The 144,179-nt window shown below is 40.4% G+C and overlaps 2 protein-coding genes across 17 annotated transcripts; one reads left to right on the forward strand and one right to left on the reverse strand.

Moving 5' to 3' along the window:
- Positions 1 to 3,107: 3,107 nt before the first annotated feature.
- On the forward strand, positions 3,108 to 30,275 carry ATIC (5-aminoimidazole-4-carboxamide ribonucleotide formyltransferase/IMP cyclohydrolase). The gene is made up of 16 exons (XM_070618221.1): positions 3,108 to 3,270; positions 3,502 to 3,628; positions 6,618 to 6,694; positions 7,467 to 7,533; positions 11,480 to 11,568; positions 11,852 to 12,003; positions 12,277 to 12,433; positions 16,205 to 16,330; positions 17,149 to 17,256; positions 18,098 to 18,183; positions 19,261 to 19,350; positions 22,122 to 22,250; positions 26,442 to 26,534; positions 27,959 to 28,141; positions 29,481 to 29,636; positions 30,046 to 30,275. The coding sequence occupies exons 1-16, from the start codon at positions 3,252 to 3,254 to the stop codon at positions 30,163 to 30,165; spliced, it is 1,779 nt and encodes a 592-aa protein (XP_070474322.1). The 5' UTR covers positions 3,108 to 3,251; the 3' UTR covers positions 30,166 to 30,275.
- Positions 30,276 to 43,508: 13,233 nt separating this feature from the next.
- Positions 43,509 to 109,094, reverse strand: FN1 (fibronectin 1). Of its 16 annotated transcripts, none has more exons than XM_008538260.2 (46): positions 108,567 to 109,094; positions 107,495 to 107,623; positions 106,422 to 106,559; positions 104,991 to 105,122; positions 103,882 to 104,019; positions 100,776 to 100,934; positions 98,519 to 98,710; positions 97,558 to 97,737; positions 96,756 to 96,932; positions 95,514 to 95,666; positions 94,114 to 94,242; positions 92,940 to 93,083; positions 87,914 to 88,035; positions 85,234 to 85,414; positions 84,863 to 85,039; positions 83,910 to 84,038; positions 83,714 to 83,803; positions 82,741 to 82,935; positions 81,736 to 82,008; positions 80,136 to 80,402; positions 76,210 to 76,304; positions 74,358 to 74,526; positions 73,838 to 73,924; positions 71,911 to 72,102; positions 70,083 to 70,355; positions 68,802 to 68,984; positions 66,620 to 66,709; positions 65,054 to 65,323; positions 64,002 to 64,118; positions 63,156 to 63,320; positions 62,465 to 62,620; positions 61,680 to 61,793; positions 60,587 to 60,856; positions 59,231 to 59,418; positions 58,267 to 58,354; positions 57,017 to 57,193; positions 56,123 to 56,212; positions 55,710 to 55,889; positions 54,448 to 54,537; positions 53,051 to 53,157; positions 51,900 to 52,038; positions 49,521 to 49,685; positions 47,864 to 47,989; positions 47,243 to 47,349; positions 44,597 to 44,707; positions 43,509 to 44,269 (listed from the first exon to the last, which is right to left on the reverse strand). In XM_008538260.2, exons 1-46 carry the CDS (start codon positions 108,712 to 108,714, stop codon positions 44,198 to 44,200), a joined length of 7,074 nt encoding a protein of 2,357 aa, XP_008536482.1. In that variant the 5' UTR covers positions 108,715 to 109,094; the 3' UTR covers positions 43,509 to 44,197. The 16 variants fall into 16 exon arrangements, with proteins under 16 accessions (XP_008536482.1, XP_008536479.1, XP_070474323.1 ...); XM_008538257.2 differs by having other exon boundaries at positions 53,051 to 53,517; XM_070618222.1 differs by lacking the exon at positions 70,083 to 70,355.
- Between the last annotated feature and the right edge of the window lie 35,085 nt (positions 109,095 to 144,179).

Here is a 144,179-nt window from a genome sequence, read left to right on the forward strand (position 1 = left end):
AATATTCTCCTTCAAATACCCTGTGGCTTCCGACCCTACCCCCACTTCAGTTCTTCACTTAGATGGACCTTCTCAGGGTGAAATCCTCTGACAAGCCTACTTAAAACTGCCCTTCTGCCCTGCCCTCCTCCCTGTTTTATTTTTTCCATGGGGATAAAGTATCTCCTTATCCAGCACACTGTAAATTATATGCACTTCTTTTGTTTATTGACCGTCTCCTCCTGCATGACTGCAAACTCCACGAGCGCCAAGATTTTTCTTTTGCCTGGGTGACCAACCTTCGCATCTTCGTTGCCATCAGGCCTGCTGCATAGCAGGTCCTCAGTAAATATTTTTTGAATGAATCAGTGAGTGAGTGAATGAATATCATCCTCAATAAACATTCATCAGATGAACACTTCTATAATATCAATTTTTTTATTACTCTATTAGCTGCAGTATTAATTATATGAATGCTCAATGTTTAAAATCTACACTCACTCTTAGGGCATTAAATGCTTACTTGAACAAATTTACTCTTTTTGGCCTTCCGACTTAGGCTATTTGCTGGGCCTAATTAAGCAAGCTTATCTTCTTTCAGGCTTCAACTATTACGTCAGTGTCATTAACTTTCCAGATTTATTTCTCTTTAGCCTCATGTCCATTCATGATTTGCATTCGTATTTCTGAAAACTTACTGCACACTTTCATGTTGATGTCCACCAGTTATTTATACTTTAAAATCAACATTTAGAGGCTCAAACTTATTTACCCAAACTCTCACACTGACCTCGAATAAACAGACACATGTCCAAACTGTTCTCTCTCTGACTTTCTCTATGTTGTTTATTTGCCTCACCAGCTATTTAGATGATCAAGCTAGAAATGATGGAATCTCCCTTATTTCTTTCCACTTCATATTTCCCTTATGAAACTGAACTGCATGTGTTAACCATTTTACTTTGATTTTTGTCTCACTTAAATCTCTCCTTCTCCATGCTTTCAGCCCTTTGCTTAGGAACTTGTGTGGGTTAAAGTGAAACCTTCCTAACTGATTTCTCTGCTTCTCACTATTCTAATTTATTCTTTGTACTATTGCCAACTCTATAGTTTCAAATAGCCCCAAACCTTCAAGGGAAATGTTGAAATTTCTTAATACGTCATAAAACAGTTAAATCTCTGGCCTAGAGTAGAGAGGGATTTTGTAGACAATACTTAATACACTAATCCAATTATCCAAGCTCCTGGGAATCACTTGATATGGCAGACTACATCCATGTGAGTGGATAAACCCTTGGAACAAGTCCACATCTTTGTGGGCACATCTTCCATTTCTAACTCACTAGCTTGTCTGTGACTAGCATCTTTAAGGAGGATACTCTGAAATACAGAGAGATACATTCTCAGTCAATTACATCAAAAGAATGAACTGAGAAGGAAATTACACTTCTTTATTATCCTTATTAGCCACTTTACAGTTTGTACGTTCAACAGATTAACTTGCTTCTTACAATCTGATGAAGCCTACAGAATAAATATTGTGCCCATGTTACAGACAAGGCAACCAAAGTCCCCAAACATGCAGTCATGTGGCCAGGATCACAAAGCTAGCAAAAATTCATTTACTCTTTTTGCCATTAACATGAGGTAGTTATGATGTGAAATTTAAAACTACAGAAGGATCAATCAGAATTAATCTTAGTAAACATATTTAAATGAAAAGAGTTGTGTCTTGGTCTGGAACCTGCAGTTCATTCCTTTTTAATACATACGGCAGCCTTCCAAAGGATTTCTAAAAAATCAGTTTAATCCCATATTTTCTCTTTCTATTAATATTTTCTAGTTGTACCTGACTATGTTTCTATACCTTGATTCCATCATGAGCTCCTTCAGGACAGTAATTAGGTGACATTCATCTCTGTCATTCTGACACTGTATTTCTGCCATTCAGCCAGAAAGGGCTCAATAAATACTTATTAAATTGAATATTTGAAATTCACATGCAGGAAAAATGCGAGGGTCTGAATACTATTTATTTTCCTCTTATCGCTAAATCTCAGCATTATTTTCCCCTTTCTCTGCTTTCTATTTCCTATAAAAACCTAATGGAGACTGGCCAGAGAAATTTCCTTTACTAGCTGTGATCGTTGTCTTTTTAAATTCAAAGCTGGCAAACATACTCTGAAGATACTGTGATAATCTTAATATATTTCTCTTAGAAATGTAAGTAATATTCAGAGCAAGGAGTTCCCATACTCAAAGGTTATAAAATAGAGCTCTTGATTTCAGCCAATAGGTATTCATTTTGGGGAGTAAAGAAAAGACTAGAAGAATTTAGAGCGGGGAAGAGGAAAAACAGAAAGAAATAGCATGTGGGTAACCAGAAAATAGATTCCTTTCCGCAGCTGTAAGCCTCAGATTAACAATGAAAGATAGGCCACATTATTATTTTGTAATATAATTCCAATAAGGAACATTGTTAAAGATCTCCGTAGACAGCAATATATATTTATTTCGTGGCAAAGGTGTTATTTTCAAAAAAGGAACGAATGCGTTCGCTTTCGCTTTCCCTATGTTTGATGAACTAAGAAATATTCTCCCCTCTCCCTCGACCATTATCGTTCTTCTCAGCCAGGCTTCAGTCAATAACATTTGCCGATTTGCCAGAAGACACCATGTTTACGCAGATGTCAGGCTATTTAATAATATGGCCGCAAAACCTCAAATGAGTGTCAATTTCCCTTCGTTTTGCCTCTCGCATGAGAACCGTGGAGTCAAGCACGGCATCTTTCATCTTTAGTTCTTCGTTTTATTTTGTTAAATATATTAAAGCGGGAGGATGGTAGCTGACTGCCAAGATGCGGTCTACCTTTGCAACTCTGTGAACTTTTTCTCGTGTTTCTCGTGTTTTCTGTGTCAGGGCTTTCCACATTTCCGTCCACACTCCGGCCTCTGGGCACAGGCTGCCAAGGGCAACAGGCGTTTGCGCCGCAGGCCCCGGGCGGCCGCGCTTTTGGGCGCGGGGACAAGGCAGGCCCGGGACGCGGGATGGAGCCGGCGGCCCTGGGAGCCGCGGGCCGGGGAGGGCCCTCCGGAGCCCGCCGCCCCTTCCGCCCGGGGCTCGGGGGCGGCCTCCAGCGCGCGGGGCGGGGCGGCCGGTCACGTGGCAGGTCGGAGCCCGCCGGCCGCGCGCTTCCGTCCGGCGCAGCGCCTGTCCCCGCACGTGGCGTCGCCGCCCCGGTCCCCGCGCCGCGGACCCCGCCGCCTGCAGCATGGCGCCCGGCCAGCTCGGTGAGCCCCGCGCCCGCGGCCCGCGAGGCGGTGGCGGGCGGGACCCTCGGCCGGGCCTGGCTGCACTGCGGGCCTGCGGGCGCCCCGCCCGCGCGTGCGACCCGCCAGGGCCACCCCCGACCCCGGCCAGCCTGGAGGGGGGGGTGGGCCCGCTCGATCCCTGCGCGCAGGGCCCAGGGGGACAGAATCTCTTGTGCTGCCAGTGATGACGGAAATTGTCTTCTGTTTCAGCTTTACTTAGCGTCTCTGACAAAACAGGCCTTGTGGAATTTGCCAGAAGCCTGTCTGCGGTTGGTTTGAACCTGATCGCTTCTGGAGGGACTGCAAACGCGCTCAGGGATGCAGGTCTGGCGGTCAGGTAAGGCCCCGCTTGGTTTCTAAGTCCCATCACCACGCCGTGTGATCACGTTAACCGGAACGTCATGGACTCCAGGCGCCGAGCAGACGTGAGCGCTCCTGCCAGCAGTGCTGTGCGGTTGGTGCAGTGTCACCGACGGTGCTGAAGTGCAGGGTGAGGCTCGGAGAGATTGACCAACTCTGCTCGGGTTTGCAGAGTTAAGTAAGAGAGAGCCGTGGATTGGAACCCCGCATCCTCGTTTCAGAGCCCCCCCTTGTTAGCCACTTCCTATAACACATTAATTTAGGCGGGCCACTTATGCGAGAAAAACTGACGTTATGATTCCCATGATCTGTTTTGACTGGCTCTTTAGTAGAACTGTTGACGTTAAGATTCAGGTCTCCCTGCCTTCCCTTAGCATCTCTGGTAACCATATGAAGCCACAAATCTATCATTCTTCCCCTCTTCCATAAGCTGTTCATTACCTGGCTAAGTGATGGGAACAAGGAATGGGCAAACGGTAAATGAGGCCACCATTCCTGACCTCAAGAAAATGAAACAGGCCTAGGACAGCTGTAATAAGCTGCGGTGAGGGTGGAGAGAAAGGACATACCGCCCCTGAAATATGCTTTAGAAAAAAGAGTGAAAGATCTGTCTGCTTTTGTTGTCATGTGGAAAATTTCGCTGCCTGCCCTCTAGATCCATGTAGATTTGGATTATTACCTTTGTCCTCTTGTAATCGTGCCTTAGGTGGGCAGTACACGGCTTCCCTAAATTTGACAAGTTCAGATGGCGAGAATGCCTTAGGTCATTTATTAAATAAATGCTTGATATTTTCCCTGAGGCGGTTTTCGTAGGAACCTTGTAAGAATCGTGCAGAGCAGGGCGGCTCTTTCTCAACCCCAGCCGGGTGGGCATCCAAAGTCTAGACAGTGTTCTTTCCATTGGACCCTGTTGGATCCTTTTGGACCCTTCAGATGACGTAAGGTCCTCTTCTGTAGCCTCTTTTTTCCCCCACCAAACTTTGTATTAATGGGAACAGTTCAGACACAAAGTAGAGAGAAAAGTGTAATGAAGCGTCATGTTGCACATCCATCACCCAGTTTAAATGCTTATCAAGCACTTCGTCTTTTTTGGTCTGCACCCCTCCCCACTCACCCCTGTTATGGCGATACCTTTTTTAAAAATTGGGAGTGTGAATGTGTTTCTTTCCTATTAGAGTGTGAGACTGTTCACGTTTTCATATGTATACTCACTCGTGTAATCCTTACAGCACCTTTTTGGTGTAGGTAATATTATCCCCATTTCATAAATAAGGAAACTGAGGCACAAAGAAGTTAAGTAACTTGCCCCAAATCACACAGTTTTATCCCAGGACATTAACCTTGAGGTCTGAGGAAAACTGATGAGATTTTAATCAGCGAGCATAGTGAGAATTATTCCCAAGATGGCAGCTGTTAAGGTACAAATTCTTAAATATAAAGGAGTGGCAAGCTTTTTAATTACCTCAAGTGGTTGTTAATTCTAAGAATGGATCTGCCTTGTCTGTTTTAGCGATTATCCTCATTTGGAGAATCTGGATTTTGTTTCCTGAATTCCAGGAAAGAGAATTTTGAATTGGAAACCACGTCACCAGTTTGTCCATCTATGTTGGAATTAATGTGTGTCCTTGGTCAGACACCAATCATTTGCACATGGCCCTCCTGAATACAAGGATCTGCCCAGAGAATTCTCTATCCTGTCAGTGGAATTTGCTGCTTTAAAGTGTGTATTAAGGGCTGACCCGGTGGCATAGCGGTTAAGTTATTGGCCTTCTGCGTCAGTGGCCTGGGGTTTGCGGGTTCACATCCCAGGCATAGACCTACACACGGCTGGCTCATCACGCCATGCTTTGGTGGTGTCCCATATACAAAATAGAGGAAGCCTGGTACACATATTAGCTTACGGACGATCTTCCTCAAGCAAAAAGAAGAAGGTTGTCAATAGATGTTAGCTCAGGACCAGTCTTCCTCACATACACAAAAAATAATAAAAAATAAAATAAAATATTATTTTTTACTATAAAGGCAATATCTATTGATTGTAGAGAATTTAAAAAATGTGGGAAGCTTTGATAAAAGTAGTAAAGATGGCTTACGATTCTGTGTAATATGTTGATGTGTTGCCCTCCACTGTTTTTATAAGCACACACTTTATTTCATACCTCCTAGGAAGACAGTTTGCTTCTTGCCTTTTTTCACTTAACATATGGTGAGCTTTTTTCCCGTGCCGTTAGAATTTGCTAGTAAATTCTGCCAGAGAGGGTTCATGGCAGTTTGGCGATATGGAGCCGTATTTCATTATTGTGTCTTGTTTGACCCTTTGTCATATTTTGTGATTATTTTTTCCATGTAAAAGTTTTTAACATTTACATAATCAGATATATCCATCTTTTGTTTAATACTTCGAAAGAATTCCTCACATATTTAATTTTGGTACTTAAACCTTTGATTCATTCTGAATTTATTTTTGTGGGGTTAACCAGTTATTCCAATACCAACACCACTTTACTAACAATCTTTTATTTTCCCACTCATTTGATTTTTTTTTTTTTTTTGAGGAAGATTGGCCCTGAGCTAACATCCATACCCATCTTCCTCTACTTTATATGTGGGACGCCTGCCACAGCATGGCTTGACAAGCAGTGCCATGTCCACACCTGGGATCCCAACCGGCAAACCTGGGCCACCGAAGTGGAACGTGTGACCTTAACCGCTTCACCACCAGGCTGGCCCCAAAGCTAAATTCTTCTAATACTTTTTGTCGTATATTCCCAAATTACTTCTCAGTTGAATTTATTTCTTTATACTATTTCATTAGTATGGCTCATGATTCATTTTCCGAATTCTGAAAATTCAGGCTGTGAAAAATCTCTCAAAATGAGAACGGTAGACTTAATGTTGGAAGATGCTTTGGAATAGTGTAAAACGTGGAATGACAGTTCAGCAACGTTCTGTTTCTCTATTTTCAGAGATGTCTCTGAGCTGACGGGATTTCCCCAAATGTTAGGGGGACGTGTGAAAACCTTGCATCCTGCGGTCCATGCGGGTAAGTATTGGTACCTTCAGTGGTTTTCAGGAATATTTTAGTTGATTCCTTTGTAGAATAAGCGAGGGAAAAGATAGGTCATAAGCTCAAAAAGAATTATCTGTGAGGTTATATTGCTTTTATCACATTCACTGCTGCAGTTCATAATACCTTGGAACCTGTTTAAAATCCAGTTGGCTTTGTTACATGATAGATTCAGGTTGTTTTCCTCTGCTGGCTGTTAGTCCTGACCCGATAACGAATTTAGAGTGCTGTTTCCTGCTGGAGTTAATGAAAATATTTCGATTTTATGTGTGTAAAGACTTTTGTATGATTCAAATTTGGAATAAAGCATCACAATGTAACTGACTTAGAAGAGAGTTCTTTTTCAAAGTGCTTTACTTTTGTTCATTTCTGAGACACTGACTAGCATATCAAAAATGGTGAGAAACAGGTATGTTGCTAACTTAGCAGTTACAGTAAACTTCAGCAGAATGAAAGGCTATGAGGCTGAGAGCCATCAGACAAGCCTCTTACTATGGGAACACAGGGAGCACTAGATGGACGACAGTGACGTGAAAAGTCCTTTTATATCTTGTTCAGGAAAGGGGAATCGGGAACTGACGCACAAGATTTTCAAATATACCCGCTAATCTTAATTTTTAACTGTGTGTTTGGTATTCTTAATTAGGCAATGCTGGAGGCTCTAACTTGATTGGTGGGACCATTTTGGAAAGAAGTACCTTATTCTGACTTGTTTTTTGAACCTAATACTTTAACTTTGTTAAATTAGGAATCTTGGCTCGTAATATCCCAGAAGATAATGCTGACATGGCCAGACTTGATTTCAGTCTTATCAGGTAAAAATTTGAAGTTGAATTTTTAATCCATCAAGGATCAAAGATAAAGAGTACGCCAAAGCTGGTGCCTCTTTTTTAAGGTTAACATTAGCATTAGGTTTAGTTTTCTGATGGCTCATTACGGTCATGTGCTGCGTCACGACGTTCTGGTCAACCATGGACAAAATACATGGCGGTGGTCCCATAACATAGAGTACCATGTAGCCTAGATGTGTGGCAGGCTCTGCCATCTAGGTTTGCGTAAGTGCACTGTGGTGGTCCCACGATGACATCACCTAACGACTCACTTCTCAGACCATGTCCCTATCATTAAGCAACGCATGACTGTGTAAACATTTATTGAGTACCTTTTGTGTGACATTGTACACATGTAAGCATTTTGCTTTTGCCAGGTTTGAATTACCACAGTGCATACTTAAACTAAAAACAACCTTTGTTTCTTTAGGAAGTTGTCTAAATTTTAGTACATACAGGCAACTTAGATATTTGCATAAAGATATTCACTGTCACTTCTCAATATACATAACAGCTTTATTGAGATGTAGTTCATGTACCATACAATTCTCCAACTTAAAATCTATAATTCACTGGTTCTGCAGCCATCACCACAGTTAATGTGAGGATGTATTCATCAACCTCCTCAAAAAAAAAAACCTCATACCCGTTAGCATTCGTTCTTTATTTCCCCCAACACTCTCTACCCCTGGGCAACTGCCAGTCCATTTTCTGTGTCTGGATTTACCTCTACTGAGCTTTTCCTGTCAGTGGAATCCTACATTATGTGGTCCTCTGCGACTAGCTTCTGAGCATGTGTTCACGGTCATCCATGTTATGGCATATATCAGTTCTTCATTGTTTTGTTGCTGAAAAATAATCCATTGTGTGGATATACCTCATTTTATTTATGAGTTCATCAGTTAATTGACATTTGGATTGTTTCCACTTTTTCGATGTTACAAGTAATTCAGCTGTGACCATTCATGTACAGGTATTTGTGTGGATGTGTGTTTTCGTTCCTCTTGGGTGCACACCTAGGCGTGGAATTCCTGGGTCTGCTGGTAACCCTGTTTAACCTTTTCAGGAGCTGCCACCCTGTTTTCCAAAGTGGTGGCTCATTTTACATTCTCTGCAGCAGTGTAGGAGGGTCCTAATTTCTCCACATCCTCCCCAGCATTTGTTAAATATTTTTTTGATTCTAGCCATTCTCGTGGGTGTGATGGGGTATCTCGTTTTGATTATGATTTGCATTTCCTCTGATGTTGAGCGTCTTTTCTTGTGCTGCTTGGCCATTTGTATACCTTTGGAGAAATGTGTGTTCAGATTCTTTGTCCCTTTTTTAGTCGAGTTATTTATCTTTTTGTTACTGAGTTGTAAGAGGTCATTTTTATCCCATTCTGTGGATTGTTTTCACTTTCTTCAAGGTGTCCTTTGACTATCATAAAAGTTTTAAATTTTGATGTCCACTTTATCTATTTTTTCTTTTGTTGCTTATGCTTTTGGTGTGTTATCTAAGAAGCCATTTGATAATCCAAGATAATGTAGAATTATGCCTATGTTTTCTTTTAGGAGTTTTTTAGTTTTAGCTGTTACAATTAGGTCTTTGATTTTTTTTTTTTTTTTTTTTTTATGCTGAGGAAGAATAGCCCTGAGCTAACATCTGTGCCAGTCTTCCTCTATTTTTTGGGTGACCACCACAGCATGACTGGTGAGTGGAGTAAGTCCGTGCCTAGGATCCAAACCTGTGAACCTGGGCTGCCAAAGCAGAGTGCATAGAATTTTAACCATGTGGCGTGGGGCCGGGCCCCCTTTGAAGTTACTTTTTATATATGAGTGTTAAGCAAGGGTCCAACTTTATTCTCTTGTACGTGGCTATCCAGTTGTTACATCATTTGTTGAAAAGATTGTTCTTTCCCCATTAACTGGTCTTGGCACGCTTGATCTATATTTCTGTTATGCCAGCACTATGTCAGTACTGTAGCTCTGTGGTACATTTTGAAATTGAGAAGTATGAGTCCTTCAACTCTATTCTTCTTTTTCAAGATTACTTTGGGTATTCCAAGTCCTGTGAATTTCCATATGCATTTTAGGATCAGCTTGCTCGTTTCTGCAAGAAAGGGAGTTGGAATCTTCACAGGGATTGTGTTGAATCTGTAGGTCAACTTGGGAATATTGCCATCTTGACAAGATTAAGTTTTCCAGTCTATAAACATGGGATGTCTTTCCATTTATTTAGATTTTCTTTAATTTTGTTCAACAATATTTTGTATCTTGGTTTACAAGTCTTGTACTTCTGCTAAATTTATTTTTAAATTATTTTTTGTTTTTGATGCTATTGTAAGAGTTGTTTTCTTAATTTCACTTTCGGGTTGTTCGTGGCTGTTGTGTATTAATTCAGTTGATCGTATATCCTGCAGCCTTGCTGAACTCATTTATTAGTGCTAATAGTGTTTTTATGGATTCCTTAGGATTTTCTGCATACAAAATCATGTCACCTCTTGATAGAGATAGCTTCACTTCTTCCTTTCCCACCCTGATGCCTTTTCTCTCATTTTCTTTGCCAATTGACCTGGCTAGAGCCTCTGGTACAGTGTCACATGGAAGGGGGGACAGTGGACACCCTAACCTTGTTCCTGGTTTTAGGGGAAAGCTTTTGGTCCTCACCTGTAAGTATGATGCTAGCTGTGGCTTTTTCTTAAATTGTGTTGAGCAATTCTTCTGTTCCTAACTCGCTGAGTGTGTTCATCAGGAAGGGTGAGCAGTTTTCTCGGATGCCTTTTGTGCCTCTATGTAAGTGACCAGGTGGGCTTTGTCCCACATTTTGTTAAGTGGTCTGTTCCATTAACTGATGTTTAGATGTTAGACCTACCTTATATTCCTGGGGTAAACCATGCTTGGCTCAGCTGTGCGCCTCTTTTTATGTGTTGCTGGATTCAGTCTGCTAGTATTTTGTTGAGGATTTTTGTGTCAGTATTTGTAAGAGATTGGTCTGTGGTTTTCCTGTGACATTTTGTGTGGCTTTGGTGTCAGGGTACTAGACGGTGGGAAGCGTTTCCCCCCTCTTCTGTGTTTCTTGTTTTATTAGTTTTTTACCAGTTTTGTTTATTTCACTGGGGAACCTCCCCGCAGAGCCCCTCACGTTGAGGTCCTAGGAGTAGAACTCTATTTAACTAATGGTTAATTTTAGATTATTCCCGAATTTCACATTGTTCTTTTGACTTTCTTGTTACCGTTGTTGGATATGAGCTCTCTGAAGACAGAACTTACAAATAAATCTTTCACCCTTAGAATGATCCATTGTTTTTCATCTTTGTACACAATCCATTGGAAATAGAATCTAAAATCGAATGTCCTAGATCATTGGGCTCTCATTCCAAAATGAGGATGTTATCTGTAGCCTCGTATTTTACATTTCTGTTAAAATTTTTTTTTTTTAAAGATTTTATTTTTTCCTTTTTCTCCCCAAAGCTCCCCGGTACATAGTTGTATATTCTTCGTTGTGGGTCCTTCTAGTTGTGGCATGTGGGACGCCGCCTCAGCTTGGTTTGATGAGCAGTGCCATGTCCGCGCCCAGGATTCAAACCAACGAAACCCTGGGCCGCCTGCAGCTGAGCGCGCGAACTTAACCACTCGGCCACAGGGCCAGCCCCTGTTAAAGTTTTTAAAAGGTGTTTGATGTCTTGATAGTATGATGGGTAGCTAGGGTTACCCAAGCAGCAGCATTGCAGCAGGAACTAATGTCATGGGTGCCCTGCTGACTCCAGCCCCTTCTGTTTACCTTTGCTCTGTGACACTCGGGGTCCTCACTCTTCAACCTGACTTTTCACAATTCTAAAGTGGCAGGCCGACAGCTGGCATGTTCCATCTTTAGGTGTTCTGGTCACGTTTTCTTACATAGCTGTAAGCCATGTACGTTGAATTTTTAATAACAGCTAAATTCTTCTTTTAGAGTTGTCGTTTGTAACCTGTACCCCTTTGTGAAGACAGTTGGTTCTCCAGATGTCACTGTTGAAGAGGCTGTTGAGCAAATTGACATTGGTAAGTCAGGAAGACCATTTTGGAACACTGACTGACGAGAGGATTGTTCCAATTTTAAATAGGATTTCATTCTGAAATTCACTGTTGAGGGAATAGAAAATAGTTACTGTTCCCAGATTGTGTTCTGGGATGACAGTGATTAGTCTTTGTTTTCTAAGCTATTTCTTTGTGTAGAGATTCATTTGAGTTATTTTGTAAGTCAGGAATTAAAGTAGACGTATGTGTACAGTGACTGTATTTGAGAAACGGACCTGAAAATGCAGGTCATCGTTTGTTCCTGAAGGTGGAGTCACCCTACTGAGAGCAGCAGCCAAGAACCACGCCCGAGTGACAGTCGTGTGTGAACCGGGGGACTACGCTGCCGTGTCTGCAGAGATGCAGACCTCCGACAGTCAAGACACCTCCCTGGAGACTAGACGCCAGTTAGCCTTGAAGGTGGGGACCCATGTTTAGCTGACTAGATCCCAAGATTCTGCTTGGCGCTGTTTTCCTTTTGTTATAAATGAACAGACCAAATATTAAAGAGGTGTTCTGTTAAAAAGGTTGAAAGAGAATTGGAAAGGGAATCATTCATTGTGCTGTTTAGTATTATTTGGTGTCTTTCCTCTGCAGGGGAGGGAGTGTAGTTGGCTATGTCATACCTAAAACTGTCTTGTCCCTACTTTGAGAAATGCTGCTGGTGTGTCACAAAACTTGTATTTTTTGTAGGCTTTCACTCATACGGCACAATATGATGAAGCAATTTCCGATTATTTCCGGAAACAGTATGGTAAAGGAATATCTCAGCTGCCCTTGAGGTATGGGATGAACCCTCATCAGACTCCTGCCCAGCTGTACACACTGAAGCCCAAGCTCCCTGTCACAGGTAAAGGCCGAGTGTTCTATGGCACGTGTCGCTGTGTCTCGGTGTGTGTGTCTTTCTTATATCGTATCTGATGAGGTTCACAATTAGGAGATAAAGTAAATTATATAATACCTCTATAGCCACCTGAAGTTTGAGATGCCAAGGGGACTTGTGAGCAAAACATATTGAGACAGCTGGGGTCCTGGGGAGAGGTCAAGTTGGGGATACAGACTGGAATGTCTTTGTCACGTAGATGATTTTGAAGATGTAGGATGGGATGGGATGGCCTGGATTTCATAGAAGGGCAAGACCAAGCCTTGGGGTAGCAGTGGAGGAACCAGGGGAGGAAAACCAGGTTTGGAAACTTGAGCTTCAACCGGGTCAAATGCTGCTGAGAATGGAGAAGTGACTGTATGATCTGGGAATGTGACAAGAAGCAGTTTCCTGGGAATTAGGAATCTGGAAGCCCAGTTGAAGTGGGCCGACATAGGAAGATGACAATGATAAAGATCTTTGAACAGAGAAATCAGGACTTCCCTGGGTTTGTAGAGTAACAAGAGGGTTTTTGAATTTTTGGTTCTGCTTTGTTCTTAAGGTGGGCTGGTAGAGCAGCTGCTGCTCCTCACACTTGATGCACGGGGCAGAGAGAGAGTTGTGGGTCTGGAGGGCGTGAAGGCCTGAGCATTGGAAGGAGGGCTGGTGTTGGGTGAGGCAAGGGCACTTCCTGCATGTACTGAAATGGCAGGCACAGGGCACACAGGCCTGTTCATTTGATGGAGGGAGCGTGCGGGTGCTTCTTCCGGTCTGCCTGCCTGCCTCTTCTCCCGTCACCAGCAAGGAGCGTTCCTTCCCGTCTGCCTGCCTCTTTTTGCATCACCAGCAGGGGGCGCTCCTTCCCATCTGCCTGCCTCTTCTCCTGTCACCAGCAGGGGGAGAGGAGGAGCCGGCAGTATGTGGCAGGTTGGAGGAGATGTTGAAATATTCTCTTCCTGAGCCTTCACATCCAGGGATCAAGTTCTGTTACTCCTCTCCCTCAAACATGTCTTGCGTCTCTCCTGACACCGCCCCGCCGTCTCCCGGCCTGCTGTGACCTCAGGATCTCTCTGCTCTCTCTGTCCTTGCTGTCCTTCGCAGCAGAGTCAACTTTTAGATGTAGAAAGCATGTGATGTTACACCTACTTAGAACCATTCGTTGGCCTGCCGGCCTGCCTGCCTGCCTGGACACCGTGCGCTGCCTGGCAGACCCTGCTGTCTGGCTCTGGACAGCCTCCCCTCGCCTGCTCCTCCCCGGTGCCGTCCTTCTGTTCACACAACAGGCTGAGCCGCTTCTCTCTGGCACCTTGGCACCCCTTCTTCCTTTCACCCTGAATCTTCCCTCTGGTTTCTTGTCATTCAGATCTCACCTTAAATGTCACCTTCTCGGAGAAGCCTTCCCAGGCCACCCGGACCAGAGTAGCTGCCCTTCACACTTTGTCACCCAACTCTGTTTCACTGCAACAGTTTGCATTTTAATCATCTTCAGTCTTTGTTCCTTGCTGTACCCCCAGTGCTTAGAATATCGCCTGGAATGTTCCCTAAATGTTTATTGAATGAATAATTAGAATTTTGCACAAATTTTTACTTTTAGACTTTGTTAAATCAGATTTATCTGCGTTTTATCTCAGATATTTCCTCTTTATGGTTAATGTTCCCCATTTAGATTCTGAGGCAAAAAGTACTGCCATGTACTTTCAGTGCCCATTCTTTTTTTTCCCCCCCTGAGGAAGATTGTCACTTAGGTGACGTCTGTGCCAATCTTCCTCTCTTTTGTATGTGGGACGCTGCCACAGCATGGCTTAATGAGTGGTGCTTATGTCTGCACCTGGGATCCGAACCTGTGAACCCTGAGCCACCAAAGCGCAGCATGTGAACTTAACCACTATGCCACCAGGATAGCCCCTGAAAATGCCCATTCTCTTCATTTTCAAAAGCTTTTTCATTCATATTTCGTGTAAGGAACTTTTTTTTTCCTAAGGAAGATTCACCTTCAGCTAACATCTGTGTCAGTCTTCCTCTATTTTGTATGTGGGTTGCTGTCACAGCATGGCTGCCACAGAGTGGTGTAGGTCCGTGTCCAGGAACTGAACCCGGGCCACCGAAGTGGAGCATGCCAAACTTAACCACTAGGTGACGGGACCAGCCCCAGGAACTATTTTTTTTAAGTACCTTTTTTTAATAGATTATTTTTTTAGAGCAATTTTAGATTTACAGAAAAATTTCTCAATAGAGTTCTCAGACATTCCCTCCCTCCACCCCTACCCCCCAGGTTCCCCTGTTAACCCCTTGCATTAGTATGGTGCGTTAATGCAGGTGATGAACCAACATGGAGTCATTGTTAGCAACCAGGGCCCATAGTTTACATCAGGGTTCACTCTGTGTTGTGTATCCTACAGGTCTTGACACGGGCGTGATGTCGTGTATCCACCCTGACGGCGTCCCGCAGAGTAGTTTCACCACCACATGCCCTCCACCCCACCCCTAAGCCCTGCACCCACTGCTCTGGTTCCCGGCTCCCTAGCTTTGCTGTTTCCAGAACGTCCTTACGTTGGAGTGGGACGCATGTGCCCTTTCACACAGGCTTCTCTCCCTTAGCGGGTTGCATTTACGGTCCTCCAGGCCTGGCTTCAGAGCTCACTTCTCTCTGCTGAATCAGGTTCTGTTGTGCGTGGGTGTCCCATGGTTGGTTTCTCCACTCACCTGTTGACGGACATCAAAAATGGAGGGACTGCTTTTGTCAGTTATGAATAAAACTGCTAAAAAACATTCAAGTACAAGTTTTTGTGTCGACATGGTTTCAGCCATGTGTAGAAATACCTGATATTTTCTCTTTTTTGCTATGTATTGCCTGTTTTGTTTCTCTGCCTTTCGCCTAAGCCCTGTGAGGCCAGGGATGTTTTGGGGGTGGGTGGGAGGGACTTTTTACTCCCCAATCCCGAGTGCCTGAACAGGCCCTAACGGTGTAGCATAGGCGCTCAGTGAGTGTTTGGCCCAGTTCTACTTTTAAAAGTGTCTACTATCCAACATAACACAAGGGAAATGCAGTATAAATTTGTTTTTAATTGATGGCCCACTATTTTTTTTTATTTGTGTAAACTTCTTATAAATGTTTAATCTCAAGAGATATTAACTGCTAAAAACTCCTGCCATTGGGAAGAAAATAGGCAGTGAAAACCTCTGAAGTTGTAGCCTTCTTTTCGATTGCATTTCAACTCTAGGCAGGGCCTACCGAGTCTGGTGTAAAAGAGGAAAACTCTAACACGTTTTGTCCCTTCTTTCCTCCCACCCACAGCTCTTGCTTTAGTTTGTAATATTATTTCTTAAAATGACAAGATTTATAACTTAAATTTTATACTGTCTCTGTAATTAGCATAATTGTTTACTCTTGCTTCTGGATGGAAGTGGATCCCTGGTGATGACTCACCTTGTCATTCTTTCTCCCATTCCTGAATCCTCTGCTGTTTTATTTCTAGATGGGCTGGGTTTGGTCCTCCAGTAGCGCGTGTGTGTGTGCGCGCGCGTGCACGTGCGTGCGTGCATGTTCGTATGGTGTTTTGTGAAACGGGCTCAGAGTCTAGTGCATCTGTTCACTTTTCTCATCCAGTTCATATATGTTTGTGTATATGTTTGCCTCTGAATTAGACTTCACTTAAACATATTTTTGCCATCTTGATATATGGTTTTATTTTTTCGGAAACGTATGTGTATCTGACGTTACTGCCCTGCTTGGCGGTGTGTGTATATTTTTATGTGTAGTTCTCAATGGAGCCCCGGGATTTATAAACTTGTGTGATGCTCTGAACGCCTGGCAGCTGGTGAAGGAACTCAGAGGAGCTTTAGGTATCCCAGCTGCTGCCTCCTTCAAACACGTCAGCCCTGCAGGTAATGCGCTGCACTCTGGAACTCTCTGGAACCATTTTGAAACCTACTTCTTTTTAATTTTAAGAAGAATTGGCTTGTTCTAATGTGAAGATAGACATTCTTTGAATATTTCTGAAACGCTTTTGGCAAATCTGTGAACAGTATCAATATAGTAACATAAAATCTGAAAATAAAATAAAACATTATTTGCATATGTATAATCGTGGAACATTATTATGAGATAGGAAGATCAGGAGATAGATTTTGTTGTAGTGGAAACATGTAGAAAATAAAAAAGTGAAATGGCTTCATGCAATATGACTAAATGTTTTTCCACGTGGTTGAAAATGGAAATGAGAAAACAATAAAGAAGTTGTTCTTATGATACTTTGTAACTTTTTTGTAGCGATTATGAGAGAAGCTTTTTGCTTCTGTGTTGAAGCCAACTCCACAACTTACTTATGTCACCACATCTGCTGACCATCCAGCACATGGTTAATTCTCTGACATTTATTCGATATTAAAGCCATTCGAGCAGGGAAGAAATAAATGGTGCGAGGTATCAGACAGGATGGAGAGAGAGTGGGTAAGGAAGTGGCTTCACGCGCCTGCCTGGTGCTGGCCGGCCCAGAGGCCAGAGAGAGGCTTCCCTCCCACCCTCTCCTGCAGCTGGAGTTTTGGTGTTTAATTATCTGGCCAAACAGAGTTTTGTTTAATTTGGCGCAGACACTAGAAATTATGCTGCATAGACTAGATGTTAAGAGAAATGTCCTCTTGATTTAGAAGTTGACAAGAAGCAACTTGCAATTTTTGGTGTGTTTTATGGTTTTCTATACCAGGCGCTGCTGTTGGAATCCCGCTTAGTGAAGATGAGGCCAAAGTCTGCATGGTCTACGATCTGTATGAAACCCTCACGCCCGTGGCCACCGCGTACGCGCGAGCCAGAGGTCAGGAGAGCAGGAGGGGTTTTGTTTTCTTTGAGAGGAAAAGCAATGTTTTATCCTAAATAGGATAAAATAGTAATAGCCTTTGTTTTATTAGAGGATTTCAAATTGTTTTTTATTAATGTTTCAGAATGACTGTGGACCTTGGAATACATTTGTTTATAGAAATGTGTTAGTGTATTAATGTAATAAATGGAGGCTCCACTAGGATTCGGTGTGTGTGACTTCAGATTTAGGCTGTTGAATGCATTTGTATTGCTTAACATATGAGTAAAATTGTATGGTTATTTTAACTACACGGAATTTGGTTAGAGTTCTATTTGGTATATTTCAGAAATATCTAATTCATGGGTTTAATAACCTGTGAATGTTACTGAAATGCTTGTGGAAGGCTGCTGAGAAACTTGATACACTTTTTCTTCTACATCAGGGGTCAGCAGACTGTGGCTCGTGGACTAAGGCAGCCTGCCACCTGTTCCTGTAAATGCAGTCTGGTTGGAAGAGGGCCCCTCGCTGGTTGTGTTGTCAATGGCTGGTTTCAAACTACAGCCGCCGACTTGAGTTGTTGAAAGAGACCATGCGGCTGCAAAGCTTAAAAGATATTTGCTATCAGGCCCTTTGCAGAAAGTTTGCCAAGTGCTGGTCTAGAAGATAAAATGAAAGAATGCTTTCTCACGATTTGTTCAGTTAGATGACGTACTAGTCTATTATTTAAATCTAATGTAAACAAAGTTAGGTTTAGAGAAGTGGATTTTATATGATCACCTTGGGGTTTTTAAAACATTTTCTTTTTCTGTGCCAGGATATTTTGTGATAAATGCCTCATTTTAATTTTTATTTCCAGGGGCGGATAGGATGTCTTCATTTGGTGACTTTGTGGCGTTATCTGATGTTTGTGATGTTCCTACTGCCAAAATCATCTCCAGAGAGGTCAGTGGACATCCGTGTGCCTTGATGCACGCGTGCCTGAGGATGGCGCTGTTTGCGCAGAGCGCTCGATGAAACCAGAATCTGTCATGTTTATATGTGTGCCATCTATAAATGGGTCAAGTTTATCATTCAGAACGTTCATATTTTATGTAGAACATGAATCTTTGAATTGTAATTTTGAAATTTAGTGAACTAATATTTCACATGAGTATTTGACTATCATGAAAAAGTTTTAATTTATATATTTAGTTCTTTTAAATATCTTAATGGCAAAGTTGTTGTATCTGAAGAGCAGAGGATGCCATCTTGGCTAGCGTGATAATGAACCTTCCTGTAAACTTTCATAGATCTGTATAATGGGAGAAATTGTCAACTAGTCTGAAAAACCCCCATCAGTTGAATACCAAACAAGCATTCCAGAAAGGTGGGGGTGGCTTTGGGATGGGGAGACAGACAGAAAGGAAAGAGAAGGTAGCTCAGATTACTTGGAGGGGAAACACGTAGAAATGAGGGCTGAAGGGCTTGACAGTGTTTGGTTTCTCAGCCGTTCTGCCCGTTCGCTGCCGTTCCCAACCGCGGTGCCGCTGACGTGCTGCCTGTGGGTTAGGACACCGGCTTTGGCTGTGAGCTGGGGCTCCTGTATCGTTAGAGCTCTGATTCAGTCTGATGCCCTGTCTTGCTGTGAGGGCTTTGCCTTGCCTAAGGCCACTGAGCCAGGCCCTCGCAGAGCCGGCTGGAACAGGCTCTTTCTAGTGCAAAATACCACCCGTGAACAGAGCAGCATGAAATCTGTTTTCTTTCTAAAGTACGTGTATTAGAGTGAATCGTTCACATAGTCTTAGTTAAAACTGAAACAACCAACCGGAAACTTGGAAAGGACAGCGCATGAGATGAGGTCAGCTGTGGAAAGCTGTGTCCTCACACGGGCTCGTCTTTTCCAAGTAGTGTTAGTGTCGTCTGTTGGAGGCGGAACGCAGAACGCGCTGCTGCCTTATTTAAAGACAGATGATCGTCTGAGATTATTTGAGGCTCTGTCTGCTTTTTTTAAATAGAAATTAATGCTTAATATGTTTACAGGTGTCTGATGGTATTGTTGCCCCAGGATATGAAGACGAAGCTTTGAAAATACTTTCCAAAAAGAAAAATGGGAACTACTGTGTTCTTCAGGTGGGTGCAATTCGTGTTTGAAACACGATTTGCTCTCTTATTTTGTGTTTCTTTTTCTCCATATTTAATTTTCCCTTTGTGCTGACAACCTTCTAATTTATCCTGCGGTTTCTTTATCCTTAATTTTGCGATTTTCCTTACTATTAATTTGTGGATTTAGTATGAGGATAGCATCCTTACCCTTAATTTTAACTTTTTAAATTTTTGTTCGTTGAGGAAGATTAGCCCTGAGCTAACTGCTGCCAATCCTCTTTTTGCTGAAGAAGACTGGCCCTGAGCTGACATCGTGCCCATCTTTCTCTACTTTATGTGTGGGACGCCTACCACAGCATGGCTTGCCAAGCGGTGCCATGTCTCCACCCGGGACCCGAACCGGCGAATGCCAGGCTGCCAAAGCCGAACGTGCGCACTTAACCACTGTGCCACCAGGCCAGCCCCTAAATTTTTAAAAATAATATATTTACCTGCTTTGCTATTCAAAAGGTCTTAAATGTTATTTGATGCAAAGTCTCCCCATCCTTCCCCTCTGCCACTCTGTTACCTTTTTTAAGATTTTATTTTTGTCCTTTTTCTCCCCAAAGCCCCCCCGTTACCTTTTTGAAAAGTAACTGGTAGTTTAAATTTCTTGCTTGTCTTTCCTGAGCCTATACATATTTAGCCACTGTTGGTATTTGCATTTCTTCATCTTTTTTCCCCCACCGCCAGAAAGGCACACTGCTTCACCATCTTGCAAATGTGTCCCGTGTGTGTGTGTCTTGTCTAGCCAGTCCCCAGTCTTCAGTACTAGACGCACCCTGCAATGAACAACCCAGGCCGCAGTCCTGGAGGGGGTCAGGACTGGGCGCAGGCCCTGGTGCCGGTGGTTGCGATAGTGCCGCTCCTCTTGGAGGTCGTACAGCGCGTTCTGTGTCTCGATGGCCATGGTCAGGGGGCCTGCTTCCCAACACCTTGGCCCACATCGTGTTCTTCAACTTTTCATCTTGGTAATAAAATAGATGAAAATGACGTGTCATTGTGGTTTTGATTTTTCATTGTGTGAAGTGAACATCTTTTCATATCTAAGGCTGTTTCCTTTTATGAACTGTCTGCCCAACTTCTTTGCCTGTTTTTCTAATTGATGGTTGAGATTTTTCCTTACTGATTTTTAGAAGCTCTTATGTGTTAGAGAAACAAGTCCGTAGTCTCAGATTATACATGGATAAAGCAAAGAGTTATTTGAACTGAAAGTAAAAATTCATAATGCCATTTTTCAGAAGGTGTTGATGTCAGAAAATCTTTGGAATCCCAACTCTATATGATGGAAGTTAGTGAGTACATCTCCTTTCTTGGAAGAGACCAGTAATTGCATGGTTCACCGTAGATTTCATATCAGATTTCCAAAGAAGGAAAAATAACACATTAAATACACATAGTTCTTTTTCTTTTTAGGCCACTTGATAGCAAGGTTAACCATTCAGTGAGCTCAAACTATATTCTTGAATTTCTTAAGTGTTTTTTTGTTCTTATTGTTAAAAGTGTTAAGTACTTACAGCTTATTAGCAGTTACACGTAGCATCATGGAGAATGTTTTCCCAGCCCTGAGCCCATCATCATGACCTCTTGAGCACCTGGCAGCATCATATTTGAGGGTATAAAAAGAATATTGGGCTTCCTCGATCTTTTATTTTTTTGAGAGTTTGGCTAAGTTTGTACGTGGACACATAATTACATCCACGAAACAGCTATTCCTCTGCCTGGCCGAGGAGAAGTGTCTTGTGACATAGTTAATAGGAGGGCATGTTCCAATTTTAGAAATTTTATAATGCAAAGGAAAAAGGAGCATTTTAGAATTCAAGAAAATGCGAGTTAGCAGAGTTTATATGAGGGCTTGCTTATAAGTTGTCGATGTGAGTGCTTTCTAGGTCAAAGATCATCCTAGGGACAAATGAAGGGCCAGCCCGGTGGTGCAGCGGTTAAGTGTGCGCCTTCTGCTTCAGCGGCCCAGGGTTTGCTGGTTCAGATCCCAGGTGTAGATGTGGTACCACTTGCAAGCCATGCTGTGGTAGGCGTCCCACATATAAAGTAGAGGAAGGTGGGCATGGATGTTAGCTCAGGGCCAGTTTTCCTCAGCAAAAAGAGGATTGGCAGCAGATCTTAGCTCAGGGCTAATCTTCCTCAAAAAAAACAGACAAAGGATAAATAAAGAAATAGTTCCAAGTTTAGAAAAATACCTAGGGAGAGAGTGATCCTGGGCAGATTATTCCCAGGTCTTAATATCTTTTCACTTCAAAATTTGGGAGGAGAGGAAGGTAGCAATAAATGACAAATCTTCCTTTTCGAGTAACAAAGACTCATACTGCAAATGCTGTTTCCTTCCCTTTAACTTTCTAATTCAAGTGTTAGCTGGGTATTTTGTAATAGATTTTTAGGAAGAAAGGAAAATTTAAATTTAACTTTTGTGCCCCTGCCTGTTCTTGTAGCAAATCTGTTTTGTCTGCTGGTCTTTCAAAAGGGCTATACAGACAGTGCCCCCCAGTTAGCGTAAGCAAAAATGCTGTTGCTGGAATCATTGGTTTTATTATGTTTGGTATAAATTGTAAAACCCTACAGGGTTGTAAAACCTGTAAAATTTTGGGGGGCAAAACGTTGGTGCCTTGCCCTTCTCTTCTGCCCACATTGGCATGATCTCTCATGGGCTCAAATTAGGAAAAAGGTGTTTTGTACATAAAATAAATGAGACTTTTTGAGGGATGTCGATGCATTACTTTTAACTCTTTGAATTTGTGTTTTAGATGGACCAGTCTTACAATCCAGATGAAAATGAAGTTCGAACCCTCTTTGGTCTTCGTTTAAGCCAGCAGAGAAATAATAGTGTCATCGACAAGTCGTTATTTAGCAATGTTGTTACCAAGAATAAAGATGTAAGTTGGAAAATATCTGAACTGAATGCTAGTAATTCAGTAGGTGTGTTTTCAATATTTATAAGCTTATGTATTTAAGACCTCTATTTAAAACTGGCTGATGTGCAAATTGCTAGCTCTATCTTTGATTGTCAAGTAAGTTTCAGAGCTTAAAAAATGGATAAAAGACCATATTAGAAGCTCCTGTGCATATGTACGTAATAGAGATATTTATCTTCAATTATACATAAATGAGATCATATCTTTTATGATTCTGTAACTTGCCTTTTTTCCATGTACTATGCTCCAAGTGTGTTTCTCTGTCAATAAATATAGATCCACGTGTTCATCTGAAAGGCCATGTGCTATTTGATGTGTGGATGTGCATGGTGGGTGTCCAGGTGGCTCCCATTTTCAGTGATGTGATCTTTTTTTTCTGTAGTCAAGTATCTGCTCTTAGGCTGGTTGTCATCTTTCAGGACGGACAAATTCCTAGGATAATAATGGTGATTTTTTTTTTATATTTACATGTGTTGTATCATTTAATATGCACAGCACTCTATATGAGGGGGTGACTACTATCATTTCTGTTGTGAAGATCACAAAATTGTGACATAGGGGACAGATAAGAAGTTTGCCCAAGGTTACATGACAAGGAAATGGATGGGCTGGTATTTGTTTTCTGAAATCCTCAATTGGGCTTCGGTTTTGAAGGATGTTTTTGCAGGGATCTAACATTGGCTGTACTTTTCCAGTACTTCAGATGTGGAACTCCGTTCTTTTCCGGTTTTGTCTGCTGGCATGCCTGCTCTTCTTGATTGAATGCTGGGCACTGGATATGTAGAAACTGTGGAGGTGTTCTGAGGTCTGGATGGTGTGTCTTCCCTGCAGAGAGTTGACCTGCACTTATGGCTGGCAAATCAGGCAGAGGCGGGTCCTCTCCATCCTGGCAGGAATTGAGCTGATTGGAGTTGGGGCCTCGGTCTTTGTGAGCACCAGTCTGTTTGTGGTTCACCCTGTCCTGCTGGAGGCACCAAGTGTCCCCTGGTTCCACTCGTCCCTGGTGCGCTCCAGCTCCCTTTTGGCCCCTGAGTCCTGTGAGACCACCAAAAGCTGTGCTCAGCTCCCTTACCTCTTCGTTTATTGGCCTTGCAAGTTGGAAGATGCCCTGGGGGAAAGCGTAGATGGTCTCACTCATTTCTTCCTGCTCCCTTTATCTCTGGGATCTTTGCCTCTCAGTACTTGCTCTTTTATTGGCTCTGTGTTCAGCTTTTCTGTCTGTTCCTAGAAGAGGATTAGTCTCTTAGCAAGTCGTTCATTTAGCAGAAGTGAAGAGAGGAGCTGTTCTTCCCCGGTCCACTCCTGAGGCTTTAGGCGGACTTGCTGAAAATAAGCTTTAAAAGCTTTATCTGGATGGTTCTGTTAATAAGCATGACGTGATGAAGACGTGATCTTTGTTTGATTTAGTGGATGTTCCTCCACTTTTGTCTGTGAAGGTTCGTGGTGTCCTGAAGGAAAGGACCACGTAGGCGTTAGATGTACAGTGTCTTCCGGCTCTGTGGAAGCCGCTCCTGTGGTCAAGGCCGTGAGGTACAGGGAATTGTGCGTGGAAACAGTGTTTGCAGCAGCATTACTTTAAGCATCTCACAGTAGAAGAAGGCCTTTTTTTGCTTTTGTTAACCTGGTTGCTTAATGTATTGTTAACAACGCTGAAAGCGTGCTGGCCCAGACTCCGTGGTCCCAGGTTGACAGCTGTGCCGAGCCACCGAGACTCTTCCCTCTGTGAGTTGTCCTTGTTACGTCGTGGCTGTCGGACTGCTGAATAACTCAGTGATATCTGACAGGTTTTGTGCCTCTGGCTCTGCTAGCTTGGATGTTTTTCACAAGGATCGAAGGTATGATCTTAGTCTTTTCTCTAAATTCTTCTCTCCTTGTTTCGTATGTATTTTTTTTTTTTAAGATTTTATTTTTTTCCTTTTTCTCCCCAAAGCCCCCCAGTACATAGTTGTATATTCTTCGTTGTGGGTCCTTCTAGTTGTGGCATGTGGGACGCTGCCTCAGCGTGGTTTGATGAGCAGTGCCATGTCCGCGCCCAGGATTCGAACCAACGAAACACTGGGCCGCCTGCAGCGGAGTGCGCAAACTTAACCACTCGGCCACGGGGCCAGCCCCTCATATGTATTTTTAATAGAAATTTGGAAACTTAAGGATGAGAATGATGGTTTTATTCTCTGTATTCCTCTCCCTTCTTTTAAAGCAGATTTTTGTTAACATTCCAGCCTCATAATCATCACATTTAACTATTAGGTCTGAACGGTTTCAGTCTTGAGAAAGCAGAAGTGTGAGTTAAGCGTTACTAAACATGTTTGAATTTTTTGCTCTTCTCCCTTTTTTTGAATAATGCTTTAATTTATTTTAATTTTTTATTCCGTGTTTGTAAGACTGGATTCCCTCACTCCCAGCCCACCCCACCCCTGTTGCCGTGTCTCATATTCCTTGATCCTGACGCAGAATTCCAGGGTTATATTTAAAGGTAGAGCTCTGGGAAAGCTGGCTTTCGTTGTTAATCTTAGAACCAAAGGAATAAAATGTATAGTTGATGACTCAAACACAGATAGAGTCAAGAAAGAATATATTACGTCAATAGCACCAGAATAGTAAATTCTGAAGAGATTCTAACAGTATTTTTTTAATTAAGCTTTTAATTTTGAGATGAAAGTAATTGTAGATTCACGTGCAGTATTGAGAGTTCCCATGTACCTTTACCCCTTTCCCCTAATGGTAACGTCTTGCAAAGCTGTATTACCACATCACAACTGTGACATTGACATTAATACAGTCGAGACAACTTTTCCATCACCACAGGCGCCCTCATGTCGCCCTTTGACAATCACACTCACATCCCTCCCGCCCCCACCCCCTGCTTAACCTGGGGCAGCCGCTAATCTCTTCCCCTTTCTGGAATTTGCACTGATTGTGCGTTCATGAACAGGTTTTATGTGAATGTAAGTTTTTATTGCTCTGCTGTAAATGCCCGGGTGTGTCATTGCTGGGTGCTGCATGGTATCATAGCTGTCTGTTTAGTTATTTGAGAAACTGCCGACTATTTTCCAGAGATGCTGTGCCATTTTACATTTTACACCAGCGCTGTTTGAGTGGTCCAGCTTCTCTGCATCCCCACCAGCTTTCAGTGGTGTCACTTATATTTTTTAAGATGGGTGTGTGGCAGTGTCTCATGATTTTAATTTGCATTTGCTATGGCTAATGATAGGCATTTTTTGTGAGCTTTTTGCCCTCTGTGTATCCTTTTTGGGTGAAATACTTTTTCATGTCTTTTGCCCATTTGCTTATTAGATTTTTTTTGTTACGGAATTTTGAGAGGTCTTTATATATTTTAGGTGCTAGTTGTTTGCTGGATATGTTGTTTGCAAATATTTTCTCCCAGTCTGTAGCTTTTTATCCTCTTAATACCGGCTTTTTTGCAGAGCAGAAGTTTTAATTTTGATGAAGTCTGATTTATCAGTTGTTAGCTCATTTATCACTTAGCTGCCGCTTATACCCTTGGTCCATGTAGCACACCAACATAGGTCATTGTCCTTCTTTGTCATTTGTATTTTCTCTTTACGTTAAAGATGGTGATATTTTGGGCTATAATATTTGTTGTTTTATTCTATTTAGACTGATAGTTCACAATGCGTTTTTGAATAGTTTCTACTTAGAATATTCTAGACAAAGCAGAAAGTGATTCTAATTTGATTTTCCCTCAACAGGCTGGCCTGTGTGTGGGCATCACAGTTGTTTGCAATGTCTGTGAAAATTATTCTGTGTTTTTTCTCAACATAAATGTCATCACGCCTCCAGATATTTGTTGGTACTGTGGTAGAGAAAATATTATTTGTCAGTTTTGGAGTGGATATGGTATTTCCTATCTTGTGTGATTTGTGAACAGGCCTAAGCCAAAGTTGCTGCAAAAGGGCATCATCAGTTTGAGTCGATGACACATTAGGCGTTGTGCTGAGTTTCACAACCAATATGTTAAATGTTGATCTTTTCAGTAAAACATGATAGTCCTTGGCATAAACGGTTAATTTCACTGTCATTTGGGTGAGAGAACTGCATTATAAGTCTGTTACAATAAGTGACGTGTAAGATACTTGAAGTTGAAGGAAGTTTAAGAAGCCTGACGTGATTTACCGTGCTGTGTGTTTGCAGTTGCCGGAGTCTGCGCTCAGAGACCTCGTCGTAGCCACCATCGCAGTCAAGTATGCCCAGTCTAACTCCGTGTGCTACGCCAAGAACGGGCAGGTAACAAGCTGCCACTCCCCTGACGGGCAGCTGTTTTACCAATGGTGTTCAAAAATCCAGCTGCCTCAGGTCCCACACCAGCTGAAATGGAAAATTTGCCAAACTTTGCTCCCCTGGGTTTGTCAGTGTTTGCTCAGTCGCTCGGCGGATGGTAAAGCTCCTGATCATGAGGTGTCTTTGCGACTAAGTGATCACAGTCAGTCCTTGCTTCTTGCTCAGAAGGAGTTGCACATTCTGGATTAGTGAGACTGACAACTGCTACAAACTGGTGTGTTCCTCCCCTCCCCACTGTCGGGAGCATTTCCAGTGGAGAGGGAGGAGAGAATGCCAGTGCCATCCACCAGCCCCTATTTTTGCAGATCGTAGATGGTATTTTCGCATCTGTTTCTTAGGTTATTTTACCAAGGATCCGTAGACTAGGAGTTAGGGTGATCTTTTAAAGTCAGGTTTACTGAGGCATAGTTTATATACAGTAAAATTCATCCTTTTTTAAGTGTAGAGTTTGACCAGTCTTCACAAATCATATAGTTGTGTGACCACTACTGCAATCAAGATAGTGAACTTTTTTTTTTTTTGGTGTGTGAGGAAGATTGGCCCCAAGCTAACGTTTGTTGCCAGTCTTCCTCTATTTTTTTTATATGTGGGATGCTCCCAAAGCATGGCTTGATGAGCTTTGTGTAGGTCTACACCCAGGATCCAAACCTGCAAACTCCGGGCCACCAAAGCAGAGCGTGCACACTTAACCACTAGGCCACCAGGCCGGCCCCAATATTGAACAGTTTGTACTGTCTGATGTTGAACTTCTTTCCTGGTGCACAAGCCATAGAATGCAGGACTGAGCGAGCTCCTCACTCAGGCTTCTCCTGACACTGGGATGAACCTGGTTTTGCCGTCGCTTCAGCAGCACTGGGAGCCCTTTCTTCCCACAGTGTCTTGAGCTCTTCTCTCCACATTTGTTAAGATATTTGGCCCAAAAGTGGGAGAGGTGAGTAGATATTAATTAACACGTGACCTGGAAGACCCTTTCAAATTCCGAATTGTAGTGATCACCAACTGTTAAAAGATTGCTAGTCTCTAATGACAGAGACCTTGGAGACTGTGGCTACTGGTCTTCTTGGGCTCAGGGTCTGATTAAGTTCCAGTAAGATCACACTTCACTGCTGATATCCAGGAGTTCTAGAAACTTCCAGAACATTAATAATCATACTTCAGAGGTCACTTAAGAGGTAAAACGTATAAATAGTAGTCATAAACCTCCTACCTTCACCTCTTAATGACTTAAGAATTATTTACATTTCTCTTATTTTGGCCGATATTTTCTTGCACAAAATTAATAGGTAGATTTTGGGGAATATGTGCAGAAGATCCTTTGAGAACAACGTGTTTCTGGAAGAGGTGTTCATTTTAACGTCCATGTTCCTCAGGTTATTGGCATTGGAGCAGGACAGCAGTCTCGGATACACTGCACACGCCTCGCAGGGGACAAGGCAAACTCTTGGTGGCTCAGACACCATCCCCGGGTGCTTTCGATGAAGTTTAAAGCTGGAGTGAAGAGAGCAGAAATCTCCAATGCCATCGATCAGTATGTTACTGGAACCATTGGTGAGGTAAGGCCTCTCGCTGGGTCTGGCTGGAGGGTATTAATGCATTCACCCTTTTCCGTGTAACACACTTCACCTTGGTCACTACAGAGAGAAAAAGGTATTTTTTTTTTTTGAAATTCTATATTGTCTAAAATTGCTAGTCTAAACTTCTTACCAATTCCCTGTTGTCTTCTGTCTCGTTTAATTTCCTTCATGGTTCTTCATCCCTTTCTGTCTCCATAAACCTTCTTCTCTATCTTTTTAAATTATAACCGTTGGTTTAGTTTTATATGTTTGCACTTCGCCTGTTGATTATAAGCTTTTGATGGCAGGGACCGTTTTTCACTTGTCTCAAGGTGTCGGTGACAGAGCCGAGCATTGTGCTTGCTCTGCTGTAGGTGTGTATTCAGCGTTAAATACAAACCACCTGATGGCAGGTGACCAGTGTCTTCCTTCTCCCCTCGCATTTGCTACAAGCTCCATTAACAACTCACTATATTTTTGTTACATTTCATGTTCTTTGACGTCTTCTGTTTTGAAGAAGGGGTATGGGAGCATTAAAATCACACGCATCAGGCAGCCTGTCAGAAGAATAGAATTTAGCCAAGTTTCTGGACGTAGCAAGTGCTTAACAAATACTAGATGGAAAACGAGAGAGGCCCAGTAATCAGAATGTCGGGGCCTTTTTGAAGGGGCGAGTTGGCCACACTGAGTTATCCGTTCAGAGACGGGGATCCGTGACGTAGGAAGTGTTGAAAGGGAGGCTGCAGACTGTGCCTTGTCACGGTGAAGTCCTCGAAACAGCTTTGCATTTTTACTTTAATCTTCTATTTTCTGTTTGATATTATCCAGCAAAACCCTGCTAATTGTCCTGGAAGGGTTTATGTGTAAACAAGAATAAAAGCATGTTGTTTAAGCCCAAAAATCACCCAAAATGGAAGCACCTTCTTGAAATATGATTATGAATCATATTTTGATTTGTCTGTGAGACTTGACTGTATGCTTGAGGCTAATTGTATAAACACAGTTCTAGAATGTCCATCGTCTGTTTTGTTGCTTGCTGTGATAGAGGGAAATAAAGTAGTAGATTTAACTTAGGCAGAGATTAAAAACAAAATACGTTTGAAATAAGCTTATTTAGAAAGTAAATGATAAGTCTTTATTTGCTGCACTTAGACTCATTTTTCTTCATTAATGTTAAAAGCATCAAAAAAGAGATTCTATATATGAGATTGAATGTAAATAAGAGTCCTTATTCATAATTAAGAGATTCTAGGAAAAGTGCCCAGTGCTTTCCGGCATTCTGATTGCATCAGGCAAGATGGTGGCAGAAACCTTCCTCTCCCCTCTCCCCGTGACTCAGGATGAAGATTTGGCAAAGTGGAAGGCACTGTTTGAGGAAGTCCCTGAATTGTTAACCGAGGCAGAGAAGAAGGAATGGGTTGACCAACTTAGTGGAGTTTCTGTCAGCTCCGATGCCTTCTTTCCTTTCCGGGATAACGTAGACCGAGCTAAAAGGGTAAGTGCGAATTGGTGTGCAGGTGCGTAGAATTGGTCATGATGCAGAAACTACTTCAGAAATCCTGCTTCTGATTTTTAGGTTCTGTGAGTTATAATCCAAGCTATGGCGGTGTGATATGTCCGTAATATTTAGGGAATTATTTTGACTTTTCCATTTGATGTATAGATGACCCAAATCCTGTTATTTTGTCTTTTTGACTGAGTGAATCAGTGTGAATCATTGTTAGCTTATGCTTTTTAGAGAGGGATTTTGAATTTCACGTGTTAACATAAAATCGTATTTTGGAAGTCAATATTTGAGTGAATCAGTGTGAATCATTGTTAGCTTATGCTTTTTAGAGGGGGTTTTGAATTTCGTGTTTTAACATAAAATTGTGTTTTGAAGTCCTTATCTGCTCTCCCCTCAGAGTGGTGTGGCGTACATTGCTGCTCCTTCTGGGTCTGCCGCCGACAAAGTTGTGATCGAGGCTTGCGACGAGCTGGGAATAATCCTCGCTCATACAAATCTTCGGCTCTTCCATCACTGATCTCGTCACATGTTGCTTTATGGCTTGCTTATGTGGAGGTGAAAAATCATGTGTGAAATTCTGAAAATGCCTTTAAAAAGAATAAAACATTAAATGTTAAGAATCCTGGATCCACAGTGTTTGGTTTTGTATTTAGTGTCTTAAGGGCGTGGGCTCTTGAGGTGACAGACGTTGCACACAGCATTTGTGCTGAGACCCGCGGGGCACCGCTCCCTCCTGGAGCTCAGCTCCTCCCACAGCAGTCCCCATGCGAACCTGTGAAAATCGGCGGTGAGCCAGAGAGACGGGCAGCGCCCGAGTGGAAGACTCGAGCATCCTAAAGCCCACGGGTTTCCTCACAGGGGATTCTGCTCCTGGGGAGTTTCTTTTCATCACAGTTCTAAAAAGCTTGTTTGTCCACCTTCTAAACAAACAGCAGAGTGTTTCCTGTGAACTAGAGCTTTCAAGGGGATTAATAAGTCTTCTCTTGACCTCGTAGAGGGATAATGCCAGTATGTACTTGGCCTTGTGCGTTAAGTAAACTGTTTCCCGTAATTTCAGCAAGCCCTTGATATCCTCTTGGAGCTGCATTAAACATGTAACCCGTGTTTGGGGCCCACACACGCACCCAGTGTTCCCCTGCGGCCTGACCACGGGAATCAGGGCTCGGGGCAGCAGGACGTAACTGCGCCAGTGTACCCTGTGCGTGGTCCTGGCCCTTCGCTTACGCCAGATCCGAGACCAGCTAAACCCTTCGCCAGGTGAGGCCCAGCCTCTTCCCGTGTCTTCAACCCACCTCCTCCATAAATTAAAATTTCTGAAGGTTTTTTTTAAGGTCATCTTTCTAGTCATTGATATATTGACTAATCTTCTAGTCCTTCCCTCCCACACTGAAACAGGGCTGCTGACTTGTGTGACTGATAAAATACGGTAGAAAAACCGACTTTTGAGGATAGGTCGTGAAGGGCATTACAACTTCAGACTTAGTTCCTTGGATGGTTTGCTTTGGAGTGAGCTGCTGCCGTGTTGTCAGGACACTGAAGCAGTGCTCCACGGGAGAGAGACCACCTACGCCACCTCCCTCCGTGTGAGCAAGCCGCCCTGGAAGTGGTCCTTCAGCTCCGGGCACAGGCGACATCCAGGTGAAGCTTCTTGAGAGCCCCGAGCCTGAGCTGCCCAAAGGAGCTTCTCATAAATTCCTGAGGCCTGGAAACAGAGAGAGGTATTGTTGTTTTAAGCCACAAAGGTTTGGGTACTGTGTTATGTAGCAGTAAAGAGCTAGTAGAGATTTTGGCTTATAAATGGTGAAGTGTGCATTCCATCTCCGCCAAGTTATTGACTGTTCTTTAGCTTGACCACAGGTTGACATTAAGGGTATAATTATTGGAACAATTGATGCTCTACTTAATACTATATTGTCTAACCATGCTTATACAAGTATTTTTAAGAGTGGTACTACAGACATCTCAATGAGAGATTCTTTTGTCCAAATTTATCAGATTCATTCATCCTCTCATCACTGTTTTACACTGGCAGAAAAGAGGGCTGTGTGAGAGCTAAAATTTCACCCACCGTTACTTCCCAGATATGGAGGTGCAGTATTAATTTGTAGAGACTCAAAATGCTTTATAGAGTATTTCCTTTTAATCTTTTTGCAGGTAGTTTTTTCTTTTGGACCTCAGGTTTACAGAATTGAAATAATCATAATCCTTAGTTCATGACAGACTGGTCGATGCAGATAGTTTTAATAATGTAATAGAAATGTGACCTCATCTCCCAAAACAAGTTAGGGTCTGGACAATAGCTTAATCTAACGATTTGGTGCCCCCAACTTGCTAACCTATCCCGTCTCGGGGGCTCCTTCAAGATAACCTCATTCTGAGTTCCAAGTTCATCTTTGCATCTTTATGTATTCCTAAACACTAAAAGTCTTTGCCTATCTACCCAAAGATTGTGAAGATTTTCTCTGATGTTTTTCTCCAGATGATTTATGATTTCATTGTTACATTCAGGTCCATTATCTGTTTCAGTTTAAGTGCGATGTGTGGGTCAAGTTTCATTTTTTTTCCATACTTTTGTTTGTTGGTTGGTTGGTTTTTTTGAGGAAGATTAGCCCTGAGCTAACTACTGCCAATCCCCCTCTTTTTTCTGAGGAAGACTGGCCCTGAGCTAACATCCATGCCCATCTTCCTCCACTTTATACGTGGGACGCCTACCACAGCATGGCTTTTACCAAACGGTGCCATGTCCGCACCCGGGATCCGAACCAGCGAACCCCGGGCCACAGAAAAGCGGAACGTGCTAACTTAACCGCTGCACCACCGGGCCAGCCCCTCTTTCCATACATTTATCCAGTTGTTCCAGCATACTTCATTGAAAAGACTCTGTTGAATTGCCTTGTACTCTCAACCATTTTTCTGTGGGTTTAACAATATTTGTGTGGGTCTGTTTCTGTTACTCTGTTCTGTTCCATTGTCCTAACGCTAGGACCACCCTGTCTTGATTATTGTAGGCTTACAGTAATTTTGAAGTCGGGTAGTGCAAGTCCTTCATCTTTGTTCTTTTGAAGATTATTTTGACTGTTGCAGGTCCTTAGCATATCCATATAAATTTTACATTTCTATAACAAAGCCTGTTGAGATTTTGATTGGAATTGCATTGAGTCTGTAGATGGATTTGTGGAGAATTGGCATATATCCCCCTCTTTCCCTTTGAATATTGATCCTCCACCAGCTTTTGGTTGCTCTTCTGTGCCTTCAAATAGATTTTTTGGGATGAAGAAGATTGGCCCTGAGCCAACATCTGTTTCCAATCTTCCTCTATTTGGTTGAGGAAGTTTGTTGCTGTGCTAACATTACCATCTGTGACAATATTCCTCTTTTTGAACGTGGGATGCCGCCACAGCGTGGCTTGATGAGCAGTGTGTAGGTCTGCACCTGGGATCCAAACCTATGAACCCTGGGCTGCTGAAGCAAAGTGCATGAACTTAACCACTACGCTACCAGGCTGACCCCAGCAAATAGATTTTTTTAGTATTTTTGTCCAGTGTTCATAATTATCTGTAGGAGGATTGTCCAGTACAGTTTACTCTATCATTAAGAGAATTGGAAACACCAATGAATACCCAATAGGAAAATTTCTAATCACTGCTTCAGTTTCTTAAATAGCTTTTTAATTTTTTTCTAAAAGCATTTCTAGCAAAATGTTTTTTTCCCCTAAGAATTTGACCATTTTGTCTAAGTTTTCAAAATTATTGCCATATAATTGTGAGGAATATTCTGAATTTTTAAAAGTTCTTTATTATGGAAATCTTGGGATGGACACACTATTAAAATAGTTGAACTCTATGTATCTATCATCTCACTATAATTAACTTGTGACCATTCTAGTTTTATCTACCGTTGCCCCACTTCCAACCCCTCAACACTAATTATTTTGAAGCAAATTCTAGGTATTTTAGTCAGTTAATCTAAAAGTAACTTCAAAAAAATAATTTTTTAAAAACAGTGTTTTTACCCTTTAAAATGTATAACCATGTCTGTCAGCTGAGAGAGCCAAGAAATGATGACACCCCAGCAGCAATGAACACACCTGGTGCCAAGATCTTGGTTTCTACTACCATTCTCCAAGAAACTGATCCAGGACTTGTTGGAGAAGTAGCTGACTCCAGACAGGCAGGAAATAATACAAGATGAGATGCTCGGAGCATCTTACAGTGCCAGAAGGTGCTTAAAAAATAACAAAAACGTGGCAATGGGAGTATGTCAAAGGACGTAGGAGCCAACTAAAAGAGCTCCCAATGGCCAAAGCTGGAACAGTTTGGGCAACAAAATAATGTAGTGTTGGGTTATAACCCCAAGTACAAAATATCTATGAGTTCATGCTGATAGGAATAAATGATAGAATAAACAAATCTCCCATGCAGAAGAGTTCTAAGTGATTTGATAGATACTGCGCCTTTGATGGGGTGAGCATGACTCCCCGCCCCTTAAGTGTAGGCTCTGCATAGTGACCCCCTTCCAAGGAGTCCAGTGTGGGAGGGGACAGAAGAGTGTGCAGTGGAGAAGCCTGACAGCGCCCTCTCCGCCAGGTGGTCAAGGTGCACAGCCAATGATGTCATGTTGATGGTATGTACCTCAAAACGGGACTGACACTTTATCTCTTTGGTCTCTCCAAAAACCTAGAACCCCAGTCTAGTCATGAGAAAAACATCAAACTCCCAACTGGGGACATTCTACAAAACACCTGGCCAGGGCTCCTAAAACTGTCAGGATCATCCAAAACAGGGGACGTCTGAGGAACTCAGTCTAGAGGAGCCTGAGGAGGCATGAGGACTAAATGGAATGTGGGATCCAGGACAGAAAAAAGACGTTAGATAAAAACTAAGAAAATCTAAATAAAGCGTCTAGTCTAGTTAGTCTGTATCAATGTTGACGAACTGTGACAAATGTACTGTGATAGTGTAAGATGTAATCAAAGGGGAAGCTTGGTGTGGGATAGGTGGGAACTCTGTACTATCTTCACAGTTTTTTCTGTTTAATCAAGTTATTAGAAAATAAAAAAGTTTATTTTAAAAAATATGTAACTACAGTTCTAATATCACACCAAGAAGCCTAACAGTAGTTCTTTTTGTTTTTTTGTAAGCTTTTTGGTGAGGAAGATTGGCCCTGAGCTAACATCTGTTGCCAATCTTCCTCTTTTTTTTTTTTTCCCCCTCCCCAAAGCCCCAGTACCTAGTTGTATATCCTAGTTTAGGTCATTCTAGTTCTATGTGGGACGCCACCACACCATGGCTTCACGAGCAGTGCCGTGTCTGTGCCCAGGATCCGAACCAGCAAACCCTGGGCTGCCAAAGCAGAGCCTGTGAACTTAACCACTGGGCCACAGGGCTGGCCCCTTAACAGTAGTTTTAATAGCAAATATCCAGTCACCATCGGATCTCCTATATTGGCTCTTTTTTTCTTTTGCTCCAGTTTTTTGGTAATAAGATCCAGCCTGGTGCACACATTGCATTTGATTGCTGTATCTCAAGCCTCTTAATTGACTGGTTCCTCCTCTTAAATTTTTTTCTTGCAGTCAGTTGTTGAAGATACCAGACTTTTGTTTCCACAGAGTTTCCCACATTCTGGATTTTGCTCTTGCATCCCGGTGATGTCATTTCGTTTGTGCCTCTACTCCGTTACTTCTTGTAAAATGACAGCTGTAGTGAGATTATCTTTTTTTAAAGCTTGGTCTATCAACAATTGAGAAAGATGTGTTGAAGCCCCTCTCTGTGAAGATGAGTTGGCCAGGGTCCCCCTGCAGGTTTAGAAATCTTGGCTGCATCTGTATTTGAAGCTGAAAGAGTGCAGACCTGTTTAAAGTTACTATTTTTCATAGTGATTTCAACCTTTTATTATATAGTAACTCCAATCCTACTAACAATTTTTGTCTTAGATAAAATATGTGATATAAATGAGTTTTATCTGATAAGAGCATAGACTAGCTTAGACTAGCTCTCTTTTGGTTGCTATACGTCTAACACGTCTTTTCGTTCCTCTTTTGTTTAAGTCTTACCCTCTGGGTGTAGCATGCATCTGGAATTAGTTTTTGTTTTTTTAATGCAGTTTGCCAACCTTCACCTATACATTCAGCCCATTTATATTCATTTCACTTATTGATCTAGTTGGACCCTATTTCTACCATCCTATGAAGTCTGACCTACTTTTTTGTTCCTTTCTTACCATTGCTTTGAATTGATAGCTGTATTTCTCCTCTGATAAGAACTTCCACAACTTTTCCCCGCCCCCACCCACAAAAACTCCCATAATGTTGATTGCCAGACTTTCAATTCTGGGTAGGGAAATACATTTTCTCTTAGCTTTTTTTTTTTTTTAAGACAAGCTTCCAAGGTTTCTATTAACCTTTTATGTCACGAATCTCTTGTGATACCTCCTGCGTTTCTCCCTCTTGTAGAAACTGTATGCCGTGTGGTCTGTGTGGCTAAGCTTCTGAAGCCTTGTGTGCCTGAGAGCCTCTGTATTTGAATTCATTTTGGCTACACATACGATTCTGAGTTCTAAGTCCTTTAGTACTTTGGAAACCTATTCCATTGTTTTCTTCATCTATTATTGTATTTAAAATCTGAAGTCAATGTGGTTCTTGTTCTTGGCAGGACGCTTTATCTAATTTTCTCTTTGATATTTTCAAGCTTCCATATAATGTATTTGTGTGTGGATTTCTTCTTTCTCCTTATTGGCACTCTGTGTGCCCTTTCAATCTGATGTCCTTTTTTTTTAATTCTAGGAAATTTATCCCTGTTATTTCTTCTGCTAATATTTCCTCTCTTCATTTTTATTTCTCTTTTTGGAATTTCTTTTATCCAAATGTTAGCATGTCTAGTACAATTTCTATATCTCTTAGCTTTTCTTTTATATTGCATATTTATTTTTCCTTTCCTTTGTCACTCCAGGAGATTTCTTTAGTCTGGTCTTTAAATTTACTGATTAATTCCTATGTTGTATCCATCCTGCTGTTTGTCCCATCCATGGAGCCCTTTATCTCAGCAGTTACATTTTTCACATGTAAATTCCAAAAAGAGAAATAAAAATGAAGAGAGGAAATATTAGCAGAAGAAATAACAGGGATAAATTTCCTAGAATTTGTAATATTTCTGGTTTTTTCATATTGTGGATATCTTCTTTCTAGTTCTGTTTTACTATTTCTACTTCTGTTGGAATCTAATCTAGTACATTATTTTTGTTTTGAAATCTTTGTTCTAGAATGTCTTGGTGTGTTGGCCGGTGAGCTCATTTTTTCCCCCACTGGTATCCGCGACCCTGGCAGACAGCGCTGGAGGCCGTACAGCAGATGTCGTCCCAGGGGTCAGGGAGGGCAGGCCGGAATGAACCCTGGGGAGGAGCACCCCAGGGAGCAAATACCTGTCAGTCATTCACTCTTCAAAACAACTCAGTTCAGGGCTTTCCACAGTTGTTTTCTCACTTTACCTCCCACTGCCCTGCCAAGCAGTGTCCTGCCTTAGGCCAAAGCCACCAGCCCACACACATCCTCTCAAAATAGCCACCAGCTCATCCTTTAGGTGCCCCCTTCTCGGCCCTGTGTCTTACTGTTTCCCTTTACCTGTGCTGTCTCGGTCAAGGGAGCCAGTAACCAAGGAAGTTCAACACTTTGGGAGGATGTGGAGCTGGAACCCCATTACCACAGTCTCCTTCTAATGCAATTAAAACATTCAAAACGTCAAGACTGGACTTTCACTGGTATTTAAATGAAACGCACAATCATCTGAAACCTCTTATTCGATGATACAGAATGGGCAGGAAACCCGTAACATAAAACATCTGGATCAGGAAAGAGTGTCCTTCAACAGGGGGAGCGTCTGGGGCCCAGGAAGAAGAGAAGCAGCTCTTATTCATTTGTGAACCGTGCACTGCGGGCACCCTTTGCCCGTCTCCTTGCCTCCAGAGGCACCTTCTTTCTGAAGCCCAGGCCATTGTCCCTTCCTGAGAGCACAAACACCCAGCTCCCAGTGCCTTCCATTTCTGGACACTCTTAAACCTTATTTTTGATAAACTAAACACTGTGCTAGGCACAAATGTACTTTAAAAAATAAATTACAATAAATCATGCTTATGGAAGGTGCATAAAACATCTACAGCTTAAAGAATCATTTTTAAACAAACACCCATGTCATCACCAGCCAGGTCAAGAAAAATAATGCTGCCGGCAGCCTCCTTTCCACATGCCTGTTCTCGATCATGGCCCGCTCTTTCACTCCCTTTATGGTAATCATTACCTTGTCTTGCCACTCCACAAGTTGCATGATCTCTAGCACATGACTTAACCTCTTGGAGTTTGTTTCTCATCTATAAAATGGAGATGCTTTTGATGTGGGCTTGGCGAACCGAGGAGTCGAAAGAAAGATTTCCTGGACTCTCAAGGTCTGGTAGTAGTGCTCCTTTATTCAGAGAATAGCATGGGGACAGGACCCATGGGCAGTGAAGAGCTGCAGGCACGGGGACAGAACCCACGGGCAGTGAAGAGGTGCAATGTGTTGAGGGTAGGGCTAATTTTATAAGACGTGGGCACATGACTTATTTTCTACTAGACAAAGGAAAGATGATGTAAAAAATCATTAAATGGTATCAGTGCAGGTGGGGTCTGGTTATCGTGTGGTCGTATAACTTTAGATATGAGTCGGGTCATATAGATCGGCATGTAGGCCAGGACGCCTTGGGCTTCTCTCCCTGGGGCAGCCTTGATCCACATCACTTTCACTGCTGGAGAGGCTGAATAGCTCCCCTAAAAGCACATGCCCGGGGAGGTGGTCTGTCAGGGTCAAGTCCCAGCTCTGCTCCTGACGGAGCTATGTGATACTAGGCGATTGATTCTCTGAGCCTGTCCCTCACTCACTCCGTAAACTGACAGTGATAACAGTACCCGCCTCTTAGGGTTGCTCTGAGGAGGAGGGAAGGAGACAAAATCTGCAAGGGCACCTGGAACACCACCTGGGACATGAGAAGTACTGTTTGTAAAAAAGGGCTGGTTGTTTTCATAATGCTTTTGTGTATACGGGGGGCAGGGGAGGAAGTGAAGGATGATATTAATGTATGGAAATTACTATAAAAAGTAGTAAGTATATTTATGGAAGATTTTTTTTTTTTTTGAGGAAGATTAGCCCTGAGCTAAAATCCACCACCCTTCCTCCTCTTTTTACTGAGGAAGACTGGCCCTGAGCTAACATCCGTGCCCATCTTCCTCTACTTTATGTGGGATGCCTGCCACAGCATGGCTTGACAAGCGGTGCCATGTCCGCATGTGGGATCCGAACCAGCGAACCCCAGGCTGCCAAAGTGGGATGTGCAAACCTAACTGCTGCACCACTGGGTTGGCCCTGAAAGATCTTATCTCAGTTTCCAAATAGGTAGCCAAAATTTTCTGTGACCTTCAACCTTTCATCTGCTCTATTTTTCCATACCTCACTTCTTAGCAATAACCCAAAGGACTTAAAGAGACTTTCTTCAACTAAAGTGGCATTTTCTTCTTTTTTCATTAAAATAAAATTCATATAACGTAAAACTTACAATTTTAACCATTTTAAAGTGTACAAGTCAGTGATTTTAAGTATCTTCACAAAGGTGTGCCACCATCACCACTATCTAGTTCTAGAACATTTCTTTTCCCCCAAAAGAAGCCCCGTCCCCCTTAGCAGTTAGTCTCTATTCCTTCCTACCCCCAGCCCCTGGTAACCATTAATCTACTTTCTGTCTCTATTGGTTTGCCTATTCTGGACATTTCATGTAAATAGAATCATAGAATATGTGGCCTTTTGTGCCTGACTTCTTTCACTTAGCATAATGTCTTCAAAGTTCGTGTTGTAGCATGTATAAGTACTTCATTCCTTTTTATGGTCAAATAATATTCCATTGTGTGCATATACCACATTTTGTTTATCCGTTCATCAATTGATAGACATTGGGTTGTTCCCAAATTTTGGCTCTTATGAATAATGGTGCTGTGAACATTCGTGTACAAGTTTTCATGTAACCTATGTTTTCAGTTCTCCAGGGTAGACAGCTAGGACTAGAATTGCTGGATCCTATGGTAATTCCATGGTTAACTTTTTGAAGACCCACCAAACTGTTTTGCACAGCAGCTACACCATTTTACACCATTTTACATTCCACCAGTAGTGTATGAGGGTTCCAATTCCTCCACCGAAGTGGCATGTCTTTGAGTCAAATACAGCTTTTCAGCACTTGGCTCAGCATCTTACAGCCAGTGCTGAACTGTAGAGCGGCAGGTTTCGTTGTAAAGTCCTGTCCAGCGGTTCCTGGCAGAGACATTGTTTCCTTCCGGAACAAAATGGCGGTTTCCTAAGTACTGGGATGCGGAGAGAAGAGAGAAGGCCAGAGGAGGATCCTCGGCCTCCGGTGTGTGTACATGAAGGGAACCTGCTGTGATGGGCAGCCTGCAGGACAGCGAGCCCGGCCCCCCGAGTTCAGGATGCTGACCGCCACCCCATGCTGGCTGCCGCCCGCAGCCCCAGAACGATGCTAATTTCAAGTCTTGGCGGGCTCCAGTGAGAGCTATTTTAGAGGTAACGCTGGCTCTTAAGATGCCTAAAACCTGTATGTCTCTTAAGGGTAACTAAAAAGGAATTCAAGGAAATGTAAAACATGCTTTAGTATCTCATATCCGACTCTACTGAGGAACGTTAGAAAGGAATTTCCCGTTTTTTGGCTTTGAGCTGAAGCATCGTTTCTCCTGCTCTTTTATTACTTACAGTATTTTCTTCTCCTCCTTTATAATTTATATCTAGATTTTTGTTTGCAATTCAAATAGATCTTTTATTTCAATGAGGATAGGGAGTGGGATGATGTGGCAATGATAATAACTCCTGAATCAAATATGAGTGCCATATACTTTCTTGGGGCCGGCCCAGTGGTGTAGTGGTTAAGTTCGTGCACTCCACTTCAGCGGCTTGGGGTGTGCAGGCTCGGATCCTGGGCACGGACCTACACACCACTTGTCAGGCCATGCTGTGGCAGCATCCCACATATGAAAAATAGAGGAAGATTGCCACAGATGTTAGCCCGTGGACAGTCTTCCTCAAGCAAAAAGAGGAAGATTGGCAACAGACGTTTGCTCAGGGTCAATCTTCCTCATTAAAAAGAAAAAGAAAAAAAAAAACCTGTCTTCATCTGAAAAACCCTTGGCAGTGCAAGGTCATCTTTGTGCTTCTTCTGCCTTATCAGCCTTTATGATAATCTTTAAATATGCCCAAACATGAGAAATCCCAAGAGTGGTCTTTTAATTTTTTTTTAGTGGTTACAATGTATCTCCTGAAAATCAGAATTTTTAATTGTAGCCTGCCGCTTTCCTTCCCACAGTAATGGAACATGCTGAATAGGAAGCAATTTCAACACTTAAATCTGCTGACGTGATGTGTCTTAATCACTTTTAATAAGTTTCATACAACTAGAAATGGAATAGAAGTTTCAATGGAAATATAATTAAATAGAAAAGTCATTTCCTATACTTGTAATTTCCTCCTGATCATTTCTTTATTCACCTCCATAGAAAGTGTGCCTTACAAGCTTATAGCCATATTATTATACAGACTAATTTGCATAATTCATTTAGGTCATTAGAGCTGAAAACAATATAAATACACAACAATAAATTTCATTACAAATCAAGTGAAGCAAGGCAAGGTAAAACTTCAAAACTAAGATTTTTCTTTTTAAAGTCTGATATATTTACTAGTTTTACCTGGTTTTTCTTGAATTGACAATTTCTTGCCTAATCCAGATTGGTCTTTTAATTACGCCTTTTCAATCTGTCCTGCTTAAGACAATTCTCAGGGGAAGCAGTAATATGAGTCAGTAAAAACTATGAAAGATCTCTGGAAACCCTCTCCATTCTCATGTTTGAATGATTTTGCTGAGAAATAGTAAAAGAAAGTTTTACTATTGTTGTATTGCAATGCCAAAACATAAAAGGCCATTTAAATTTGTTTAATTTGTTCTGATTATTTAAAGTAGTTACTGACTCACTATTAAAATAGTTTAAATTGTAAGTTTAATATATTGCTTTTGAGAATCTAGCAGACATTCTGGAAAAAGCATTACTTTTTTATCTTGAATGGCGGACCTTGTGATTTTTACATTTTTGTGTGTAAGTTGTCAAAAGGGCTTCCTATTCCTTAAATTAATACAGTCCAGCTAGATTTACTTAAACTAACTTTGGGGAAAGTATTTTTAGGTTGTACTTAAATAAGTTGTTTGAAGCACAGTCTCAACCCCAAACTACTCTTGCCTTTGGTTTTTAAACGTAAGGACGTTTGAACAAGATTGAGCTGAGGTGCATGTCTTCCTTTGTGAGTTACCTGGGCCTCGGCTCCACCTGTGAAGATGGGGGGACCAGCCTGCTCTCCCTCCGGAGTGTCTTCAGTGGCATGCCCCATTGCACAGTGTGTGGATTTGTCTCAAGTCACATTTTCTCTCCAGTGAGCAATGGTGACTCACGTATGTGAGATGGTCATTAATATCATCATGATCTGTACTTTCTGTGATTTTTCCCCTTGTTTCACATGTACAGAGAGCTATCTTGGTAACTACTGGCCTGATAAAGCTGAAAGATTAGCGATGTTAAACGGAAGTCCAGGGTCTGGGTCTGTGTCCTGCTAAAGAACTCATCTGAGCTGAAGTCTGCAAAATTAGACTGTCAAACCTTCCCCAAATGAGACGCTAAGTGTCAAAGCATTTTATACACTGTAGGTCATATGTGAGTCTGTCCCTTTGTTTTTTAAACAAATGAGCCCTGAGGAAATCTCTTTCTATATTTAGTCTTAATATTCATTGCCAGGGGTATTTATTGAAATAGCTTCTTACATTGCATAATAGGGTGTAAAACTGTTTACCAAGTCTTGTATATTATAACCTTTTTTTTTTCTCCTTCTCCCCAAAGCCCTCCCCACAAGTACATAGTTGCATATTCTAGTTGTAGGTCCTTCTGGTCGTGCTGTGGGATGCCGCCTCAGCATGGCTTGATGAACGGTGCTAGGTCCGTGCCCCAGATCTGAACCAGTGAACCCTGGGCCACCGAAGCGGAGCGTGCAAACTTAGCCATTTGGCCATGGGCCTGGCCCCTTGTATATTATAAATTACTAATCTTTTACTGATTAATAATCAATTATTTGCAGTGCCATTATTTGCCACGCTGAATGCCAGACTTAATCTCAAAGTTTAGTTGTCTCCCCAAAATTAAATGGAAAAGGAAATGGCCTTTGCAGACCAGGAGTCATCGCACTTCATTCAGCTGTGACACCTTAACAGCATCAGCCGACACGAATTAAGACAAATTGGATTGAGGTTATTATACCACGCAGTTGCCTTAATACAAAACTCCTCTGTGCTGTACCATTCAAGTAGCTTTAACATCTCAGTCATCCTTGTGTTTTCCTAGCAGATAATCTCTCTGAATAAATGTTTATTCAATGAAGGAAGAAAAGGAGGTGGGAGGGAGGAAGAGTTATAATGATTAGAAAAGATCAACTAAAGGTTGTTTCAATTATACTTCTGAAGAGCTAGCTAGGAAGTTAAATAAATATCTTAGTCGACTTAAATCTGGTAAAGCGGAAAATATAAAACTATCTCCGTTACTGAAGAGATGAAACGACAAGAATGAATCTGTGTTTTTGTAGTGACAGACTTAGAAATTCTCGTACTGAAATCACCTAGAATCACAGAGCTGTACACACCATCGATTTCCAAATGTTTGCTGTATTGAAGAGAGAAAGAACATTCAGAAGGATTATTTTCCCCTAAATTTCTTTATATAAAAAAGAAGCCAAGACATTCAAGTTGTGGAATGTAAATCTTTTATTAAACAGTTGTCTTTCCACAGTAGTAAAGCTTTGGCATGTACAGTATAAAAAATAATCACCAACCATAATTATACCAAATTCCTCTTATCAACTGCATACTAAGTGTCTTCAATACAATTTTTTTCCATATAAAAATACTGGGAAAATTGATAAATAATAGGTAAGAGGAAGATATTCCTAGGCAATTACTAGAATCATTTGGAAAAAGTGAGCACTGTGGATATTTTAAATATCACAGTAACCAAGGACATGCCTACAATATCGCGGGCCAGACAGTTAAGTGGAAGCAGAAGTGTTTGGGTAACTTTCCTACTTAAAATTTTGGTAATATCATTTCAATACATTTTGCATCTTGGTTGGTGCGTGTGCTTCCCTATTGATCTCAAACCAAATCACGAGTTAGAATCATTTCACTTAAAATACTGAGCGGTAGTGAGTACTTTGGAGCAGAAGAGGCAATGTACTGCCCCCGTTTATGAGAAAAGTCTCAAAACACTCCCAGGGTGATGCTCGGAGAAGCTGTGAGGTGAGCTGAAGCTGGAGAAGTTACTCCAGAGCAAAGGGCCTAAGAAAGAAACAAACACTCTAAGATGGGGTCTGCTGTTGTCACTCCAGTTTGGATGGACTCTGGCAGAGGTCCACGCTGGTTTCTCTGGGTTGGAGATATTATTCTCGGGAATCATCTCTGTCAGCCTGTACATCTAAAGGCATGAAGCACTCAATTGGGCAGTTGACATTCTGTTAAAATAGAAGAAGAAAAATTAGCGGCAAATACTATAAAGTGTACAGCAAAAAAATGGGGGGTTATCTATGACAATTACTTACAGATAGGAGACTATTTCTAGCTTAAGAACCTAGCAATATACTGGGCAATAGGAGATGTTTAAGAGTTTAATACATTAGAACCTAAATTATGTCACAGGATACAGTATTCTACTGATAAGTCATTTAAAAGATTAAAAAAGCATTTGGTTCATTCAGAAGAAAGGTACCTACAGAAAGAGACTCCCTGCTGTGCCCTCATTGCATTTAGGGGAGAAGCACTCGTGGTGCCAATGCACTTACGGTGTTGGTTCTCTGCTGGTATCTCTGTGAATACTGGTTGTAGGAGTGCCCAGTGGAGCCTTCGTGACCGGGTTCAGCCCCAGGTCTGCGGCAGTTGTCACAGCGCCAGCCCTGAGACAGCAGAGGGGATGAAGTCAAATGGGATTTATGATAACACGGGAGCATCACATTTGTTAAAGAAGAATGTCAGCTCTTAGCCATTGGCAAAATATAGTCAGTTCATCCTAAGGTGGCTTTGATAATGATTTCATGCCTTTATAACCCGTAGAATACATTTTGGCTGATTGCTCGTATCTTATGGGTGCCTCTAAGCTTTTTCTTTCTCCTGAAATGTCTTCTCTTCCTATTCAAACCCCACCCATCTGCTAAGGATCATTCCAGTCCCTACTTCCTTAATAAGATTTCCACACTGGATGATAGCAGAGGTTTTCCTACAATTCTAGAGCTTTTAGGAGACGTGGACATGGACAAACACCCTCATTTTACAGGTAAGGAAAATGAGACCCAAAGAATGACTTGCTCAGAGGGAGCAGGAAAGTCACACAGTGAACCGAGTGCCACCCAGCTGGGTGACTCCTGGCCACACTCTTTCTACTGCAGTCATTGCCACTCTCTTCCTAAACTTCCACAGCTAGTGGCCTGGTAGCCTTTCCTCTGGCTAGAGATGGAATGAGAGTGGGAAGCTGACCGGTGAGGCTCCTCCCTGAGATTTTTGCTAGAAGGGTGAGGAAATGGGTTCTCTTTTACTGTTGCTCCTATGCTGATAGGAGATAAACCTGGAGGTGATGGAGGTCATCTTCCTCCCATCAACAGGGGAGCCTTCTGGAGAATGAAGCCAATGCAAGGGAACAAAGCATATGAGAGAGTGAGAGACTCCAGATGCCACTGCTGGACCAGCCCTGAAGCTGGTAGATCCTAGGACTTTTCAGTTATGTGAGCTTTCTTTTGCCTAAATTAACTTGAGTTGGGCTTTTCTCTTATAACCAAAAGAACCCTAAAGAGCACAATCACTTTCTTTCTTATATTGTCAGTTAAATATTTCAGACATGCTTCTCCATTTAAAAGCCTATTCTCCATAATACCTAATACAATGCGGGTAAATACCTACTTAGAGAATCAGTGAATCTTGCTTTCATATAAAAATGTAACAGTTCCCACTCCTTTCTTAAGTGTTTCATTTGCTTTAGAACAGAATAGGCGTCACACATGAAAGGTTTCATGTACATAAATGATAAGGAGGAGATGCTGAAGGGAGACCCAGACCTACTTCCCAACAAATTCATTTTCCATCACACAGTCTATACCAAGCACATCAGCAGAGATGACTGAGTTCTATGACCAAGTCTCTGTAAGTGTTAATGAGACAGAGAGAGAGACCAAAGCTGCTCTCTATCAGAATAGGGAGCACCTCCCTCCACACCCACCCACTGGGGGTGGAATGAGATCAGAGTAGTTTCCATGGGCTGCCCCAGGTCCTTGGGTAGGGGCAGAGTCAGACCCCTGAAGACCCCTTCCTGCTGCCAGACTAATCTTCCTGAAGACCATTTTCCATCACGTTCCTTTTGTTCTTGGACACCTGCAATTAGCTAATGCCAAAGGCATCAACCAGTGACTCCTAACCTGGAGCAGGGAGCACCCTCTTCATGTAGGAGAACTTGAGAGCTGTTGAGGAGGGTATGTTTTCATTGAAAACAAAGGAATATTATATTCCGTTGCTTTTATTTGAGTTACAAGAGTCATTTTATTTTGAATTTCAAATGTTAGAGAAAGGCACGGCATTTTCTACTATATTAAAGTAGGAAGCAGATTAGAAATGGTTGAGAAGTACTGGCTTAAATAATGGACTTGCAAGGCCCTCCATAAGTGGCCCCCCACATCTTCGCATCTAATTTCTTACCACAAGACACCAGGCAAGGACTGGCTCCCTGGAGCCCACATGGGCCAGCTCCTTCCCATCCCAGGACAGTGCGCTTACTCTGGTCACACTGCTTCCTCCCTTCCCTCAACCAAATTTTAACCATCCTAAACCCCAGCCAGTTTACACTTCTCTTTTCCATGAAACTTTCTTGCTGATTCCAGCTTACCGAGAAACTGTGTTATTTATCAAACTCACTCAGAACCTTAATTAGCTTGACTTTCAACGTATGCTAATCTAGTGTCTCTGACTATATCCTTAAGAGCTAGGATGATTTCTCATTCCTTCTGTTTGTCCCGTATTCCTTAGCACAGTGCTGGACCTATAGCAAGAATCTATTTTAGGATTTAGAGAGGGTACAAAGAAGTGGTATTTTCTTAGATTTGAGGTGTCATTCATAATATTTAACATCAATACCACAGGGGCACTTGTGCATAGACTGGAGCTGGAGGCCCCTGCTACCCAGCTTTAGTAGCCGAAGAAGAGACAGCTTGAAACTAGTAGATGTGGGACTGGCTGAGGCTGCCAGAGACAGGGAGAAAGGGTATTCAGGAGCCTTACATTGCCAGCTATGTGCCAACAGGAAATGAGGTGTTGCAACATTTCATCAGGGGCCCTGTTGCACTTGTGTGTAGAGCACACACTCAAGACGGTGAACTCTTAACCACCAGTGCAGGAGCCTCCCCTTTATCTTATTTAAACTGCAGGGAGCCTGGCACGTCTGGTCTTACCCGCTGGCCTCCAAAGCATGTGCAGGAGCAAATAGCACCAAGATACTCCTTCTGCCACTGTTCTCCTACGTGGTACGTCTTCCCGTCATCATAACATGTTGCTTCATCTACATGGAGACACAGTCAGAAGTTCACATAAGACTGAGAATAATAATACAGACTTGACCCCTAGATAGGGGTAGGTCGTGTTTCTCCCCTAAATTTGCACCATCACAGCCAAAACACTGCATTTATGGGAAACATCCCTATGAGAGGTATAGATCTCAGGGCAGCATTTCCAAAAGCTAGATTTAATAAACTGGAAAAGGTTCAATGGGAAGATAAAGATCCTATTTTAAAAGTTGAATCTAAAGACCTGTGAAGCTTTCTTATAACATTTTGCTGCAGATTATGGTCAAAATCCTCAGGTTGGAGAAGTGTGAAAGCGCCCTGTAATAACATTAAATCATGGCTCATTTTTGAAGCTTGTCTCTGCTTTCCCAAATCAAAAGATTAACAAACCCACTGTTCACTCCTCAAAGAGCCCTAAAGTCTCCAACCATTTCTGTGAATGAGAGTTACAGCTCGGTAATGAAAGTGGGAGTGCTTCATAGACACTAAAAATGATCTGTGGCAACGTACGAGGGTCACACTTGAATTCTCCTTTTCCATTTCCAAGACACGTGCAGCTCATCATCTGGCCATTTTCTCCCTGACGATCCCACTTCTCTCCAATCTTGTAGTTCACACCATTGTCATGGCACCACTCTGGGACGTGGGGAAAACCAGAGGCAAAGTTATTGTGTGTTCTGACTCACAAGACAGTGCGTGCACTGGGACATGGCACAGGGTTTTAAAAGCCAGGTATCTGGAAGGAAAGTTACAGGTCATGATCCCTATGACAAACCACTTTTTTGGTTGGATTTAAAAATATTAAGTTTACCTAAATTTAACATTTTCTAGGATATCTTAAGATCCCTTTTATTCCACCATAATCATGTCACAAGCATAGTTAATGACCTTCATTGGAATTCTCATTATTAGGGTTCAAAATTGTGAGATATTAAAGTAGGAGATAAGTTGTCTTTTAGGAACAGATCATAGATGAAAAGTCACTTTTTCGGATTTGCAGAGATCCTGGGTACAAAGTAGTGCAATTAATGAAAAAACAAAGATCAGCTGGTTTCTACATGCCACAGCCTGTTTCTTGTAAAAGGGAAGAGAAAGAGAATAAACCTGTGTACCGAAACAAAACAAAAACAATCAAAATGATAAGCCAGTGGTTATTCTCCTACAAATAAGACTGGTTCTGAGGATTATCTAAAAGTCACAAGTATATATCTTTAACTACTATACATAGAAGATGACTTTTTAATCTCCAAGGTTTATATTAAAACAAAACAAACTTAAGGAGTTTGTATAATAATACACTACTTCCATTTTATCAACATGTCAGTCATTCCTTCAACTTCAAAAAAATTACTCAACAATTATGACATCTGAGCAAAGACTATGTAAGTTGAGCCAAAGAATCACATAAATCAACTTATAGCTCTAATCCCACAATTGCACCTAAGTACTTATCCAGGTAATAAATATACAAACAAAAATAGTTCAGTTTCAGAAATTAAAAACGATCTAATTGACACCAAATATTAAAACTTCCAACTCCTAAACAGCATGACACTTCCATCGCTCTGTCTTTCCATTTTCAGATACCAAGCATAATAGTCTACAGTGAAAAAATTAGTCATTATTGTATTTCAGTCTGAATTAAACCATTTCATGTATACAAGTTAAATAAAATACTTTTAAAATCTTCATAAAAAATCTATATGTTGTATTTCCCCAAATATAATTTCTGGATATGTCTACACGGAGGCCTGTTTGTAAGGTAGGTTGGTTAACACCTATAAAAATGAACCAATTGTCAATAATAATCACATCCCCTAAAATCAAAGCACACATGAAAAATGTATAAATTCTAGTACTAAACCTCAAAGCACATAATAAGTAATTCCTAGGATCATTTTAACTAAAAAATTATTTAAAATCATTATTACCACCACAAATTTATTTTTAATTAATTGTCGCATTGACAGACAACCCTTGAAATGAAGCAATATTCAACAAGTAAAATTTCCCATCATTTTTCTATGATGCAAAATGTTACTTCGAGTGAAGCAGCCTCCCCTCGTTAGCTCCATGTTTGGAAGAGCCCGTGTCTGCCAAACATGCTCCCTGGGCACGTGGTGCGAATGCGTGGAACCGGAAGAGATGGACAGAGCAAGCTACTCACTAGACGAATCGCATCTGAAATGGCCACTGCCAAACCCTAAGCACTGGCAGGAGAGTTTAAAGCCAGATTCAGACAGTCGCTCCCACTCCTCTCCGATGGCGTAATGGGAGACGGTGTAGGGGTCGAAGCACGAGTCAGCCGTAGGTTGGCCTAGGCCTTGGTCAACTACATGAAGAAAAGGAGGAGAAAGCAAAAACAGACATCTTATTGGTGGTTTTGGATCATAAGAAGAAAACTGAATTATTGTATACAGTGACTTAATCTACAACCAAAATCCCAGTCGCATCAAGAAGCATTCATGTGTTCTATCAATGCATCAGGTGCTCTAATAAACAATGCTTAGATGTCGCCAGTGGACACTTGCCAGAAGCATTTTAAAAGGCGCCTATCTTTCATTCTTGTCATCAATTCTAAAAAATCATCATTTCTGATAAATCTAGTTTAGGGAACATGGAACAGATCTTGAGGCAATTTAAGCTAGTTAAGAACTTCAGTGGGATGCAAAACCTGGAAATGTCTCTCCATCAGGACCCAGGTGACCATCAGTTGGTTATTTAACATTTCTCTGCCTTACCTTCCTCATCTGTAATACAGGGATAATAATAAAAATATCTCTACCTGCTTGGGATCTTGTGAAAATTACATGGGATCATGAATTCAAAGCAGTGCTCCATTGCCAACACTTAGAAAGTGCTCACCAAATAAAGAATAATTTTTGGGGGGCATCTTTTGCTTTTAATGCAAAAGTTTTAGCATTTTTATATACCAATATAATGACATATTCACTTCCACTATTGTGTTTTTTGGTATAATAGTGAAAAATCTTAGATTTTGTACATTATTGTCATAATGATAGGAGTGCTCTACCTTATCAATAAAATCAACTCTTCCAAATAAGAGGAAGCAATGGGATATGGATGACTTAGGAATAAGGAATGGAGTCTCTTCATGTTGCCTGAGATCTTGGTCTTCATGTTTTGGGAAAGCTTATTTTAAAATAATCTATGCCAACAAAGCATGCTTCAAGTTATTCTCCAAAAATTAAATTAACTTCTGTGACTTTGAATTCCAGGGTGTCTATTTCTTTTTACAGTGCAAAACTCAAAAGCTCAAAAGCAATAGATATTTTAAGTGCCTAATATTTTAAAAGGCATCACTCTGGAAGAAAATAGAGTTTTGGAGAAACAAGGAAGTCTGAAATGTCTCAAAGCCAGGAAAACCTGGCTAGAATGCAGAATATTGCTGCTGAGAATAAGGAGTCAGAAAGAAAAATGGAAGAAACTTAAATTGCTACCAGGGGGTTTCAATAACCTTCCTAAAAATAGCTAGGAGTTAAAATTCTACCTGACTAAAGTTGTGGGGATGGAATCCGTTTTAAAAAATTATGTGGAGAAGCACAAAGACCTTTGCGCTCTTGAAAATTCCTGTCACATCACATTCTACGAGTAGAACGACACAAGGCAAAAGGGATGCATTATTGTGCATGTACAACACAGCGAACAAAAGGATCCCCCCAAATACTCAGCTGCTTAATTCACAGGCGTTTATACGTGTAAAATAGCACAGTCACCTATTGAATGAGGAAGGAGGCTGAGATTGAGTAGCTGGCCCTAGGAATACAGCCTGTCACTTGGCAGAGACAGAATTTAGCACTCTGCTGGTGTGCAATCTCCCTTCCAAAGGGAAGGGTCAAGATTCATGGTTTTGATTATTCTCTATCTCGTGTTCTTTGTGAATCTTCAGCTGCCGCAGGTTGACAAGCCAGGTGATACACTACTGGTTTAAAAGGACTTTTCAGGTGCTACAAAGAAGAGTCAATGACCATTTAACCACTATTGTGGCTTAGGATCTATATAATCAGAAAAAAACCAAATTGAAATAGCATTGGAATAAGGGAGCACTTTGGACAGAAATGGGCTATGTTGGCAGCATTTTGCATCAGGAACAAAACCCAGCTGTCCCTAATGTCTGCAGATGGGGGTTTCCCGTATAGGTAATCGGTTTCAGTACTTAAAAACCACTCGAGGAGAGCAACATGGTGAGATGAAGAAGGTCTGGGAAAGAGATCAGGAGACTTGTGCCCTGTATCAGCTCAGATACTCACTAGCAGGGACCAGAGTGTTGGACTAAACAGTATTTGAAGTCCCATCCAGGTCTATCATCATATCACTGTTTGAGCCTCTACTTACGGATGCATTTTACAAAGATACTAGGATACTATGAGGGGAAAATAATTAAATTTAAAGGTGTTCATTTACTTCATGGAATTATTTCCCAAAGTTAAAAGACAACAGCAACCACAGAACAGTCAGTCGAGAAAGCATCTCTGACGTGGTCCAGAGGGGAGCCTGTGCCTGAATAACACAGGCCTTCACATACCAGAGTTGCCCACAGTAACGACCTCCTCCCGAACCTTGTGCCTCTTCTGGTCTTTCAGTGCCTCCACTATGATGTTGTAGGTGGCCCCTCTGGTAAGACCCGTCAGGGTGGCACTAGCAGAGGTTCCAGGAACTCGGAACTGCAATTATTGGCACATCCAAAGTGAGGGAGAAAGCATTATAGTGAGGAATGATGTGACTTTCCCTATTCTCTTATCAATAGCCCTCACTGTCTAAACAAAGCAAAGGGAAACATAAAAAGAGGGAGGGTATAAAGGTCCCAATCAGCCAAGGAGAGAAGTGTAAGTTGGGTGAGGGGCCATCATTTCTACCTGCCAGATTTTCCTGCCAAAAATCTATCTTAGGTGCTTCAGAGGTACCAGGAGCCCTCAGTAATCCTAGAGACAGCTTCCTCCTCATCCTGCTCTATTTGCGGGTCTGTACCAGCCCACTGGAAACCCTGGCCATGGCCCCTTCACATACAAGGTGGGCACCGTGCCATGTGGGAGATATATTCATCCCAGGCAAGGTGGTGTCTGACCCCAACATGGGGTCCTTAAAATACCCTGGCAAATCCTCAAACTCATGTTTCTAAGCTCATACATCTTCACAGTGTAGTGTTTTTTCTTAAATTCTGCCACTTTCTAAAAATAAGAACACAATAAGAATTGATACCAGCAAGGCAAATTAAAGAAGAGAAGTTTTAGTGAGACAATCAATCACTTATAACAGCTGATACCCACAACTTCACCTAAGTTCGTTCTCCTCAGACATATTGTAGATTATAGAATTCTTCAAGGACGAACTACAAGGATGGCATTTTAGCCCTTCTCACACAAATGTAAATTCAGGTAGAATATGTCTCTCTTTTTCCTAGGATTATTTCTTTGTCTATATTACTAAGGAGCCTCACAAGTGTGAGAACAATGGAAATTATTTTATTCTATTAAACAAAAGCTACTGACACTCTTTGGTACGTCCCCAAAGTAGAGCCATATTGAGATTTAAAAAAGAAAAAGTCAGGGCTTAAGAGTGCCACCATATTTAAGAGGTCCTTGAAGTGCAGCCACTTGACATCAGACCTCTGGTCACTTCAGTTACCTAGATTACTCCTTTCTAGGCTGCCCAGAAATAAAGAGAAAAATTAATTACCTGTAAGGGTTCTTCATCAATGCCAACTGGATGACATGAAATGATATACTCAGAGCTTTCCTGGAATGGGGTCCAAGAGATGGTTGTCTGAGAGAGAGCCTCTTGTCCTGTAGAGGTATTTGGATTGAGTCCCAGAACGTGAGGGTAGAGGTGCTGGTCTACGTCTCCCCTGGGGACATGACCAATTTGGATCTCCTCATTTACATTCGGCGGATATGGTCTTGGCCTATGCCTTACGGGGGTGGCCGTTGTGGGCGGTGTGGTTCGCCTAAAACCATGCTCCTCAAAGATCATTTGTTGCCCAACACTGGGCTGCTGACCAGAAGTGCCAGGAAGCTGAATACCGTTTCCATTGTCATACCCAGGGTTGGTGATGAAAGGGGTCTTTTGAACTGTGGAGGGAACATCCAAGATCTCTGGTCCGTGAAGATTGGGGTGTGGAAGGGTTACCAGTTGGGGAAGCTCATCTAGCCAAGAGAGGTTAGAGCCAAAAAAGAGCAGAGCGCGTTAAGCTTGCAGAAGTGGCAGCAGGAGTCATCATCAATTCAGGCAACAATGACTGCTTATCACTCTGATCAAAGCCCCTGGAAAATCGGCAATTCGTAGATCACAAACACTTTTTCCAGAAAAATCTTTATGATTTTTCTCAAAGGTTTCTTTATAGTTTAGAACGACAAAAGTGTTAGTATGAATAAATCATACATACAAAGCTTTGAGTCGCTGAGCCCCACAAAAGCTGCCTTTGCTCAAATGAAGCTTAATGGAACTGAAATGTGCAGCCTTTTCTCTCTTCTTTTCATCTGAGAATAGTTATAAGGACTAGAATCCACACTAATTATAGCAGCATCTGAAGTATGAGAATTCCAGAGGTTCGACTCAACGGATTTTCACGGTAAAAATAGATAAAAATACATACATGTCTATTTTAAAAATTCTCCTATTAGCATAAATATAGCATTTTCTTCAAGTTCAACTGAAATTGGATGAAAAAGTAAGACATTATTTAGCTCCAAGTTTCAGAAACCAAATAATAAAGACAAATGGGAGAGATTTTTCTCCCGTATTTTTTTCTTTTAGCATTTTTAACTTTAACAAAAGGTATAAAAGGATAGCAACGATAGCAATTTGGTTTTTACATTTTAAAACATCTAGTTTGAATTTTTTGTAGATGAATGACAGGCTTTTTATTGACTGGCTAAGAAAAAAATAAAACTGAACTCTGCAGATTATGTTAGGTTGTTCCCTATCAAAGAACACAACATATATACTATATTGTAAGAAAAAAAAGTTCCATGAGAAATGCATCAAAACCTGGAGAACAGTTTCACTGCAAAATTGATCATTTGTAATTAGTTTTGTCTTGACTATCCCCATGGTACCCAGAAGGCGCTCTTTACCTGTCTTTCTCCTCCCGATCAGAGGCTCGCTCTTCTGGTTGTTCTTGATGGCAATGACTTGAATAGTGTACTCGGTTCCTGGTTCCAGACCTAACGGAAGGACAGATCACCACATCATGTCTGTGGGCTCAGCTGGTCAACTGGCAATTCATCTCACCAGGAGATGCTACTGGGGAGCAAGCATCTTCTCTCTAGCTGGCCACTGGCCTCTTGACCAGTAAAATCAACTTGACTTTTCTTCCATTAACACCCAAATACTCTGCATACGATGGCCACTTAGCAAATTAATTATCTTCCTATCAAATCTGACGCCTGAGTAAGCACTTTCATACTAACTTCTCCTGGGTATTCTTTTAACATGTGGTATTATTTGTCCTTTTATATTCCAGAAAATCTATCCGCCTTGTACACTGCCAGTGGAATATACATTTGGGAGAGAACATTGCAGACTGTATATGTGAATCCACTTGGGCCTAATAACCAGACAGCCCTCGGTGGCAGGATAGAGGAAAAATGAGACTAAAGGTAAACGCTCTACAGAAAAAAGTGACCCATCCCTGTGTGGTGTCTGTGCACAACTCAATTCCCGTGCAGTGCACCTCCTTCCATATCTGATTCTATCTCCCTGTCTCCAAAGTTTCTAAAAGAGCAGTGTCTCCTTCTAGCACCTGTGTGTTCTATAGGATTTTTAAGTCCAAGAGGATACCCTAGCCACAGTTTAAAAATGTAAACTTTTGGACGAAAATAATACCAGAGGCCTATGATCTTTCCCACCGAAATGGACAACTTTTATTCCTCATTCCAGGCATTGTGTCCAATATGGGTGGCTGGGAATCGCTTTGCCTCTAGACCTATTCTGTGAAACTGGATAATGGGGGCAATGGCAGGGGCACTCTGGCAAGTCCTGCAAGATCATCAGATCTTTCGGGAGCTGAGTGAGAGGACAGGATCACAATTAGCCAGTATGTTTTGAAAAATGTCTTTTTCTAAGATTAGACTGACAGGTATCTGGCAAATGGACAGTAAGTACAATGTTTCTAGTTATGCCATTATGACAGCATTGAAATTGTTGCATTTTCATGAATTCATGCCTTTTCAGATGTATAGAGCTCTATAGCTCCTACATAGAGGATGCTTTTTGAAGTTATCAGAAATGGGGCTTCTTGTTCTCATGGTATAGCATCACAGACACAGCTGGAGTCTGCTAAGCACTTTGTGTGTCCTAGAGATGGAGGAAAATGGCAGAATGGAAGCAGCAATACCAGTAATAGTAGCCTCTGTGACACCAGGGTGGGGCCGAGGGACCACTTCTCTGGGAGGGGACCCAGGCTTCTCATACTTGATGATGTAACCAGTAATCCTGGCACGGGGTGGCTGCCATGATATCAGCAAGGAGTTGGGCGTGGTGGCCAGGAAATGCAGGTTGGATGGTGCATCAATGGCTAAAGGAAAATGAAATTAAGTCTCTAAGAAAATGAATGACCAAGAAAATTATTCCCATGCTCTTTCCCCAACCCTTATAAAAAGACTTCAGAGAATCTGAGATTCTATAAACTGTAAAAATGATTCACTGTGATTTATAAACCAAAAACATCAGCCTCATATTTGTTTCTTAAGTTCACATGACTGATCACATATAGGTGAGTGGCATTTCTTCAGTAGAAAGTGTAGTTACCAGTAGAGGCGTCGATGATCACAGGGGAGCTCCGGGCATTGTCATTCAGGGTGTACAAGTAGATCTTGTAGTCAGTGCCGGGTTGCAAACCTGAGATTTGTGAAGAGATGATTTGTATCTGGTCTTGATTCACTAAGAAAATTTTCAAACTCATCTACAATTTTCATGGGTCCTCCACCATCCCATATTCATATAGACCACAGAAGCAGTTCACATTTGAACAATAAATTAGAGCATGGTATGGGTGTTAACTGTTAAAGAGAAACATATCTCAAAAGAAAAACACCGATGCATACAGAGACACTGGCTAAAATAAATTTTAAAATACAAAAATGCTATGTTAGAAGTGACCTTCTTGGAGAATGAGGGGCGAGCTCCTATTGAGTGTGTTGTCTCTTTACTGTAGTCAGACGGTCGCAGTTTGGTAAGTGGAATCAGAATTTTAAATCTCAAAAAGACCTAAATTGACCAAATATTGAACATTCTTAGATTTTAACTTTGATCTTTATGAAGCAGTGTTTGCTTTTTAAAATTTAATTATGCTTTATAATCTATGTTAATGTCAAGAACTATATACCACTATTTAGTTTCTTTTGGTTTTAAGCATTGTGTTACAATGTTTTTTTTTTTACAAGAAAGGGTCCATTGATGAAAGATCAAATTTTATGAATGGAATTTATGCCATTTCTCTGGCAAACACATTAGACAAAGTCAGGCGTTCAGAGGACAAATCTATTTCTGATCAAGGTATTAGAGTAAGTTTTTAAAAAATATAGGATTATCATAAAACATTGAAAATAAGTTTAATCAGTGTAGTTGGCAGAATAACTAATGAGCTCATTTATGTTGTGAATAGCAGTTAAGAAATGTGGTCAGTACAGCGAGTTCCCTGACCTGTGATGGTGTAGCTTCTGACATCTGGCTTGATGGTTCTCTGGATTGGAGGCTGGCCATTTGCTGGGACGGCATCAACCTGGAAGCCAGTGATGGTCTCAGTCTTGGTTCTCCAGCTAATGGTGATGGTAGTCTCAGTAGCATCTGTCACGCGGGCCCTTCTTGGAGGGCTGACATCTACATGGGATCATAGCTAGAGATTAGTGCCTGGCTGGCTCATATGGGTAAGGTTTTGGTATTTTAAAATGTTTCTTGGGGCCAGCCTGGTGGCGCAGTGGTTAATTAACATTCATGCACTCTGCTTCCATGGCCTGGGGTTCGCTGGTTTGGATCCCAGGCACAGACCTAGGCACCACTTACCAAGCCACACTGTGGCAGGGGCCCCACATATAAAATAGAGGAAGATGGACACAGATATCAGCTCAGGTCTAATCTTGCTCAAAAAAAAGTTTCTTTATTATGTCCCAAATGCATCCATTTCTACGCATGACTAATAATGTGTAGATTTTCTTCTGTGGCATCCAGAAAGAAAAGTTGACAGTAATTTGGAAATACGAAATTACTAACCTCACATACTTTTTTTTTTTTTAAGAACTGAAAAGCTTTACAAATACTACCAGTGGTTCCCAAGGCTAACTTTATAGTATCTACAAATATCTCAATAAGCGTTAAAATTATTAATTTATTATAATGTAAAATATGCGTGTAGGAGTTACAATATGGGCAGCCAGCAATAATATATACATGTATTAGTAGTACTTTGTTATTTTTATAGGGCTTCATATTTTTTCTCTCAACAGGTATAGCACCATCTCTACTTTATATATGAAGAAAGTTTGACACTTTATGTGACTTCCGAAAGAGCCTACAGTGAGTTATTGATCAGAAAACTAGAATCTAGGCCCATTTTGTCCTATATTTATTGCACTGTTAAGATCCAGCAGGAGCCGGCGTGTCCTCCCCAAACTTAACTCTATGAAAACAAATTCTTTAACAAGTAAAGCGTAAACTAGGAGTTAGTCCTTGTTTATAACACCAGCATCGTAACATTATGAAGTGATCCCATTTACGTGCCAGTGGACCCCCTTCTGGGGGGCACAGAAGGTCACAGGAGTTAAGTCAAAACGATGGGAGAGCAAGTGTCAAATTGGGAATCATTCTATTGTTAGCTTAGTGAGCTAGAAAATCATTTACCAGTGCTTAATTTTTGTTTATACAGAATGTTGACACTAAAAAGTTTGATTACTCACTCTCCAGGGTCGTGACAATTCCCTGAGCCGGTCTGCTTGTCAAAGTGTCCTTAAGAGCATAGACACTCACTTCATACTTGGTGGCCACCTAGAAACAAGGGCACGGTAAGCTTTAGCAATGTGATCTTCTGCAGCCCAGGGGTCTTCACTACAGCATTAGAAAAACACAGCAGTTATCAAAGAAAAAGAAACTAGCAAAACCCTCAGCACTGTAAATTCCTAGATTAATTTCATTCCTACACTGCAGATGATCAACCTATTTAAATTATATGAATTTCAAAATGCACTTAGGGGTTAAGCACAAGTAAACCATAACTTGCATATTTACACTAAGCTGATACAAAATGAGCAAAATGGGTATTAGCCTGTTTTTCTCCTTTACGATCTGACAGGTGCAAATGATGAATTTTTCTGATCATAGAGAGGCAAAGAGAATGCTCTATTCTCTCTCTAAACCCTCTTTCTGTAGTTTCTCCTGAAAGTGGCCTTATGTTAAGAAGGGTATCAATTTCCTAGGCTCCTGGCTAGTTTTCTAGATACATGTCTAGAAGAATTAAAAATGGTTTAATGAAGATAAGGTCAATCTGGGTTGGTATAAACAGGAGAATATTCCTTGCCAAGGTAACAGAGCTCAGAAAATGCATAACTTAAGTGGATTTATGCATTCAGCCTATGGATATATAAATTGCCCCCCCACCCACATGTACACACACAAGCTTTTAAAATAAACAGAATACCTTTAAAGAGCTGTCCAACATCCAAAGCTATTTATAACATTCTGTCCCAGATAGTCATCTGGAAGAGCTTAGGTCAACATAAAGGAATTCTCCTTGATACAAAACTACAATAAAATTATTTGATGGCAGAAGCACCGAATACAATTTGATTTATTATATGTCCACCACCTTGAACTGTGTAAGAGATGACCTACTTCTTTATTCCAATGAGGAAGGGCACATCTTACCATGAGTCCTGATACGACCACAGATGTGCTATCGGGAGCAAGGTTAATTTCTTTCATTGGTCCAGTCTTTTCCTTGGGGGTCACCCGCACGCGGTACCCAGTGAGCTGAACATTGGGTGCTGTCCACTGGGCGGTCAGGCTTGTTGGTGTAACCTGAGTGAACTTGAGTTCAGTTGGTGCAGGAATGGCTGTTGGAATGGTCATTGGTTAGAGGTTATCTTATAGGAAATGGGGCAAAGGGAAAAGAAAGTGAATTCCAACAAGTAGAACAGATTGTGCTTGTTTGGTTAGGTGGGTTCCCTGGTCAAGCAAAGATTCAGTACAGGAAGGGAGGCAAAAATGAAGAACATGTTTGCTGAAAAAATGTGTTTTATATCCACCAATGCTCACAATCATTGGAAATACTTGGGCACATGCCAGAACTCTAAGACTTGAGGTTTCAGAAGTTATTATTGCTTTCCTTTAAAAAACGAAAAAAGTCAAATTGGCTTATTGGCCATTAGAATTGATTTTCCATTTGTATGGAAAGATGAGCAATAGCCTTTTTCCTATATAAATTATCTTTATGTGGAAAACCATTTCACAGAGTATTCCATCCCCCTAAAGATAGAATTATGTTTTTATTCTCTTTATTTGGACCCCCAAGGCAGATATCACTGCTAAATTTTAGGTATTTTCTGTGGTGCAGCATAAGAAGAAAATTGGCTCACAACAGAAGCAGAAAAGAGAAGCAAGGAGCAATAACACAGATTGTCACCTCCAGGGTTTATGCTGTCATGAGGACACATCTTTAACATTCCACTCTGCTTCAGAAACAAAGCACAAGAAGATAAAGTATCGTGGAAAGCATTTGCCCTATCAACTGTCTCATGTGTCTGATTCTTAATCCTGTAAGAAAATTACACACCCAACACACAGTATCTAACCAGAGAAGGAAGGTCTTAACCACGTCTTCTCAGAATCATGCTGCTATGAAATGGCCCAATTTGGGTTCCTCTTTTAAAGTAAGCTATAGGATGCCACACTTCTCTCCTTTATATGCAGTGAACGTAACCAGAGGGAGTCACAGTTTAGGAAATAATCCACAATTTTCGCATTATCTTCAAATGTCTTGCTTTACGGCCTCGTTTATAAGCCAAGCAACTCCAAAATTTCCTTTTATTAGACTTTATCTAAATATCACCGGAACTTTATTGTTTATTACTATTCTTCTTTGAGGATGGTTTTTCCTAATAGAAAGGCTGCTTTTTTGAACCCCCTTACACGGGAATCAGGAGCCCGATAAAGTATAATTCATTCAGTAGGGCATAAAGCTGCTGCCCACATGAGCACCCAGTGGTGCAGTTAACGATATACCTGTGGACTGGGTTCCAATCAGGGGCTGGCTCTCCATATCATCGTGCAAGGCAACCACACTGACTGTGTACTCAGAACCCGGCCTGAGGCCTTGCAGCTCTGCAGTGTCTTCTTCACCATCAGGTGCAGGGAATAGCTCATGGATTCCATCCTCAGGGCTCGAGTAGGTCACCCTGTACCTGGAAACTTGCCCCTGTGGGCTTTCCCAAGCAATTTTGATGGAATCGACATCCACATCTGTGAATGCCAGTCCTCTAGGGCGATCAATGTCTGTTAGGCAAATTAATGGTAAGAGGTTATGTGAAAAGCAAGTTGTGAAATAAGCATTTTTATAACATGCAAAGCAGTTCTGCAGATCCCATTTTCTCTGATGAATTAAATTCCAATTAACCCACTATTAAATGGAGAATTACTTGACGCTTGCTTAAATTGTCTTGGTTTAGAAAATATTTAATGTCCCATCACTTATTAAAACATACGTGAGATGAGAAGACATCTTAGCAAAATGTCCCCACAACGCAGATGTATTTCTATTAATTTTAAGATATTCTACCAAGAATTGTTTTTGCAATGTGTTGTTAGTCTCATAGACCTGGATTTTCTATACCTTGGAAGTGGTAAAGTTGATTTTCAATATTAGATTCAGATAGTTATAATCTGTCTTTAGCTCTTTCTTTTCCCCGTTCTGTTACGTATGTACATTAAACACTGGTCCAGCTACAGTCCTCCAAATGCTCTAGACATAATGGCTTCATGAGGCACACATCAATCAACTTTACCATCCAGTCTTAGAAAAGAAGGTCCTAGCAAAATATTTTGTAGATTTGCTATAAGCAAATAAGATTTTGCTGAGGCCATTTGAGCAAAAGAAATTGAAAGCACAGCACTAACTATGGTAGTTCCACAACTTCTTTCCCTAGATGTTCACTGCTTGGCACTGAGAAGGAAAAATGTCAAGGGCTCAGCTCAAGACGCAAACTAACGAATAAGTTAGCTTTCCCTACGTATAATTGCCAAAGACATGCAGAGGGCATTCGGACACTTAAGAACAAAATTTGACTTTGAAACTGGAAAACAAACACTGGTTACGTACTGGTTACTGCTGTCTGAACCAGAGGCTGACTCTCTCCGTTTTGATTCTGAGCATAGACACTAACCACATACTCCACTGTGGGTTGTAAGCCTTCGATGGTCATTTCTGTTTGATCTGCAAAGGGAGTGAAAAGCAAAGGCAGCATCTTTGTCATCCACTAGAAGGTCATCCAAGTGACTTTCCAAGTTTGGTAGTAAATGTGTGGTGGCCTGGAATTTTCATTTGTAGACTTGTCATGAAGATCTGGAGGCGTCAGACATGGACTTCCTCTTGGACAAATATATTCATTGCTAATACCAAGTACCACGTTGGAGCAAAGTCACATTAAAGGGTAAACCTCAAATGTAATATGATGTCCCCAATAATGAATGACGCTGCTCTTGGAAAAATGAAAATTAACTTGACTTTAAAATATTGCCTTAGGATCCTAATTTCACAAGTATTTTATATAAAAACAAAAACAAGAGCTAAAAGGATCTCAGTTAGGCCATTTGTCCCCTCTTGATGTGCACAATAACAAAACCACAAAGATGCATCTAATAATTTGAAATGACCAGACCATTTCAAACAGAATGCATGTAAAAACAGAAATGCACTTATCCTGAAAATTCTATTGTGGAGGGAGTTGGTAACAATCTTGAGCCCTGAATTCACAAATGGGGAATCTTTGACACGTGCTGTGAAAACGTATAGTACTCAGAGCCACATGGCCATTTATTTAAAAAGCATCTTGTGTGGTCCTATTCTGTTTATCCCGATGTATGTGAGATGCTGGCTATTCTTACCTGGACCTGCAGTTTTAGTTTTTGATTGTCCTGGGCCATTTTTGGGAGTAGTGGTCACTCTGTAGCCAGTAACAGGGGAACTTGAAGGCAGCCACCTGACACTAATGCTGTTGTCCTGAACATCAGTCACTTGCATCTGGGATGGTTTGTCAATTTCTACAAATAAAAACAAGGAGAAACCAGTGAGGCTCCAGTCCGTTGGGACAAGACTAGACAAGTCCTTTCTCCAGTTCTGGTACATACAGAATGATCTCTTGCTATCATTAACAACTCCTAGGTGTTTCTTTTGCAGAAACACAGAGATATCTTTTGGAAGGTGTGACACCCACCTAGACACCATTATCTATTTTCAAGATGGCGCTTCATTCACAAAGAAACTACATTCCAAGTAGGTGTTTGGTTTTTTATCTTAGCTCATTCATTCATTCATTAATAAATATTTATTGAACACCCTCTATTCCTGTCTCTATTGTAGGCACATGGAATATACTGAATAACAAAACAGACAAAAATCTCAGCCCTCGAGGGTGTTTCCTTGTATATCTGGCTCAAAACTTGGTTAGCTGTAGGTGATGCTTCATCTTATTAATAAAAGAAATCAGTCCCACAATGAGGAAAATACCTTGGGAGAACGTTGTACCAACTAACTATCTGAGTAAATATGTCTATGTCACCCCAGAGGAGTTGGTACCTGTTCGGTAATCAATGGAAATTGGCTTGCTGCTGGCTGGGCTGTCCCCGCGGCCAGTGACAGCATAAACGGTGATGGTGTAGTCTACTCCAGGTTTAAGGCCACTGATGGTAGCTGTAGACTTGCTGCCAGGCACAGTGAACTCCTGGACAGGGCTATTTCCTCCTGTTGGAAAAGAGGTTAGTTCAAAGTGTGAGAGGCCAAGAGACACTGGGGATTGCTGAGTAACTGAATTAACACTTTGAGAGCAGCTTGTAAGTCACACCTTCGTTTATTCCCTTTAAAAGGGTGCTATTAAATGGGGCTGAAAACAAAGGTTTATTTATTTATGCACGTGGTAAACCTTGATGAGTGTGTAAAAATTGGGACAAAATTGTAGTTAATGCTATTTTAACATTCGAGCTTTAAAATGTCACTGAGTTGTATACTAACATTCGAAAAGGGAAGAAGGAAAGTCCTCAACCCAGGACTGCACATATCGTGTTCTTTTTTCAAAATTGTAATGAAATATATTCATGTTAAATAAAATTTTGACAAAACAGGAAAGTAAAAAGAAGAGAAATACAAATCACTTATCATTTCACCGCTGAGAATCTATTTGTGAATTTACAATCCTTTCTTGCTCAGCTCTACCATCCCTCCTCTCGTATTATACAAACAACTTTTTATCTTGATTTTGCCACCAATTATATCGTACATATTTTCCATGTATTCTTGGAAAAGATGAGGATCCACTGAATGGACTTGCCAAAGTTTCTTTAATTACGAGTCCACAGTTGGGCTTTCTGGTTCCCCACAACAGACTGTGACTTGATCAGAATGTGAAATAGCATTGTGCTAACGCACCTGTTTCTCCATAGGTGATCCTGTAATATCTCACTGTGACGGCAGGAGCGTCCCAGCTGATCAAGATGCTGGTGGGGGTTGTGGCAATAACTTCCAGGTCCCTTGGAACGTCAGAAACTAGAAAAACATGGCAAAGTTTTCATATCCGTAACTTTCAAACAATGCCCAGATTCTTTCTTTGTTCATTTTCCAGGTAATTGCAAATCATAATGTAAATACTATACAAAACTGGCAAAATTAAAAATTATGAACCATTCAAGGTAAGAGGTTAAGGAGACAATTCTAATTATGATAAAATGATTAGTTCAAATTTATTGAAGGGTTTTTTTCTCCTCAATTTTGTATTTTGAAAAATTTTTAAACAACAGAAAAGTTACAAAAATAATATAATGGACACCCATATCTCCTTTCCGTAGGCATTTGCTAATTGGTACCATCTGCCACTTTTCTTGTCTCTCTCTGTCTTTTTGTTTATCCATTTGAGACTAAGACGATACTGCTCCCCTAAGAGCTTCAGCATCTATCTTCTAAGAACAACAACATTATTACATCAAAATAATTATGTTCTTAAAGGAATTTGGAAACAGTGTTTTCTATATTTTGAACAAAATTTAGTTATTAGAAATGCATAGGGCCGGCCCCATGGTGTAGTGGTTAAGTTTGGCACGCTCCACTTTGGTGGCCCGGGCTTTTGGGTTCAGATCCCCGGTGTGGACCTACACTACTCCATCAGCCATGCTATGGCAGAGACACACATACAAAATGGAGGAAAGCTGACACGGATGTTAGCTCAGGGTGAATCTTCCTCAACAACAACAACAAAGAAATTCATAAATACCTAAATCAAGTGAGAAATTTCTTAGGATAAAGCAATTATCTTCTTTAATATATGCTAAGAAGGAGATTTTCTCCACATACTCTCTCACTTCCCTATCCATGTCTCATAACCATGATCTATCTTTTTAAGGGATTATATAACTTAGACAACACAAAGCTATTTCCCTGCCTAGGGAAGTCCTCCGGGTTTCTTTGCAGACCAGAAAACAAGTTACCTGTCGATTGTTGGCCAACCAAGGGAGGACTTTCCTCTCTGCCATTAAGAGCAACGATGCTGACCACATATTCTGTGCCTGGATTGAGGTTGGTGAGGGTGATAGAATTCCGAGAGGGAGGCACTCGATCCTCTCGTGGTCTTCCACCAGTGTGCTCAGGATGATGGCGAATCCTGTAGCCAGTGATGGTGGCTCGAGGAGCAATCCAATGGACCGTGAAAGAGTTGGCAGTGATATCAGAAAAGTCAATGCCAGTTGGGGAATCAAGACCTGTTTTTCCCACCAAGAGGAGGAAGGGAGAGAGGAAAAAAAAAAAAGACACCACCAGCTTAGGAAGTGAGAAAGAATGTAGGAGAAACTAACATACATCCAATGTTTCTGTCCTTTCACATTCACACAGTGAGTTGCCATAAACCTCGGGTTATGATGTTCTGATTCTAAGCCACATATAAATTTCAAAATCATAAATTGACTCAGTTCAGAATGGCCAACTCAAGCATTCTTTTTTCTTCTTTTGCGTAATCCAAGTAATTCTTATGTGTCATTACAGTAGGTTTCTGCATCACTACTGAAAATAGGTGTTTAAGATATTCTGGGAATTGATATTTTCAAACACTTCAGTGTTCAAGTATTCTATGTTCCCATCCTGTAAGTGTATCTCTCAAAGTAAGGCAAGATCTGCCCACACTGAGGTTAAGTGTTTGGATCTCTAAGAAGCTTTCTACACTCCAGAGGGAATTGATACGTCAACAGGGTGTTAATGATGCCAAACATAAGGCTCTCTCAATCTAAAATAAGACGTCATGTTGGACAAACTACAATGAAGTAATTTCTCATCAATCAAGAACTTAGCGTATTAACAAGAATTTAGAATTTATCTCAAATTCAAATCATTTAACTTCTCTGGCACTTGCAGCAAATTTTTGTTTTAGTTCTACCATTTACTTATTCTAATCAAATATATACTCAAACCAAATTGAAATATCAGAGCTCCTTTTTGCAAGCAAGTGAACTATAATAAATAAAATTACGAGATATACTACGTTACCCTTTTTTAAAGGGAAAAATCAACAGAAGTACTCATATTTAAGAAGGGACATAATGTTACGGGATTCAATTCAGCTTCCTTTTCATAGTAAATGAATATTTCATCAAGTAGAAAAAAGGAAATAAACTTGTAGGCTTAGTAAAGGGAGAAAATACTTAGATGACAATGACGGGGTTGGGTCAGCCCTTAGACAAAGCCACCAATGAGAAGGAATGTTCACCATCTCTCAATAATAGAGATTATGAGATTATTATTCTTGGCGCATTTTTTAAGAGGATAGACAACAAAGTTTCTGGACTGTTTTCGGTCCTCTCTGGAAGCAGAGTATAACAGTAGTGACTGAACGTCAGGGTGAATAAGGTGTCTTTTAATTTTTAAGACCAGTGATCAGAAAGTAACGACAAGGCTACAACCACCACCACAAAAATGGAGATATTTTTTAGAAGTAGCCTTCCATTTTGCTGTTTAAAATTGGTAGGTGAAAGCTACTGGATAAACATATTGCCAACATGACTCACCTGTCTTCTGTCTTCCTCTAAGAGGTGTGCTCTCGTGTTGTTCGTAAACGCTGGAGACACTGACTAAGTATTCTGTCCCAGGCAGGAGATCTGAAAAGGCAAGTGGGACTCACTTTTAAATTGTGCTTGAAAGCCTGAAAAATCAAGATAGCCTTGGGACTGTTTCAACTGATAAAATATTCAAGAATCCAGTCCTATAGCCTATTTATAGCTAATGGAATGTCGCTACCTGGAGATGGCTATAATTAGGTGATAAGGAAAGTCACCCTGCCCTGTGTCACCTAAGCCCTGCCCTCAAATCTACTTCTGTGAGTGTGACTCTGCCAGATCTGCAATATGGTGGAGTTGCTGCAGCACACTAATAGCTCCATCCTTCACCCAACAGCACGTCTGTCGAGGGCATGCGATAACGACGTCTGTGGCATTGTGGATTATCATTCATTCTTCACAACCACCCTCGGAGGTAGTTTCCTGCTTTTTAAAGCAGCTTTATTGCCAGACAATAAACTGGAAATATTTGAAGGGTGCAGTTTGACAGGTTTTGACATCTGTGTACACTTGTGAAACCATCACCACATTCAAGATAATGAACATATCCTTTATCTCAAGTTTAGTTTACAATTATCCCCATTTTACAAATGAAAACATCAAGGCATGGAGAAATTATCTTCATTGGTGTACTTGCCCAAGATCATACAGGAGTTGACTCAGGCCAAGACCAGTGGTCTTGACAATGAACCTTTACTGGAAAAGAATCATACTCCATAGGAAAGTGATGAGTTGTGCCATATTAAGGTGAGAGCAGAATACTTAGAAAAAATTAAACATCCATCCCTGGGTATCCTCTGTTCTCATTTTGAACTACCAAAAAAGCTACAAAGTAAGGCTTCTAAACATTGAACTCCGACTCACTAGACCCCATTGCCCTCCACACCATCTCCCCTTCAGCCTTTCTCCAGAGGCCCCTGCAAGGTTTGGAAAAGACTAGAGGGCCAATGCTTGGAGTCCAATTTCCTCCTTCCTGCTTGGCCAGGGGCAATTTACTCAACCACTGGGGACCTCAGTGCTTACACTGCTTCATCTGTAAAATAGGATAATAACGGCTTCTCTGAGGGAAAATGGTTTCCTTGAGATTTGAGTAGGATCTAGAATAAGACCTTAGAACACATAATGAACACAAGACAGGTCTGTGGCTAAGGTGGGACAGACAGTGGTCCTGAAGCAGGGGCTTGTGTTCGGGTAATGCTGTCACTACTGGTTCCAGAATGCTCCAGAACAGAAACAATAGGCGATATGCAAACATAACAATGTTCTCCCTCTCAGCCACGAAATGAGAAACCAAGACGGTGGTCATACTGAGCTACCTTTCATTCTCTAATATCTTTGAAAACAGAGGATGCTTTCAGAACGTCATTTGGTAACGTACCCAAATGTGAACTCTTTTTCCCTTATGTAGAAACTTTTACTGTTCTTATGTATCTAGTTGACTCTTATAATGAAAAGCAACATTTATGTGAAACACAGCACCACGTTGCAGCCTCCTTTTATTTTCTTTGATAAATAATGTCTATTTCAAAAGGGTAGGAACTAGAAAGAGACGATTTCCATAAATTGTTGTTGTTTATTTTAGTGTCAGCTGTCTTCTACGTCTTCAAGCTTCAGAGAAATCCTGCTAAAAGATTCTTTTTGAAGTACAAATTAAACTTCTAGCTCTTCTTCAAAACAGCCTCCTGATCTATTCTGAGTAATCAGTTACTGCTTCTAAGTTTTCAAATGCTAAATAGATTACCTGCTGATACTTTTAAAAAATGAGACTAAAGCATATGGTGACGCTATTTTCAATCTTCATTTTTTCTCTCTCTAAACATTTAGATTTAGCCATACAATTTCTCTCGATAAACATTTACTTTTACGTGCTTAATTGGAAGCAGAACTTGTTTGAAGTCTTTGAACTTCACTGCTGGTGTTTTTCCACTATGATTCTTAAAAAGTTGGAGCTATCAAAGATATGTTAAAATAATTAACATGACATCTTTCAAAATTGACAGAGCTGCATGCTGGAGTCGGAGTTTAGTCTGTAGCTCTGTTGTAACTGTCTTGATCTCGGTTGGTCCTGAGAATCAGCATTCTTTCCTTATGCTCTAGCTTTGTATTTATTGAGTAGATACATTTGACCACTTACTTGTTAAGACCACTGCATTGTCTGAAGGAGAAATTGACAATTCTGCAACATCTTCCTCATTTTTCACGGGTGAGTAGCGCACCAGGAGGTTGGTCAATTCAATAGATGGAGGTGGGGCCCAGGTGACACGCATAGTGTCTGGACCAACATTGGTGAATCGCAGGTCAGTGGGAGGAGGGACGGCTGGTTTCAAAGAAGAAGGAAGACTAAGTTAATGTAATTTTAAAGTTAAAGCTAACAAAAATAACTGGAAAGGCAAAACCAGGATTTCATGCATAAAGGAAACGAGTCATAATCATGCAAATAATCTAATCTAAATCATAGTGAACTACTGTTAAAAATAAAACACTAGATACAGTACTGTTAGGCCTCTTTAACCTTTTTTCCATCAATATATTTTAAAGAATGATTTTAATCAACTTTTAAATACGCTGATTTTAAGTACGTTATTAATGCCACTGAAGATGATTTTATCCCAGGCTGAAGAGGCTTAAGTTGCCACACAGCAAAGAAAAACATAGCAGTACTTTTCAAAGAAACACATGCACACAGACAAAAGGACAAGAGGGTCCTAAATGTCCCGACATGAGTTGACTATGGCTACTGGCATAGCTACGATTCCATTCAGTGAAGTCTACTTACAAGTGAAAAGGGCTCATGCAGTTTGGTTCTCAGCGTGTTCCCTACCATGCAGGCAGAGAACCTTCATAATGTTGCATGCTCGTCGCCAGACTGTGGTTAAAGAGGAGTTTCTTTACCTCACCATGACCGTGAAACCTAGAATGCTCCAAAGTTTCTTTTTCTACCTCAAAACCACACCCCCATCCATTCTACTCTAAATTTTAATGGATTTTTAGTCAACTACAAAGAAGGATCACGATAGAGTTTATCGAAGAGCAGAAGGAAGAGCATAATGGCACATTTTTGGAAGTACATTTCTTACTAAGTGGTGCTCATTATGCAATTTGGTATTAATGTTAGATATTTAAAAAAACTACAGTCTGCAAATTCACTTAACCTTTGCTATTTTGTATTTGATAGATCAGATATCTCTATTTCTCTAGCTTTATACATATTTGTGGTTTAAATACTCAAGACTACTTGCACATGTCTCCATCCACCAGCTTAGCATATGCATGATTCCTCACCCTTCAACCCGCCCTCTCTTAATCTTTGGCAGGTTGCTGGCTTTTCCCTTGAAACATCCATATTTAACCAGAGTGACTGGTGGCAGCATGCAACACTATCCACGTCTCAAACACAGAAGTTTTCAAAATTCACCGGTTTGTTGTGTCAGCGTAGTAGGGGCACTCTCTCCGCCATTAATGAGAGTGATAACGCTGATGTCATAGTCAATGCCAGGCTCCAGCCCTGTAACTGTGTAGTATCCTACTGAGGAGTCCACAAAATCTTCAAAAATAGGGATACCTTCTCCTGCCGCAACTACTGTGATGCGATACCCAATAATGGTGGAAGAGTTTAGCGGGGTCCACCTCAGGCCGATGCTTGAATCGGTTATATCAACAAAGCTTAGGTCAGTGAGTTGGGGCACCTCTATTGAGTTACAAAGCAAAGGGGGGAGGGCAAAAGGAAATAGAGGCAAAAAAGAGGAAAAAATAAAGCAGTGTACATCAGGTTACTAGTGGTAAAATTGATGGACTGTTAAAGCAATGATGGTAATATGCAATCTCTTCCAAATTATCTGAAAAGACTTCCTAAGCATCATGAATCGTTTGCTGCCCTGGGAGAATAAAACAGACTGTAATATTCTTTTAGGGATTTTCTGTCACTTTGAAAATGTCTCTCAACAGTACAGTTTAAACCTCTCAGGTTCCTAAAAATTATAGGCCTGTTTAGGACGTCAAAACCATTCCTAGAACCTAGTCGTAAAATCTGTAGTAAGCATGAGCAATATTTAAAAAATCCAAAACTTTTTAAATAGGAAAATAAAGCTTGCATAAATGAAGTTAAAAAAAATGGTTCATGAGTTTTTTTTTCCCCATACAAAACTCATGACAGCATTATGTCCATAATGCTAATGCATTATGAAGGTATGGTGTGAAATGTGCCATTCAAAAGCACCTTCAGGCAGAAGACAGATAGGCCTGAGCCCAAGGCCAGTGCCAACATTTTGTTAAATTCATAATCAAAGTTATTTAATTAGCATTAGTAAAAGCATTCTACTAAGTAATGCGAAGGGGGACACAACCTGTCCAACGCTTTTCTTCTGTCATAATCCAATTTTGGGCAATCAACCAGCCCATCCCTAGATAGGTTGTTTTTTTTTTTTTTTTAAAGATTTTATTTTTTTCCTTTTTTCTCCCCAAAGCCCCCTGGTACATAGTTGTATATTCTTCGTTGTGGGTCCTTCTAGTTGTGGCATGTGGGATGCTGCCTCAGCGTGGTTTGTTGAGCAGTGCCATGTCCGCGCCCAGGATTCGAACCAACGAAACACTGGGCCGCCTGCAGCGGAGCACACGAGCTTAACCACTCGGCCACGGGGCCAGCCCCCCTAGATAGGTTTTTTTAATGTTGTCTTTCAATTCACCAGAAAGAATACCCTGAAGAGAAGGCCTTTCCTTTTTTTTTTTCTTCCCTCAATTTTAAAAAAGAAGGATTACACAGTGTAAGATAAAGAATTAGATGTGTCAACCAAGTGCTATTTCAGGGCTCACATATGGAGACAAATACTATTTTATAGATAGCTGTGGAAAATTGATATGGACTGTAAAATCAGGCACAAATGTACTGATGGGATGCATTTACCATATTACTTTTAGCCTGTCAGTACTGAGTACAGACACATGACATCGTTTTAGTAATATTTCCACGTGAGCGGACAGTACAGAGTTAATGCCATGGTTGTCACTCCATTACATACTCATCGCAACAAACAGCATCCCAGTGAAGCACAGACAGTCAAGCAGTGTTAACAGCAAGCATTTTCCCAAATAGTTGCTTTGACTTCATGGTTTTGGAGAGTGTGGTTGAGAGGTCAGAATTAAATCCCAAATCTATTTGACACACTCAACCATCTAGGGATTAAGATGTTAATCCCCACTCTTATTGGAGCTGCCACTCTGAGGATAACAGCTTATTTTTCCATTACCTGGGATGATGGTATCAGAGATAGGGACACTTTCCTTGTCATCTTTGACAGTGTAAACACTGACATTGTACTCCAGGCCAGGACTCAGGTTTTCAAAAGTGCAAGAACTCTGATCTGCATGAACCACTTCTTCCAGAGAATAGCCTTGTTGGCCACTTGTAGGCGTGGTGGTGATTCTATAACCAGTAATGTCTGGAGAAAATGGAAAGGAGGTCGTTACTGCATGGAACATTTGCAACCCAGCGCGTATTAAACTAGACTCCAATGATGGACCCACAAAGGGGAAATGGGGAAAGGACTCTACTGTCATTCAGTGCTTCCAACAACCCTTTGAGGCAGGGATTAAGCTCCTGAGTCCAAAGAAAATTCTTGGAAAGGGGAAGTGATTACCAAAGGCTTTTCTGTCTCCAAATTCCACGCTCCTTCTGCCACCCTATCCTGCTTTTCCTTAATGGATCACCTGCAGGACAGCTGGAGAATACTGCATTTTACCTGCTTAGTAAGGAATGGCTCTCAACTTCAAGAACATTCCCCAAAGCAGGCTCTCCTAATTAACAAGGTCTGAACCTATGGGATTTGCAGGAAGGGAATAAAGAACGGAGAAAAAGTAGAAAACTAAAGTGGCTATACTTATTCTAGAGAAAGAATAGTAACTGCTGAAGACTTTAGGAATCAGAGAAATTGGGGAGTAAGGGCGTGAAGGGGGATAGAGACGTTCGAATTAAAACAGTGATGACTAGAGATCCTCAGGGACAGACTAAAAGTAAAATGAGAAAGTATATTTAAGTTAAAATCACCCAAGGGCAAGGAAAGGACAGTACATTTTGTCATGAGAAACAGGGTGAACACTGAAGTATGTACAAGGAAACCCAACTGGATGCGGAATAAATATTTAGGTCACTACATGTGCCACTGACCATCCAGAAGGGGGGCTAGGCCATCCATTAAGACCAAATATGAATGATCCAGCTTCTAACAAGCACGAAACTTGCCAACTTAAAGTTTCAAATTTAGAGTAATTCAGCTGGAAATAGTGTAGCTTTGGCTTAAAATGTTTCCATAGGTAAGGAAAACTTCACCAAACTCACTCTCCATCAGAGGGAGATTAACAAGGATAATTTGAGCGGTTTTATTGTGTGTGATTGCATTAGAGATAACCCCCTTAGCTGTGTGTCCAGGCAAAGGTGAGAACTGTTGAAAAAATTACAATAAAATTAGAAATAAGGAGATGATAAACTAAATATAGCCCTTAAATTAAGGAGTGCAGCAGTTATGGATGCAATCAACATGAGTTAGAGCTTCTGTTTTGGTTTAATTTAGAATTTTCTCAATAATAAGTATCCTGCTATTTCAACAGTGATTCCCCCAATGTGCCCAATATTAAATGATACAGTGACATTTTAGTTAACATTTCTCATTTAAAGAGGCTTTCACATGGGCTTGACAAAGGCCAGGAATAGCTAAAATTTCTCCCGTCGTTGCCGTGGTGTATCATGCTACTTGAATATTAGATTTTTGTGGTGTAATTCATGACAGAGTATTTGTAAAACTTCAGTGAATAATAAACTTAGGATCTATGATAACTTGCAAAAAAGAAAATTATGCAGTATGACTGCAGTTGTTTGTTTGGCAATTTTGAATGTCACTGAGCAAAAGGCACCTTCCAGAATGTTCCTCCTCAGCCCTCACAATTCCCTACAGCTCAGTAAGGGTCTGCCTTGTTCTCTTTCCCGTGATTTAAATAAACATGCGGTAAAACATCCTACACGTCACCCTATGATGTACAATCACGGACCCCTGTATTTTTTACGGAGAGCTGGGTACTTAGAATTTTGACCTTATCTTTCTCTGAAAGGAATGTAGTTCCTAAGGCCTCTGTCTTGGAAAGGTTCTGCAGATACTGGCCCCCAGTAGATCCCAGGCTTACCTGGGGTGGTGCTCCTCTCCCAGGAGACCGTAAGCACTCCAGTGTCGGGGTTTGCCTCCAGGTGCAAGTTTGTTGGGGGAGACAATGCTAAACAGAAAGAAAATTTTAAATTAAAAGTTAAAGCTAACACAAAGTACTTGAGTTCCGGAATCTTTCTCTCTCTCTCTTTCTCTCCTATAGGAATCAGTAAAAATACAGAAGTTGTGCTATGAAACCATGATGGACGGCAATTCTCTGACAGATTTGTTACAATTAACGATTTTACAATACTACTGACATTCTTTCTGCCTTGCCACTTCGTAAATATTTTTGACATGGAAAGAACACTTCTGACCATGGGATATATGACATGAGTTGAACTTGCTACTCCAGATTTAGAAATAGCACATACTATGAGTAGGGATGGCATCTTTCCCCTGTGCCACTTCCGTAAGTAAAAAGCAATGTTGATATCAGTTATTTTTTAAGAGTGGAACAATTCTAAAAACTAAAAAAAAAAGAGGCAAAGAACTCCTCTTACGTGTCACCACTTTCTTCACGATTGGCGCATCTCTCTCCTGCCCATCTCTCAGGACTGAGATGGTGTAAACGTATTCCACGCCTGGGGTCAGGCCAGACACAACGATGCTTCCTGAGTCTGAAGTCACTTCTCGCGGTGCTTCCCCTCCCTGGCTTGGTCGCACACCCAGCTAGAAGAAGAAGAGCGAAATAAACACCTCGGACAAACATTTCCAGAGCTGAGTTACTGCTGAGAGGTTGTGGTTATGCTTTGTATAACAGGAACTCCTCAGCAACGGCACACTGGGCTTTCAGTATGGAATGAGTGGGTGCCTTACTTCAGCTCTTTTAGATACTTTAGCTGGAAAGTCCCTGGATGGGGAGCGCGGGGGCCAAGTCGGGGAGGTATCTTCCAGAACTGCATTAAGGTGGCTTATAATGAAAGTTTCCAGAGAAATGTCATTCCACAGTGTATTGCTTGATAAATCATCTCCTGGCAAAACCCAGAAATACACAGAGGCTTTGGGCCACATAACAGTTCATTTCTATTTTTTCTTTTTGCTGGAAGAAATCCTCTAGCTCTCTCTCTCTCTATTGAGTTGTTAACATTTAATTTAAAGGCACCAGCCCCTTTAACACACTGTACTTCAAAAACACTCCTTTTGAAGAAGTACGTTCATAGCTTCAACTTGCAGGATAATGTGTACAAAAGAAGAATTGAAATGAATGTGCCTATAATTTTTTTTTTTAAGATTTTATTCTTTTTCCTTTTTCTCCCCAAAGCCCCCCAGTACATAGTTGTATATTCTTTGTTGTGGGTCCTTCTAGTTGTGGCATGTGGGACGCTGCCTCAGCGTGGTTTGATGAGCAGTGCCACGTCCGTGCCCAGGATCTGAACCAATGAAACACTGGGCCGCCTGCAGCGGAGCGTGTGAACTTAACCGCTCGGCCACGGGGCCAGCCCCATGAATGTGCCTATAATTTTTAATCCTTTCAATACTTTATTTCAAAAACTTAGGGAATATTGTGTCATCGAGTAGTGTTCAACTCTAGAGACATCCTTCGTTCATTATAAGGCCGAGAAAGTCAGAATGACACTATTAGGGAAATTTAAAAGGTAGACTAAATCTTCAAAAAGGGTTTCTCTATATTTAAGTAGCATAACCATTGATATGGCCATTCACATATTTCAAAAAAGAACCGAGCTTTGGCATATTTTTTTTTAAACAAACAGTTATGAGGATTTAGTCTTGATTTCCAATTATAATAAATATTTCTCTCTCCACACTCTAAATGCCAAAGAAAGGAATTCTTTTAAACCTATTCGTTTGTTTTCATCACTTTCCTAAAATCATTACTTTAAAGAACATGAATCCAGACATCTGCAGAAGACTTTCACCTTAAATTCTATTAGGAGATTCCCCCAAGGGGCTTTGAACAAGTTGAAATGAAACTGATTGGATGAAAATGTGATTTTTAAGTGACTCTGAGTTTAACTGGCCTCCCTTAAATTGGTTTTCGTGCACTTGTTGACATCTATTTAGAACAACACGACAAATGGTGTTTCTCTATGTATTTTTAAACATAGTTCCCCGGGGGAAAGGAGAAAGAAAATAAGATAACAACAACTAACAGTTCCATATCAATGTTTTAATCGTTAATAAAGCATTTTCACTGCCTCAATCCATCCTTCCAGGATTCGGTGAGGCAGAAGGCTTATTATGCCACGACAATGTGGTCAGAGACCACACTGAACAGAAGAAGGAACAAAACCCAGGTCTCCTGACTCCTGAACATCCTGTTTCTGCCTCATCCAGAAATATGAAGGCACCTCAGGGCTATCTCCCAAGAGATGAGAAATATCTGCAATTTACCTTAAAACCAATCCTTGGAGCAGGCGTCCATGTAATCACAATGGTGGTCTCAGTCACCTCTGTGTTGTAAGGTGGAATGGAGCCTGGAGACTGCACTGTGGAAGGGAAATCAATATGTGTTGGAACCACAGGTAATTGCATAGAATGTAGATAGCAAGTATTTTTATCAAGAACCTCAGTTTAACCAGCTACTGGATCCTCAACGTAACATATGTCCCTTCCCTGGCTGAGAATTTGGAGTAGGTCAGTGCTTCTCAATCTTTTATGTGCCACACAAATCATCTGAGACCTGGCGAAAACGCAGGTTCTGCTTCTGTAAATTCATCACGGGACTAGGTATTTAGCATTCCTGTAACGTCAATGCTGCCGGTCCGTCAATCAGACTCCAGCAACAAGGGGTTAGCTGACCTCAGAGGACCCTTTCAACGCCTTGGATTCTCGGATTTGTGTCTTTTCATCATGTCTGGGATTTCAGTTTGATGACAATAAATTTCCCTATGTCATCAGCATAAAATCCCATATAAAATGTAAAACTGGTCACCACAGACTGATTATCATTCTGCTTCTTAATCTTTAATTTGAGAACAAAAGTTAAATTATAGATGGTAATCTAAAAATAGCTTTATTCTGAATTATTCTATAATGACGACCAATTATTTTTGGTTGCAACGGAAATACCAAATGAAAGTTAAACAAAATTTGCCATGCTGGATGTGCTTCTAAATTCTAAAGATTCTTTCCTTAAATATGTAATTACTCATTCAGATTAATCATACTGCAGAAATTTAGTATTTTGCCACTGGAATTAGGAATTAAAATAAAAATGTATTTTGTATCTCCTGGCATCCTGACATCATTGCTATTTCTCTTAGTGAAGATATTCCTTAAAGAAACAAGAGAGGAAGAAAAACAATATGCGTACAAAACTTATTATGAATTTAGAATCTCTAAAATATAATTGGTTGAATGACTAAATCTTCTAAGAAGGAGACTAAGCATTTTAATAACTGGCTGCTATAGGAAAAGTGAGGTCTCAGAAACCAAGACATTTGAGTAGGGTGAGCTAATTCAAGGGTTTCAAGTGTGTTGATAGCCCTGGTCTTCACAATTCCTTCCTCTTTACATCCCAACCAAATTCTGTGCCCACTGAGAAGGCACCTACTAAGTGCATTTGTACTAAATTGAGAATGGCTGATTAGATAAAGAGTTATCCTCCAGAATCATACAAATGGAGATTAAAAGTCTTAAGACTCCAGTCACTACTCAGCTCCGGTCAATTGTTTTTTCTTTGCCATGTGGGAATTCAGGCCCAGTGTTGCAATTCTTCCATTGCTTTCCAGTTTGGACTGTAATGTGCAATTTTAAAAAATTATTTTTAAAATACTGTGTGGGAAAAAGTAAAATATGTGTGTGGGCCTCTTTGTAATGGCTGCTCTAATGGCTGAACTGAAGTAGTACTGGTTTAGTAAGCTGTTTCATAAGCATGTTATTATTTTGATGGTGTTTTCAGGGGAACTAGGATGGGTGACCTATGATGCCTTCCCAGAGTCTCAGAAATCATATGCCACTCGGCTGCTGCTGACTTTGCCAAAATGCAGTGGCCAGCCCAGAGTGACCATGATAATGGCCACAAGAAACAATTCAGAGAGCAGTCAGCTTCTTTCGCTAAACATCTGGAAAGCCACAACCTTTTCACAAATTACATTCTCCTCAATTGTCTTGGGCTTTAAGATTGGGTGTTTTCTATTGCTTGAGCCCGCCAGGATGCTCTCTGCCTGGGAAGACCATTACAGGAAAATCTCCAAACCACAAACCCACAAACTGATGTCAAACAAAGGATGTGACTGTAAGTATAAGCCATGAGTTCTGGCAGGTCTTGTTAGGTGAAGAACAGCCTGGTTGTTAACGAAATAAAATTTGCCCTATTTATAAAGGAGTAAGCTGAATTTTCCCCAGAAGCAGCATTCCACCCCCCTCTCACATTTGCTCTGAAGAATTTAGTACAAGTTACAAAACCCAGAAAAGTTATTCCCAGAATTCAGCTTGGTAAGACAGTAAAAAGCAACAGAAACTTAAAGCAATTTTTAAAATATGCAATCCCTGCTGCTGTTGACAGCCTCAGGGAGTACTTGAAGTTCAAATAAAGTTGTAGGACTCCCTACTTATGTAGGTTTATTTCAATCTAAGCTTGGTTGAGCCATTTCTGTTCTCACTCTTTCTTCAATTATCTATGCAACAAATATTTTTTGAAATTATACTATGTGCAAGGCACTATGTTACTTAAAAAAATTAGTTTTGACTATTAGTACTTTAACTCAAATATAATTATATTTTATATAAATGTTTTGTGCAGAACATAAAACAACATGTCCAATATATCAACATCCTCAAAAGTACCGGAAATCGTCTATATTGACCCACTCCACTCTACTCAATTACTGTTAGTATCATTTAAAATGCTTTTTCTTTTATAGGCACTCTATCCAACAAAAGAAACTACAGAAAATATGTCTCATGTTAAGGAGTAAAAAAGATAATATGTAGAATTATATGTGGTTAGTAAAAGACGAAATCTATTGAAATCTCCATTCCAATTCAGTGAAGGGCATTTATAAGAAATAGATATTTACAAGAAATACAAAGACACTGATTTCATGTCAATAAATTTTAGAGTGTCTTAGGAACATGTAACATAAAATAGCAAAATTTAAAGGTTAACTTACAAATAAAAAGCAGATTTTACTTGCTTACCATTAGCACTTACTTATGAAAAAAAGACTTCACTAACCAAACCTCATAAATGAAATTTAAATGGAAATAATTTTAGGTAAATTATGAATTCCTACAGGGAAAAGTTTATAGAGAATTTTCTTCGGAAAATAAATTCCATAGTTATTTACAAATTAAGCTTATCTTGAATGATTTTTTTGAATGATTGTTAACATCTATATTTTTAAATTAGCCAAAGAATAAGATTTGTTGAAAGATTTTAGAAAATTGCAAAGTAGTTCATCGTTGCAATATATGCTGAAAAAGTGTTAAGTGCTTCTGTAATTCAAAACGCTGAATTAAAAGGAACAAATAGCGCTCAGGTAGAAATAAACGTTCTCATAGTTCTTTGTATGTCAATGAGAATGTGTTTAATAGAAATCAGTTTATGAATACAGCCCTTTATTGTGATGTAGAGATTTAAGGCCACTTCCTATCAAACGCTGAGCAAAAGGACGGACATGACCAAAATTATTTTCAGTATTTTTCCCTCTCTGGAATTTCAAGAGTAATTTTTAGGAAAGCTATTTTCTCCTTCAGAAGTACTTTAATCTGCGGCGGTCAACACTTGTAAAGAAATCATTTCTTTGGCTTCTTGTTCTGTTGGTTTCTATTCAATTGGTAGATGTTTTTATTCTACACTGACTGCTATCATTTGATATCCAAAGTATCAGGGTGTAGACACAGCTGCTGATTTTTTCTTGCCTTAATTAGTATTTGGTAAATTCATTTAATACAATAGCATTCAGTTTTCAAATAACTGGATGCTTTAAACGGTGTTATTCAAGGTGCTGGTCCCAGAAGGACATAAGGAGCTGAGCAACATCTGTAATTTACAGCACTGCTTCCTTCATCAAGAAAATCTTGCCAAAAACTGATCACCTGAACTAAACAGTGTACTTCATGATTCACCTGCTGGCACAAGCTCCTTGTTATCTAGTAACAAACAGTTCATGGACCAGCAGCTGGTCCACGGACCACACTTTGAGTAGCAGGGCTTTAAATCTTTTTTTTTTTAATTAAAAACAATTTTTCATTTAAACCTTGCCCTAGTGTTTTAAGTTAACTGTTTAAAAATATGAATGAAGAATAGAGAATGTGAATATAGGCGAGAACTTACGACATCACTAAGAAAAGATATTTAAATTTTGGCTTACGAGTAGTAAAGACTCCAGTGGCTTTGGGGCTCTGCTGGTTGCCTTTGACGGCCACGAGGGTGACGGTGTACTCAGACCCAGGCTGCAGACTCCTCAGTGGGTACTGAGAGGCAGAGGGCCCCACGTTGTACTGCTTGGGCTGGCCTCCCCGGGTCAGGCCCACGGTCAGCCGATACCCGGCTATCCGGGCCCGAGGGGGTGTCCAGGTCACTATGACAGTCGACTCAGTTTCATTGATAAACCGGAGGTTAGTGGGAGCATCCAATTCTAGAAAAAAAGATGAAATATGTCGAGAAATATTGAAACCTCAGTAATTATCGTACTGAAATTCTAAAGCTTGGCTGAATTTTCCAAGTTTTCTCTTCTCAGGGTTGAAACTAAGAGTCCAAACCTTGGAAAAATTGAGCCAGTCAGAGATTTGAGTGCTCCACAGAACTTTGCAAAACTCTGTGTCAGTCCTGAGAAATTGCTGACCCTTTTTGCTTAACTTTGATCCTGTGGAAACTAATTTTCCAGCCTGACTTTCCCATCATCTTCCAAAATTATACTAACACTAAAGAGATGGTATAAAAAAAAACCCAAAACGCATACTTGTGAATGCCACAATTTTCTCTGCTCTCAGCCAAACATGTTAGGAAAAGAGGAATAAGCCCACTGAGAGGGCAGCAAAAAGATAGCTCCATATGGACCGAAAGCAATATTCTCTGTATTTATTGAATGAATGGTCCTCCGCTGGAGAAATAAACGTTATTTTCACATGATTCAGATAAGACAATAATGATACAATATATTCAGAACCTCAGAATCATGGGAGGACATCGGTGAGTTTGCATTCTCAGAAAGAATCACACAAATTGTGAGTTTCCTTCTTGCGTACGACAACTAGCAGTTTCCCTGCAGAATTTAAAACACTTTTAAAAGAGAGGAAATGTTTAAGAGATAGGCAAGCAGAATCACTGGAAGCGTGGGCTTTGCAGTCAAAAAGACATAGGTCTGTGTGGATCCAGCTCCATCACTTCCTAGATCTGTGACCTCACAAGTTGCAGAAATTTTTATAAGCCTTGGTTTCTTCATGTATCCAATGGGGATAATAATATCTTCCTCATTAAGGCCAAACGAGGATGACAAATCTGAGGATATCCTCATACAAATATTCTCATATAAACATGAGGACAATGCTCATAAAGAACAGAGCAGAGGACCTGGTACCTAGTAAGTACTAAACATTTTAGCAATTACTATTTATCAGTAATTCTACTCTTAAGTGCTAAGAGTCTACAGTTGAAGTTTGATCTAGATATATTGATTTACACAAAAATGCACTTCAATTTTCAATCCACGTCTCCATTAGCAAAGAAAACTGGGTTCTCTTAAGGTCTCCTCTCTTACTGCCATTCCACTGGCACATGCATCTGGGTTGTCATTTAGCGTCTGTGGAGCTTGTCTGAGTTCAGTTTTCAAGTTTAACGTGCTTTATGTCAGCTGAGTGTTTTCCTACTTCTAGCTGTACACCTAGGAGCAAACTGTAGGCTGCACATCACCACACATTGGAAGTGAGAGTGGAGAATTTGGAGTGGAGGTAGTCAGAAGCAGGACGTACTGGTTGTCTGTTCTCCTGTCAGAGGCTTGCTTTCCCTCCCGTGGTTCACGGCGAAGATTTTGAAGTGATAGGTGACCCCAGGGGACAGCCCTGTGACTTCTGCAAACGTGTTCCTGCTGATGGGCAGCCTCTGGCCGTGCTCCCCAGGCAGGTTGACGGGGAGCACGTCCACACGGTAGCCGGTCACCGCGCTCTCAGGGGGTGTCCACATGATGGTGATCTTCACGTCTGTCACCTCCACAAACTGCAGGTCCCGGGGAGGCGGAACTTTATCTAACAGACAAGAGCCAACAGGTCATTCACAATTCCGACTGAAGATTAGTTTTGAAAAGCCAGTTTCCCAGCCGCATATAAGGCAATTCATAGAGCCTCTCATTCCAGAAATGCTAAGTTTGTCTCTTAACCAGAGAAGATGGTTTTTGCTTATATTTTCTGGATTCAGTCATACTGATTCCATACGACATTTGAAGCTTTTATCTAAAATAAGCAGGTAAGCAGATGAGTTTCCAACACATGAAGTGTCCTTTGGAGGGGTTTAAAAGTAATATACAAAAAAATAATTTAAAAACCCTTATGGTGACAACAAAAACAATACGGTTTTCATTTTACTGAATCATTTTATAATATGTAAAAGCAACAGATGAACTGACCCTTAAGTTTCTGGGGAAAAATACAAAGACTTTATGGTGGCAGATTTTAATCAGGAAGGCCAATAGCCAACTTTGATAGGTTACTTTATAGTGAGGACATTTCAGCCAAATTTCAGAAGTTTACAGATAAAATAATCTATAAAGTTACTTGCATATAGAAATTGTTGACAGACACAAAGGAACCCTCCCACAGAGCCAATTATTCTTTCATCTCACACTTCTGGTCCTCCCCGGCAGGCTGGTGGGATGAACACAATCCAAGGATAGTTTCATTCTTCCAAGAAAAGGGAGGTTAAAGACGTTACCTTGTTAAGCCTTATGAGATAAGATACCACAGGAAGCGTCTTTAAGTTACCTGCACGTGGGACGCCAGTGGTTTCCTGTTGGATGAAAACAGGAGTACTTTCTTGATTCTCTTCCACAGCATAGATGGTGATGTTATACTGAACCCCAGGTTGCAAGTCGCTGAGGGTGACGGAGTTGGCAGTTTCAGGAAGGGTGAGTTCTGTGCTACTCCCTTCTACTGATGGTGAATACACGATTCTGTATCCTGCAGATTGATGAGAAAAAAGCAGGACACACTGTTTTATGAAACAGAGGTTTAAAAGTCATAAATTCGCCTTTTCCAATAGCCCCTGGCATCTTGCTTGATTAGTTAAGGACTAGTGATCCTTTTTGACTCTTTCAATGTTGCCACTTCTTATAAGGACTATTGACTACAAAGATAAAATACGAACAGCCATGCAAACCTCTTTAAAAATGACTATCATCCTTAAAGACCCAAAATCCTTAATAAATGTCTATTGGAGAAGCCGTGAGGTGAAAATATTCATGTTAAATCAATTTCTTCTCTTTGAGCTCTGGACAATGGAAGCAGTTACTGAAGCACCCTGAGCACGGAGTTGTCTAGCACTGTCTGTGTCTTTCAGGAAATTCAGACACCTGAGTCAACTAGTGAGCTAAGGAGGCAACTCAGTTACGTCTTTGAGAGTAAGAGAGTAAGGTTTTCAGAAAAATTACCCCTCTTCTACCATGGGAACGCCTGGTTTAATAAGTCAATGGGCTGATCTTAGAGGTTTTGTGTGTGTTTTATGTGTGGGTAGAGGGTTGATAAAATGGATTCGAGGGACAATGATTCATAAGAAAGGCTGTTAAGACTTGAAAATAATCATATTCTTAATTAATATCACAGACACACACACACATCCCTACTCTAGTCTAGTAATTAGATAGGATATTTAAATGATATGCCAGTCCACAGATCAGAATCTTCACCTCTTATGCCATCAAGATTAACAAGGCAGCCAAGAAAAGGAAGCTAAGCTGACCTGTGATGGGTGCCTGAGGTCTGCTCCAGCGAACAACAATCGAGGTGTCATCAACTTGGTCCACAGTAGGATCGGGAGGGGCATCAGGCGCTAACAAAGAAAGAAAGAAAGAAAAGAAGAAAAGAGTCAGGAGATATTGCTATGGGTCTGTTTCATGAAAAAAAGATTCTTTACCCACCATGTAGCACACATCTACCTGTTGTCTGCGAAGTAGACAGGATCAGACTCTGCTCTCCTTCTTCAGAAATCTGATAGACATTTACGATGTATTTTCGGCCAGGAAGCAGGTCAGGGATGTTTACAGAAGTGGCCGTGCTTGGAAGATCTTTGAAATAAAAAGGAAAAGTTACTAATCAGAGCATACTGATCCCTTAAATGACTCTACAGCCTATGAGAAGGACGTCTTAAAAATTATATATTCATGGGGGACAGGGGGAAACTAGAAGAGAATGTATTAATGGATAATCAATAATTATCAATGCACTATGGGATAATTTTTCTTCTTTTTTTCTCCATTTTCCAAATATTTTCTCGAAAGATGTATAATTTTTGTAATCCACCCCCATTTTTGTAAACACAGTCCTCTGTGGTTGGAAGTCAGGGTAGTGGCTACGGGTGGGGGCTGATGGCGAGTAGGGTAGGAGGGATGTTCTTTTTCTTGATCTGGGTGATGGTCACATGGGTGCATTCACTTTATAAAAATTCCTTGAGCTCTATGTTTATGATCTGTGCGCATTTCAGTATGTCTATTATTCTACAATAAGGCTTTTAAAAGGCCCTAAACAGGAGAATTTGAAAAGCACGAATGAGGGTACTGTGCACCCCCAAAAACGAACATTTTCTGCTACAGTCTTCATACTGGCAATCACATACACAGAGAAAACATTTTTGTTGTATGGACCTGCACCCAGGCAAATGCATAACACAGTGCATGTCGGGGACCAGGGAAATGTGAGCATGGCTCAGGAAAAACCCAGTTCAGTTCCAGAAAGCACCGGTCCTTTCCCTTCCTCATACCAGAGGGTCGTTTGTCTAGTCTGAGCTGTCAACTAGTTCCCAAGCTCACAGACCACCTGCCTGGATGCCTCCTCCTAAGCAGGATTTACCACTAGCCACTCAAAATCTGTCATGACAACGCATTTAGCTCACCGAGGTACTGTGGTTCATCTCCCTCCTCACTCAGCTCATATTCCACACGGAATCCTGACACGGTGTCTGAAGCTGAGACCCAAGAGACCACGAAGCTGCTGGCGGTGATTTCAGTCACAGATTCAGAAGTGGCCACAACGGGGGAAAACGGTGTTGTCTCTCCAGTCACCGTGTTGCCTACAGAGTCACAGAGAGAGGAAAGAGAGCCTTCAGCCATCAGGAAAGCTTACTGCCACTGTCTGTAGAATATCATTTAAAAAAAAAAGTGGGTGCCATCCATGGCAGAATATGAATGGAGAAGAAAAGCACTTCTTGAGGAGAGCCAGCTCTGAGAAACGCAAGCACAGACATGAGGCCACTGGGGTACGTACTGGTCACTGCTGGGCTTGTGCTGGTGGTGGTGAAGTCAAAGCGTGTCACCTCTTTGTGGCCGTAGTGCTGGACACTGATGAGCTGTCCCTCATATACCACACCTGGCCTCAGGCCTTTGATAGTGTACGAGTTCAAGTGGCCTGGAATGGTGGCTTCCTTCCAACGGCCTGGAGCATTTTTCTAAAAATTTAAATTAAAAAAAAAAAAATCACACAAGTATTCACAAGGATGAATGTTCAGAGATGACATGGAGTAACCTTCAAAGAAGAATGAGGGGCCCAGGCAGTCCCATCATGGAGGAAAATCATGGAAAACCGAATCAGAATAGGGACCTGTAGCAGAGTTTGTTAATATTAAAAATAATTATTATTATAGTTAATATTTATGGAGAGCTTACTATGTGCTATGTTCTGTGGTATTTTACTTGCATTCTCCCATTTAATTTCCATCTCCCCCAAGGCTACACTGTCACAGGTGCTGGCACCTTCCTTTTTGCCAGATTAATTATTTAATACCAGCAACATAATACGATGAACCTAAGTTTTGCCTCTCTCAATTTTTTCATTTCTACAATGAACAGATATATTCCTCTCTGACGCAGAGAAAGCCATATATTCTATCTGTCACTTGGGACACAATTCAAGTTTCTTGCCTTGCAGAAACAGTCAAAGCAATATTGCCTGATGACTCAGCTCCTAGGGCCATCACATATAAGGTTCAGTTGGTCTGCTTTTATGACTCATTCTTGAATATGAACTACCCTACCAAAAGTGGTTAGCCAACTTTGGGCAAGACTCCAGAAGAATGCGATTTTGATTTATTTAGTCTCTGCTTCCAGTTTACATTTTCACATCCTGTCCAACTTCATTAATATGTCGCGGATCACAAAACTCATTGCAATAAAATGTGTGGAAAAGAAACGCCCTTATTCAAACAAGATGAGATCTTTTTAAGTTGCAAATATTCTAAACAAACATAAGTCAAAATACATTTTTCACACCCAATGATTTTTAAAAGTTATCCAATCAGTTCCTCAATAATTCAAATACTCAGGTGTTCATTTATATTTCTGGGATAAATGAAAGTGATCCTAATACTCTTTAAATTTAAATTTTAACTCAAATACACTGTGAAAAAAATTTGAAATTGGTCGCTCCATTAGCTCAGATTTCATGATAAACCTTTTATTCAATGTGAACTTTTTTGGCTAACTATCAGAAGATAATACTAGAAAGGAAACTCTCATGTGACGAACATTAAGGAAAAACCCCCGAAAAAATTTTTTTGAGAGCACACGAGAAGTTAATACTTGTAAACATTACAAATTGTAGCTATAAGTTGTAAATGACACTGAGTGATTGAGGACGGGAGAAGAGACCCGAGTCAGGTGTCCCTACAGACTTGATATATATTTTTTTCAATTGAGGAAGATTTGCCCTGCGCTAACATATGCTGCCAACCTTCCTCTTTTTGTATGTGAGCCACCACCACAGCACGGCCACTGACAGATGAGTGCTGTAGGTCTGCGCCTGGAACTGAACCTGCACCACAGGAGCAAAGTATGCTGAACTTAACCACTAGGCCCCCAGGGCCAGCCCTTGAAACTCAAAATCTCAAAGAAATTCATCATTACCACTCCTTGAGGACTTTCCAATTTAACATACATTTTATACCAACCTATAAATGTCCCTTATTACAGTGGTCTCACATAATACTTCAGAATCAAGTTTAAAGTAAGTAACATTGGTGATGAGATGAAAGGTAAGAGACAAGAAGGTGCTGGAGGGAAAAAGATTCCATGGTCACATCACTAGGTACAAAGTTCTGCAAATGGCTACTCAATATGCTACGGACATTACAAAAGAGGGTGAAAGAAGAAAAAGAATGATTTCAACAGCTTGGAGTTTCCCTCAAGAGTTTAAATACAACTGTATGAGTTGGTCCAATGTTTTGATTTGCTTTATCCTGTTTTTAATTGCTAGAATTCAATAGCTGTGATTAAAAATGGACATTTTTCTCCTATGTTTAAAATAGTGTTCCTCAAACTATGAGCCATGAATTTTGGAGATATAGCAGGGTAGGTTGGAAGGGGTAAGAAAAACCTAAAACTTAATAGACCAAATATCCTCTTTAGCATGATTTCTTTGATTTCTAGATGGTTTTTATTAGAAAATCACAAGGTTCATTCTTTAAATAAACCAACCATCATCCCTCATCTCTACTTCCTTCTCATCATCTCCTTCTCTTCTATCTAAATAACTTCAGAGGATCAAAATTCCAGAAATGATCACTTAAAAAGTAAACCAGAAAAGAAAGATATGAATTTAGCTCGGGTTTTTTTCAAATTATGGAAATGACGCCAACAATTTTTTCCCCTGAAAGAGTTATAAAACATATGAAACTTTAGATTTTCTTCCCATACTGGGGAAGAATAATTTCCAGCATTATCATTTCCAAGTCCTTGCTCAGAAGATCTTTCTAACAGAAAGAACTAAATTCTTCTAAATACCCAAAAAGCTAAATCTATATGTCAATTCAATTGACCACACGTTGTTTCGTCGCTAAACAAATATAAATGCTATATGACTAGTTAGTCAGATCTGTTGGCTCAAAAGCTGAAAACAAATGTTCCAAATGAGTTCATTTTGGGAGACTGGGTGACCGAGCTTTCACACTCACGGGTTTCCATCTGAGGATGTACTTAGAGATGTGAGATGGCTCCGGTGCGTTCCACTGGATGGGGTGTGAGTTGGGCTGGCTGGGGGTCTCTGTGATGATTACTTGGACAGGACCAGTGGTGCCTGAAAATAAAAATTTGACATTTGGTTACCTTGGGTATTCACTCACTTCAACTTAAAATTCAGTGCACAGCGACAGCCATCATTAAAGACAGTTCTGCGTATTAGCAAAGATGAGTATAATAAAAATTATCCAGGATTGACCTTTCACACATTTACATTAGAAATCAATGGAGACATCCTTTTTTAGCTGATAAATTATTGTCCTTCACATGAGAAATGTAAATAGAACTTGTTTACAGCAAATAAAACACATTTTTAAAAATGCCTCTTAGCTTGCATTCTTTTGTTTTCAAAGAATTACGAGTAAATTGTAAAACTACCCTAACACAAAGAATGTACCACAGAATACAAATTTCATTTACTTATTTTTTAAGCTTCTTTGAAGCAAATTCTAGTTTGTGAAGGCTTTCATCAAGAATGAATCTAGCCTCTAAGAAGGAAACAACATTCCAAAGGCCATACGACATGATGTAAAACAAACACATTTCTAAATGGGGTAGAATCTTAGACAAATAGACAAAGGTAATAATTAAAGACTCAATTTTATTTCTCATCAGTCTAAACATCCTACCAATTTGGAAAAACGTTTTATTTTTATTTTCATTCAGTAAGTATACTCTAAAATCATACTATTGTCTGGTCAAATTATTAAGAGATATAACTTTTTTTTTCAAAAGCAGTTATCAACTGAAATGACATGCTGAAGTATACACAAATTCAACATTTCTACATCTTGATGTGCATGACTGTTTCCAATACAATTTAAAGTATGGTTTTGTTTCTTTTTTCTTCTTTCTAAAAAAAACAAAATAAATCAAGTGGAATCAATTTCTTAATAGTGTAGACTCTATTTAGGATAATAATGAAATAGCTGAAACATTTATGCTTGTAGCACAGAACACTATTTTCCCCTAAATGTTATCTTTTTTATGAAATAAAAATGAAGTTCCTTGTAATAACCTTTCTCAGAGTTTCTAACTGCTAATCTGTCAAATAGCAAAATTTTAATGTTAATACAGTATTACACCAGATTAACAGATTTAAGTTTTCTGAAAGCTCTTAGAAAAACAATACTGATTTTCAAATTTATCTTTGCTGTTAAATTCTATTTGGAAAAAAGTTTCCTCTAGCAGAACAAATAAATAACTTGTAAATCTGTGTAGACTCAAAAATTCCAAAATAACGTACTCACTTTCCACACTGAGAATAATTCAAAGTTGGTTGAGGACTAACAAATTTTTTTTTTTTTTTTGAGGAAGATTAGCCCTGAGCTAACATCCACTACCAAGCCTCCTCTTTTTGCTGAGGAAGACTGGCCCTGAGCTAACATCCATGCTCATCTTTCTCTATCTTATATGTGGGACTCCTGCCACAGCACGGCTGGATGAGCGGTGCGTGGGTCCATGCCCGGGATCCAAACCGGTGAACCCTGGCCACTGAAGCAGAGCATGCAAACTTAACCGCTACGCCACCAGGCCGGCCACCTAACAATATTGTGTGAATCTTAATTTTATTTAGTGCAGGTATTTCCAAGCCACATGAATTCCAAAACTCATGTACAAAATTCTCAGTTTTCCACTCTAAAGTGGTATATACGTCACAGAACACGGCAAGATGTTTGTTTTAATCAGTTGGCAGAAGTCAATTTCATGTCTCTCTGAATCACCCTTTCTGTTTGTGAAGATCCTCACAAAAGTAATTAAGTTTTCAAAGATGAACATTGAAGCAAAATTTTAGAGATGTAACTACTTCAAGTAGTTCCACGTAAATCAGTAAATAGAAGACTATCATGTCCTTAAATTATTTATGATAATTGGCATAAGGTGGTTTAAATATTGATCTCTTAAAGAAATCCTACTAGAATTTCCTCAGATAAGGAACTTGATATGTGTTTTATTTAGTTTGACAGTCATGATTTTGAGGGGAAGAAGTTTATGATGTCATAGAATGTCCAACACCATGAGTGAACACACAATGATGTGTTCATGAAGGTTCACCAATTGTAACAAATGTACCACTCTGGTGGGGGGTGTTGCTAATAGGGGAGGCTATGCATGTGTGGAGGAGGGGGTATATGGGAAATCTCTGTACCTTCCTTTCAATTTTGCTGTGAACCTAAAACTGCTCTAAGCAAACAGTCTTTAATTAAAAAAAATAGTCTATGATGGTTAGATGTCACTAAGATTAAGTTTTAGAAAGACAACACAGGGGCTGGCCCCATGGCCGAGTGGGCGGTGTCCCACATGCCACAACTAGAAGGACCCACAACTAAGAATATACAACTATGTACCGGGGGGCTTTAGGGAGAAAAAGGAAAAACAAACAAAATCTTAAGAAGACAACACAAATCACCTTTACTGACCACCTGTAAGTCTAATCATGCTGCTATGTCCACAAGGAGGATAAAAGACAGGGAGGGGTGAAGAAAAAGGCAGGCCAGTGGCTTTTACCCCAGTGATGGAGTAAAACTACGGAAGTTTCTTTTCCTTCTAAAACTTCAAGTGCTGGTTTGAAATTCTACGTTTTCAATTTAAGGTTTATGCCATAGCTCACCTTTAAGGGAACTGCACTGAACAGCCATGAGGATGTCACGCATTTAGCACATTTTTGTCCAGAAAGTAAAGAGACTGTGTCCATTATTTGTAAGGTCAATTAAATTCCAACTGTCACTCTACCTTAGTCTACACATGATTTGAAGACAAGAAATCGGGAGATTCTGACATCCTTTACATTATTTAGACTTAAAACTCTTTTGATCATCCTTTTGATACTGGTTAGTTGGTAAAACTTTTAAAATTAACCTAACTGAGCAATTACTCACCCCTGTGAAAACTTCACTCCCTCTCTTATTCAATATGATCAGGCTAACAACAAAATAGTGAAGTAAAGACATGATACAATGTCTACACTTTTAAAACCAGTTTAAAATCAGGTCACGATGAGTAATTGCCAGCAACAGTGACCCTGGAGAGGTTAAACATTTATGGATTTGCGACTCAGTCCTTTTTTCTCTATTTAGTTTGCTGAGATCTGTGCTTTCCTAGTTGTTTATTGACAAACCAAATGCCTCTTATCTTCTGTTAGTTTGAACAACCCCAGCAAATGCTCCGTAGGGGGCACAAACAGGACAAGCCTCAGAGACAATCTCTTGGTAATCTGTTGTTCTTTTAGTCTTCCCACCCTCCTCATGCCCCACATGGACCATCGAGAAAACCAAACTGTGTACTGAGGGCAAACTCCAGGGCGCTCTCCCCTACATCTCCCTCACGCTCAGTGGATTCTCTTGTTACCATTTTTAAAGAGTAGAAACAAGGTCAACACATAAAACTCCAGAAGGAGGACTCCTTCCTATCTAGATTTCATCTCTGACATGTCCACTAAGTGCTTCCAGCAAGCAGCTATGTGAACAGGCTTATTTTTAAACGAGAAAGAAATAGGCTCTCTCTAAATCAGTAAGAAGGAAATAATTTTCAATAAATTGCCACACCAATAACAACCATAAACATTGACACTAGAGAGCATTTCTTGAGAAGTTTCTATCCTTTGGTTGCGTCGTTAAAGAAAAAAACAAACCCATTTATCTACTTTCTGAACCTACAGTACTTCTGCAATCAGATTTTTAAAAATTATTGAATAGAAAAATTCTAAGTGATTCTTATATCCAAATTCACTACAAAATACCATTTAAGAGAAAAGTCCATCGGTGCAATAAGCTCGCCTAAAGCAAAGCCACCGTCCAGAGCCCTGACAGTGTCTGAGGGTGGGCAGGGCGGGCGCAGGTTCTCTTCAGAGCTCACAGAAAGAGTGGATCTGGGTGGTGGGTATATAGGATCACAGACTTTAGATTGTCAGTGCTGGAAGGAACTTTCAAGGTCATCAGCTACAATCTCCTCATTTTTCTGATAGGAAATAATGAGTGGAGCTTGACGTGTATCTCTTCAGCAGCATGTGGAGCTGGGATCCATGTCTTGGTGAACACTGCCTTTGGCCAGATTGCCCCCTATCTTGTTCTCTAGGACAGTGAATCTCTATCACGTTATGGAAGGACCTAGTTAACTTAATCTTGATTTCTCTCACAGGCAGATTCTGCTGCCCTGAAAATCGCTCCTTTTCGTTTCTGAATGCAGGCTATGTTTTAAGTCAAAAGCTAACAGAGGTCGAGGAGGTTTACACCTCAGTAGTTGCTCAAATAATCGATGCCTAAAAATTAGACTTTCATAATTCAACGCATTTTATTATAATTAATCACTCAGTGAAAATTAAATTCAAAATTTTTTTTCTAAAATGAACTAAAATTACCTATGGTGAGGCATGATTTCCTATGAACTGAAAGAACCAAGCAACAAACATTTGGGAGTATTTGAACTATGTGGGCAGAGAACTGACCAGGTTACTCAACTCTTGACTGAGATACTTTGCTCCCCACTCCAACTGATCAAACAAACGAAACCAGACAAAAGAGGGCCAGCATGAAATACACGGAACGAACACACACTGTATGTGCTAATTCACGTAATTTCTCTATGCAACCTCTCTGCTAGGAACCATAACATAAAACCCCAACCTTCACTCTCAGCATAGCTTGCTTCACAGTCTCTGTTTCCATGTATGGATGTGCCATGAAATCAGCCCGAGTGTTTTAACTTAATGGAATGTTCTACAGTGTTAAGAAACAAATTACACACAAGCACATTTTTACAGCCTTCCACACCTTGTACTTGACTGCAGAGAAAGCAAGATCATTGTAGTCAAAAATTCGATTGATTATTAGACAGTGATATAAAAAAAAGGGTGGGAAAGAAAGGAGATTCGAGCTTAGGCATCAGCGTATTCATAAACACTGATGGGCCCTGTTTTCATAACCCAGTCGACAGTTCTCAATCTGGGGTAATATGGCTACTCACCCGGGTAGGTCTGCAAAGGTTGGCAATGCCACTCCCCAATGCCACGGCCATAGCAATAGCACTGGTACCTGACACCATGCACATATTTCTCCCAGGAGTCTCCAATCTGATAAAACGTTCGGGTTTCCGAGTCCTGGCATTGGTCTAAAGTATATAGAAGTAAAAGATAAGCAGCCTTGAAAACTTAAAGCCACACATTCAGTTTCAGTGTGCTCGAGCATACATCCTTAGTTTTAATAGAAACTTGTAACTTTCCTTACAAATATATGCAGTTAAAAAGTATTTTGCTCCTATCTTTTACCTTATAGGACAATTAGTGGTAAGAAGTACCCAGTGAGAGGAATATTTAGTTTTCTAAAAGGACAATATTTCTAAATAAAAATTTTAAGATTTAGATGTCAGTGTATATTGATATTCTGAATATTAACTTGAGAAAAATAAATTAGATATTGTATTTTAGCCACATTAATGCAACTGATTTACCATTTGAACAGCAAGGACAAAATATTATTTTGTCCGTTTTATACACGTCTTCAAACTTTGAAGGGCTTAATTTTACATGCAAATAAATGAACTAGATTTTAACTATGAATACTTGCTGAGCAATTTCTAAGAAAACCTCTGAGGCTTCTCTTTGAGCTTTGGCAATCTGAGGTCAAACAAACTCATCTGATCGGCTTGTTTTCTTAGTGAGCAACCCTCCTCTTTCAGAAAAGGAATATTAATGGATTACCTTAAAGCTGGTAACACAGCTCATTTAAGGCTGAACCTTCACTATTTGCTTAGATCAATTATAAAGGGCAGCCAAGAAAAATAAAGCATTTGGAGGGAGGTATTTACTGGCATAATCATTTGCCCATGTTATTGCACAGTCAGCAAAGGGGAATTCTCTTTCATAACATGGACTGGCTTTATGATTCGGAAGCAAAGAAGGAATTTCATTCAATTAAAATAAATCTGAATTTGTCACCAAATTCAGCAAAAACAGATGACTGCCAATAGCAAGATTATATATTGGTCCATAATTAGAGAAAAGACTTTGCAAGGCTTTTGCAAGCCACCGATCAAAGTCTGGATCCAATTTCAATCATATAATATCAAACAGCTTTCCTTATTTGAAATTTTCTAACTATTCTCAGGGCCCAAACCCATCTAGAAAGACAAGCCCACTTACCAATGGGATCACACTTCCATCTGCCCCGGCCCTGACCGAAGCAGGTACAATTCAGCATGTGTCCCTCTTCGTGACGCTTATGAAATGTGTCATTCACGTTATAAGTGATGTCGTCGACAATGCATTGATCTATGTAGGAAAGAGTGGAACGGGTGGAGGACTTTAACTTTCACGGATAAAAGCAAAGAAGCTACGCTTTTCAAAGCATACAGTTCCTTCCACTTAATTATCAACCTCTCCCACTAAAATAACTTTTCAACTGTCACAGAATATTTTTTCAAAGCTTAGCCAGTGATACAATTTTTGCAAAAAAAAACCCAATCCTTTCTTATAAACTTGTAAATGTCTGAGATCAAAGTATATACAACTAAAGAATGTGGTAAGATATACCTCCCTGCGGAAAGCCAATTTTTAAACAAATAAGTGTCTTGCTTTCAGAAAAATTCTTGCTTAGTTGATAATGTCCTTTAGATCTCTGCTTGCTATGATAAATAGGAGGAAGAGTAAACATATTTATACGGCGCCCAGCATGGAGTGATGTTCTCATCTCTGGAGTGGCGGGGGTGGGGAGATATTTAGATTTGGGAAATAAAATGACATCTATGGCACTTCTAAAGCTAAAAAAAAATTAGGCCAACTCTTCCTAACTCTATGAGAGATCCTAAGAAAATTACTTCCCTCTTTGCGTTCTCAGCTCCTTCATCTGTAAAAAGAAGAGTTGGTGTGTGTGACCCCCTAGGGTCCCTTTCAGCTTTGCACCACCATATGCAATTATTATGACTCCTGGATTGGGTTGTCCACTGGACACCACAAAAGGAGAACAAATTCAGGCCAGTGTCAGCACACCAGCTATATGGGCAATTTATTAGCTCAGAGTTCTACCTAAATCTTACTTTTCAAATCAAAGAAACAGAAAACGTAAGAGAGATTTAATAAATCAACATCCCTATATTATATATCTGGGTCCAAAGGGGAAACCTTGATTTGAACAAAAGAAATTGGTCTATGTATTTGCCTCCTTAAGTTTGGAACTGCAAAGATCTGATTTCAGAAGAGCAAATCTCTTTTCTTTACAGAAATGATCCAGTCTTTTCTAGACATGAATCCAACGGCATAACTAAAAGCTAAAAGGATCAAATGATTGTGTTCTAGTCTTTGAAGTCATCTTTTTGGCTCAGCCTAAGCACTTACACCCTGGGAATGTTTCAGAATCTAAGAATTGCTGTGCCGGCTTTTCTTAACTGGCTGCCTAAAATGCAAAACTTATCCAGCACAGTAGTCTAATGGAGAGGCATTGCATATTTCTTCTGCTGCTTTTGCAAAGTTCAAGTTTTCACATAAAAGTCTGCCTCTTTGGACCCTCTGTCCTCTCCAGGGTTTCCATTAATAAGCAAGCATACCTCGGAGCTGGGAGTAGGCGACACACGTCCATTCCCCACGACCATTGCCGACACATGTGCACCTCATCATGTGGCCCATGTCGTGTTGCTTATCCCACTGATCTCCAACGCGATACATCACCCCTTCATTAGTTGTACAGATTTCCTCGTGGGCTGTTGGGAAACAAACAAGAAACGCACACTGGCTCAATGATCACAAGGTCTAAAAAGGCATGCAATAATATCAGTTTAGTCTGCTTATCCTGAGAACTCTCACTTGGAAGGAAGTCCTGTGTGCTTCAGAGAAATCTCGGTGCTGCTATGTGGAAGTGGAGGGTTTTGAGCCCCAAAGAGAGAAAACATAGTCTACTAAAGCTGAGGTTTTCTGTACAGAATAATTACGGAAAGTTAGGGGATGTGAAACCACGATAATACCTACACATTTGCACAAAGGGTTTGCATTGTTTTAGAAGCCTACGTTTCACTACTGCCCCATAACTTTTCCTAGTTCCAGTTTATTCTAGCTCAAAGGGAAACTATGTGTACAGGTAGTGCAAGAATTGCAACCTAAAGTGTATTTTCCTTCTACACCCAGCATTCCCTTTTGTTGAAATGAGAGAAATAAAAGTAAGTACTTTTCTTCCTGTTTCCCTGCCTCATATGCACCCTTGACAACGCATAGAGCATGGGTTCTTGCACCTACAACTGGAAAATCAAAGGTAATCCACAGAGTTTTTGAAATTTGAAAACAAATAAACAGTATTGGTTCCCCTTTCTCCATTCATACAAACTAGAAGCCCGCCCCCCTCCCCTTTTTAAAAAAGCTCGCTTACTTGTTTTACTTGTAAAAGACAGAGTTTTAGTTATTTTGGTATTTAGTGATAGAGCTTATTTCAGTCAAACCAAAATTACGCGTAAATGTCGTAGGTCTGTCGTAGGTCTGTGACAGTAGCAGTGAGCTACATATTAACCATTTTAAGCTACTCAGTTGTGTGCTCTTTACAAAAGACAAACCTGTGCAAAATTTACAATCCCAGACTTTTGAACACGTATTTTTATTGTATTTCTACATTTTTGGACATTAAATTATATCAATAGGGTTTTAAAATTATATAAATATAGAATTCTTATATATTTTATTTTATATATATAACAAAGTTTTCTGCTGTTAAATTTAAGTTTTAACAGGTGAAACAGGAGTAAACTGGACACTATCCTTCAGTCTCACACCATAAATGGTTGTCTCCAAGGGCTTCATCTTACCAGCCATGGGGCAGAATCCAAACTTCTGGTCCGCGTCATAGTTCTGGGTGGTTCCACACCATTTCATGTTGTCTCTCCTGCCCTCAGAAGTACAGTCAGTGTAGTTGTGGTTGTTGTATAGGAAGGGGAAGTGGCACAAGGCACCATTGGAATTCCCACCTCGAGTCTGAACCAAAACTGCCCAGAAAAATACACAAATAGGAAGAAAAAAATTACAACCGAGCTTTCCCAGGTACAGTGGGGAATTACTACAGAAAGGTTTGAGAGAGCCAGCTTCTACACTTAATTCACAGAGTCTGACTCAGAATAACAGAGGTCTGATAATATAGTTCTAAGCTTCCTTCACGTGTTCACCTCACCTTCAAAATAGATTGAAATCCGATTTCCACTCTCACTTTCCCAGCCAAAAAAAAAAACAAGCTTAAATGATCTCTTTGAATAAAACATAGTTTTAACCAGAAGAGGAGCAAAAACACTCAGGCATCCCACCTGTGTATTCCTCAGTCCTGTGGGATCACCTACTGCTTTCAATAGACAAGTATCTTAAATCACATCATAATCCCCATGTGTCAAAAACAAGTGAACTGGGGGGCTTTTCCCTTGCTGTCATTTCCCAAGGGTGCTGGGGAACATGGAAGGATGTTCAGCTGCTAAGTTTGCTCCACATCTCTTGGGTCCAGACTGCACCAAAGTGAGATTTCTTGTGCAGCCTCAAAATTAGAGGCTAGTTCGCCGGCAAATAAAAATAGGGCATGAGAAATGGGTTTTTCTCACTGCTGTGTTTTCCCCTAGGGACACTTACCAGCACTGTCTGTACAGAAAGAATATTTCTGGTCTTGCTCATAATTGGAAGTCGTGCTGCACCAGAGGTGTCCATCCTGCCGCCCCTCCGTGGTGCAGGAGTAGAAGGTTCTGCCGTTGTAGGTGAAGGGTAAGACACACGGCTCCCCGTTTGAATTGCCACCATAAGTCTGGGTCACAGCTGCAAGCATTACCAAAATATGGTGACAGTCTCAGTAAATAGAGCTACATTGACCTTCCACCAATTGCCGCTGATTTATAACTTAACTGAGACTGAGCTTGTGCCCTCAAAGAAAAAAGCTGCAAGCATAGATGATCATCTGCTTAATGTCTGTCAAAATGCGTTACTCAGGAAGCCACGGCTTTTGAGACACAGCAACACCTGATTTCTTCTGCTGATGTCCTTTGTTACCACCTCTGCTCCATGTGTCAGTTTCCCCATTTGTATAGCTATATTTATACAGGTTAATCAAGGATGATGCTCAAAGGATACTGAAAGGATATGCATGACTCTGTTGGTGCCATAAGAACGAATACATGAGGCTATTCTAGGGGAAAAGTCAAGTGTACGAATTATTATTGCTCTAGTTATGACCACTTTTGTATCCCAGAAGAGATGCATTAGGTTGTTGAAAGAAGTTTACAACACAAAGCTCCAGAAATTTGAGATTTAGAATGTAACATATGGATGATAAGCTATTCCGAAAGCAATCCTCTTGTAACAACATTTTAGACAAGTAAAAATAATACATCACAGTTTAAACCTCACTACAGGAAAGAAAATACATAGATTAAAAAGATTGGAAGAAAATATATCAAAAGCCAAGCCTCATTGTTATCACAGGGTGGTAAGATTATAAGCTTTTCTTGTTTGTTTTACATTTGTGGGTAAATGAATGTGTTGCCTTTCAAAAACTAAATAATGAGTTACCAGGGCTATTTTTTAAAAAGATAATGCAGACCTGTCTCTTGGCAGCTGACTCCATTGCCCAGGCAAGTGCAAAGCATTTGCTTATTTCCTTGTGTCTTCAGCCACTGCATCCCCACGGAGTAAACCACGCCACTGTCTGTGACACAGTGACCGTATGGAGCGGGCTGGGGGTGAGGCTGGGGCTGGTAAATGGCTGTTCGGACATCTGTGAAGGGGCCAGATCCTAAGGGCATGAGAAAGGAAAGTCATAAAGCTGGACAAGAAAAAGAACTATTTTCTAGAGTTGGGATCTTCGGAGTTCCATACAGATGACTCTGAAATCCATGTTGTTACTGACCTGCAACTGAAAAGAAATGCCCCTCCCATTCTGCATTAGCTTTTGCCTGGGCTAATCAGTCTAGGAATCAATCCACAGGAGTCTACCAAATGGTCTCCATCTTCCAAGCTCATCTGGAGCCACCGGGATTACATTTCAAAACCCACAGACATTATTCTGCTACTCGGTAGAACAGATAGCTTCAAAGACTCCTTACTCATGCCAGGAAGCTGCTGGTCCATGCCTCCACAATCCTTCACACCTAACTTTCTTCCAGCTCACTTCTGACCACTTCCTTCCTTGCTCAATGCTCATTCCCCCATGTACCCTGTGCTGTCTTCATGCTTTTTCCTTAGCCTGCCTCACCCTTCCTCTCTAAGCAGCTTCCATAAACTCAATCAATCTAGGCATTTCTCTTCCTGACACTGTTTTGGGAAGTCCCTGTCACTCTGCAGCAGACCTCTTGCCATCTGTGTAACTCTGGGCTCACTGGAGGGTGCCCTGAGCAGCCATATTGGATTCTCTAGAAGTTGTTCCCTCCTTCCAGATTTTGTTTCTCCTCAGGATTACTTGTGATTCTGTTATGTTTTTTCTAAAACTAATCAACCCTCTTAAAATACTTTTCCTTTCAGAGTAAGACAAGAGATTGTGTCAATCTTTCCCTTAAACTTTTGGAAATCTGTTCTCCTGAAGGCCAGGCCCGCTGCGGAGAAGAGTCAGAACTGATGCTAGAACGACTGGTAGACGGAATTCAGCATCTCCTAAGTCCTGCTGAACACTAGAACCCAAAGATTCCTCACAGACAGCGGGTCCCACAGTCACTCATATGGGGGAACACAACATCTGTGTTCAAACGTCCCACCTGGGAGAGTCACAACGCAAAGGAACATAGAGATCCTGTAGAAGTTCCATTTTGTTTAATCCAGTGTTTCTCAAACCTTTTTGAACAATGGAACCTTTTCAGTATATTAGTAATATTAGTAAAAATACATAATATTTCTTGAATGCTTACCCCATTTGACCCCAACTACCCCTTTAGCTTAAACTATTTCAGTAGATTGATATTTGTAATGTTTCTCTTTTTGGTTAGCAGCATTTTACTGATAATAATCAAATAACTCAAAGATATCATAAAATATAATCTTATGACCTTCATAAGTGTTCAGAGCAAGATGAAAACTCATCAAAAGGAGAAAAATCCAAACAAATAATTAATATTTTTAGCTAAATGGCCAATTGATAAAAGGCTAAACAATAATGCCAGCATGTTATGTAGTGAAAACTTGCTCAAAACAATTAAGAATAATAACAGAAGGAGGACATACCCCTGACTGCCATATTTCTTTCCTCAGATTCTTACAAAACAAGCTACAAGGCAAAGACCTTGTTCTTGTACTAGAAACAATTCAAACTTCCTTTCCTAAAAAAATGCTTGGATATTGTGTCATTCATTCCCATCTCTAGGTTCTCTCTGAATTTCTCAAATTGTGAATGCCAATACATGAAGAAAATGATCGTGCATTATTTTATGGAATGCAACAAAGTTTGCTGGAGCATGGAAACCACACATAAAGGAGTGTTTCTGCTACAAAGAGCTGAACGTCAGGACAAGGTAATATATTCCATTTTGAGAAAAGAATAAATGTACATTTTTTTCCCCTTTCCTAGCAGAAGAGTCAAGTAATCATATAACTCATCATAACCCTCGCATTTCCATTAAAATGCACTTTAGATATTCAAAATGCATACACATGTGTATGTATATGTGTATCTAAATGTGTATATATATATATATACTTGACATTAAACAAAGTTTTAACAGCTAACGATCTGTAAATGAACTCAGCTTACAGTAAGCCAAAACACTGCAAATCATCTTAAATAGCACGTCAAGGGAAAAATGGATTTGCAGAAATATTTTTTGAAGCGTTATCCCCGTTCGCGGTTCCGGCCCGCCCGTCCTGTGCCTCACCGGTGGATGTGGTCTGCAGAGACGCGTGCCTTTCACACTTCCACTCCCCTCTGCCGTTGCCTGTGCAGATGCACTGGAGCAGGTTTCCCCGATTATCCTTCTTGCTCCAGGTATCGCCAATTCTATAGGATGTCCTAGTGTCCTGATCATTGCATCTGTCTGTGTCAGAAAGGAAGCAGTGAAATATGCAAATCAGGTCAAGCTTGTAATGCTCAGTTCAAACCTCAAGAAAAGAACATAGCAGCTTAAAGCTTGGAAGCCCTTTTTCTGGTGGTATGTTCACATCCAGCTGTGGAGCCACAGGTGTTCAAATTCTGAAAGATGGGATTACATTTGTTACAGTGGAAAGGGAGCTGCATGATTTAGTCTAGCTCCATTTCTCCGCCAAAAGACTCTTTCATCATCTTTCATTCATTCACTCATTTTTTTTTTTTTAATCATTTTCACGTTCTTCCTTTGACCAAATTCATTCTCCCGTCTCTTTCCTTCTCAGGCTCTCCCAGGCTTTCCTGGAGTAATTACTGTATATGACCTGCCTTTCCAGAGGGACTTCCTTTAGGAAACTCGAAACAATAGAGAGGCAAGAAGGTCTCAGAAGCTCTCCCCCTATTGCCCCAATGAAGCTATAAAAAGATGGCGGCATCTCTTTCTTCATTTGTTATGTAAAAAAATTCACGGGACTACCAACTTCTTTGACTAAAATGTCCTCTTCTCCCCTCCCCCACACCTACCTATTTAAAATCACTAAGAAGATGGCCGCTTTTCAATTGCTCAGTGTTAACCCTTCAATAGAAAAGTGCGATTATTAATGTAAAATGATACTTCGTAACTACAGTCATGAGTTGCTTAATGACAGAGAGAAGATTCTCAGAAATGTGTCGTTAGGAGATTTTGTTGTTGTGTGGACATCATAGAGTGTACTTATGCAAACCTAGATGGTTTAGCCTATGACACACCTAGGCTATATGGGACCACTGTACATGCGGTCCAGCATTGACCACAATGTCGTTAGGCGGCGCATGACTGTAAATTACCATTGGTCTTTGTGTTCAATTATCTGGTAAATAGATTGTTTCAGTTATCATCCAGCTTTCCCCATTTGCTACAATGTGAATAGGGAGGATCTGATTTATTTGTGAATCAGAAAATCACTGCACTGGGTTGGAGAATAATAATTATTCAGTTGATGTAAGTTCTCACAAATACACACCCACATTGATCTACCATCAGAGCAGAGGCCTGAATGAAGAGTCATTGCTGCTTACAGTTTTTACCCAAATCCCTAGCTAAAAAGATTGTCTTTCCCTGACCCCCATAGCACTATTTTCAGTATTTGTCTGGAAGCCCTTAATATCGTGCTCTAGACGATGAATATGTATAAGCCTTTCTCATCTCCCTGACCTACTTACTAAGGCTCTTTGAAGGCTGGGCTAATGTCCAATTCATTTCTGCATCCCTATACCATCTTGTACAAAGTAGAGCCTTACAAAACTTCACAGAATAAATGACTTTTCTTTGAGAAACTTTTCCCAACTTTCTATTAGAAGAGTTTTAAATAATAGATAAGAGTTCGAGTCAGACACCTAATTTGTCTTAAACTAAAACACTCTCCCCAAGGTCTTGGAAGTCTAACCATCATAATAACGTTTTAAATGCAAAAAATCTAATGAACCAGTAAGGTTCCAGGAAAGATTTGGTCAGAATTGTTATTACTTTCCAGGAGAGACTTGTTTATTGTTAGCAAAGAATTCAAATTTGGAGGATGAATATTTTAAGCTGGTGAAATATTTTAAGGTAGATAAAGTTCAAAACATTTAGATTTGATTTTAAATTTCTTTATAACACCAATACTTAATGGCTGTTTTTGCTTCAACATTCTATAGTCGCTATTAGTTTGAAATTTCAAAAAGGGAGCCTTGAGCCCCTAAGGCAACAGAGAGGCCTCCGGGCAATCTTAGAAAGAGCAGCAGAGACACCAGAGAATACCTTCTTTACCGCACTAAGAGCCTATTTAGGAGCTTTGGGTAAAAGACACTGCCCTTAAACCCAGAGTAGACACATGTTTTGTTGTTGTTGTTGTTGTTTTCCGAGGAAGACTTGCCCTGAGCTAACATCTGTGTCAATCTTCCTCTATTTTATTTTATTTTATTTATTTTTTGAGGAAGATTAGCCCTGAGCTAACTGCCACCAATCTCCTCTTTTTGCTGAGGAAGACTGGCCCTGAGCTAACATCCACGCCCATCTTCCTCTACTTTATATGTGGGATACCTACCACACGCATACCAAGCGGTGCCATGTCCGAACCCAGGATCCAAACCAGGAAGCCCTGGGCCACTGAAGCAGAACGTGTGCACTTAACCACTGCGCCACTGGGCTGGCCCCAATCTTCCTCTATTGTATATGAGGGTCACTGTCACAGCATGGCCACCAAGGAGTGGTGTGGGTCCACACCTGGGATCCAAACCTGTGAACTTGGGCCACTGAGGCAGAGTATGCCAAACTTAACCACCAGGCCATGGGGCCAGCATGTAGACACATAATTTTAACCTATGGGATAAGTGCTTTTTATTTTCATCAGTTTTGCTTATGACTATGCTTTATTTAAATTTCAAAGATGGAAGGAAACTTAAATCTTTAGAGCTTTGCCCCTTCCATGTCAGTAGGACCCACATGCCTAAAGATGCCTGTTTGCTTTCCACCAAAATGACTTTTCTATCCTGCGGTAAAATGCAGACTCTCCACACTCCTTGCGTGCTATTTTAATGATTTCTTTGCTCTTAATATTGGAAAATATCTCAGTCGTAATTTAGATTGAATATTTGCAACTAATGTTCTGATCTATAGCATATTTGGCATTGAAGTGAATATTAAGGTTCTTTCTTAGTAGCTGATAGCCTAAGACTTTACTGAACTAAGATTTTATTTTTCTTTTTAGTCTTCTTTGAAGAAGCAGAATAAGTTAGTGATGGAATTTTTCTTGACATCCAAATGTTACCAAAGCATGTTGGGGCAGTGGGTGTTCTAAGTGACATCACATGATAATTCTCTCTAGGAATCCAGAAAACGACACCTGGCCTCATCTTTAACAGAAAGATCTAAAACATACTTCTAGAAGTACAGGTGATGCGCCCATTGCCTTCTCCCAGACAAGTACAGTCCACCATCATCCAGCCTTGGTAGGGCTTCTCCCAGGTTTCCCCGACAACATAAGAGGTCCCAGCAGCATGATCAAAACATTTCTCAGCTGTAGGGAAATTTGGAGAAAAAAAACAGAAAAAAGGGGGTTATTTTGAATTTGCAGTCTCCCCATAATGTAAAGTGTATCACGTAAGCAAAAGTCCAGCCACATTTTTTTTAAGTGGTACCCTGTTCCAAAAGAAAGGCACGCCCTGAAACGAGGCACATAGTAAATAACCAAAGCAAAAGGAAGCTCAAGTCGAGCTGGCAGGCAGAGATCCTAGTCTCTTAATAAGTACATGGGCTGTATATTTTCAGCTAGCACCATTCTACACACCAGTATTTTGAGTGAAAAGGATCTATGTAGGGATTCAGTCTGTAGGAGACTGTACATGAAAACTTCCAATCTTAATTATGAATGACCAATTACGAATGCCGAAATAAAATGACAAGAAAGCTATTTAAAATTTGGAATTCTGTAAAAACAGAGACAATACAGCAAAATAAAAGCCTCTGCAGGAGACAACAATAAGTAAGCAGGGTAAAATTTGTAATCAGAACTTTTTGGAATTGTATCTATCAAGTTCAACTGAGGATTGAGACCAAAAGAAACTTGACAATTTTTACTTTGAAAAAAAATTATTAAGGTGTGACAGAGCACACACAATATTATGTTATCGTCCAGTGCATTCCAATAAAGAAATATGTCAAAAGTGTCATGTTTTCCTTTTAAGTGATTTATGGCTTGACCAAGGAGAAATCTGAGATCAGATATTAGACAGAAGAAACGACTTCTTCCTAGATCTTTCAACTCTATCTTGCATTTTTGAAACAAAATTAAGACTTCTATGCATGGTTAGTACTTTTCGATCTGATTCCTTTAAGGAAACTATGGGTTATATAACATTTCATTATTTGAAATAAAACTTCCATTTCTCTCTTTTTAATTGGAATTCAGATCTCGTTCATGTACATTTCGATTTAAGCCAACATTTTGACTGGGTGTCCCGCCCCCATTCATTGCTCAGAGTCACATACCTATAGGCTTGCAGGTCCATTCTCCTTTCCCATTACCAAGACAGACACACTCTAACATGTAACCACCAGTCTCATGAGGTCTCCTCCAGGTGTCACCAATCTTGTAGGACTGACCCCCTTCATGGCAGCGGTCTGTTAAAGATAAAAAGCAAATGTTAGAGAGAGTGGGACAGAGAATGTTTTTAAAAAAGAAAAAGTCTCATGTGCCACCCAGGGTAAGCACCTAGGTTAGCCAAAGTAAAGACACAGGGAACAGCTTTCCCATCAGAGACAGGAAAGGTGACGAGTCTGGTCACTTTGGGTCATTCATTAAATGTCTTGTTTAAACACAATGAGAAACCACAGAGAGAAGTGAATGGCAAAGAAAGAGGTCATAAATCCTGGTTCCCCAGAGAAAGCACAGGAAATGGGTCCTAAAGCAGAAAGAAAGGCTGGCAAGCTTGGCCTTCACATACACACAGCGGGCTGGGCTTGAGACTAATTCAAGGAAACAGCCACATGGGGCAGAACATCCAGCTTTCAGGAGCGTCGAGAGTCTGTATTTCACCCTGGGATAGAAACGTCATTTTGATGGAAAGCAAATCGATGTATACACATCAAGTATGAAAATCTGGATACTTTTCTAGGTGTGTGTTAAACACAACGGCACATCCAAAGACTGAATTGTCCACTAGACTGTAAACACGATGGACCACTGACTCTTAAGATTTGCCAATAAACTTGGATGAACCCTAACATTAAGTATGGGAAAGATGATTGGGCCTATACACAAAGGACTGATTCATTCTTTTGGATGGAAGCCTTTGAAGTGACTTATACTTAAAGGATGGATTTAAAAAACTAAATGCTACATTAATAGAATCTAACAGTAAGTAACCCAGTGAATCACACTAGAAAGGTTGCCTTAGCTCAACTTGAATTGATAAGAGTTAACCCAGTCCCCAAAGTACCTTGGAAACACTGTTAGGCTAATTAGTCTATATTATCTCTAGGAATTGACAGATCTACTTCTGCGTATAAACTATTGGTCACAAAGAAACTATACTGTTTCTGTGAGATGCAAGAGGTCTCTGCTCTGCAAACAAGAAGAGCAGACCACACAAGGGCTGATTCCCTCTTCATGACCATCTTCCCAATCACTGCAGATAATCACACGATCAATCTGGCTTGAGACGCCCGGGTAATGTCAAATGGGCAACTCCTCTGAGCATGTCTTCCTGGACTGGAACCCAAGAGATGCACTTGGTTACACTATGTACACACACACACACTCATAAATGCACACAGACTAAACATTGATTCCATCTGTGCTCAGAGCCATCTTCCACAAGCATGGGAACCAGCTGGGTGACCACATAAGAGTAATAGACCGTAACAGAGAAATTCGCATTTCTGGTATTCTAGTGTCATTCCACAAGGCGTCTGTCTTACTTGCAATGGTGCAGCTGATTCTCCCTCGCCCAGCCCCGATGCAGGTACAGTCCCAGATCATGGAGTCTTTAGGGCGCTCGTAAGTGTCGCCGACCCGGTAAGTGTTCCCGGTGTACTTGTCAAAGCAAGTCTCTTCAGCTGAGGAGAGAAGGAAAGTCCATGAGAGCCTCACAGAGGCGACAGCTTTCCTATTCCACTACTCCCATCCAAAGGAAAACTCACTTTTCCATTCCAGAAGTAGCATGGTACAATGGAAAGTCTGAAAAATTTGAAGTGGGAGTTCTGGATAGTATCCTCGGCTCCAATAAAGCCTCAATTTTTGACCTCTGACAAGTTCTCGAATTATCTGGAAATTAATTTCTATTGTAAAGGATTCTCAGGCCCTTAGAAAAAAGCCACATAAAGCCCTACCTTAGGACCAGCTAGATTATGAAGGACGGGCTTTAGATTCTGGTCTCTGACTCAGAAAGTCAAACCAGGCAAGGTCCACATAAAAGCAGTTTGAAGAGCCCCACCCCCACCAAGCCCGGTCACTTGCTAATCCTCCTATTTCCATTTTAGCCCGATCAGGGCTTCTCTGCAGGAGTTGCTACAATTTACAAGAAACATATCAACGGTCATAAAGGAATGAGAACTTTGAAGCGGTTAGTGGTTTTGCACTGAACTGCAGCTGTCAAGTCACTTTGCCATGGAGGGCCCAAAGTGTTTTCTGGCCCAGAATCTTAGAGTTTAAGATCTGAGATAACTTTCTAACAATTAAAATTTTATAAGCAATTTTTTTTGAAGGAGAGCACAAACTCTTTCATTTTCTCATCAAAATACTTTGGGAGAATAAAACAAAAAGAAGACTCTAGGAACTACTTTGGGATACCTTTGTTCTTTTGTTTTAAAGGTAAGAGGAACACGTGAAAAGCAAATATAAGCAGTTATTAAACGCTTTACGTGAGGAAATGACATACAATTCTACCAGGAAAACGGCGTATGCATTTTTACTATTAATGCTACATTTAATTAACAAGCACCACTTCTCCATCTATTAAAAGATACTAACTACCAGGCTCCCCAGCACTTACGCTCAGGTTTACTCTCGCAGTTAAAGCCTCTGCTCCCTCCGTAGCAGGTACAAACCAAGGCATTGCCCAGGTAGGTGCGCTCCCATTGTTGGTTTATCTGATAGTGTTTCCCATTGTCGTAACAACCAGCTGTAAATAATTGAAGGAAAACGTTATCACATTTGCATCCTCCCTTTTTCAAAATTATGGAATTTTCTTGTACAATTAAATTGATGAGCCTAAGCAACAAACAGAAAAATAAGCTAAGCATCAGAGCACCAGGAGAATTAAAAGCAGTATTCCACTAAGATATAGATACAGACACAAGCTATCTAAAGAGTTAACCACAACTTGTACACGTAGATATTTAGGTATTCCTTTTTTTTCCCACTTAACTTAGCTAAATGTTATACAATGATGTCATTTCCATCTGGCCAGGGGTCTACATCAAAGGAGTGGAAACATTTTGAAAAGCAGTTAACTGGAATCACATCTTTAAACATGCAAGAACTTCAATGCTCTTTAAAGGGCAACTTCAAGCAGTTTCCTTTAGCCAAGGCACAGGGAGGGTGTGTCTTCCAAAAACTTGAAGAGGAATTCCGACCTCTGTGCTTGGAGAAGCATCCTGAGGGGCCCCAGAGCAATCTGAACTAATTACATCTCTTTCAAGCTACTTAGGAACCACGTAGCTATTGGGCTACCCTCTTCCCACCCCCAATTTGAAAACATTTAACTAGTTTTTTAGTAACAAAGAAAATAAGAACGGTGAGGACCACGCTAATTCCAAATGGAAAATTTAAAGGCACACAGCATTTTTTGCTTTAACGGCAAATTTTGATGCATTCACAGGAGGAAGACCTGAAAGTGTAGAGCTGATGAGACCACTGCAGGACATTGCAGAGCGCGTCCCCCAATGCATTCAGAACCAGCCTGCTCAAAGGCAAGAGCCTTTTGTGTCCACAGCCGGTTTCTCTCATTAAGGCGTGCACACCCTCCACACGCGCGCGCGCGCGCAAAACTTCAGTCACTACTTTGGTTGTCTTTGCAGTCCCGTCCCTGCCACAGCCCGTTTCAGCCCGCGGTCAGTACTCACGCTTGCTTTGGCCGACAGCCACCGGGGACTGGGGCTGAATGATTTGCTGATCCTGCCTCTTCCTCTTCGAGGCTCCGCTGGAGGGCACCGCTGTCCCCAGGGACAGGACGACCAGCAGCAGCAGCCCAGGTCCCGGACCCCTGAGCATCTTGAGACGGTGTGGGGAGAGACGCCCTCACCAGGAGACAAGTTGCCACCAAGTTTGGTTCCCTTCGCAACCTGCGGGAGGAGTCCCTTCCAGTGCTTCCTGGGGGTTGAAGCCTCGGAGAAGGTAGGGGCCGGAGGATGGGGACGGGGACGGGTAGAGGGACAGAGGGGAAGGAAAGGACGAGAGAAGTTGTCGCTGCAGGTCCCCTCTCCCCTGCTCGCGCCTAGGGCTCCCTCTCCTCCCCCTGCACAGCGCAGCCGGCGCGGGCGGCCAAGCCCCGAGAGCCGCGGCTTATATGGGACAGTCCCCTCCCGCCCCCCGCGAGGCCCGGGCGCCGGGGAGGAGGGACCGGCCCGACTCCCCCACCTCCTCCCGCCGCCGCCGCCGCCGCCGCCGCCCGCGCGCCCATTGGCCGGCCTCCGGGTGACGTCAGGGGGACTGTGGGTTCGCCGCGAACAAAAGAGATGCTGATCGCCCGCCAGGACTCGGGCAAGGGAACTTTTTTCGGTTTCCTTTGCGGTCGTCAAACTTTTTTGGGGCCGAGCGGGGAGGGATGGGAAGCGGCTGGAATGTGGTAGACGGATAGGAAAGGGAGGGGCTGCAGCTGTGTGAAGGGAAGGGGTTGCAAGTCTTCTCCCCTCCTCCCTTTCCCTTTTCTTTTTTATGGGGGGGTTGGGGGGGGGGAGGTTGAGGACATTGCGTCACCTCTGAAAAAAATCTCTGCTCACTGGAGTGTATTTTGGGGGGAGGAAAACCATAAAGTAGCCACCTCCTTGCAGCTGTAGGAATGCAGACTTTGCATCCCAGGGCGGGGCTGGGTTTTCTCCGGTTCCCTCTGTTTCGTCCAGAGTGCACTGACTTGGGATTCACTTTCTTTGCCTTCACAGCTCCCTCTTAGAGACTTTTCCCCTTCTAAAAGCTGTGCCTGCTCAGTTCTGAGGAAGTGCTAGCTGGGGAGCAAAGGGGAAAAGCCATCCTTTAATGAGCTTCTACTAAATACTAGGAGTTCTGCCGGGCCCTTGGCAGATCTGGGGGAAATTCAGAGAACGGGTTTCTCTTGAAGGGACAAAGCAGCAGTTTGCTTTTTTGAACATGCTGGAAAATCTTCCCTTCCTGGGGATGGGATGTCTGTTTCCACTGAAAGTGAAATCAGTCGTGGACGACCTGAAAACTGGAAAGTTGGACCGGCCACAGAGAAAGATCTTAAAGTCCTGCCCACGTTCACAATGCGCGTTACACACAATGCAGAGATCCTGTTTGACTGACTAAAAGCTGAGAAAAGACCATGTAAAGTTTTCCCTTCCTGCAGTCCCTTTTTTGCTTTTATTTGGCGCTCGCTCTTTTTTTTTTTTTTTTTTGGTAGACATCAATTTCATCAGAGAATTCCCCTCCCCGAGCCCAGCCGCCAGATTTTTTTCTATTTCAATCGTTATTTACTCCAAGAATGTGTAAAGTTCCCATTTTTAAGATTTCCCCCTCTTTCCGTCTAAACTCAGAGGGTCGAAAGGGAATCTGAGAAGTCTCTAGCTTTTAGCAACTTATCACACTACTCTTTTTTTCAGGCAAACCCAAGTCAAACTTGCTTTAAAGATCTTTGAAAGCGGGAGTCCGCAACATTCTTCGGTAACTCCTGAGCCCTAAACTCAAAGCTTTGCCTTTTGGTTACATTAGTAGCTGCAGACCTCCCGTGTGCTTTGAGAACCTATAAAAGCTACTAGCAAGATGTTTATTTCTGCAAGTACTTATTTTCTCCAAAAGTTCCACCTTCAGTACCTGCCATATGGTAATCCGAACTCTATGGTCCATAAAATGCCCAACACATCAAAGACCACAAAACTAACATTTGTGTTTACTAATGCAGGGAATTTTAAAAAAACGCACAGCAAATATCAGTTTCCTACATGTAGTGTAAAATAACTTCTTGAGGAATCTTTGTGACCAACATTTCAAGTTGAAAGAACGCCACGGATTTCCCCAAATTTAGAGTCCCGTCTAGGTTACAGTCTTTTTGAATTTCTCATCATCACTTGACAAAACAGTTTTCTCTTTCACATATAAAAGGGCCCCTTGTAAAATTCCTAGTAAATTTCTGGGAAGCTGTGTGTTGCTTCCAAAAGGAAGGATACCTGGAAATCAGGATGTAAGCAAGATAAACCTGGAGCTAAAGCGTTCTTAAAATACATAGATTCTGGGGGAAGGAAATAAGTGGTTAGAAAAGTATTTTGTCAACCCAAACCATGATAGTTTGATATATTTACTGTACTCAAAATATATTAGAATAAATACATATGAGAACTTGGAGGAAAAAAGCCCACCTTACATTTCAGAAGAAACTTTTATATTTCAGTCCCATTGAAACATAATTTAAGGAAACGGTCTCTGTCTCCTGTCTCCTAAGCAAAAATATAATATTTGACTGAATTTTATAGGAATGCTTGGAAGTTCACCCTTTTACTTGAAAATTGTTTTTTTTTAAACTGTGGAGATGGAGACAGTTTCTTGGTTAAGATGACAAGGCTTGCTACAGTCTTCTTTCATTATCAAAATCCCTTGTAACTGTGTAAGTCTGTTGTCTCTATCTGGAGAGAGAATTCAGTCTGAAAGACCACACTGACTCCGTTCTGACTCAGCTGACACGCCTAGCATGCAAGATGCCTTTGCGCTCTCCTGAGAATCCTGAAGACTGTTTTTACAGAGTGGGTTCCTCAGTGAACAGTAGCCTTTTATTTGTAGGAAATATCCTTGGATTTCTTTTCCTTATCTCGATTTGGAGAGGGAAATGTGACAAAAGAGACAAAAAGTAGATTCCCACACGCCTGGGGCTGGAGCTGGGAACAGGAATTAACTGTAAGTGGGCACAAGAAATCTTACTGGGGCGATGGAAATAAACGTTCTAAAACCAGATTGTGGTGGTGGCTGCACGACTTGGTAAAGTTACTAAAAATCATTGAGTTGTACACTTAAAGTGGGTGAATTTTATGGTATGTAAATTATACCTCAATAAAGTGGTCTTTAAAAAGCTGATTTCAAAGTGGTATTTCTTTATTCTTTTTGACTTGTACCACCTTCTAATTTTGTTCCAAGGGCATGCTCCCAAGTGGCAGCAGCATACACAAGGCGTCCTCATTTCTTCATTTTTCTAAGAGGAAGTTTGCTTTTAATACAGTAGTGAATTCTTTCTTCTACACCAGTGACTCCTTACAAAACCTAGTATTTGTGTGATGGCATGTATGTGGCGGAGACAGAACAAATCTTCATTTAGGACTGTGCCTTGTTTTTTCTTGGAATTGCCATGGCGATAGGATTTCCCCAGAATTTAGGACAACTTAAATTTCAACAACAAAGAGGAGCACAAATATTTGTGTGTGGGGAGGGTGGAGGTGTTTGGCTGTTTTGTTCTTGGAGAAGTTAATGAGGAGCAGGAGCAGTTACAGAAATCTACATTGAATTGTCTTCATTTGAGTTGAAGATTAAAAGAATTTATCAGATCCGGTCATTTAAAGAGGATTGAAATCAAAACAACTTAAGGAATAAGTTTTAAAGGGCAATTTTTTTCCAAGTGAAAAATGGATTTCTTTTAAGAGTAAAACGCACGTTACAGACCATACCCCTCCCTAGCCAGATTCCTTGCCTATTGAAAAAAAATCTTATCCCTGATAAGAAATAACTTCTTGACCCCAAGGGTTACGTTTAGACGAAAGTGGGCTGTTTGTCCTGAATACTTGGAGCTTTTATCCTGTTCTTAATCCCTTTTAGGGCTGTGAGAGGGGCAGCCACTGACTAGGTGACCTTCAGACTTTCAGCCTTAAGAGCTAGTGTTGTCCTTTTCTATTTCACAGTCTCGGTAGGAAGGTTGGATGGAGATAAATTACTGTAGTTTTCTTTCTTATCTTGATTTTCTTTTTTTTGCATGAAATCCTTCCCATCTTCTTCCCTTGAAAATGACCAAGCTTGCAAAACTGCTACTCATTAAGCACAGGTGTGAGAAAAAAAGTAAACGACCCCACGGGCAGCCCTCATGGGTAGAATGTCTGAGCAGTTTGTCTAGAATTGACAGGGTGCCTGCAAGCAGGGGAAATACTTGATAGGGCTTTAATTTATGCCTTGAAGTCTAGCCAGTTTTCACTTAATAAGCATTTTGTTTATATTTAGGTTACTTTATTATTTAATCAGCACTTTTAAGAGCTTTAATCTATGCCCTTTGTTTTTTAACAGGAGTATTCTTTTCTCATTAGAGTGATGTAAGTCCCAAAAGGCTTTGCAAAGAAGTCGAACTCATCCAGTAAAACGGAACTAAATACTATGTGGCTGGAACACTTCACCAAAACTGTGTTATAGAACGTTTCAGCTTTCCGAAATAGGTAGCATTTTCTTGGAAAATTTTAACTTTTGTGTGTTGCTTCTTTTTCCAATTTTGCTTTATTTTACATTGGTGGCTTTAAAGGTTTGTTTTGAAAGGCTGAAAAAAAGTTTTTAAAAACTTAGAAGATTTCCAGTATTTAAATGATTTTCTATCCTTTTTACATTCACATACTTTTAGTATCTCCTAAGCAGCTAATCATGAAGGGTGTGTCAAATGCTTAAAAATAACCATAAACATTATCTCTTAAGTAAACTTTTATGTCTACAATAGACTATGGTGATACAGGTGGTCACTAGACACTCTTTCGACCTTTAGATAGAGCAATTAGTTATAATAAATTAACATATTATATTCAACTGGATATTTAGTTCAATAGAATTATAAAAATGAAAGTATAAATGTAATCTGTACATTTATGCTGAACTATTATCTAGATAATTTTGTATATAATCTCATTAGCTATGAAAATTTTATCAAGATGGGATAGATATTTAAAATCATTGCTATGTTAAACATGAAAAACTAAGGCAAGCTTAAGTAGGTGCACAAGGTGACAAAGATTTCAGTACCTAAAGAGAAATACGTCTAAATAGTTAGATTCTATGAAGCACTTTCTCTGAGCTAGACTTGGTACTAAGTGTTTTACACGCATTTTTTCATTCAAGCAGCAACAACCCTCTGAGGTAAATACTCTCATCCTCTGTCTTGTACAGGCGAGGGTACAAGGCTTAGAAAACTAACTAGAATGACGTTTTCTGACTCACCAGCCTTGCAGGATTATGGTATCACTTAATGATCTCCCTCTGGAATGAAAGTATGAGCAAAGCAGTTGGCTAGAGGATTTAATGGATGACTTCTTCGACATGGGACTAACTTATTCAGAAGATGTCACACAGAAGTCTGCTACCAGATATGCTTCCAGTTGTCATCTGTTGTATCCAGGTCCATTCTTTTGTATAGCAGTTTCCTTCAAACAGCCTGATTGTGTTTGCGCATTTTGAGTGACACGTGGAAGAGTGTTCCCTCTGACTTTCCACTGGTGGGGCAGTCTGTCTTGTTTACTCTGTAAGCCCAGCACTGGACACTATGCACCCTTGGGTAAGTGCCTGGGACTTAGGAGTGAAAGGAAAGAAGGGCAGATGATAAACGCTCTCACAGTCACATTTAGTGATTATTTATCCAGCTTGTTACATTATTAAGTGCCCTGCATATGTTATTTAGTTTATCCTCAAAGCAACTACCAGCAATAGAAATTAATAGCCCCGTTTTACTCTCTGAGGCTCAGAGAGTTTAAAGAGGGTCCTTAAGCTCATGCCGTGAGAAGGGGACAAAGCTGCGATTTAAATCAGGGTCTTCCTGACACAAAATTCATACTCTTCCCCAAGACATGCAAGGATTCCCCCAAGGAGATTTTGCCCCGTGTGAGTTTTAACAGATTTGGACAAATTCTCTGCTGCTTACGTTTTTTGTTCTCCAGATCTTCCAGCTCTGCCGTTCTCTGCCTTGTTCTGCGCTCTGGGGCTGAGCCCTTGGACTGTCTGGCAGGGTCCTCTGCTTGCTGGAGGGCAAGAGGACAAAGAGGTCAAAGTGCATCTTCCAAAGCCTGCTTCTGGCAGCTGCCTCCCTCTAGAATGTGTGTTCTCAATGGGGGCAATATTGCCCCCAAGGGGATGAAAATTGGTTCTTGGTTGGGGAAAGGAGGAGTGAAAAAACCCCAATTCAACCCTACCTGATAAAATCTTATTCCTTAGTTGTTAATTTAGCTCATTAGGTTGAATTTAGATTAGATTTAGTATTTCTTGAGAACGGGGATAATAACTAAAGACAAATAGGGAAGAACACTGCTCTGGAATGATAGCTCCTGCCAGGCTGCTTTCTGAGACGCCAGCTCTCATGGGATCCCTCCCCAAGAGAGAGAACACTTCCTACCTTGCTGGACCCTGGGAGCGTAAACATCCCTTTATCCTTTGGTTGTGCCCACACCTCTTGAACAGTGCCTTCACCGAAGCCTTTCTATGGAAATTATTTGAACTCTATTTCCTGCTGACCACCTGACGATCCAGATTCTAATAGGCTCTGACCATGACATGACCAGCTCGCATAAGCCATGGGTTAAGTTGGAAACTGAAGTGAAATAGATTTAGGACACACAAATTCTTTTCCAAACTTAGCAACTAATATTACTCAGTGATTTCTCCTTGTATGTCAAGTCTTTAATGAGCTCTCTGTCACTTTCACCTGAATGTGTGCCCCTCAAATACTATATCTTTCCCAGAATAAAATGCTCTGATGGTAGGAGCAAATGGCCTAGTGCTCATAAAATGACACAGAAAAGAAGCCAGCATTTTATTTTTAAGTACTATATAGTATTTGTTTTACCTTTTTAACTTGCTTGGAAATAATTTGATTTGCCCACCGGGTAATTTGGTTTCTGCAAAGATGTTGGGATCAGGAGCCCTATCACATCAGAGACAGAAATCTATCTTTAAAAGTCCCTCATGGGGGCCGGCCCAGGGCCCAGTGGTTAAGTCCACGCGCTCCGCTTAGGGGGCCCAGGGTTTCACCGGTTCGGATCCTGGGCACTGATCAGGCCATGCCAAGGCGGTGTCCCACATAGCAGAACTAGAAGGGCCTACAACCAGAATATACAACTAGGTACTGGGGGGCTTTGGGGAGAAGAAGAAGAAGAAAAAAGAAGATTGACAACAGATGTTAGCTTAGGCGCCAATCTTTAAAAAAAAAAAAAAGTCCCTCATAAATCTACAAATGTGTAAGTAAAAGCGAAGGATTTTTATACATTTTTCATATGTGTAAAAACGCAAGTTTTGCGTTTCAATTTATTTTAGATACTGAAATAACTTAGCTGAGAGCTTGTGAAGTCGAGGAAAGTTTACTCAGATCTGCTCTGCTTCTGCATGCAGTAAATTCCCAGGTCTTACCAATATTTAGTGTAGATAAATTCCTTATGTAGAAATGAAAATTCTTGGACAGACTTGATGGATTAGTAATTATTTACTCTTTTCAGAGACTCTCCTTGAAAAACAAGCAATAATTTGTCATATTTTTAATCTTAGAATACAATGTGATATTTAGGGACACAACTGTTTATGACATGCTTTGAAACTTCTCGTAATGTCCTGTTGATTTTTCAACTTACTTTACTCATCTTTTAAAAGCTACAGAATCCATTTATTGGGGGTTAATTTGGAAACTGAAAGTAGCTATAATGGTCTTTGTTAGTTATGTGTGATCAGTTGCAGCTCGTCTTAAGCTGCTTGATAATTTATCCTCTATTTTTTACTGCAAAGTGGTCACATTTTTGTCAGTTTATACAAAATTCCTGAAACATTACTGATACTTTACCAACTTACACATTCAATTAATCTTCCCATCTTCTTTGTCCAATTAAATTTTAAAGCAAAATAATACAAATATTTACAGACCAAAATTATAAATTCATTTCAGTTTAGAAGAACAATACAAGGTAAACATAGTATGGAATTATAATTAGAACCTGAAGTTTTTTTCTGAAACTTTTTAACCTCTCTGAGGAACTGAGTTTTTCGATTTAGGCATACAATATATCAAATTAGAGGATATTTTCCTTTACTGGTGAAAAATCTTTGTTTTTTTATTGTCTTTGCTTTTTCAGATTTGGTTTTTAATTATAGACTAATTAAAATGGCTTAAAGTTACAACTTAGATAATCGACTTCAATATTTCAGCAAATTGTGATTCTGGTTGTTCCCAAATATTAATAGATCATTTGGAAAGAGCTATGATTGGAGAATTTTTAAAAATTTAAAAACATGAGCATATTGTTTTCTCTAAAATAAGATATAATTGACATATAATAAACTGCACATGCTTAAACTATACAATGTAATTAATGTTGACATGTGTATACTCCCAAGAAATTATTACCACTGTTAAGTCATGAACATATCCATCACCTTCAAAAGTTTCCTTGTGCCCCTTGTCACTCTCACCGTCCTGCCTTGCTGATGTAGCCTCAGGCAACCACTAATCTGTTTTCTGTCATTATGCATTTTCTAGAGTTTTATATAAATGAAGCCATACAGTATATATTCATTTGTGTCTGGCTTTTCCACTCAATATAACTATTTTGAGATTCATCTATGCTGTCGCTTGTATCAGTACTTTATTGTTTTTGTTATGAGTAGTATTCAGTTGAATAGATATACCACGATATGGTTATCCATTCGTCTGCTGAGGGACATGTGAGTAGCTTCCAGCTTTTGGTGACTAGGAATGAAAGTACAAGAAATATTTACGTACAAGTCTTTGTATGGACATATATTTCCTTTTTTTTTTTTTTTGAGGAAGATTAGCTCTGAGCTAACATCTGCTGCCAATCCCTCCTCTTTTTGCTGAGTAAGACTGACCCTGAGCTAATATCATGACCATCTTCCTCTACTTTATAAGTGGGATGCCTGCCACAGTATGGCTTGCCAAGCAGTGCCATGTCCACACCCGGGATCTGAACCAGCAAACCCCGGGCCACTGAAGCGGAACATGCAAACTTAACTGCTGCACCACCGGGCTGGCCCTATGTATGTTTCCTTTTCATTCGGATAAATATCTAGGAATGGAATGGCTGGATCATATGTGGGTGTATTTTTTAACGTTTTAAGAAAATGTCAAATGGTTTTCCAAACTAGTCGTATCATTTTACATTCCCACCAGCAACGTATGAGGATTCCAATTTCTTTACATCCTTGTCAACACTAAGTATGATGGGTTTTTTAAATTTTGTCCATTTTAATAGGAGTATAAGAACTTCTCTTAGTGATTTTGATTGTCATTTCCTTACTGACTAGTGATGTTGAGCATCTTTTCATGTGCTGATTTGCCATTTGTATATCTTCTTTTGTGAAGTGGCTATTCAAATCTTTTGCTCATTTTTCCGTGGAGTATTTGTTTTCTTTGTATTGAGTTTTGAGAACTCTTTACATATTCTAGATACAAGTTGTTTATCAGATATATGCTTTGAAAATATTTTCTCCCATTGTGTAATTTGTCTTTTTCTCTCAATGATGTCTTTTGAAGTGCAAAATTTTCAATTTTGATTAAGTATGGTTTATCAATTTTTTCTTATCTGATTTGTTTTGTCTCTCAGGGATTTCTGTCCCCTGTTGCCGGATATCCAGTGTCTTGAAAACCATGGTTTCATATACTTTTTCTGGAAGTTTCTCTCTCTCATTTTTATTTTTTAATTTTCGGTTGTTTCAGGTGAGATGGTAAGTTTGTTTCCTGTTATTCTATTTTAGATGGAAGTGGGTATCCCCTTCAGTTTTCAGAGATTTTAAATATTCTAATCAATAACTTGAAAAAACATTATCCTTCTCTGAAATCTTACTTCCAATACAACTTGGAGTTCTCGTATGTATCTCTAGTCAGTCAGTTTTGCGTCTCTTTTATACTCTTGACAGTTTTTTATTCCATATTTTTTTGACTATTGTTTCAATATTCTCTTTTACCTTGTAAGACATTATATCCTTTTCCATCAGTCTGCTCTTTGAAAACAAATTTTATTTCTCTTGGAACATGATGTCAAAGACTGAAATTGGAGGAAAGTTTAAGCTCAAATTGACGGGAAACAAATGCTATAACTACATCTTCTCTAGGTGTTGAATCAAATGGTTATTAAGCTAATCGCTAGATAATTATGGGCTCCATTATTATTTAATATCATTAGTATGTAAATAAGGTGATATAAATTGTGTTCTGTGTGAAGTTGTTACTGGTGATGATGGTTATCTCCGTGTGCAAGTGAGAAAACCAACAGGAAGACGATGATTATAAGTGGAAATAATAATAATTATAGGCTTTCCCTGATTATTCTGGCCCAATAGATATTTTTCTTCTCATTTGATTACACTTATATTCTTGTCCACATAGACTGGCTTATTATTATAGCTCATTGAAAGTTTTACATTGATTTTTTTCTTCCAGCAGCTTGGCGAACTCTTTGATGGTAGGCACTGAGTTCATTCCTACCAGGAAGCCTTTTTTACTTCTACTGTTTGAAGTTCCTTAAGAAGTATGGTGGACACTGCTGGTTGTCTCCCAGATCCATTTTCTTCTTGCACAGTTAGTCCCATTGTGCACAACTAGACTACATTTTATAGCCTCCCTTGCAGTTAGTTGTCCTAGTGAAAATAGTTGTCACCAATGAAACGTGAGACCCTCTACTCTGGGTCTGGGGCTTAATTCATTGGGCGTGCCTCCTCCTGGTTCTTTTGTTCCTTCCCATCGGCTGAAGTGCAGTCATGAAAGACATCCAGCTTTTACCATGGAGATGATGAGAATGTCTTGGAAAAGACTTGGGACCTGAATCATCATGAAGAGCAGAGCTTTATCACTGACCTGCACCATTCATGTTGAGACCGTTACATGGCAAAGAAACACACTCTTTTGTTCTTTAAGCCTCTGCATTGTTGATCATCTTTGGGACGGCAGCCCGGTTTTCACATTAACCAATATATGGGGCCTGTCGCTGCCTTCCTTAGATGCCCAGTTGTTGAACTGCCCCATTCCTGGCTACTGCATGGGCTTTGTTTGCCAGCTTTACGCTGATGTTTGCAATCCTACCTCAGTTTTCTCTCTTTTCCTCTCTCCAAATACGCACGCAGAATTTTGGCTTCTATGCTAAACTCTCCTGATATTTTACTATTTACATATAAATAATAAATTCAGTTCATCTGTCAAATATTTTTGAGCACCTGCTGAGAGCACTGTTAAGGGTTGAATTGTATCCCCCAAAATCCACATGTTGAAGTCATAACCACTAGTAGCTCAGAAAGTGACCTTATTTGGAAATAAGGTCTTTATACAGATAATCAAGTTAAAATGTGGTCATTAAGGTGGGCCCTAATCCAATATGACTGGTGTCCTTATAAAAAGGGGACACTTAAGAAGGACACTCACATGGGGAGAATCCCATGTGAAATGAAGGCAGAGATCAGGGTGAGGCATCTACAAGCCAAGGAATGCCAAAGATTGTCATCAACGCACCAGAAGCTGAGAGAGGCCTGGAACAGAGCCTTCCCTCACAGCCCTCAGAAGGAACCAACCCTGCTGACAGCTTTATCTCTGACTTCTATCCTCCAGAACTATGAGACAACCAATATCTGTTGTTTAAACCACCCACTTTGCTGTGCTTTACTAATAAAAGCACGTTTAGTATTAATACGAAGAAGAGCGATGAATTCAGGTTAAAATTCAGAGCTCTAGAGGCATGACATAACATGCCCAAAGGCCAACTCCTGGTCAGTCGAAGGGCTGGAATGGTTGACCTTTTGGTCCGTGCTCTTTCCTGCAGATGTTTCTGTGCCAAACATTGTAGGAAACAAAGAGAGGCAAGATGCAGGCCTTACTCAAGGAACGTATAATTTAGTAGTGAATTGGCACGGGTGAAAAAATTTGATTTGCATACTATTGGCAAGTGTGTCCATTGAAAAAAGATATACACGTGCATAGACTTTAGAGGTGTAAATTGCTGCATTCTTTTCAAAGGACATTTTGGTAACACTAAAAATGCACATTACCAAAACATGATAGATAAAGCACAGCATTTCCTCTACACCCTTCTGAAACCACACTAATATGATAGTTCAAGACAAAAACAGTAAAAACCCACACAAATAAAGAGAACAAGAAGGAAGAAGACAGCAGAAAAGCGATAGCAACAAAATTTTGGAAGAAGGAAAGCAGATGGAGAAGACATAGCTGAGGTCACAGAATAAATGAGTGAAGACCAATAAGAAGCAAGTAGCTTTAAATTCAAGAAACTTGAAAGCTCAATAATTGGAGGCACCAGCTGCCTCTGAAGGTAAGGAAGAAAAATGGGGACAGAAGTGTTGTAAGTCTCCATATAAGGAGCAACTAGACACGCTCTTGATTCCCTCCCCTATTTGACCCAGCCAAGGGCTGACCCAACCCTCCCTCACCTTGTCCAGGCAGGAAGCAGGAATTTTACTGTCTGGATAGATGGAACCAGAAAAATTCTAAACACAGTGGCAGGAAGGGTGGTAGAGGTGAAGAACAGTGCTGAAAACAGGAGGAATGAGCGAAAGTTTACATGTGGCACGCTAGAGAATTTCTCTCTGGACTTAGTCTCTTTGGAGAGCATCTGTTGTGGATACAGCGCAACAGCCAGATCCCAACTCAATCACCTACAGTGATGCCAGTCAGTCAAAAAGCTCCACCACGTGCACAGTTTCCAGTCAGATCTTTGGTGCCTTAATTCTAAATAAAAATGGACAGCCAAAGGTCACAAACATTTGAGGAAAGTCTCTAACATGAAGAAAGATGAAATAGCCTTATAGAAAACAAAACAAAAAAGTGGAATATGAGACAATTAAAGGAATAGAAGAAAATGAAAAAGAAAATCTCAAAATCAGTGACTATAGAGAGAGGATACTGCATAAATAAAATGAGTAGTAATCTATGTATTTATGAGCATTCAGAGAGCAAGAAGTAACTCAGAAATTGAAAAATAGGGTAGCAGAAAGAAACTCTGAATATTAATTTTACTAAAAATTATGATGGAATTGGGAAGATAAGAGAAAGGAAAGTGTGTGTAGGGAGTAAGTGGGGTGATGGTAGAAATAGAGTGAGAAGAATGGGGCAAGAACAGCTGCTTTTCATTATAAACCTGGAGTATTATTTATCTTTTGATAATAATACTAGCAATAATAATAGCAAATAAGAAGAAAAAAGAACCATCAGGACAATTGATTTAAACTGAATGTTCTTAATTATTCTAGTACTGGAGATAGATTTTGTGGTTTTCTCTACTTCAGTAACTTTCCAAGTTGGAAGGACAATGAGAGGCCAGGGCAAATGGGAGAATTCCACTTGCAAGACCCACAAGCAGTCTCTGGCATATAAGAATTATTTCAGCTACTTGGGGAGAAAAGAAAGAGGCTTATTCCTAGACTCCAGTTATTTCAACATGTTCTGATCAAGGAGATGTTTGAGCCGCAAAGAGACTATAGACACTAGATCAGAAATCAGAAGGGAGGAGCAGGGATTATTTCCAGAATGTGCTGATGATCTAATGGATATCTACTAAAAATATTCTAAATCATACCACAGATATATTAAGTTAAATAAAATTAAATAGGCACTAAAAACAAAATACACATGCCTTTCAATGCAGCAATTCCAAACTCCTCTGCCTTTTTTTAAAGGTACCTAACCTAACCCAGAGATCGGCAAACCTAAGGCTAAATCTAGTCCACCTTTTGTTTTTGTGCGGCCTATGAACTAAGAATTGTTTTTAGACTTTTAAATGGTTGAAAAAGTCAAAAGAATAATATTTTATGATGAGACAATTATATGAAATTCAAATTTTTGTATTCACAAATGAAATTTGACTGGAATACTGCCATGCCCTTCTTTTTACAAGTTGTCTATGGCTGCTTTCTTGCAATAATGGTAGAGTTGTGTAGTAAGAGAGACCAGATGGACCACAAAACTGAAAATATTTCCTCTTTGTCCCTTTAGGAAAACAGTTTACTGACCCCTGGTGTATACCTTCTCAGTGAAGCGTCCTTCCAGCTTATTGTAATATTTCCTCTAATCTTTTTAGTTGTTTCATACTCAATTCAAAAGCAATATTTTAAATATCTCAACTCTATCATGTCTTTCCAAAGTAATTCAAATGAGTTTTTATATAAAATGCTCTCCTTTCACACTTCTATTTCAAAGGTTTAAAAAACATTTAACTAAATTGCATGATTATAAAAACAAGTACAAATGGAATAAGCAGTTTGATAACCAATAACTGACCCCTGGTAAACATATAACTCAAGTAATAGGAGCAGAAGAGTGTTGGCATGTTGGGTGGGACACGGCTTTGAGCATACCTTGGGCTTCACTAGTATGTTTTACGGAAGGAAAGCAGAGCACAGGTTAATGTGGTGAGTGGGCTGAGTGGAATTTGTTTAAGAGATTTTACATTGAAATTGTAGTCTGGTTGTTTCAGCTGTTTGGTTTCTATCCCCAGCTAAAGTATAAACCCCCTAAAGTCAAGATCATCCTTACGTTTCTTTTGTATTCTTCTCCCAAGCATGGATCGCTGAGTTGAACACAATGACAAAACTTCAATTAGTTCTTGTTGGGAGGTTAGATGACGAAGATTCTACAAGCCAGAGGTGATACTTTCTGGCGTAAGTCCGTTTTCATAGCCACATAGATGGGTTTGCTCAACCACAGATTTCAGACCCCCAATCTGTTTTGATTTGTGACTGTATTCTTTTTTCCCACTCTCCCAAATGACATGTTGGCTTTCATGATTCATTTTTATGCTTTCTCATCTATTGCTTCCATAGTGGAGTCTTGCCTAAGCAGCAAAATTCAAAGAAAGCTCTCCTGCCAGAATTGTTGATGTGAGGGCAGACCATAAGGTTCAAATGACCTCGCCGTGCATAAAACAATCTGAGTGAAAATGGGGGCACTGTTTATTGTTCAGGACAAAAATGAAGATGCTGTGGAAAGCTTGCTCAGTTTTGGTGTGATGAGAGAGCTTGCTGCACACTGTCCAAAACTCGAGTTATAAGATGTCATTAACATTGACAACACAAAAGAACTGTCTCAGAAGGCCAATTGTTGTATATAATTTATATAATTCTTGCTTTCACTATTTTCATTTTTAGCTACCCAGGAATATGAGTAAGAATCTCTGGTAGCGCAGTCTAGCCTAAGGTTCCTTGTTATTCTAAGAGGAAAATGCTTTTGAGTTGAAAATTAACCCAATATTTTGTAACATCTCAGTGTGTAATTACTGGTCACATGCTAAATATGTGTTATCTGATATCAGAAGCACTGATAGAAGCTAGGCTGTTTATTAATTTTATTTATTTTTTTTCCAACTGTTGCCAATCTTTTTTTTTTTTTCTGCTTTATCTCCCCAAACCCCTCCTGTACACAGTTGTATATCTTAGTTGCCGATCCTTCTAGTTGTGGGATGTGGGACGCCGCCTCAACGTGGCCTGACGAGCGGTGCCATGTCGGCGCCCAGGATCCGGACCCTGGACCGCCGCAGCGGAGCGCGCGAACTTAACCACTCGGCCACGGAGCCGGCCCCTATTAATTTTATTCTTGATTTGCCTTATGATTGCAGGAAAAGTACTTATTTTTATAACTCAGTCATTTTTTTCGTAAAAACTGGATAAAATTATATCTGCCTACATCATTAGTATATTGCAAAGATGCGTAAGAGTGGTTACAGAGTAGCATTTATGACTTTTGGTTTCATGATTTTTATCAATTAGCATTTTTATATAATTGACACTAAGTCGCTGCTTTGCCAAGCTATATCTATGTGACCCTGGTTATGCTTAAATCTCTCTGTGCCTCAGTTTCCTTATTTGTAAAATGAGTGCATTGAATTAGATTATTTCTTATTTCTTGGTCTAAAATATTACATGATTATAAAACAGCTTTTGTAAATTACAATTTTTTAACTTCACTTTCAAAAATGCCTGAATAGAAAATAATGACGCATTTTCACTTGCTAAGTATTCATTCATATATTTTGCGTGTATCTAGAATATTGGATTATACATCTTAGCAAGGAATATGGGTTTATATGCTAAACTTGCTTGTGTTTCTGAGTAAGAGAAAAGGTAAAGAGTTAAAGCTTTACCTCTAGCAAGACTAAAAACTTTGTTTCTCCCCTCTGTTGAAGTAATCAAAGGACCTTTGTTATTCTACTTCATGATGTCCTGCTTTTGGGGTGCCTAGAAGTGGAAGTGCAGCTCGTAAAACAGCCATTTCTTCCCTACCCGAGTTCTAAATAGATGACTGATGGGGGCTAAGATCAAGGAGGAAGGCAGGCCTGCCAACTGCGCCCAGAGTTAGGGAGTCTCATTTGCCTGTTGCTGGCCGCACTGGACTGGAGTGACCCACACGGGGCATGTGCCTGCTCCAGCAAGGCCAACTCTATGGAGGAACAGAGAAGCAATAAAGATCTCAGTGAACAGGCTCCGTTACTAAGGAAGAAAAGGAAGCCTGCAGAGTTGAGCTGGCTTGTCTGGTTATTCTTTGCAAATTTACAAATTCTGTAAGTCACTTTACTTCTCCCAAGGAAAGACACAGTGGGAAAAAGTCAAAGAATCTTCCCAGGTCTGTGCTTATGGAAGATCATCAGGAACAGGGTGAACATGTTCCCTTTCTAAATCTGCAGTCATGATCATCACTAGCTGCATTCTTTAAAAATAAACTTTGGTGAATTTTTTTCAATCTTAGGAAATGCTAATATGGAATGTAAAACAATTTAATATACTTTTCAAGTAGATTGGTCTATAATGAAACCATTCTTGGTTCTTCATTTGCAGATGCTCCTTGCAAAGAAATGTATGCATGTGTTTAACATTTATCTTTAATATTAATTGTGTTAGTATTACTATTGCTTACTTTGACATTTTAGTTTTAACATTTCTGTTTGGAGGAATTAAAAAAGCGCTTGACTTCAAAGAAGCTATAACTCATTTTCACAATCTGAGTTCATGTGAGTGTTTTAGAAGAAACTTCAGAAGTGGTTTTGAATGGATTTGATGAATGAAATGGCTTCTGAGTCAATGTTTAAGACTGTGCCATTTGGAAATTGAATCTTACTTGTGCGAATTGCTTCCATGGAAATTTATATCGATGTACAATGTAGGATGTAGCTTGATAGAATGCGTATGTTAGCAGAGTTTTCACAGTGACTAGATAAGGACTTATAATTGAATAATAACTAGCAAGATGAGAGCAAAACAGCTACAATCTTAAGCACTGTTTGACTTTCATGACGATAGATAGAAATTATAGGGAGGTAGATTTTATTTCAACTTAACTTCCTAATGGGAAGAGCTCTGCAAGACCGGAATGGGCTGCCGGAGTCAAACAAAAGCTGTACTTGGTGATGGCACTTGAAGGAGACTCATTCATGCTTGTATTGTATTGGGTGACTTCCGAGTTCTCTTTCAATTCCACTGTTCTGTAAGAGCTACTGAACATGTAATGACGTCAACTCCTTCAAAGTTCTTTCTTTTCTATTGTATTAGTTAATAGAATATAGTAAAACTACCCAGCATGCCTCTGCTCATCCTAATAGAAAAGAATGAGGAACATTTAAAATGGGTTAGAGAAGAAGGGGACCATTCGAAATTAAATTTTACAAATCCCGGTGGTGAGAACCATATCTATTTTCTAAGGAGATTAAAAAAAGATTCTTCATGTATGAAGTGTCTTATTAGTATTCCTTTGCTAGTTCTGAGAATAGTTCCTGTGTATTACTCCTTAAACAATACCGTAAGTGATCTTGGTAGAATTACTTGGCCGATCGTAAAATTTGTAAAAGGAAACTCATGAACAAAGTGTAGAGTGTTAATTTGGAAGCATGGTCCTGAGAATTTTCTAAGCAGATGGATTCTAGTGAATTGGCCATAATTTATAATTTACCCACAGCTTCTTTTTGTCTGGATGGAAGGAACAACACCAATGTACAGTCCTTGAGGCAACAGTGCTCATGACACATGAGTAATTTCTTCATTCCATCTCAGGGTTAGGCTTCCCCAGAAATGCATTTTCTGATTTGATACTAAATGCCACACCCTCAGTGACAACTAGGAGGAGCTGTTTGGTCTTTACTCTGTCTCAAAACTCCATGGAATCAAAACGTTGTGCCTACTTGCATTGAGTTCACCTTTGGCATCTTTTGGTCTACATATGTAAAGAGTAAAGAAAAATATTATGTTTCATCAAGATAATACAACTGCTGGATTCTTCATGCCAAGGAAGATTCCTCTGCCCTTTTTTGTTCTCGAATGCTTTCGTGAGCTGTTTTGAAAGGATGGCTTGTTGAATTCTCAGCTCAATCGTCAGCTCTTGGAGTCCTCTTTCTGTGCATGGGAACTTACTTTGCGCCTCAACTGCTCTTCTACTTTGAAGAAAACGTTTAAAAATCTCCATCTAGGGGCTGGCCCCGTGGCCGAGTGGTTAAGTTCACGCGCTCTGCTGCAGGCGGCCCAGTGTTTCGTTGGTTTGAATCCTGGGCGTGGACATGGCACTGCTCATCAAACCACACTGAGGCAGCATCCCAGATGCCACAACTAAAAGGACCCACAACGAAGAATACACAACTATGTACTGGGGGGTGGGGGGGGGCGCTTTGGGGAGAAAAAGGAAAAACAAAAAATAAAATCTTAAAAAAAAATAAAAATCTCCGTCTATAGTCTAAACTGTAAAACATCTTTTCTCTCCAGTGGTCATGCAAGAACAAAATCCCCCTTATGACTTGACATAACTGAATCATAGACTCCTTGCATTTTCAAAGGGCCATCATTGTAAACCTGAGCATTGCAGTGTTCATTTATTAAGAGAGTACTATGTAAAAAAAAATTGTACTGGAAATAAAGATATGGTTTCTGACCTCAAATACTTTAAGATCACATTTGAGAACAGACACAAGCTATAATATGGCTCACAATTGGTAATAGCAGCAGTTAGAAACAACATGGTTAGACGTAAGAGACATTTTCTCTGGTGTAACACTGAAGAAATGATCAACATAAATACTTTTTTTGGTGTGTGCATTTTGGGGAATAAAGGACAAGGGAGGGAGTAAATTCCGTGAACATTTATTTTTGCTGTCTTCCTAAGATGTCAAGGCTATAAGAACCCATCAACCAAATAATATTAGATTGAACACATCCAAATAATATTAGATTGGACCAAATAAAATCATTATTTTTATAGTTCAAGACGGTGAATATTGGCAATTTCATATGGGTCAACCAATAAAAAGAAATCTCTGTTAGTTTTCTATTGCTGTGCAACAAATTGCCACAGACTTAGCAGCTTAAAATAACATGTATTTATTCTCTCACAGTTCAACAGATCAGAAGTCAAGTGGGCTCAGCTGGACTCTCTGATTAGGGTCTCACAAACTCGACCTCAAGCTGGGACAGGGATCCTTTCTGGAGGCTCCGGAGAAGAATCTGCTTCCAGTCTCAGTCAGATTGTTGGCAGAATTCAGTTCCTGGTGGTGGTTGCCAGGGATCGTTCTCAGAAACTAGAAGCGTCTCTCTGGTCTTTGGATGTGGACCCCTTCAACTTCAAGCCAGCAAGGACGTGTTGAATCCTTGTGCTTCAAATCTCTCCGATTTCTTCTGCCACTCACCTGAGAAAGCTCTCTCTTTTAAAGGACTCGTGTGATTGATCAGGCCCTCCCAGATAAGATGCTTTTTGATTAACTCAAAGTCAACTGTTTAGTAACTTAATTACAGCCGCAAAATCCCTTTTGCCATATAATGTAACTAAATCATGGCTTGATAGCTCATCATATTAGAGTAGGAAATCTTGGGGGGCCATTTTAGAAATTTGTCTACCATATATATTAAACATGACCCAAATGTCTTGGTTGTAAAATTCTCAATTGCCATAACTGTGTTACCTGTAACCTGGGAACTTTCTCCAGGTACGCAATGTCCACGAGAGAATGGGGTGTGTTTTCAAAACTGACAAAACTTGAAGGATTTTTCTAATGCATTACATGTAGTCAATGTTCTCCTAATACACTTCAATTTTAATTTTAGCTCCATTCTAAATGATAAAATAACACTCATTTCATGAGGCAGTTTAAAAATAGCTGGAAAATATTATGATAAAAATAAAATTAATCTCATTTTGCCATATATACATGTATCAAATCATTACATTGTACACCCTAAATTTACACAATGTTATATGTCAATCATATCTCAATAAAGTTGGAAATAAAATACAATAAATCTGGTGAGAATCTGAGAATTTTCTCCAGAGACTCCATCCTATATTTTTCACCTGGTACCACTGTAAAAAATAAACAATAGTTAAAATCATTGGTACATTTATGAAACTGAAGAAATAACAAAAGACTTCTGCTTCTTAAATTTGAAAAAAAGTGTTTACTATTCCTGCTAATAGAGATGGTAATACTCAGCATGTTTCTACTTCTGGTCTAATTGATAGATTAGATTCTGTAGGGGAGGAAGACATTACCTCTACCCTCTCTGGGTTCTTCTGGCCGGAGAACGAATTAAAAAACTCATGAGACAGAATAGCAGGAGAAAATTAAACAAAGCTTTATAACATGTATACATGGGAGAGGCTCAGGCAAGCTGAGCAACTCACCAAAATGGCTGAAACCACCACCTTAAATATCATACCCTGCTAAAGACAAAGGAGGATGTTGGGGGTGGGGGGAGTCAGTTACAGGAGGTTACCAGACAAGCACAATAAACAGGAATAAGATTATTATGCAGATTTAAGTCCTTGCATTCTGTATTGATAGGAGTTTCTAGTGATAAGGTCATCCCCCTTCTTCCTGGTAGAGAGGGAGACAACTTTACAGATGGAGATTTCCCTTACAAATGTAAATGTTTCTTAACAAAGGGTAAGTAAACTCTGCTTCTCAGAGCTCCTTTCTTGTCTGCAGTTTTTATTAAAAGTAACCAGCCCCAAATAATCCTCATGCCAAAGAGACATATCTTGGGGTGGCCAATTCTAGGCCCCCACAATTCAGTAACACATTAAATGTTACACATGCTTCACAAGTTGTGGGGTCTGTGTTGTGCGAAGAAGGAAATACAGGACATTTTTATGAAAACCTAATATTGGGATGTAATAATGATAACAGTGACAACAATTTATTGAGTGCATACTATGTGCCATAGATAAATGGTACAGACTAGTGGTATATGATTGATCACTAATTATACGACATTGGACAAAGTTTCTTAGCCTCTCTGTGCTTTTGCAAAACCAGCATCATCTTCAGTCACCTGCCTTGTTGAGTGGATTAAATGAGATAATCTATGAAAACATTTGGCAAAGTGCCTGGCACATGTTAATTCCTCAATGAGTAACAAATTATTATTATTATTGGAGGAAAAGAAGATAGAAGAAAAAGGAAGTGGAAGGAAATTGATGTAGGCAGAGTGATCAAGAAAGGATTTATAAAGGAGATGAGGCTTGACTTGGATTGAATTAAATTGAATTTTTATAGCTGGTGAAGAGGAGAAATGAATTCATTCTAAATTGTTTCAAATTAATGAATAAAAAATGTTTATTTTGTAGAAATGAGAAACTGAGTATATCTGCTCCTTTGGTCAGTGAGTAGGACTATAGGCTATCCACACATACTGCCTGTTGGCAAATACCAGGTCTGTATAATTTAATTTTCTTCAAAGATAAGTAAACCAATGTCTAGTCCATTCAGGTTGCTATAACAAAATGCAACAGAATGGATTGCTTATAAACAAAAGAATTTATTTCTCACAGTTCTGGAGACTGGAAGTCTAAGATCAGGGTGCCAACACAGTCATATTCTGGCGAAGGCTCTCTTCTGGATTGCAGACTGCCAACTTCTTGTTGTGTCCTCACATGGCAGAAGGGGCTAGGGGTCCCTCCTGGGTCTCTTTTGGAAGAGCAATAATCTTATTCACTAGGCCTCCACCCTCATGACCTAATCTCTTCCCAAAGGCCCCACCTCCTAATACCATCACATTGGGGATTAGGATTTCAACATCTGAACTTTGGGGAACAGAAACATTCAGACCATCGCAAGAAGCAAACAAACCAACAAAGCACCCTGGGTCAATAGGCTGCCATGCTATCTTGGATAAGCAGGCTTGGTCCTCATACCTGAGGCTGACCCCAGGAATTTGGTGAACCCTGTTTGACTATTCAGCTAGACTAGAGAGGAACCTCGTGTGTGCTTTTGCATCATCATTTGATTGGCCCAGTGCCTTAGTCATTCTCTTCCATCATAACCCATGGCTAAAATGAACAAGGAGCAATGATTAGGGCTCAACCTTCAGTCAGAAGAATGGGAAAGCAGCAGAGCCATCTAGATCACAAAAAGCCTACTCTATAGCCACCCAATCATTCCATTCTGCTAACAACTTTCCATTTGTATATTTCAGATCCAAGAACTGACTAATCCAAGACTGGCCCTAGATGGCCAATCCACACAGCAATTAACCAGTAGCCAATTAACCAATTAATGATCACCTCTTTTTCTAATATATGTCCCTGTGATGAGATAAAGCACCTTGATTTTCCTCTAAAGAACCATTTCTTCTCCACTCTCAGTCCATGATTTGTGGGTGTGGTTGATCTCAAGGGTGGGATTTTGACTTGGGTCCGGGTAATCAGAGCATTGAAATACTCTAGACTTTGCGATTGGTTCATGGACTCACAATCAAAACTAGACCAATGGAGGGCTGGCCCCGTGGCCGAGTGGTTAAGTTCGCACGCTCCGCTGCAGGCAGCCCAGTGTTTCGTTGGTTCGAATCCTGGGCGCGGAGATGGCACTGCTCATCAAACCACACTGAGGCAGCGTCCCACATACCACAACTAGAAGAACCCACAACGAAGAATATACAACTATGTACCGGGGCTTTGGGGAGAAAAAGGAAATAATAAAATCTTCAAAAAAAAAAAAAAAACTAGACCAATGGAAATGATTCCTGATCATTTTTATAGAACTAATTAATAATTGTGATTCCTTTTGGGGTTGTTAAAATGGTAGAATATAGGTGTGAAGCTACTGGTGGTTAACTTCCACTATAGGAGAAGAGGGTGCCTATGAATGAAGACAATCCAAAGAAAACGAACTCAGAAATGGACAGACTCAGTCCTGAAGATGTCATTTGGGCACCTACATCCAGCCATGCAATAAACATGCTTCTGAACTTCTAAGTTAATGAGCCAATAAGCTATTTATATTCTGTTTAAGCACATTTGAATTTTCATTTCTGTCACTATCAACCAAAAGAGCTCTAATACAGACACATTAACCATCAGATTGATTGATTAATTTGAGTCCCAGTTATAGAATCCTGGCAGAGAGAATCTCTACCTCCGGGTCCAGTCAACTGTGTTTAGCATCAGAGAGGCTCACTTAGTGCAAATAGGCCTGTTGTTGGAGCCCATACTGGTGGATTGGTAAGGAGAGGGAGTTCTCGTTAAAGACGGGCAGAGATACGTGCCGAAAGGCACTTGCTTCAATCTCTGAGAACGTTTGGGAAAAAGTAATTATAAAAGGGAATTTGCTCTAGCTATTATGAAACTACAACAATTAAAATGTGTGTGACTTTTATAATTAGAGAATAAGAACATTTATGAAAAAGAGATAAATTCTTGCTCTTTTATTAAATTGAGCGTCTTCTAGGAGCTTTTGTTCCTCAAATAATTTTAGTTAACATTTAATAAAGGAAATCCATGCAGCGAAAATGTTTCCTCTAAGTTATTTGAAATAAGGGGAATAGTGCTGAGATGAGACATGGAGAACCAAACCCCAGTTAGTCATTCTTCCTTTCCATGCTTCAGAGTCTCATAGTCTTTAGTGAAATTCCTACAACCAGTCCCTTTGGTTTAGTCTCAGTCTCTAACTACCTGTCTTCCTAAGGCACACTCGCTCCACGAAATCATCTAGTGTATTGATAACAGACCTTAGAGACTACTTAGAACAGCTTTCTTTAGGGATGGCATGTTTCCAAAAAGTCAATAATCATGAAATATAAAAAAAGAGAAATCTAATTTCATCAAAATTCCACCAAACAACTTCATATTGCAGGTACTTATCAGTCCTAGCTCAGGCTGTGGTTAGTTGACTCCTCTGTTCATAGACTTTATTCCCAACTAGGTCTTTTGCTTTGGAAGCGAGTGGGCAACCTAGCTTGATAATTATAGGGTGGAAGAGCCCTTGGAAGTTTTCTAGTCCCTCTCTATCATTTCCTAGAAGAGGAAACTCACACTCAGAAAATGGAGTCCAAGAAATGAAACAAAGAGAGAAGAACATTCCAGGAAGGAAAACAACTTGAACAAAGATACTGATTCGAGAAAAGATACGCTTAGGGACAACATTTTGACAGTGAGTTAGATGTGGCTTTGGATGCTTGAGAAGTTGACTATAAACTTGAAAGGTAAAAAATTCCCTGTTGTCTTTGTCACATGTGCTACATTAAAATTATTTCTTCTTTTCAAAATTTAAAATATGCTGTATGATTTCCCATGCTGGTATTTAGGGTAGAAATATTTTATACATTCTTGGCCAACAGAGTCATTTCCCTTTTGGGTTTTTGTCATCTTGATGTTTCACCTTCACGCTTTGTAGATCTTTTATTCATTAAGGTGCGAGGCAATAATGTAAGTGTGAATTTTTCTATTTCTACTTATATATTAAATATTCATCTTTTATTTATTACATTGCTCATAAGGACATTCTGAGTACTAGCTTGATGTTTATGGAGAAAAACAGCTTTCTTAGCTCTAAAAAATCACCTTTTGAGTTCCTCTTTTATAAGTAGCAAAATATATCACATAAATTATTCAGGCTATATGAAAATAAAATAAATATGTTCCAAGTGACCGACTCAGAGATCATTTCTCTGTGTACTGAGTCCTCTTTCGTACAGACAGTGCAAAACCATGAAGGGATAAAATATTTTCTGAATGAAAAAATTTTCACCATCATGCACCACATAGGGCATTGTGAGCAGAAACTAAAATAAACTCTATCTGGCCTTGGGGTTCGTGTTGAATATTTAGAGTGGGAAATACTCCTTTCGGGGTACATTTTTCTTGAACCTCGTCATCGCAAAGTAGAACAACAATACTAGGGAAGAGACAAGAGTGTCCATCTGGCCAGTTGAACATGTTGTCCTTCAGGCTGCTGAAATATTTATAGAGTATGGTAGAGGGTTTTAGGATCCTGAATCCATACATTACATCTTCTGCTTTTAATTTATGCTTTGCAGATTTACACAAGATGGAAAGACGAAATAATTCACTTTCCAGTTAAAGTGCTCACATTTTCCATCTGGCATATTGTTATGAATAACATGTTTGCATTACACAATAGTAAATTTTTCATACCAATCCTTGCCTGCCATCAATTTATAATCAGAAATGTCACATGATGTATTGAAAAGAAATCAGAATTACACATGGTTGTTATATTTGCCTCCTTACGTTACTTACTAGAAGCTTTTCATTTCTGCTAGTCACCTCTGTAAATTGTGAGGAAATTGTGTAAATTGTGAGGTTACAGAAAAACCCAAGTGGAGAGCCAGCAAATTCACAACGTTGCAAAAAACCTTCTTTGTCTAACCGTCACAACAGTGTATGTTTTAAACTGTTGTTTATCTTTTTTGGATATAGTTTTCTTTTCTTTTTTCTCTGGAGTTTTGCCCATCATCTTTGTTTATTTTTTAATTTCTGCTTTATTGAGGTGTAACTGACAAAATTGTAAGATATTTAGAGTGTACATCATGGTGATTTGATATACATATACATCGTGAAAGGATTCACTCCATCTAGTTCATTCATATATTTTGGGATGTATTTTCAAATCAAAACACAAAGTTGATGGATGACAGATAATCAAGAATTGTCATCACCAAATCTCTCCTAATGCCTGACCAGCAAGGAGTTATGAGCACGTGGTGATTGCTATAATGGGTCAGGACAGGACATCATGCTACCAAAAAGTCTGTCTTGGACTGTGGCAGTCATGCATGTGTTCTGAAAAAAGAATTCTAGTTGCCCTACAGGATTTCAGCCTTAAAAAGTGAGAAATGTGCCCACAGCTTTCCCAAACTTGTAGTTAACACAGAAGAAAGGCGGGAAACCGAGTTCTTGCTCCTGATCCCCCAGTGGTGAGTTGTGCTGACTTAGGCATGTTATTGATTTTTTTTTGTTTTCAGTGTTTCACTTTCTTTATTTCCAAATAAGAAAGGATTTTAACTGTGAAAACAATGTTAAAAGAGCACACACATATAAGATAGTAATTGTTATTATTTTTATTTTCTTAAATCTGGGAAATCAAGATTGCTAACAGTCATTTAGCTGTGAAAATTTATTGATGTCCACTCAGTAAATTATTCTCTCTGCTGGGACTTAGTGGTGACTCAGACTGAGTCCCTGCTCCACTGGGTATAGAGTGAGAGAGCCAGGCATTGATGAAAGTAATTTTAAGTGCCACAAATATTTCAAGAGGAGGAGTAGAGTGCTCTGCAGGACTGAATGATAGGGTGTGCTAACCAAATGTGGGCGCTCAGGGAAGGCCTCCCAGAAGAAGTGATGCAAAGTTGAGTCTCAAAGGAGGAGCTGAGTGAAGAGTTGAGGAACACTATTACAGGCAGTGGGAACATCATGGATAAAAGCCCTGAAGTAGAGGAGAGGCTGACGCATTTGCGGAACTGAAAGAAGATCAGTTTGACTTCTGCCTGGAATACAGTAGTGTTTCCTGGTATTTTTCACACCATTGCACACAAGGGTCAATGGACCAGCCTGTACCTCTGGCAGTCCCAAAGGGCTCAAGATCTTGGCATATCTGTAATCAATTTGCAGAAGTGCTTTGAGCTTTGGAAAACCAGTTGAGAAGCTCTAGCCTGGCATTCAAGAGAGGACTTGGCATGAAAGGATGCTGACACAGTAGACAGGGCCAGGCTGGAGAGTATTTGGTAGTGAGTGGGAGGTGAGAAAGCGCAGTTAGGACAGGTAACACATTCAAGATTGTCTAAGATCACAGGGGCCTTGCTGAGGATACTTGACTACACTAAGGACAATGGAGAGCCACGGGAAGATTTTAAGCAGATGAGAAGTTTGTCTGGAGAGGGGAGGAAGTGATCCTGAGATTCCTTTAAGAAATACATCTGCGGGCCAGCCAGGGGGCATAGTGGTTAAGCGTGTACACTCCGCCTCAGCAGCCCGGGGTTTGAGGATTTGGATCCAGGGCGTGGACCTCCACACTCCTCATCAAGCCATGCCGTGGCAACGTCTCATGTAAAAAATAGAGGAAGATTGGCACAGATGTTAGCTCACGGCCAATCTTCCTCACCAAAAATCAATCAATCAATCAATCAATCAACTAATCCATTTGTAGGTTATAGGTCTGGAACTCAGAGAAGAATCTGACCCCAAACTCAGTTCTCCAGTTTCATACTGATTCTGGGAAACCCTGATATTCTTTCAATACGTTCCTTTTTGTCTATAAGTGCCTGAGTTGATTTCTGTTGCTTTCAGTGAAAGAACTCTAACCAATGTGGTAGCGCAGAAGTAACAATGAAGACGGAATTGACATACACAAGATAAACGTTCAATTTAATTTATTGAATAAAGAAATAGAACAAAATGGTCAGAGTTTAGCACTACAGCATCCCTGCTGGGAGTGTGTTGAACTGCCTGGCCTGCAAGGCTTTTGTGACCAGCTGAAAGATTATCCATGCATTTTCTTCAGGGGGAACATGGATCACAGTGATTGCAATTAAGAATAAAACTTATAAAAATTACAGACTGTGTAGAAAAAAGTTCCAGTGTTAACACTATGCATGAGCTTTATTAAAGAAATGTCAGTTACGACATATCAACTCATCTTTGTTAGACATTAAGTTAAAAAGCTATCAAACCTTCTGTCTCATTTTTTTTTTCTGAGTATGCTGGAAAACTAATTTTTAAAGTTAATGTTTAAAGTTTTACATCAGTTAACATTTGATAGGTATGGATAGAGCACAAATTAGCTATATTTTCTCCCAAGGGTCAATGATGTCATTTTCTTTGACTTCTTTTTGCTTTACCTGAGTTTTTTCCAGTTCCTTTGATGAGGAATAAAAGGTGAATTTCTTCTCAACTTGTGTTTTACTTCAGTAGATTAATTTTCCATTTTGTCCACTTCAAGATTGAGATGATAGCATCCTATGAAAAATGTCTTACTACACATATTCAAGAAAAGGTTTTGCTAAAATTAATGAAGTGAAGCCCTTCAATTTTGACAGTGACATTCAGAGGTGGTCTCAACAATGTGTAAATAGCCTAAAGAATCCATTAGACTTGAAAGAAAGAAAGAAAACCTATAAAAGCTTATAAAAAATTATGAACTCCAGGAGTTATCTAATTTACACATGGTTTCTTTTCATAAAGTCAGGCATAAATGTAACCTATTTCTTACCCTTATTTTTTTTTTCTAAATTCTTCCATTCCCATGCATGATTACATGTGGATTCAGTCGAGACACACCAGCCATCAAGCAACCAATTTCACAGTTAAGTGAGTTGTCTTTGTTTAGATTTCCTGTTGGTCTCTAAACCCTACTGTCTTCTTTTCTTGTGATGGCTAAATTATACACTACAGTGGGTATCCCATTTCAGAGATATCGTCCAGTGGCTCTGTCTGATCCTAGAGGAGAACATTTCTAGTGGAATTCCCACCCTTTGCTGTTCCACAGGATTTTTCTTTTGCCCTAGAGCAATTATCTCAGTTTTACAATTGAGTCTTGGTAAGGGAGTCTTTAGGAAATTCTTCTATAACGACAGGCACCTTTGTACTCCTAAAATGTTAATGAGACAAACATTAAATCAGTTCTAAACTCTTAATATTGTTAATTTCTAATTAATGTGCCTTTTTTCTGATACCTTCTTTAAGGAAGCATGTTTAATTTTTCTATCACATTTATTCCAGTTCCCATTAACATGCTTTGAATAAGAAGTGCCACTCTTACTAAAATTTCCAATATGAGCTACTAAACTTATTTTCCTGAGACATTTTCAAATCAAATATATATTCAAGTGTCAAGAAAATTAACTTGCCACAAAAGCTCCAAAAAAAAATCCCAAAGTACGACATAATGCAGTTACCCACCAAGCCATCCTTTTGTTATTTGGGAAAGTAACACTCAGTTCCTCAGCCACGCCTGTCCACCTGCTCCCTCTGGGGGTCTGACAAGAACATCTCTGAAGGGAATGGGACCAGGATGTAGGGAAGGAAGACATTACCTCTACCCTCTCTGGGTTCTTCTGGCCGAAGAACGAATTAAATTCACATGAGACAGAATAGCAGGAGAAAATTAAACAAAGCTTTATAACATGTATACATGGGAGAGGCTCAGGCAAGCTGAGCAACTCACCAAAATGGCTGAAGCTCCCAACTTAAACATCATCTTCAGCTAATGACAAAGGAGGATGTTGGGGGTGGGGGGAGTCAGTTACAGGAGGTTACCAGACAAGCACAATAAACAGGAATAAGATTATTATGCAGATTTAAGTCCTTGCATTCTGTATTGATAGGAGTTTCTAGAGAGGGAGATACCTTTACAGATGGAGATTTCCTTTACAATGTAATGTCTCTTAACAAAGGGTAAGTAAACTCTGCTTCTCAGAGCCTCCTTTCCTGTCTGCAGTTTATTAAAAGTAACCAGCCCCAAATAATCCTCATGCCAAAGAGACGTATCTTGGGGTGGCCAATTCCAGGCCCCCACAAGGAGCAGCTACTAACTTAGTCCACCAGGCCAGGGTCTTACGTTCATACCAATGGTTTGCAACTTTTTAATTTACATTTTGTCCAATTCAGAAACAAACTGAAAAGCAGATGCTTTCCTGACTGAGATTCAAGAAAAACAGCCCATCCCTAAACGATATTGGTCAGGTCTCCTTCAATGCAAGGGTCCAAAATCTAACTCTCACTGGCCTGAGCAAGAGGGAATGTGTTGGCTTCTATAACTGAAAAGTTCACAAGTATCAGACGCAGCTGGATACAGATGCTTAACATGTGTCATCAGGACTCGATCTCTTTCCAATACTCTTGGCTCTGCCTTCTTCAGACTGGCTTGTTTTCAGGAAGGACCTCCCCCTTCCCCCAAATACAGTGATAAAATGTCTACCAGCAACTCCAGGCTTCTATCCTGCTAGTTTAATAACTCCAGCAGGAAGAACACCTCTTTCCCCATTGAAAGGATCTTACAGGGGTTCAGTAAATAGCATCATTCTTTCATGCCTCATTTCTAAACCAATTGAGATATAAGACAAATAATAAGGGCCCAAATATCACCTTTATTACTAACAAAGGCTGTCAGTTGCCATTAGATGTCACTTGGCATTAGAGCCAGATGGATTTCCTAATGCGAACTACAGAACTGGGGGGATTTTTCTACTCAGTCCCGGGTCCTGGCAGTGCTGTACTGGGCGGGGCCTCAAATTTAGGAATTTACCCAGTTTATTCTTCTCAAATTTACCAATTAGGTAAGTCACTCCTCCCCTGAGGCCTGAGAGGAGAGGGAAAAAGGTCCAGGACTGTTACAGCTAGTGGAGCAACTTCCACATAAAGGAAATGTCATGGAGGTGGGGAAAGTTCCTACCTAGTATTTCCTGGCGCTTAGTTCTTTCAACCCACTGAATTAACAGTTGAACCTATGGGTTCGAGCCAGGAGTGTGGCTGCCTCCCTCCAGGGACTGTCCTGCTCCCTCCTTTATGGGGCCACCCCCAATAACCACCTCCCCCTTGAGGATCACTCTGGGACCTCCACTGGGTGGGGTAGATTTGATCCCCAGAAAGCTCTGAAGTGGGTCAAGACATTAATTCAACTAACTCCAAAGCCAGTTTGTATCCAAGGCTGAATGTTCACTTCCTGTTCTATTTCCCAGCCCACCTGATGTCCGGGGTTATCCAACATAGTCTTTCAGAGATCAAACGATATCCAATAATGAAATGCATAGAAATCCCACTAGCACAATTCCAACAACTTAGAGATTTCCCAAATGTAAATATAACATTCTTTCAATGATCATAGTCCTAGGAAGAAAGGATAAAATCCATAAATAAAGCCTCCTCTTAAATGAAAATCTATAAATATTAAAATCTAGAGAAATTAAATTTTATAGATAAATGTCATTATCCGTATGAGCTAAAAGGCCAAAGTTCAAAATTCTTACCTTAAAATTAAAGCTTGAAAGCTATTCTCCACAATTTACTATTCAGCTTATTAGTGGTGGTATGTGGGACTCTAGGAACCTCGGGAGAAGGGAGGTTCTTTGCGCATGTGCAGCCTTGCTGCTTTTCCAGGAAAGAGTGTGGTTCTTTCAGGACCTCAGAATTTATATTAGTTTAATGTCAATCTCTCACTTTATAAAGAGCCCAAAGACTAATAGGACACACAAGATTTCCATAGCACTGGTGCGCTCACATCCACCCTTTTTAGGAAGCAAGATAATACTCATCCTCCTAAAGCAGTCATCTCCAGCAAAGTTATGTACCCAGAACTGAGGATTTAGTGTTTGCAGAGAGCATCACAGAGACTTGGCGGCCTCTGAAGAAAGAGGAGTAGATGAAATCCGTGTTTAACCTGGCCAAAAGCAGGTCAGTCAGGGCTGGTTACCCAGAATCCATGGCCTGTTAAGAATCTTATAAAATGAGATTACCCTGGATTGCCTAGGTGGGTCCAATGTGAGCACAAAGGTTCTTATCAGAGGGAGGCAGGAGGGTGAGTCAGAGAAGTGTAAATGATAGAAGCAGAGGTGGGAGTGATGTGATTGCTGGAAGGAGGCCACAACCAAGGAATGTGGGCGGCATCCAGATGCTGGAACAGGCAAGGAAACAGATTCTCCCAGAGGCCTCCAGAAGGAACACAATCCTGCCAACGCCTTGATGTTAGCCTGTTGAGACCCATTTTGGATTCCTGGCCTCCAGAATTATAAGATAATAAATTTGTGTTATTTTAAGCCACCGAGTTTATCGTAATTTGTTATAGCAACAGTAGGCAACTAATACAGCCCCTAGCCCTGTCCTCTCCAGCCCCCTCACTTGATTAGTTTTCTCCATGCTGCTTATCACTGTATGACACACTAAGTATTTTACTCATCTATTGTGTTTACTTTCTGTCTCTACCAACTAGAATGTTACTCCATGAGGGTGGGGAATTTTTGGTTTGTTATGGATCCCCAACATTTAGAACAGTACCTGTCAAATACTAGACCCTCAATAATTATTTGCCAAAAGGAGAGATTATTTGTCCTTAAAAACCCTATCACATCATATCATTCTTAGTTGTCTTTTCGGAACAGTTTTTTTTTAAATTTTTTGGTAAGAATAACATTTTTTTCCTTGTCATAAAGGATTTCTTTCTACATTTTCAGCTCTTTCAAATGCAAGACAACTGGCAGTACTCTATTACTGATTTTTTTATGGTTACTTTAGATGAATATTAGTAGTGTCATTTACAAAGTCTACTCCCACATTTTAAAAGCTTTGAAATAGGGAAAAAAAATTTACATTTTAGATTTTTAAAAAGAGACATGTTCTAAAAGCATTAGTAAATTCAGAAATTATGTTCTTACCCAATAAAGAAAGCAATCTTTAAATTCCTGGCCAAACATCAATTTCCTGAAGTCATACAGCTTCAAATCAAAGGACCTTCAGCAAGTCTCCTGGTGAAAATTCCAAAACATGTTTCTCATAGATTTAGGGGAAGTAAATCATCTTAGAATAACTTCCTCCCTTCCTCCCTCCCTCTCTCCCTGCTACTACATAGACTTTTTTGCGTTCCAAATAGAGGAAAATGACAAAGTGTGCCATGTTCCAGTTTTTATGAAATCTGCCATGATGTATTTTATCACTGTGACCCTGAGACCCAGGTCGGGTTTAGGGTATCCACTTCCTGCCTGCAATCAAAGCATCTCACTTTGCCTCTCACCTTTGGAAACGACATAAGTAACGTTCCATGTGGTTATTCCGCTCCAAATCTTCTCGGAGTTGTCACCCAGTGCTAAAGAAGCAGTTGTCTGCATAGCTCTTCCTTCCATTTACTTAAGCGTATTTATTAAGCACCTATTTTTTGGGAGGTGCTAGAGGTACAAAGACCACCGTCTCTGATCACGTTGAGCTTGCAGTCTGGTGAACGTCTTTCTTCCTGCTCTCAGAGCACCAAGTGTCAGAGCTTGTTGTTGCGTGATGCACTCCAAGAGGTAAGGAGGAAAATGTAGGAGAAAACCAAAGGGAACATCTTGTTAGTAGGGAATCTATTTTTCAGAGAATAACTTTTTAGTTTGTAAAGCACCTGTTACTTAAGCCTTCTTCATAGAAAAACAATACAATGTTTCTGCTTCAAAATGGCAATTTGAGCACGTTTGGACCCTCCTGTTTCCCAAATTCCCAAGAAAATGCAGGGGAAACTCTGGATCATTGCTGAGGCCAGGAAAGGGCACCACCCACACGCTCAAACTGAATGGAATTCATGAGAGATGTTATGCAGATAGATTGGTTTGAGTAATGAGCCAAACAGCCAATGGTTTACTGCATGGGAAGAAGCCAGCCATACAAGCAGGCGGAAGAATCCCGCTAGTATCCCCTACCTCAGGGGAAGAGAAGCTGGAGGGAAAGGGGGCTTCCGGTGGTGTTTGAGGTACGAATATCTGTGACAGTGGCCATAGCCCACACGAAGCACGATGCTTGCAATGGCTCTTAAATTATTTGAGCTCACACTTCTTCATGTAGATGCCATTCCTAGGCAAAAAGCTAGGGCTCCCTTAGCCGGCTCCTAATGAGGGCACTTGTGCTAGTTAGAAAGGGGAAACCCTGCTTCCGCTGGTGGCTGCCCCAACAAAGGAGAAAAGAAATTCTCCCAAACTGAAGGGAGCTCTCCGATATAACAGGCTTTTGGCTTGGACTTCCCTTCCTAGTCCACAAGCTAATGGGTCACCAATCTGAGAAGACAGTGTAAAATTCTGAGCTTTTTTGATCAACGCTTTCAACAGGTACACTTGCAATTTCTGACAAAAGCTTTTCAACCTACAGCAATGGATAAACCTCCATTTGCTTTTGTAAGGATGGGTAAACAGAGATAACTCACAGGAGAGAGAGGTAAGGATGCTCAGCTGTCAGAAGGATGGGATCATTCTGAGAAAAGAAGTTCTTGTGAGACAGTAATTATAACAGATAATGTCAAAAGATCTGAAAGCTCATTCTCCACAGTTGATTAAATGAATTACAGTGCCGTTACCATAAAAAATGGTAGCTTAATGTCCAATTCATTAAAAGCAAATAAAAACAAAAAAACTAAACTCTTAATTTGAGACTAAGACAGTTCCTACACATAATAGAGAATGTTTACCTTAAGCAAACGCCCAGCATCACATAAAACAATGGAACAGAAAAGGCACTCCTGTTAAGACAAAATTATCATTATTTGTAAAGATAATATCTAAAAACCTAAAGGTAGTAACTGAAAAATGGTTATGCTAATGGGGTTTGGGCAGTTGGTCAGTGACACAGTAGAATACAACAAAAAGTCAAATAGAACAGCAGGTTGGACCCGAATTAATAAAGTAACTCGACCCCACTTAGACATTTTAAATACTTAAATCTTTAAGGCCGTTTGATTTGTTATTCCCCTTACACAAGTAACTTTCTTCCTCCTCTGCTTATTTTGTTAAATTACACTGAGGTAATTGGCCTTCCCAAGTCTGCAGAGGCAGGAGTTGGAGCCAAAGGTATTGACGTGCTTAGAGAAATACATGTGTAGATTAAGCTAAGACCCCAGAGATGAGTGTACTAGTGACACACAGAACAGTAGGAAATGGCTTGCGTTCCAGTCTTTCTGGGATGGTACATGGTCATATTTTTTTTCCTCCCTACACCACTAATTCTGACACCAACTGGGGGTCCTACAATTCAATTCAATTCTGACCCTAACTGCCCAGAGTTAGTGTCAGTCTCCACAGGTGTAAGGGCTCAGTCCCACAGGACGTCCCTCAATTCGGGTGTCAGTCACAAGTAGTGGATCCCTAGGTTACCCACGCTTCTGACTGACTTGGCTACAAAATTAGAGATTCCCACAACCCGTGCCCTTTAGGTTTGATAATTTGCTGGAATAGCTCCTAAATTCAGGGAAACACTTAACTGATGTTTAGCAGTTTATTGCAAAGAGTATAAATGAACAGGTCTGTTATCTCTTCAGCCAGATGAAGAGGCACAGAGGGCAAGGTCGGGAAGGGTCCTGAACGCAGGAGCTCCTGTTCCTGTGGAATGGGGTGTGCCAACCTCCTGATAGGTGGATGTGTTCGATAGCTCAGCAGCTCCCTGAACTCCATTGTTTAGGGGTTTTATGGAGGTTTCATTACATAGGTATGATTGATTAAGTTGTCGGCCATTAGTCATTTAATTCAGCCTACACTCCCTTCCCCTTACCGGAGGTCAGGGGGTGGGGCTGAAAGTTCCAACCCTCTAATCAGGCCTGGGTCTTCTGGTGACCTGCTGATATCTAGGGCCCTCCAGC

This window comes from Equus przewalskii, chromosome 5 (genome assembly GCF_037783145.1).
Source record: "Equus przewalskii isolate Varuska chromosome 5, EquPr2, whole genome shotgun sequence".
Taxonomy (NCBI): Eukaryota; Metazoa; Chordata; class Mammalia; order Perissodactyla; family Equidae; genus Equus; species Equus przewalskii.

What these genes read in the sequence shown, in the direction of transcription:
- FN1 (XM_008538257.2), bottom strand. Translation starts at nt 108,714, where the DNA reads ATGCTCAGGGGTCCGGGACCTGGGCTGCTGCTGCTGGTCGTCCTGTCC. An exon ending in CTGCGAGAGTAAACCTGAGC is followed by an intron (nt 106,560 to 107,494) that starts GTAAGTGCTGGG and finishes TTCTCTCCTCAG; the next exon opens with CTGAAGAGACTTGCTTTGAC. An exon ending in ACCTTTGCAGACCTACCCGG is followed by an intron (nt 88,036 to 92,939) that starts GTGAGTAGCCAT and finishes TTTTATTTTCAG; the next exon opens with GCACCACTGGTCCTGTCCAA.
- ATIC (XM_070618221.1), top strand. An exon ending in GACGCCAGTTAGCCTTGAAG is followed by an intron (nt 12,004 to 12,276) that starts GTGGGGACCCAT and finishes TATTTTTTGTAG; the next exon opens with GCTTTCACTCATACGGCACA. An exon ending in GCTACGCCAAGAACGGGCAG is followed by an intron (nt 26,535 to 27,958) that starts GTAACAAGCTGC and finishes CATGTTCCTCAG; the next exon opens with GTTATTGGCATTGGAGCAGG.